Raw genomic sequence first — 139,745 nt, 5'->3', positions numbered from 1 at the left:
TTATTTTTTTTTAATTGGCCCTTTTAAATTTCCAACAATAGCAGTAATTGTGTAGTCCTACAAATCTACTCCACTTTGTAAAGTGAGTAATTTTCATTCATCAACTATGATTGTATTGTTCTTCAATGTCAACCTACTATAGTTTCTAAGATTTCCTAATCCATTGATTTTGAGACTTGAGTGAATAATAAATGGAGGTAATTAGCAAGTAAGCTCTATCTGGACAATTTCCAAAGGAATTACAATTCATAGAGAGAGAATGCAGAAGTGCATAGCTACTTTCTACTTATGCAAGTATATTCTTATCTGTGTATAAACACAATTGCCCCTCATAACATTCAAATTAAATTAAGAATAATCACTGTAGTATAACATTGTTCTGTGCTCTGCCTGATTGTTTTAACTATATTTTAAAATCTCAGGAACTAAATGTCTTAGAGCTTTAATTTGTTTAAAGGTATATTTTATTCTCATTTGAGAGAGAGAGGGGAAGGGAGAGAGAAACATTGATGTGAGAGACAAATGCCGATTGGCTGCCTCCTGCATGCATCTCAACTGGGCAATGAGCCCGCAATCTGGGTATGTGTCCTGACCAGGAATCAAGCCGGTAACTTTTCAGTTATGGGGCAGATGCTCCAACCAACAGAGTCACGCCAGCCTGGGCAAAGTCTTAGAGCCTTAAATAACATTGTCCTCTGAATATCTTTTACTGTGGCTGTATATAAGTGTAAATTTGCATAACACATATAAAGGTGTATTAAGTCAATAAATGTTTTAAAAGTTTATGCATAATACAGCAGAGAGGCCTGGATGCTCAGACGAAAAAGGGTCTTTAAGTAATCAATATCTTTTCAGCCAGGTATTCTACCCAGAGGGCAGAAGTTTTTTCTCATCCTAGTAGAAACTGGCAGCTCAAAATCCTGTCAACAGAGGTGATTTTCTGCTGCCTGTCATGCTCAGCATGGTTATTTTACAACTGAGGCCAATTATAAGGAAATAAGCAAGCAAACAAAATAAACAGCCAAGGTTCTTCCTTAGTGGAAGAGCTAAAATTCGTACTGCTTATCATGTTACTTTCTTCTGTGTGTTGTCAAATATTGTGACTCTGGTTACACTGTCAAGGCCATGGGCATTTCTGGGTGTAGGGCACCTGTGCTTTTATCAAGCAACTGACCAGTTTCCTCTTGTAACTCTCTTTGATACTGGCCTTCTTCAAGATCAGTCCTCACATTAATAACAATGCTGACAAGGACTTTCTCTACGCCACTGTCCTTGGTAGATGGTTGCTTGGTAGTGCCAAGGTTTGCCCCTTCACCTGGTTTGGCAATCCATTGCAAGGCACATATGATTAAAGGGGGTGGATACCAGAAATAATGAGGCATGATCAGAATGTGCCTGTTATTAAAAACAACTCAATGATGGAATTCTATGCAGCAGAAACAAAGAAGGGGCCCCCACCCTTTGCGACAGCATGGATGGAACTAGAGAGCATTATGCTAAGCGAAATAAGCCAGGTGGTGAAAGACAAATACCATATTATCTCACCATTAACGGGAACCTAAACAACAAAACAAACAAACAAGCAAAATAGAACCAAAGACACTGAAATAGAGAACAGGCTGACAGTGACCAGAGGGGAGAGGGGAGGGAATTTCAGGGGAAAGGGGGAAGGGTTTATAGGAACAAGTATAAAGGACACATGGACAAAAACTAGGGGGGAGTAGAAAAGGGAGGGAGGTGGGGAGGGGTCTGGAGGGGTGGGCTGGGATGGGGGTAAAAGACAAAAAACTGTACTTGAACAACAATTAAAATAAAAATCAATCAACCAATCAATCACAACTCAATGAGATTTCAAAAGCTACCCTACAGCCCTGGCTGGTATAGCTCAGTAGATTGAGTGCGGACTATGAACCAAAGGGTCACTAGTTTGATTCCCAGTCAGAGCACATGCCTGGGTTGTGGGCCAGGTCCCCAGCAGGGGTGCACGAGAGGCAACCATACATTGATGTTTCTCCCTCTTTCTCCTTCCTTTCCCTTCTCTCTAAAAAGAAATAAATAAAATCTTTTAAAAAATAAAATCTACCCTACAGATTTATTAAAATGTCATTAATTTAAATATATTTTGGTAAAAAGGAATGAAACAATGATCCAAGCTACATTGTGGATGAATCTCAAAAACATTATGCTAAGTGAAAGAACACAAACACAAAAGGTCACATGTTGTACAATTCCATTTATATGAAATGTCCAAAACAAGCAAATCCATGGACGGAAAGCAGAGAAAGGCTTGCCAGGAGCTGGGGAAGCAGGGAATGGCAAGTGACTGCTAATGGGTACATACAGGTTGCTGTTTAGGGTAATGAAAATGTTCTGGCATTAGATGGTTGTGATAACTGCGCAACACTGTGAGTTTACTAAACTCCACTGAACTGGATTATACACTCTAAGATGGTTGATTTTATATTACATGAATTTCACTTCAATTAAAAAAGTTAAAATATGTTCTGATAATTGCATAACTTCTGAGGATGAATTTTATTTTTTATCTATTTTTTCTGAAAATGAATTTTAAAATGCTTATGTTTTTATGGGAGAGCCAACACAAGCACTCTCAGCACAATAACTGTAATGTCCGAAAGATCATATTCCAAGGTTAAAATCCCCTTGTTTATTAATAGCTTTAGTGACACACAAAATGGACAGATTGTCAGGTTCAAGGTGCCTGGAAACAAGTGGCCCAGCAGGACAGAGTCATGGTGGACAGCCTGGCTACTGTATCCACGTCAAGGTTTGTCAACTGGTGACAACATGGACACCAGTACTTGGGAAGGGGCAGTGCCACTGTAATAGACCCACATATTCACCTATCAGAGACCTCAGTGTCAACTGTTTAACAGCTTCTGCCTGTCCCTTGGGTTTTCTCTGAGATATGAGGACTGACAGAGCACTTCTCACTGGTTGGGTGGACTGTTTCCGAAATAGCCATTACAATCATTCCCATTCTGCATGTCTTTCTGCAATATGACCTGGCCACTCCTCCTTCCAACAAGAGGTAGAGTCTATTTCCCCTTCAGTTGACCAGGGCTGGCCCTGTGACTTGCTTTGACTAATAGAATGTGGCAGAAGAGACACTGGATGGCTTCCAGGCCTAAGCCAAAAGAGGCTTCACAGTTTCCACATTTGCCTTGGAAGCCAGTACATGGAAAGAAGAGACCTGGCTCGAGGGGTCCTGGGGGATGAGATGCCATGTGGAAGAGAATAATACAGCTCAGCTAAAACCAGCACCATGCCAGACACGGGACTGAAGTCATCTTGGATGTTCTAGCTTTGGCTAACTCCCAGTGAAGTCACACGAGAGACCCCAACCAATGCCATGAAGAGCAAAGAACCATTCCCTCCCCCAGAGCTCAGTAAACTCATAAAAAGTAGTAAATCATTGTTATTTTAGGCCACTAACTTTTGGAGTGGCTCCCTATGCAGCACCAGATAGCAGATATACTCGAGATCCAGACCAAATCACAGGTGTATGTAAACTGAGACTATCCTGAAAATACTTGAAAAACTTACCTCAACCTGTAAAGGAATAAAGCTCAAGATTCCTAGGACAAACCCTAACTATAAGAAGATGATTTCAGCCCTGGCTGGCGTAGCTCAGTGGATTGAGCGCGGGCTGGGAACCAAAGTGTCCCAGGTTCGATTCCCAGCCAGGGTACATTCCTGGGTTGCAGGCCATAACTCCCAGCAACCGAACATTGATCTCTCTCTCTCTCTCTCTCTCTCTCTCCCTCTCCCTCCCTTCCCTCCCTAAAAATAAATAAATAAAATCTTAAAAAAAAAAAAGATGATTTCATGAGGTAGGCTGCTGGCCCAAGACCTGTGGAACAAGACATAATTACAAAGGACTTTCAGGGAACAAGTAAAACTGATGAGGGAGAGCCAGCTGTCATTATCTGCCCTTGAATACTCTTGGCATTGTCCTGAGTGTCCCATTTTCTAATAGTCCTGCATTGAAACCTTTCTCTGTGTTCCTTCTGTATTTCTCCATGTAACAGGTTATGCCTCTGCAGACTGGACTGCACAACCCACTAATATAAGGATCATATTAGATTTCCTAGGTGCCACCATGGGAAAGAGAAGTATTGCAATGCAGAAAATGCTCAAGAAAACCTGAAGACAATGACCACAGGGAAAGGTTCAGGCGCTCACATAATGAATGATTCAAGAACCCACAACGATCTTTTGATAGAGGAATTCCGGTTGAGGACATATTAAACTTGACTATCATTCATTCAAATTTGTCTTAGCATTCTGCCCCTGGACCCCCCAAAATTCATGTCCCTCTCATATGCAAAATACATTCATTCTATCCCAACAGCCCCACAAGTTTTAACCAGTTCCAGCATTGACTCAAAAGTCTAAAGTCTCATTTAAATGTCACTTAAATCAGATATGAGTGAGACTCAAGGTTCAGTTCATTGTGAGGTAAATTCCTCTCCAGCTGTGAACCTGTAAATCAAACAAGTTCTCTACTTCCAAAATACAATGCCAAAACAGGCAGAGGGTAAACACTTCCATTCCAAAACAGAGAAATAGGAAAGAAAGGGCTAACCGGTGCCAAGCAAGTTTAAAACACAACAAGATAAACAGCAACAAATCTAGAGCCTTGAAATCATAATCTTGAACTCAATGCTCTGCTGGTCGGGCCCACTGGGGCAGGGAACCTCCCTTCTGGACACATTGGTGCATCCCTGCCCCATTGCTTTGCTAAGTGTAGTCCATGTGGCAGCGCTCACAAACTGGAGTTGCGTGCCTGTGCCTCTTCTAGTCTGGAATCGCACACAAGTGGTTCTACCAGTCTGGGGCTCTGGGGGGTGGTCCCAATCCCATGCTCCACTATGCATTACCCTAGCTAAGGCCCTCTGCCTGGGTCAGAGCTCCAGGTGGCCCCATCCTTCAAAGTCCAAGTGGAAGGAGACATTCTCCCAGAACTCTAGTGGGTAGGGACTAGTCTCCACACTTTTGACAGCACCCCCCAACCCATGGCCTTGGGAGACAATGTCCCCACAGCTTTGGCTGGGAGTTGTCTGGCCTGATGAAACCCAGGCAATGCCACCCAAAATTGAAACCTAGGAAGCAGTGCTGATAATCTCTGAATAGCCTTTGAGGTCCTTTCTTTGTCTTCAAGAGTAGCGCTATCCTGCACGATCCAAGTCCCAGCCTCTTCAGTTCAAATTTGCAGTTTTCCTGCTATGATGGCTGATGAAGGCCATGGTTCACACCCATGCTAGTTTCCTTATTGAAGAGTCACTTCACCACACCCTTACTGTTCTCTTCAAAACATGCTTTCTCATTTTTTGCAATATGGATAGGCTGAGAATTTTCCAAAAATTTAAGTTCTGTTTCTCTTTTGATTAACCATTTCATTTTAAGTCATTTCTCCCTTCTCACATTTTACTGCAAGCATTTAAGAGAAGTCAAGCCACACAACCACACAATCACCACTTTATTTAGATATTTCCTTAACCCAGTACCTAATTTCATTGCTTACAAATTTTACCTTCCACAGAACACTACGGCATGAATACAATTCAGCCAAGTTTATTGGCACTTTATTTTTTAAAGGTTTTATTTATTCATTTATTTATTTTTAGAGAGAGGGGAAGGAAAGGAGAAAAAGAGGGAGACAAACATCAATGTGTGGTTGCCTCTCACACGTCAACTGGGGACCTGGCCTGCAACCCAGGCATGAGCCCTGACTGGAAATTGAACCAGCAACCCTTTGGTTCACAGGTCGGCACTCAATCCACTGAGCCACACCACCCAGGGCCATTGCCACTTTATAACAAGAATGGTCTTTCCTCCAATTTCCAATAACATTCCTCATTTCAGTCTGAGACCACATCAGAATGGCCATTACCGTCCATATTTCTGCTAACATTCTGCGCATGACCCCTTAGGTATTCTCTGAGAAGGCTGTGGCTATCTCTACAACTCTGCTCTTTATCTTCTGAATCCTCACCAGAATTGCTTTTAAAGGACCATTCATAGCAATGTAGACTTTTTCTAGAACATGCCTCTGAACTCTTCCAGCCTCTATTCATTACCCAGTTTCAAAGCCACTTCCATATTTTTATAGTATTTGTTGCGGCAGTACCCCTACTATTTGTACCAATTTAATGTCTTAGTCTGTTTGGGCATCTGTAACAAAATACCACAGACTGAGTGGCTTATAAACACAGAAATTTATTTGTCACAGTTCTGGAACCTGAAAGTGTAAGATTGGGGTGCCAGCATGGTTGGATGAGGGCCATCTTCTGGGTTGTAGCCTCACATGGCAGAAGGGATATTTTTAGAGAGAGGTGAAGGGAGGGAGAAGAAAAAGAAAGGGAGAGAAATATCCATCAGTTGCCTCTCACAAGCCCCCAACCAGGACCTGGCCTGCAACTCACATATGTGCTCTGAGTGGGAATCAAGTCAATGACCTTTACATTCACAGGCTGGTACTCAATCAAACTCAGCCACACCAGCCAGGGCACTCTCAGGCCTCTTTTATGAGGACATAACTGTCACAGGTGGGCACAGGTAACCAGGTTTTTGGTGATCACAAACGATGAATTGAACCGAACACACAGAGAGATTATAGGAGAAAGAAAGAGAGCAGATTTATTAAGCAATATTGTACTCCACAGAACATGGGAATAGATCAACTCTGAGCAGAGACTGACCCTCAGTGGCTGGAGGGATTCTATTTTTACAGGGAGGTTACTTCCTGGCTAGTTTTGGTGGGCTTTCATTGAGCACATACAAGTAGTTATATTACTTTTAAGATACTGCCCATGTTGTCTTCCATGATTTTCCTTGATTGCTCACTGGGGGAGAGGAGTCCCACAGTGCTAATTTATTAAATGCTATTATAATGAAGCAGGGGGTCATGTAGTATCTTCTGCACAGGTGCAGTCATGATTCATCATGATTCAGCCTTTTCCCAGAAATCGAGGAGGGTCTCTGCCTTGTATCAATGTTCCTTGTCCTAGTCCTGGGGAACCTCTGGAGTTTTCTCATTCCTGAGGAAGCGGTCTTAGAACAGGGTCTCTGATCTGTATTGATGTCCTTTGTCTTAGTCCTGGGGTGCCTCCAGAGTTTCCTCACTCCTGACTATCTCCTGCCTAATAACCTCATTGAGGAGTTCTGCCCTCATAATTTAACCACTTCCCAATGGCCTCACTTCCTGACACCAGATCATTGGACATCAGTATTTCAACATATGAATTTGGTTGGGGGGGGACACAAACATTGAGACCATAGCAAAATTATAATACATTTATACCTAACTTCAGGTGCAGTTTACAACAAGTCAATGGAGAACTTGACTGAAGGCAGTTGGCCGGTCTCTGAGCGTTGTGGTGGCAACAGTGTGCTATACCTCTTCCCGGGGGCTGCTGGGCTTCAGAGCAAAGCAGTTACTTACATTGGTCAATCTCAACTGGGTCCTCTTGCCTCCCAGACTATGACTGCAGACATTGAATTTGTAACCACAACTTCACTAGAAATATCACTTGTAAAGGTAAAGCTCAGATTCAGACACCCAGCCTCACAGAACCAGGCTGGGCCTCACGGGAAATAGCCAGCGACCTCCCCTAACACGGAGGGTCACAGCCTTGCAGAGAGGCAAGCAGGTTACTCCCCCAAAGAGGGAGGGGTGCTCTGCAATTGAACCCAAAGGGGACAAGCTTTCTGCCCCTGAATCAAAGGCAGGAAAAACATTTCTAGAACAATGGAGACAAAGTGTATCTCTTGTTGCACTGTGCAAAAAAGATGGGACAGATAAAAGGAACACACACAATAACTGATAAAGGGAACACACACAATAAAAACACCTGGCCCTGAGCTACAGAAAATACTCCTGTTAAAACAAATTTACCCTTGGCTTCCGTTTGGAATTTCTTCCTTAATAGTGGTGGACAGTTAAAGGGAATTATATTGTATATGCACATCTTGTTGATAATTTTAATTGCATATATTGTGTAAGCTTTTGTATGATTTCCACTGTCTGTAAGAATTTTTTTTTAAAAAAACAATTAACCGGATCACAAATGTAATTCACATTCTTAGTACAAAAAAAATGACAATGAAGACAATGCGAATGTACTAATGCCACTCAGACACCTGCAAATAGTTGCAATGGTGAATTTCATGTTATGTGTATTTATCACAATTTAAAAAGCAACATTTTAAAAGAAAAAGTAAATAATGAAGAGATTTCTGGGTTCAGGTAGGAATAGTAAGGTAGCAAAACTCCCCAATTCTCCCACTTCTAAAATCACAAAAACACAGGAAGCATTAACCCCACCCCCACCCCAATTTACATGTTTTCTGAAACCAGGAAGCAGACAACTGGTAGCCAGAAGAATGTGAAGGACCAGAAGTCTCTAGGGTGTGGCAGGGCCTTGGGGTGGTACAAAGGGTCCCATCGATACCCAGGGCGCACCGACCAGGATGCATCCACTCTGCAGGTGGATCCTGCATAGGGACAGCTATGGGCCGGTCTAAAAAGAATCAGGACAGAGACTTGCGCTGGAGGAGAGATAAAAGAGGGCGAAGAAAGCGAAAGCGGTCCCAGCGGCCACGCAGTGCCATCTAGCTGGGCGAGAGGCATGGCGCCAGAAGAGGACGCCCGAGAGCTGGCGCGCAGGCCTGGTGGTGACCCCTTCCTGCAGGCAAAAGGTCCCTGCGCTAAGATCCAGCAGTACGGAAAACCGAAGTGGTTCAAACACGAACAGTGAGACATTTTGCACGCCGGTACAGAGTCAGGGGCTTGCATAGACTCCATTCTTGTCAGAAATTCTTTTTGATGCTCTATTTGTCACAAGTTTGGCCAGTGGGATCCCCCTTCAAGCTGGCTCCCTTGTTTTTTTTTTTGCCATTCCCCACAGTTTCTGGCACAATAGGGATGTGCCAGGCTCACCCTGTACTTAGAAATCTATTCAATGAGTTCAGATCAGCATTTCCAATTAACAGGCAGTATTACACCCACCTCCTTTCTCTTACCCTTGAAGATTAGAATTTGCCAAACGAATTTCATTTGGTTTTTGTCCCAGAATACAAAGAAGCCAGTTTTGACAAAATGATACTAACGTGAAAAGAGAAGCCTGTGGCTCTGGCTGGATTGCTCAATTGGTTGAAGAATCATTGGGATACACCAAAGTTTCCATTCAATCCCAATCAGGGTGCATGCAAGAGATCAACCAATGAATCCATAAATTAGTGGAACAACAAATATTCTCTCTCCCTCCTATGCTCTCTCTCTCTCCCTCTCTCTGTTTCACCCATTTCCTCTCTCTCTCTCTCTCAAATCCATAAATTAAAAGAGAGAGAGAGAGGAACTTGTGGCAGGGAGGCAGACACAGAGTGAGGTGGCAGCCTCGGTGCCCGCCCTCCCCTGTTTGAGCACCTTGTCCAAATGACTCAAACACTGCACAGTTTAATCGCAGTGTAAATTCTGCCTAGTTTAAGGCTTGGCCCTGAACTAGATTGTAACTATAGAACAGATTGGAAATAAAACACATTTTTTTTAGTAAAAAGAAGAAAAATTGATTTAGAAATTAAAGGGAAAACAAACAGAAAAAGACAAAGCAACAAAAGCCCAACAGGTTTTTCTGGAGTAAAATGCCATAATACTATAAATGAACAAAACTGTGTTTCTTCTCTGGTGATCAGATGGCTACCACAGCAAACAGAATTGGGGGTGGAGGTATGATGAGTTTTATCCGTTCAAATTTCAGATATTTGTGCCCAAACTTTCTGTCACTTATTGATTCCATTTGTTTGCTTGGGACTAGAGATCTATGGGGATATGCTGTGAAGGCCTGAGAACTTCCTAGTGAAGATGATACAAAAAAGGCATACCTAGTTTGAAAATCACCTAAAGCCTCATTTCTGTCAGAAACGGAACAGAGATCTTCCTTGTGGGCAGGTTTAAAAGTAGGGTTTTTAATAGATACAAAACTCTTGAGATGTTCTGTTCCTTCTTGAGCCATTTTGTGAAGTTGTGTTTTTCTAGGAGTTCTTCCATTTTGTCAACATTTTCACATTGATTGGGATACAGTGGTTCAGCAAATTCTCTTTGAAAGTCTGTGGGTCAAGGTGATGGCCCCTTTTTGCTCCTCATGTCAGCCCTTTATGCCTAGATTCCTGACACACTCTCCTCCCACCAAGCCAAACACCCACTGCTTATGGCCCTGACCTCTAGACTGAGGACAGCTTGATCCTTCTGGTTGCTCAGGCCCCCAATCTTGGAGGGAACCCTGACTTCTCCTTTTCTCTAACTGCTTCCACCTAAGCTACCAGGAAATCCTGTTGACTCTACCTACAAAAGCTATCCAACATCTGACATCCTCACCAGCCTTCTGGACCCTACTTCGTGGGAACTATCACTGTTTCTCACCTGGATCACTGCAGTACATTTCACTTGGTCTCTTGCTTTCACCCTGACCCCTAGCATTCTCAGGACAACAATGTTAGCTCCCCATTTCAGACACAGTGAAAGCGCACATGCTGAAAATGGCCTCCAGGACACACGTGCTCTGGCCCCTATCCCTTCTCTGACCTTCCCTCTTACTGGTTTCCACTTGCTCACTCTGCTCAGCCTCCCTGGTCTCCTTGCTATTTCTTGAACAGGTCAAGTGTACTCCTGCTCCAGGGACTTTACACTCACTTGCTGTTCCCTCTGTGGGATACCTTCCTCAGATATCTGCGTGGCTGCCTCCCTCCTTCCTTTGAGGCTTTTCTCACAAGTCCCTTTCTTAGAGAGGCCCACCCTGATGTCGTATGAAAATGGGCATCCATTCCTTCCCTACCCTGGGTACCTCCAACCTCCAAAGCCTTTTTCCCTTCTTGCATTCTCCATCCTACTTATCACAATTTATTTATTACATCTGGTGTTCCCGTTGTTCCTCCACACACACTTGAATGGCAGCTGCCAGGGGGCAGGAATCTCCATCTGTTTGCTCACAGGGGGCCTAGGATAATGCCTGGCCATAGTAAGTACTTAATGAGTATCTGTAAAATAAATTGTTGACTGAATTTTCTGCACCAAATACTGTGTTATGGCTTTTTAAAAGGATTAACTCATGCAAACCTTAAAGCAAATATTTACTTGCTGCAAGTTATCCCCATCTTCCTGATGAGGATACACATTCTAGAGGTGATGACTGACTTCTTTAAGGTCACAGAGTGCAGACGTGGCAGCACTTCAGGAAGCCTTCAGTAGATGAAGTTAGATTGTGGGACCAAACTGGGAATATGGAAACTATACTGAGAACATGGGTCAGCTGGAGGGGTGAGGAAAATCTGGTGGTTGCCAGACTCCGAGGTGAGCAATTTGGGATGTAATGGAACAGTCCCCCGAATGAGGAAATAGTCCAACCCTTGTTTTTGGACTTTATATACATGATGCATGTTTATGGGTCTCTGAGGAATTTAGGATGGGAGAACTTTTCCAACAAGGTAGAAAGGCCAGAAATGAAGTCATATGAGACCACATTAAAATTAAAATTAAAATTAAAATTCAATGTACGTAAATCTGTTCCAAATACAAAGTCAAACACAATGAACAATCCTTTAAAACATTATACTGGGGCCCTGGCTTGTATGGCTCAGTGAATTGAGCACAGGCCTGTGAACCAAATGGTCACCGGTTCAATTCCCAGTCAGGGCACATGCCTGGGTTGCCCACCCGGTCCCCCAGTAGGGGGAGCATTAGAGGCAAACACACATTGATGTTCCTCTCCCTCTTTTTCTCCCTCCCTTCCCCTCTGTCTAAAAATAAATAAATAAATAAATAAATAAATCTTTTAAAAAGCAAACAAACAAACACAGCATTATACTGGGGTTCTGGCCAAGATGGGGGTGTAGGTAGAAATACTTCACTTCCTCACATAACCAAAAGAGGGACAAGTTTAAAAACAGAAACAACCAGAACTGCCAGAAAATCAAACTTCATGGAAGTCCAACAACCAAAGAGTTAAACAAGAAACATTCATCCAGACTGGTGCGCTGAGACAAACAAATACGGCCCAAATGAAATAACAGATCAAAACTCCAGAAAAAGAACTAAGTGATGAAGAGATAAGCAAGCTATCAGATGCAGAGTTCAAAACACTAGTAATCAGCATGTTCACAGAAATGATTCAGTGCTGTTGCAAAAATAAAGGAAGAAATGAAGGCACACAAAATGAAATAAAGGAAAATATACAGGGCACCAACAGTGAAGGGAAAGAAACCAGGACTCAGATCAACAATTTGGAACAAAAGGAAGAAATAAACATCCAATCAGAACAGAATGAAGAAATAAGAATTCAAAAAAATGAGGAGAGCCCCGACTGGTGTAGCTCAGTGGATTGAGCGCAGGTTGCAAAGCAAAGGGTCACCAGTAAAATTCCCAGTGATGGGACATGCCTGGATTGTGGGACAGATCCCCAGTAGGGGATGCACGAGAGGCAAGCACAAAATGATATATTTCTCTCCCTCTCTTTCTCCTTCCCTTCCCCTCTCTCTAAAAATAAATAAAATCTTAAAAAAAAAATGAAGAGAGGCTGAGGAATCTCTGGGACTACTTTAAACGTTCCGACATCCAAATAATAAGGGTACCAGAAGGAGAAAAGGAAGAGCAAGAAATTGAAAACTCATTTGAAAACATAATGTAGGAAAACTTCTCCAATCTGGTGAAGGAACTAGACACACAAGTCCAGGATGCTCAGAGAGTCCCAAACAAGTTGGACCCAAGAAGAAACACACCAAGACACATCATAATTACATTACCCAAGATTAAAGATAAAGAGAGAATCTTAAAAGCAGCAAGAGGAAAGGAGAGAGTTACCTACAAAGGAGTGCCCATAGGACTTTCAGCTGATTTCTCTAAAGAAACCTTGCAGGCAAGAAGGGGCTGAAAGCAGTATTCAAAGTCATGAAAGGCAAGGACCTACATCCAAGATTGCTCTATCCAGCAAAGCTTTCATTTAGAATGGAAGGGCAGATAAAGTGCTTCCCAGATAGGGTCAAGTTGAAGGAGTTCATCATCACCAAGCCCTTATTATATGAAATGTTAAAGGGACTTATTTAAGAAATAGAAGATCAAAACTATGAACAATAAAATGACGACAAACTCACAACTATCAACAACTGAATCTAAAAAAACAAAAACAAAAATTAAGCAAACAATTACAACACGAATAGAATCACAGAAATGGAGATCACATGAGGGTTATCAGTGGGGAGGAGGAGGGGGAGAATGAGAGGGGAAAAAGATACAGGGAATTGGTAGGCACAAAATAGACAAGGAAAGGTTAAGAATAGTATAGGAAATGGAGAAGCCAAAGAACTTGTATGTACGACCGATGGATATGAACTAAGGGGGGTGGGGATGCTGGAGGGTGGGGAAGCAGGGTGGAGGGGGATAAAGGAGAGAAAAAATCGGGACAGCTGTAATAGCATAATCAATAAAATATGCTTTAAAAAACATTATGCTAAGTGGAAAAAGCCAGACACAAAAGGACAATAGTGTATGATTCCCCTTATATGAGGTCCCTGGAGTAGGCAAACTCATAGAGACAGAAAGTAGAAAGGTTGGCGCCAGGGGCTGGGGGAGGGGAGAATAAGGAGTTAGTGTTTAATGGGTATAGAGTTTCAGTTTCGGAAGATGAAAAGTGCTCAAGATGGATGGTGGTGATGGCTGTGTAACAATGTGAGTGTGCTTAATGCTGCTGAACTGTCATGATACACCAATACTGGACAATCAGAAAGGGAAGCTAAGAAAATAATGTGCCCTGGCTGGGTAACTCAGTTGGTTGGAGCATCATCCCAACATGCCAAGTTTGCAAGTTTGATCCCTGGTTAGGGCACATACAAGAATCAACATGAATGTATAAATATGTGGAACAACAAATTGATGTTTTTTTCTCTCTCTCCCTTCTCTCAATACAAAAATAAGTAAGTAAGTAAGTAAGTAAGTAAGTAAATAAATAAATAAATCCAATTTAAAATTGCATTAAAAATACCTAGGAATAAGCCCTGGCTGGTGTGGCTCAGTGGATTGAGTGCTGGTCTGTGAACCTAAAGTTTGCCTGTTCAGTTCCCAGTCAGGGCACATGCCTGGGTTGTGGGCAGGGTCCCCGGTTGGGGGTGTTTGCGAGAGGCAACCAACTGTTTCTGTCACACATTAATATTCCTCTCCCTCTCTTTCTCCCTCCCTTCCACTCTCTCTGAAAATAAACAAAATATTTAACAAGAAATACCTAGGAATAAGTTTATCCAAGGTGGTAAAAGACCTGTACTCAGAAAATTATAAGACACTGAAGAAACAGATTGAAGAACATACAAATAAATGGAAGGATATATCATGCTCATGGATAGGAAGAACTAACATTATTATCATGTCCATACTACCCAAAGCAGTTTATAGATTCAATAAAATTCCTATCAAAATACCAATGGTATATTTCACAGAAGAACAAATAATCCAAAAATTTATAATGGAACCACAAAAGACCCCAAATAAGCACAGCAATTTTGAGAAAGAAGAACAAAGTTGGATGAATACACTATCTGATATCAAACTGTACTGCAAAGCTATCATAAACAAAACAGCATGGTACTGGCATAAAAACAGATAAATCAATGGAACAGAAGAAAATGCCCAGAAAGGAATCCCATGCCTATGTAGTCAACTAATATTTGACAAAGTATGCAAGAATATACAATGGTAAGGACAGTCTATTCAATGAATGAGAGTGGGTAAATTGGACAGATCCATGCAATAAATGAAACTAGACCACCTTCTTATACCACACACAAGAATAAACTCAATGAGCGCGGGCTGGGAACCAAAGTGTCCCAGGTTCGATTCCCAGCCAGGGTACATTCCTGGGTTGCAGGCCATAACCCCCAGCAACCGCACATTGATGTTTCTCTCTCTCTCTCTCTCTCTCTCTCTCTCTCTCTCTCCCCCCTTCCCTTCCCTCTCTAAAAAAAAAATAAATAAATAAAATCTTTAAAAAAAGAGGCAAAATTTAAAAAAAAAAGAATAAACTCAAAATGGATTAAAGACTTAAATGTAAGACTCAAAACCATAAAACTAGAAGAAAACATAGCCAGTAAATCTCTGACATTTTTCTTAGTAATATTTTCTCCGATATATCTCCTTGGACAAGGGAAACAAAAGAAAAAATAAACAAATGGGACTACATCAGACGAAAAAGGTTTTGCACAGCAAAGGAAATCATCAACAAAATGAAAGGCATCCTACTGAATGAGAGAAAATATTCACCAATGATACATCTGATAAAGGGTTAATATTCAAAATTTGTAAACAATTCATATAACTGAACACCAAAAAAAAAAATCCAGTTTAAAAATGGGCAAAGGACCTGAATAGACACTTCTCCAACGAGGACACACAGAAGGCCAATAGACATATGAAAAGATGCTCAACATCACTAATCATCAGAGAGATGCAAAATAAAACCACAATAAGATATCACTTCAAATCTCCTAGAAGAGTTATCATCAATAAATCAGCAAACAGCCCTGACTGGTGTGGCTCAGTGGGTTGGGCATCATCCCACAAACTGAAAGGTCACTGGTTTGATTCCTGATCAGGGCATGTGTCTGGATTGCAGGCCAGGTTCCTGGTTGGGAGCTTGCAAGAGGCAACAGATGGATGTTTCTCTTCCTCTCTCTCTAGAAATAAATACATGAAATCTTTAAAAGAATAAATAAACCAACAAACAACAAGTGCTGGTGAGGATGTGGAGAAAAGGGAACCCTAGTACACTGTTGGTAGGAATGCAGACTGGTGCAGCCACTGTGGAAAACAGTATGAAGGGGCCTCAAAAATTAAAAATGGAACTGACTTCTGACCCAGCAACTCCATTTCTGGGTATTTATCTGAAGAAACCCAAAACACTAATTCAAAAGAACATATGCATCCTTATGTTCATTACAATATTACTTACAATAGCCAAGATATGGAAGCAACCTAAGCATCCATCAATACATGAGTGGATAAAAAAGTGGTGATGCATATATGCAATGGAATATTACTCAGTCATAAAAAAGAATGAAATCTTCCCATTTGTGACAGCATGGGTGGACCTAGAGGGTATTGTGCCAAGTGAAATAAGTCAATCAGAGAAAGACAAATACCACATGACTTCATTTCTATGTGGAATTTAAAGAATAATATAAACAAATAAGCAAAATAAAAACAGACTCATAGGTACAGAGAAAAGACTGATGGTTGCCAGAGAGGAGGGGGCTTGGGGAGTGGGTAGAAAAAAGTGAAGGGATTAAGAAGTACAAATTGGTAGTTACAAAACAGTCACAGGGATGTATGTATAGTACCAGGTGGGTACCATATCAGGGGGAACATTTTACAAAGTATATAATTGTCTAACCACTATGCTGTACAACTGAAACTAATACAAAATAATATTGAATGTAAACTTTAATTAAAAAAATAAAATTTAAAAATGGTTCAGATGGTAAATTTGATGTTATATAAATTTTATTACAACAAAAACAATCGAAGGCAAATGGCCAAGTGGTTCCTTGCCTTGTAGTTGTAGTAGCCACTGACTGCTGACCAAAGCCACAGCTGAATCAAGGTGACGGTCAGTCCCCAGGGCTTGTAATCATGGTTCCTCCCAGTCACTTACGAGTAGCTGGATTAGGCAAGTCAGCCATCTTATCTTCCAGCCTGGCTAGGCAGCCCCAGCTGGTGATGAGAGAGGGAGATGGGGGCAAAGTGGAAGCCCCCTCCTATTTCTCCTGCTGCTCTTCACCCACATTTCCCCCCTCCTTGTTCTTCATCTTCTTTACGAATGTCCTTCCTCTTCCATCTACCCTTTGCCATAGTGTGGGACCTGAGTGAGTTTTCACTGGGCCTTGGGGAGCACACGTGTGCACCCAGGTACTGGGTGATTTCCAGGGCAGTAATCTGCTTTCTGCTAAAACAAGACTTGATCTTCTATTAACCTTAATCATCAATTAGCACCCTACTCTGCAGAGACAGTGATGATCCAGGACTCACTACCATCCCCACCTCTTCCCACCTCTGCCATCTCCCCTCCCCTTCTACAGGGTCTTGGGGCAGACCCATGACTGAACTCAGTGATTAATGTAATGCTGGAGAAGAGCAGGCCTGGCAAGTGGTGGGCCACCTCCAGGTCTCAAGCTGGAGGTTTCCCCGAGATGTTCTGATCCTCCTCTGCCAGGCGTCCACTCAGATGGCACTTCACATTGTTCCCAAAGGGCTTCCAAATGCCATGGGAGCCCCGTGCAGGGGCAGGAAGGACTGGTTATACCCCTTTAGACAGAAGGGAAATCTGGCCCAAAATGGAGGGGTCTCCCCATCCAAGGGCATCCAGCCAATCCGAGGTGGTGCTGGGAAGAGGTGTCCTGTGTCCAGTGTTCAGAAGGGACCAGGTAGGACAGGCAATCTCAGAGGAGGCCCACCTCCAGCTCTCACATTCTTGGATGCTCTGATTCTTTGACCCTGCTGACAGGCAGGTAGAGCTCCCTAGGACCCAGGAAGAGGGAAAAGTATGGATTTGGAAGTCACAATGACCAGGGGTTGAATTCAAGGAATCTGATATTGTTACATTAAGCTACATTGTGAGCCACTTGAATGTCCTAAGGTCATGATATGAGCTCCTGCTTCCACTTCTTTTGGTTATATACCCAGAAGTGGAGTTTCTGGATCATATAAGAATTCTATTTTTAATTTTTTTGAGGAATTGCCAAACTGTTTCCCACAATGGCTGCGCTATCACAATCCAATTTTAGAATATTTCCATTACCTCCAAAGGAATCCCTGTCCCCATTAGCAATCATTCTCCATTGCAACCTCCTAGCCCCTGGCAACCACTAATCTCCTTTCTGTCTCTATGGATTTGCCACTTCAGGCATTTCATATGAATGGAATCATACACTCCATGGTCTTTCGTGTCTGACTTCTTTCACTCAGCATCATGTTTTTGAGATTCATTCATGCTATACTGTGAGCCAGAACTCCATTTGTTAAATTTATTTATTTTAAAGAGAGAGAGGAAGAGGAGAGAGAGAGAGAGAGAGAGAGAGAGAGAGAGAGAGAGAGAGAAACAGACAGACACTGATTTGTTATTCTGCCAATTTATACATTCATTGGTTGATTTTTGTATGTGCCCTGATTAGAGCTCGAAACAGCAACCTTGGTGTATCAGTATGATGCACTAACGAACTGAGCTACCTGACCAGGGCCTGAAACTCCATTTCCTGTTATGGCTGAACTCTGTTACATGGACAGCCCACATTTTGTTTACTCATTCACTTTTGTTGATTCACTTTTGGTCTGTTTCTACCTTTTCATATCTTGTGAACAGTGCTACTATGGGCATTCTTATATAAGATTTTTGTGTGGGCATGTTTTCAGTTCTCTTGGGTAGATACCTAGGAGTGGAAGTATTGGGTGTACTTTCTCTTGCAGTTAGGAAAACACAGCTTTCCCCAGGTGTCCTCGGGCAGCAAGCCCAACTTTCTAGGCTGCCAATAGGCCCTGGCAAGATTGTGGTTAGGATTCTTACCTTCAGTTCCACGCAGAACCCCTAGCCAGGCACTTAGCATATGGCAGGCAGTGACCACTGCTAAGATCCATTCTTGTTATGAGTGACCCAGCTGGGGCTCCATGAAGCTTCAGCCCTCAGCTTGGCATCCAAGGCTTCCCCTCCACCTGCAGGAGTAGCTGCATCACCAGGAGTTTCAGCATGGAGTGCTGAAAAGTCATGGCACTGAGAACAGGGAAGTGAGGCCATGAGCACATGCCTTGGCTTTACCAAGCTTAAGGCCAACCCAAAGGAGATAGCTGAAGGCAGCTGGATTTCAGGACCGAGTAGAGAGGAGCTGGCAGAAGCCACGGAAAGGATGTGTTCCCTAAGGGGAGTCTGTGGAGCAAGGCCAGGGGTCTTCAGTCAGAAACAGTTAAGGCTGCAGAATGGGGCAATTAGCAGGTAATTGGTGCCCTTGACAAATGCAGGGTCAGCAGCAACCAGACTTCAGTGGCTGAAGAGGGACAACAGAGGTAGCTGGTCTGGAATACAGTGTTGAGAGGCTTCCTTTTTAAAATTTTTATTTATTGAATTTGAGAGAGACAGAGACAGAGAGAAACGTTGTTCCACTTATTTTTGGATTCACTGGTTGCTTTTTGTATATGCCTGACCAGAGGTCAAACCCTCAACCTTGGCATATCGGGGATGATACTCTAACCTACTGAGCTACCTGGCCAGAGTCTCAAGAGCTTTACTTTTGAAGATAAGTTTAGAATCAAGGTGTGGTCAGAGGCAGTCGAAAGAAAGGTCATGAATTCAGGAGAAGGAGACTTGAGTGGGTGGGGCCTGAGTGTCTGTGGGCACCTTCAAGTGCTGCAGGAGAGTTGCCTAGATGAACACCCTGGTGACTGAAAGAGCTGCAGTTCATGGGGAGCAAGGGGAAGCAGAGAGTGAGATGCACAGTAGAGCTTCCCTGGCCCCCGGGTCTACTCCTCCCCTCCTGCGGGAGCAGCCCCTACCAGTGCAACTTGTTTCTATGTGGGCCCGGTGAGATGGCCTGATGCTCAAGGAGGCTCCAATTCCAGGCCTCAGCCTTGCAAAGCCTCCTAGCACACCCCACCTCCCAGGACTCTGGAGCAAACCAGATGGGAAAGGTAGATTTGAACTTTGGACTGCTCCCCAAATCTGAAAATCCTGACCCTCGGGCCTGCCTGACTTAAGTGTTGGTGCCAGACAGTAGAAGGGAACGAAGGACACATAAGCAGCAGCAAGGATCCACGGCAGCTCCTGCAGCCACCTTGGGAAGCCAGGGGCTATGAGTTTGGTTCCAAGCAAATCCCTCTGAGCTGCCCTCATGGGCTCTCCTAAGGAGCCTGGAGGCAAGGGGTGGGGGAGAGGAGGTCTAAGTCCAGGGCCCAATTAAGAGATCAGATGGTGAACGGTTTGGGAGCTTTTAAGGTAAGGAGGCCCAAGCTGATCCTGCAAGCTTGTATAAAGCACTGTAACCCCCCCGACAACACCAGTGCTGGCAGGTATCAGGGACAAGGCTTTCTGGAGCCATGGCCCAGTCGTGGGGCCCCCAAAGGCTTGCAGACAGGCAGCTGCAGGCCAGCTTTGAGGACAGCACCCAGGCAAGCATCTTCACCTATACCAACAGCAACGCCACTAGAGGTGAGAGAGCAGGTGCCGTGGAGGCTCGGTTACAATGGCTGAAGCAGCTCCCCTGGGACACTAGACCCAAGTGGCCACATGGGGGGTTGTTGGCCACCCACCCTACCCAAGAGGGTCTTCTGCACATTGTCAGCAGCCAAAAGGGTCTTCTTCCTTAGCTTTTATGATGACATGAATGGGGGGATCCTTTCTGAATAGAAAAGGACATCAGAATAACAAATATGCGGTTTCAAACCATGTAGTCTTCCCAGACCCTTTGGAAATCCCTGTCCCATGAAAGTTGGTTACTCTTCCCTTGTACCTCAAGCTGCTAGTGAGCACTCATTACATTCAAGTCTGGGGAAGGACCCTGGTCTGACTCATCTTTGCATGTTCTAAAGCCAAAAGGAGGCAAAAAAACTCTAGGGGCAGGAGGCTTGGGGGAAGGGGTGAGTGACTTCTAGAACCTTAGGGTCAGAAGAGACTGTATTGGTCATCTTTTCCAGCTTCATGTCCCGGGGCCCGGACCCTTTCATAGCACATTCTTGGGGGAAGAAGCTCACTCCACTCCCAAGACTGCTCTTCTTTTGCTTCTTGTCGAGAGAGGGCTTATGTCCCAAAGAAACTGAAAACTCTGTCGAGGCAGCTGAGTTCTTTCCTGGGAGTGGTCCAGTCAAAAAGCTTTGCATGTAAGGCCCTCAAAGAAATGAGGACACTAGTGATCCTCAGTCCTAGTCCCCTTCCCAGGTCCCTCCTCCAAACTAAAGACCATTGGTTCCTTCAAGAATGTCTCACATGCCTTGGTTTCTTGACAGCCAGAGCAGTGATCAGCAACAGGGTTCCCGGGCCAAACTGGTTGAGAATCTTGAAGTTGGCATCGAGCTTATTGATTGAGCCCCAGAATGTCCTTGATGGAGAAGGAACAATGCTGTCCCTGGGGGCCCCTGGGGCTTCAATGTCCAAGATTCCTTTCTGTAAATTTTTTTTCAAAAATTGGAGTATCTACCGAAGTAGAGAGAAAAGTATAATGAACCCCTGGATACTGATCATTTGTCTTATTTCATCTGTAACCCTCTCCACTAACCCCTCCTCGTGATTTCTGGAGGTACATCTAAGACATCACACCATTTCCTCTATAAATCTTCAGTATGCACCTGTAAGAGGAAATGACTCTTTAGAAAACGTCACCACGATGCCATTATCATACCTAGAAGGTAACGCTGCCTTGATATCATCAAATCCCAGCCAGCATTTAAACATTTTTTTCAGTTTGCTTAAAACAGGACCCAAGCAAGGCCTTCACGTTGCTATTGATCAACATGTCTTGTCATCTTTTTTGGATTTGGAGGTTCCCCCGGACCTCTTTGCAATTTACTTGTCAAAGCAGGTGAGTCTCTGGACTCATCCACTTCAGACTTTGCCTATGTTTTCCTGCGTGTGGCTTCCCATGCCCCTCCCACCTCGTTCATCAGGGTGTTTTTGTACACTGACAGTTGATTTGAAGGTCTGCTGAGAGGCAGGCTGGATTTGTTGGGTGTTCTTGTCAAGACTTCTACACTAGGAGGGTGTCTTTTTTTCCTGGGTGTGGGCAGCTGCTGAAGCCCATTGCCTGGGCCCATTAAACCACTGGGGAATGCAAAAATATAGCATTCTGTCTTCATTTGTTAGCTGGACTACTTGGATAAAGAGAAACATGCCCTCATCTGTTACTGCATTCTCCCGGGGTAGGGAGTGTATATGGGAAAGGCAGGAGAAATGTTTGATTCTTCTCTTTTATCTCTCCCATTTCAATATAATGACTTAGTTTCCCAGTGGAGCCAATTGGTTTTGACCTCTGTATCTCCTTTCTCTCCCACCAAGAATCGTGTTCTCATGAGCTTTGGGGAGAATCAGAATTAAAATATCATTTAATTAATCATTAGCTTTATCCCAAACACACACACAATGGTCTCAGAACATAACACCAACACAACTGCTGACAACATAATTACCAAAAATGTAACATTTGGACATTTTATCTTTAGGATATACCTTTAAGATATATTTCATATTTAGGATAAAATTTTATCTTTAGATGTATGTCACTAGGTTCACGGAGTCAAACCACTATTTTTTCAAGTCCCTTAGAATAGTCATTCTGTATGTGATTATGTCATGGAGTAGCTATGCATTTAAGTCCATTTGTTTCTTTTTTTTTTTTCAGGGATTGCTTTTTAAAATTGACTGTTCTTTTATAATTAGGTAATAAATTACTTGCAGGTTTCCAAATTAAAATCTAGAAAACAAGGTATATTAGAAGAAACCTTGCCTTTCTGCCTGGCCCCACACCTGATCCCTACCCTTCCTATATTTTTTAGAATAATTTTGTTAGGGGGTTGAGTGGGATACCCTTCTCATGCTCATTTCTTCATGAAATGAGTCCCACCCAGAGGTTTCTGGAGGGAGGAGCAGACTTGGGCACCTGCACTGCTAGAGGCCCCTCCCCTCTGGCCTCCCAAATTCAGAGCGCCCTTGTCCCCCTACCACCATGCATGGCCTCTGTCACTGCCCTGTCCCTCTTGTCCTTGCTCTGCCCAATCTGGATTCCACGGATTGTTTGGGAAGGACACTCAGGTTGCCTCATTTTGAAACTGCTCCTGCCCCTTGCATTTGTCTGCAAGCTGGAGTGTTCCAAACACCTCACAGTTCCGGTTGCTATTCTCACACTAAACCTCTGCACTTTCAGGGTAATTCCAGTATATACTAGAACATCCTTGAATTGTATCATGGTAGTCCCAAGGGGCTGAGTTGACTCTCAGCTGGTGAATCTGGAAAGGCTCCTGAAAACCAAAGGCATCTGAACTGGACTTTATAGTATGGAAAGGAAGAGGACCCAGGTGCAGGGGAGAGTGTGAGCAAAGATTCAACAGAAAGACATGAAGTACGCAAGGAAAACAGTGCAGGGGGTGTAGGGGATTTGGGGGAGCAGGAGCCTGTCAATGGCACTACAGGGGGCTGGCCTAGCACACTAGGTGGTGAACCAGAGGAGGCAGAGAGATACCCTACAGAGATGATGAAGAGTTTCACTTTGTTAAGTTCAAAGATGCCCATATAGCTGTCCTCCAAGCCATGTCCTCTGGCCTCAGAGACAGGAGGATAAAGGGCAGGTTGTTTGCAGATGAGCAGAGTTGGTGGGAAAGAACCAGCTGCAAATGCGGCAAGCAGGAGAGTGGGAAGGTTGGGGGGAGGCTCTGGCAGGGTGGGGGAGGAGGGGTGGGTATAGTTGTACAGGTGGGTGACACTGATATCTACACTGTACCTCCTGCCTCCAGGCCCTTTTGAAGGCCCCAATTACCATATTGCTCCCAGATGGGTGTATCACCTCACCAGTGCCTGGATGATCTTCGTGGTCATTGCATCTGTCTTCACTAATGGGCTTGTACTGGTGGCCACCATGAGGTTCAAAAAGCTGCGCCACCCTCTGAACTGGATCCTGGTGAACTTGGCAGTTGCTGACCTGGCAGAGACCATCATCGCCAGCACTATCAGTGTTGTGAACCAGATCTATGGCTACTTTGTGCTGGGTCACGCTCTGTGCATCGTGGAGGGCTACACTGTCTCCCTGTGTGGTAAGCCAGCTGAGGGTCCAGCCTCAGGAGAGACCCAGCCTGCTGTACATAAAGGAAACATTCATACAGCAAACCCCCAGGTGTACCTGCAATGCACACTTGAAGGGAGACAGACCTGCAGGGGAAACCAGGGCCAAGATCATCACTGAGGTCGGGGGTGGGACTGTGATGTCCAACACACCCTGAGTGCCTGCTCTGAGATAGGTTCTGCCTGGGAATGGCCAGTTTGGGGCCATACAGCTGGCGTGTGAGAAAACATATATAGAGCCACATGACCCCAGAACAATGTGGGAGGGGAGTGCTCCAGGCACCCCGAACAAAGCTCCCACCCAAATCAGGACGTGTTCACTTTCAGCTCACCTGTGTTAGTTTTTTCCAGGGGAAGAAACAATTACCAGATTCCTTTTCCTGTCCCCATCATTAACATTTCTGTGGGCCGCAGCTCCATTCAGGTGAACATTGAGAAGTACCCATGTGCTGAGCTTTATGCTAGGCACCAGGCATACAGGATGCTGCACACAGGGTCCCAGCCCAAAGTGTTCCCAAGTTCTGGGAAGAGGGGGCCCTACCTCAGATAGTAACTACACAGTGCCAACAGTCCTCTCAGAGGACTGTATCCTGGAGGAGTTGAATCTTGAGTCAGCAGAATAAGAAGGGGGCTGGGACAAGGTGGCTGAGGAAAGCTGGGCTGAGTTGGTGGCTGGGTGGGCAGACAACTGGTGAGTGATTGTTGAGCAGATGACAAGAGGCAGGCAAGCCTGAGATGGCACACTCTGGAGTGGACAGTTTATTTTGGGAGAAGGGGGTTGGAAGGGGACACCCAGGAAGAGGCTGGGAGATGGAAGGGAGTCTGAGTGAGAAAGCCAAAGCTACATCAACAGGAGAGTCAAGGAGGCGAGAGCAGAAGTTGGATCTGCTGCATGTTGGGCACCTGGTGAGGGGAAGTGGTTGCCTTGAGGCCAAGCTTCTTTCCCAAGGGCCAACAAGGAAGAGGAGGATAGGCAGGCCTGCTGAGGCCAAGTCCCCTCCAGCGGCACTTATATCATGCCCCCGTGAGAGAACAGAGGACTGCAGGCTTATAGCCTTGGTGTCCACTCAAGACTACAGGAGCCCAAAGGTCACAGCCCTCATCACACGCAGCCCGTCTCCAGGCCTGCAGCTGTTAAACCAGGGGAAGCTTGCACCTCCTGTGCCATTTTTAAACTTTACCAGGGCCACCCGGCCAACAGACTGAGGTCCTTAGCTTCCACATCTAACTTGGGCTTGTCTTATTGTCGCCTAACCTGATCTCCAATTTGGATTCTGAGGAGGTGAACAATAGAAACAGAAAGAGACACTAAGATAGGAGGGGCCTGGGAAATGAGGAGCCTGGCCCCAGATTGGAATTACTAGTGGTGTGAGCTCCACTGAATTACTTTACTGCTCTGTTCTTCCTCCATTTTTCATCTGTAAATTGGGAGCAGGAAGGCAGCTCATTAAATGAACACGTTAAACCTTCCCATAACCTTATGAGGTAGGTGGTAACATGATGCCATGATGCCAGCTCTTCCGAACCAGTTTCAGTGGCACAGACGCTCCCTGGCCCTCAGGGGAGACATATGGACCCCTTCTCAGAAGAAGGTTTGCAAACACATGCAAGGTCCATAGGATTACAATGATACTGAAATATAATGATCAAAGTATTAAATAGTAATGACCAACACAGTTCTTCATTTAACTATTAGCATTAAAATTATAATGCTAAATTTAATTCTATTATAATTGAATAAGTATATTAAAGGTATTTTTAGAAGAATTAGTGACAGTATTCTTCATTAAAGCATCAAATAACTGGATCTGGCCTGACAGCCATTGAAATTTCAAAATGGTAATGAACATAGTGATACTGGAAATGTCTGCCACCTCTGTAAAGTGACCAAGTCACAGGCACTGCTAGTGCTGCCACACTCAAAATGGAAGGGAATGCCAGTATCCATTAAAGGTTGGTGAAAACAAAGATGTCATTTTCCCCACCCCAGTTCAGGGACCCCTGAATGCTGTGCACTCCTCTGGGGTCTAAGCAGGACAGGAGACATTGTCTGCACCTGCCAAATGGAGCAAGGTGGTGGCATATCAGGGAGGGGGTTTCAAGGGCCTGCAGGAATGCGTGCGTACTGGCAGGAGGGGCACAGCTGTTGGCTGGGATCATAGCATATCAGTGGGTCATGTTGGTATGTGTGTGGCCATCGGGGGTTACCTCAATGTCATCAGAGGAAAGGCTGATAGCCAAGTAAAAGAAAGAGGGAAAGCAAGGTGGACCAAGAGGCTGAATCAAAGGGAGCAAGGAGAGGCCTAGTGGGGAAAAATGGGAAGGCTCGTGTTAAGAAAAGAAATCGACCAAGAGACCTAGTGCCCCCTGGACCTGAAAACATTCTTTGGACAGTGAGGTTTTGCAGGTAGTTGAAGAGTGCCTCTTCATCTGGAAAACTGTCGGCTGGTCCGTATGGAAGAAGTGATGTAGGAGGCTCAAAGCCATCATCTGTCTGCTCTCCCCTGCAGGGATCACAGGTCTCTGGTCCCTGGCCATCATTTCCTGGGAGAGGTGGTTGGTGGTCTGCAAGCCTTTTGGCAATATGAGGTTTGATGCCAAGCTGGCCATCGCAGGCATCACCTTCTCCTGGGTCTGGTCTGCTGTGTGGACGGCCCCACCCATCTTTGGTTGGAGCAGGTAAGGATACCAGGATGCCAGGAAGGTGGTTTGTTAGGGTGGAAAGGGGAGGGTCAGACACGTGATTCCCTCTGTGACCCCGGGACAAATAGCTTTCTGACTCTGGATCTCCATGGCCCCATGAATAAAGGGAGGATGGACCTGACTCTCTCTGAGACCCCTTCGAGCATGCAGCGGCTGTGAAAGCATGAATCTAGCTGGCTGCAACATGGAAATAGGCCCCGTGGTCTCCCAACCTCTGGAAAGGTCTGTTTCTCCCAAGTGTGAACTGCTCACAGGAACACATGAAGAAATATCTACAACTTCAGGGCTAATCTAGTTGACCCCACAAAAATGATTCAGATATTCACAGGTCTTCTTAGAAGGCAGGAGAGTACCTCACCCTCCCTTTGTAAAAAAAGAGATGTAATCAGGTGATGACAATGTTCTGAAACCAGATAGTGACAATGGATATGCTAAATGCCACTGAACTATTCACTTCAAAAATGGTCAATTCATGTAATGTGAATTTCACCTCAATAAAAAAAAAATCCAACAACCCTATTGAAGTCAGTGGCCTCCCTGGGCTGGGGGCTCCCAGGTTGCTTTGCATGCATCAAGACAGGCTTCTGGTCCTTCCATCCAGGTACTGGCCCCATGGCCTGAAGACTTCATGCGGCCCAGACGTGTTCAGCGGTAGCTCGTACCCTGGGGTGCAGTCATACATGATTGTCCTCATGACCACATGCTGCATCATCCCGCTCAGTGTCATCGTGCTCTGCTACCTCCAAGTGTGGCTGGCCATCCGAGCTGTAAGCCCCTATGCCCTCCTGGTTTCACCCCTGGCTGGTAGGAACACGAAGGCCAGGGATATCCAGGCAGGAACAGAGGGGTCACCCAGTCTGTTCTCCTGCCTCCAAACCAGATGTGAATCTGGCAATTTCTTTGGGACTGCTGTTACAGCCCTGGTTCTCTTGTCCTTGTCCTCATAGAATGGGAGGGGATAGCCCCCGGTCCTCAGTGGAGGGGCCCAATAAGGGAGCACAGCTGCATTCCTCCCGACCCAGGACAGTTCCAGGGGCAGCTAGACGCATGATTGAAACCAGCCAATCAAGGAGTGTTTTTAAAAGGCTGCCACCAGAGGGCCTTTGTCCCCTTAACTGGGCTGTTGGCGCAGGCTAAGGAGTGGATTCACAAGTGCCAGGCCCACTCTCCACCCTGCTTCTCCCTGGGAACTGATCCTGTCTACAGCTACACCCCCACTTCCCTGCGCCAGCTGGGTTACCCTTGGGGAGCCCTTGCAGGAAATCAGAGTAAGACAGGAGAGGGAGATTGGGTCCTGGGGTGCTGAGAGTTCTGTGTTCCCTTTGTGGTCTACTGAACACCATAAATAAGTTGTCCCTTTATCAATTATCTAAGCTACAATTAGCTTGATCTGGACGTGCCATCTGTTCTTGTTGGGATCCTGCTTGGCACAGGTGGTAGAAGGCCCTTTGGGGTGACACCTTTCCTATATGAAGCTGCTTGTGCCCACAGTCAGATTAGCATGTGCTCAGAAGCTCTCTCTACAGTGGAGGCCACGGGCTCAAGATAAGCTCCCCTCATCTCATTACTTTCAGTCTGCGGTATTCCCCATGTGCCTCTCCCACCCTGTTGGTGTTCAGGGATCAGAACCAATTTAGCTGGCTCTCACGGGGCCTAGCTGTGGTTTGGGCCACATTAGGTCTGAGATATGGAGCTCAGGCTCTAGAATGTGTTGCCTGCCCACACAGTTTCCCCTCATGCCCACTCAGCTGCCTGCCATCAATCCCTTCCCATAGCAGGCAGTGGCCAGCCCCTATGCCTTCTCCTGCCCAGCCCCAGATCTGAGCACGGGAGGGGGCAGGCTGATGAGGGACCAGGTGAGGCTAAGAACAGCCCCCTTAGCTCCTTGCTGCCCAGACTCCTAACAGGAGTCAAGATAAGCCAGGAGTTTGGAAGGCCCAAGCTCAGGGCCATCTCAACCAGGTTTAGCTGTGTACTAACTCAAAGCATGTGCAGCTCTGGCGCAAGACCACCCCAGGCCAGATGTGGTACTCACCCAGATGGGAACTAGCTGCTGGTTAGCCAAGTTGCTATAGCAGGTAGGCCCACCTCCCCACAAGTCCCCATCCTTGAGCTGCCCATCACTCACTGCTTCCCAGACGTGCTGCCCGAGCAATAGGAACACGGAGTCCCTTCAGATTCAGAGCCCTGAGGGACTCTCCCATTCACTGTCCCTTGGTCCGACTCTCTGTCTCCCTCAGGTGGCAAAGCAGCAAAAAGAATCCGAGTCCACCCAGAAGGCAGAGAAGGAGGTGACACGCATGGTGGTGGTGATGATCCTGGCATACTGCCTCTGCTGGGGTCCCTACACCTTCTTTGCATGCTTTGCTGCTGCCCACCCCGGCTACGCCTTCCATCCTCTAGTGGCCGCCCTGCCAGCCTACTTTGCCAAAAGTGCCACTATCTACAACCCCATTATCTATGTCTTTATGAATCGGCAGGTAAGTCACTATCCGCAGAGGAAACTAGAAATAGAACCTGGAGGAGCCGCATAATGGCTTCCACCTGGTATCTTGTCTGGCCTCTAGGACAATGACCTGAGAAGGCTCAGCATGTGACCCAACCCTAGGCAGCCCTCTTCCTCTGGATTCTTTCGTGTTCTGTCTGAGGGTAGGCGTTTCCTGCATTTGCCTGTGTACTGCCAAGCTCCTCCCTTCTGTTGGCCTCTGGACTAGCCTCTGGAGACAGGTCACTCTATGCATGGGGCCCTTAGCTGACATCATCTTTGGCCACTGTATGAGTTCCCCGGGGTGCCATAAGATATGACCACAGACTGGGTGACTTTAATATATTGTCTCCCAGTTCTAAAGGCCAAAAGTCTGAGATCATGGTGCCCAGCAGGGTTGGTTCCTTCTAAGGGCTCTGGGGGAGAATCTGTTCCGTACGCCTCTCCTAGCTTCTGGTAGGCACTTGCTGTTCCCTGGTTTGCAGATGAGTCACCCAGATCTCTGTCTTCACTTTCACACGGACTTCTTCCCTCTGTGCCTGTGTGTCTGTGTCCAAATTCCATTCTACTTATAAGAACACCAGTCATTGGATCAGGGCCCACTCTACTCCAGCATGACCTCATGGTAATGTATATCTAAATCACATCTGCAAAGGCTATTTCCAAACAAGGTCTCACTCACAGACTTCAAGTGTTAGGACTTGAACATCTCTTTTGGGGAGACATAATATGACCCACAATAGTTACTATCAGCTGCTAAATTAGATGGCTTAGATGACCAAATAGTCAGAAATAGACCATCTTTATGTGCAATGCACAACCTGAGCCTTCCTCCATTCACTTTGTAGGGTTCTAAATGGTAGAAGAGAAGGTGTTAGTTCATTCAGATTACATTTAATGAATACCTTCCTATGAATGCCCTAAGGTTTACCTTTAGCATAGCACATCGACCCTTCCTGCTCTGCTGACTAACACTTTCTGTCCTGCCAGTTTCGAAACTGCATCTTGCAGCTTTTTGGGAAAAAAGTGGATGATAGCTCTGAACTCTCCAGCACCTCCAAAACAGAGGTCTCATCTGTCTCTTCGGTGTCACCTGCATGAGACTCTTCCAGCCCCAACAACAAAAAGATCTGCCTCCCACCAGAAAACATAACCCCTGTCCGACTCACTGGGGCTTTGGCCACCCCCGCCCCCCACCATCCATTCTTCTCCATCCCTGTGAAATACATGTAGTTTCTCTTTGCCAAAAACAACAAAGTCACGGCGAGAGAGGCACTGGAGCCTCTGAGTATTCAGTCACTGGGTCACAAGAGGGCATGAAGGATTTAGAGTGGAGAGCAACACTGCACTTCAGAGACTTTAATCTTTTTCAGGTCTCACGTCTGCTGATGGTATGGAAGGATGTGAGAAAGGGAACTGTGAATTGGGTAGGCATCCACAAACCTCTCATAGTACTGATAAAATCCAAAAGGGAGAACTGAGAAGCGACTGTCTGAGGAGGGCTGCCTGGGTGCCCTGACACCTGACAGGGGGAAGAGCTAGCAAACCCAGGCTTTTTAAGGCCCATCTGATAGAGACTTGGAGTCCTTGGAATACAGTCTCCATCTGGAGGCGACCCAAGCCTGCCAGTCCATGGCAGGGATGGCGTACCACTTCTGCCAGGCCAGGGCACCAAATCCAATCAGCGTGAGTATGGTGCATATGCGCAGGCGTGAATTTAACAGCAGAAAGGGGCAGGTGCACACAGTAAAGATGAAGACCAAGAAGGTGGTGGCCAGTGTGAGGAACAGGTTCAGAAATCGAAACATAAACTTCTGGGAACAGTTCCTAAGGTTCTCTGTCATCTCCAGTTGAGTCACTTGCTGTAGAGTTTCAAGCTTGGCTATACGACTCTTGAAAGTCTCCATGACCTCCTGCAGGTGACAAAAACACATGCCATCACAAGAGGTCAGAAAGGAAATGCAGCCATTTACTTGAGTTCCTAAAAGGAGCACACCAGGCATTGGTGAACTGAAGATTTAGAGGGAAGTCGAGAACCTAGAGCACATACATGCTGAGGGCCCTATCTTGGGAGGGTCCATGTTTCCCAGTAACAGTGAAGGTCTCGTTTGACTCGGCCACCACCCAATGTGACCTGAGACAGGGAGCCTGGCTGTGAGAGAGCTAACCAAGGACAAGTGTAAGGTGTGGAAGAGAATAATGCTATCTGTCATGGGAGAGGAAAATCCTTCACCCACATTTGTGACCCCAGGGTAAAAAGCAGGGGTTCCCAGCTGGTGTTCCCTGCACCATCAGCACTCCTGTAGGTGGTTGTGATGCGTGCTCAAGTATGAGAACTGCAGTGCCCGAGTTCCCTGCTAAGGGGTTGGGGGAGGGGGGCATGAACATAAAGACTGGACACTGCTAGCTCTAAATAAAATGTGTGAGTTGCCATTAAACCCTCAGTGGGGGTCCAACTTAAAAATCAGTCTCTTACCTTGGTTTGGAGGTTATTCAAACAGATTCGCACATCCTTTGCCTCTCTCATCCCTACATCCTTCCTTCTCACTGGCCCTTTCTCAAAAAGCTCCCCCATGAGGAACTCACCCATATTTCCTTGGCTCTCTCATAGGAAAGATAGGCCATTTGTTCTTCGGCACAGGCCAGATTCTGTTTGAGACGGTGAGTCTCATTCAGGTACCCTTGCAAGTGGTTATTCACCAGTTCTTCCATCAATGCTTGTCTTGGGAGCAAAAGAGAAAGTAATACTCCCTCAGTACCCCACCTGGAGCCTGTGCTGGCAATGAGTGGTCCTATATCAAGACTAGACTTGGGTTCAGAGTCCACCTTCCTCCTCTTGCCCCAGCTCCAGTCAAACCCAGCCTACTCCTCCAGGTCTGCACCTCGGCCACATCCACACTGATAGTCATGTATCTCCTATATATCATTCCCCTTTTGTGACAGCTTTAACAAAATAGAGATAGACTAGAAGTTGTAGAAATCAAAATCTAAATTGCCCCCATATGCTATTAAATTCCATATGTATCCCCAGCACCAGTGTTTGGCATGCAGTAGTTATCTCATACAATTCTGTGGATTATAAAGGGGAGCAGTCACAAGAAACCGCATAGGGTATGATTTTATTTGTATGAAATGTCCAGAATAGACCAATCAGAAAGACAGAAACAGAATAGTGATTGCCAGGGGCTGGGAAAGGGAAAGGTGGGGAGTGACTGCTAATGGGGATGGGGTTTCTTTTGGAGTGATGACAATGTTAGGGTCTGCAATGAGGTAGTGGTGATGAGTGCACAATTCTGTGAATATACTAAAAACTATTGAATGGTACACTTTAAATTGATGAATTTTATGGTATGTGAATTATATCTCAATAAAGCTATTATTAAAACAAAAAATGAATATAGGACTGTGGTAATGGTTGCACAACTCAGTAAATTTACTGAACATCATTAAAATGTACAGTTAAAACAGTGCATTTCATGGCATGTAAACTATATCTCAATGGAGCTGTTAAAAAACACAAACAAAGCATCACTACCTGTGGTTTATGGCTACACATGTAAGTAGTAAAAGTATAAAAATATGCATGAAAAGCCCTGGCTGGCGTAGCTCAGTGGATTGAGCGCAGGCTGGGAACCAAAGTGTCCCAAGTTCGATTCCCAGCCAGGGTACATTCCTGGGTTGCAGGCCATAACCCCCAGCAACCGCACATTGATGTTTCTCTCTCTTTCTCTCTATCTCTATCTCCCTCCCTTCCCTCCCTAAAAAATAAAAATAAATAAGATCTTTAAAAAATATATGCATGAAAAAGATAAGTGCCAAAGAGTATAGTCAGGTGGCAAGAAGGGGTATGGGACCAGAGAAAAGGGTAATAAGAGAGCTTCAACTGAATTGTTTAAGGTTTTGTTTCTTTTTCTAATTTTTAATTGATTTTTAGAAAGAGGAATGGGGGAGAAAGAGAGAAATTTGTTGTTCCACTTATTTACTCACTGGTTGACTATTTTTAAGTATGTTCTATTGATTATGCTATTACAGTTGTCCCAATTTTTCCACCTTTGACCCCCTCTGCCTGGTTCCTCCCTTCCCTCCAGCGATTCCTGCCCCCTGACTTAGTTCATGTCCATGGGTGATACATGTAAGTTCTTTGGCTTCTGCATTGCTTATATTGTTTTTAACATCCCCCTGTCTACTCTGTACCTACCCAATTATGCTTCTAAATCCTTATACCTTTTCTCCCTTTCTCCCCTTCCCCCTCCCAGCTAGCTGATAACCCACCAAATGGTCTCCATAGCTATGATTCTATTCCAGTTCTAGTTGTTTGCTTAGTTTGTTTTTAAAATTCAGCTGTTGATAGTTGTAAGTGTGTTGTCATTTTACCATTCAGTTTTCATCTTTTTCCTAAATAAGTCCCTTTAACATTTCATATAATAAGGGCTTGGTGATGATGAACTCCTTTAGCTTTACCTTGTCTGGGAAGCACTTTATCTGCCCTTCCACTCTAAATGATAGCTTAGCTGGACAGAGTAATCTAGGTTGTAGGTACTCGCTTTTCATCATTTTGAATTATTTCTTGCCACTTCCTTCTTGCCAGCAAGGTTTCTTTTGAGAAATCAGCTGACAGTCTTATGGGAACTACTTTGCAGGTAACTCTCTACCTTTCTCTAGCTGCTTTTAAGATTCTTTATCTTTAATCTTTTGCATTTTAATTATGATGTGTCTTGGTGTGGGCCTTTTTGGAACCAACTTGTTTGGGACTCTCTGTGCTTCCTGGACTTGTATGTCTATGTCCTTTGCCAAATTAGGGAAATTTTCTTTCATTATTTTTTCAACTAAGTTTTCAATTTCTTGCTCTACGTCTTCTCCTTCTGGCACCCCTATGATTCAGATATTGGCCCTTTTGGAGATGTCCCAGAGTCTTCTTAACTCTCCTCATTTTTTGAATTCTTGTTTCTTCATTTTGTTCTGGTTGAATGTTTACTTCTTCCTTATGTTCCAAATCATTGATTTGAACCTCAGCTTCCAAACTTCACTGTTGGTTTCTTGTGGATTATTCTTTATTTCCCTTAGTAGAGCCTTCATTTCTTCCCTTATGCTTTTGCCATATTCAATCAGATCTTTGAGCATTCTGACCACCAGTGTTTTGGATTCTGCGTCTAATAGGTTGGCTCTCTCTGTATCACTTAGTTCTTTTTCTGGGGTTTTGCTCTGTTCCTTCATTTGGGCCATATTTCTTTGTCTCCTGATTTTGGCAGCCTCCCTGTATCTGTGTACCAGGTAGAGCAGCTTTGATTCTGTTTTAGAGCACCTGTTAAATTGCGTGGGGGCAGAGCCTTGGGTATTTGCCAGGGTGGGGCAACCATGGCTCCGTGGGTGGGGAGGGGTCAAAGAGGGGACAATGCCACTGCTGGCTGACTTCTGGGGGCTTGCCTCATCTGCGCCCTGTTGCCAGTCACTTCACCCACTTCCCTTATGTGACTGGCACCCCTTTAGCTGCTGTCCTGGTTGTGGTTCCCAGGGTGGGTGAGTTTGCGTAGGTTCCAGGCTCTCCTGAGAAACTGGCAGTTTCTTCCGCCACCCCAACCCCCACCAGGTTTACTGCCAGAAGTTATGAGGCTTTCTTTTCCCAGCTCTAGAGCTCTGGGCTGCACAGTCTGGGGCTGAGCTTGCTGGCTCACAAAATGTCTCCCTGATTTTTATCCACCAGAAGTGAGTGTGGGGCTGCCCATTCTGCTGGCTCGCTGCCTTTCTGCCTCTCTGCCCCTGGCTCACCGCTGCCACACGGAGCCCTCTCTGCCCAACACCCAGTCTTAGCCCTCCTGCCCACCTGGATGAATATAGCTTCTTTAAGTCCTTGGTTGTGGGACTTCTGTACATTTCTGGGTGTTCTTCTTTCTGGGCAATTCTCTGGCAGTTCTGGGTGTTTTTCATTTTTAATTTAGTTGTGTTCCTTCTTATGGTTGTACAATGAGGCAAGGTGTGTCTACCCACACCTCCATCTTGACCAGAACCTCTTACTGGTTGATTCTTGTATGTGCTCTGACCCAGGAACAAACCCACAACCTTGGCACATAGGGACAACATTCTAACCAACTGAGCTACCCGGCCATGGTTGAAGTTTTATTTCTTAAAAAAAATAAGACTTGAAGCAAAAATGATAAATATGAAATTCGAGAAAGCTAGGAGGTACGGGGTAGGTGTACAATGTTGATCATGTTATTCTCTACATTTCCCCTGAGTTTGGAATGTCTCATAATTTAAAACATCTTTGAGGCTCCTCATTTGGACAACAGGAAGGATAGGCCAGAAAGACAGATGTCAGGAGGCTTCTAGCACTTTGATTTAGGGAAGAGCTGAGGAAGGCTTGACCCAAGACAGGGGCACTGACACTGAAGAAGAGAAGAGGTACCAGAGAGCACTGGGGACACAGAATGGCTGGAGACTGGCGCCCTATGGAGAACAGGGCAATGAAGAACCAGACTCATGGCCGTGACTCTGACATGCAAAAGAACATAACCAACGGTGCTGTCATATAGACAAGGAATGTGAGGCCAAGAGGTATTTGGTCCTGCCTTAAGAACTGACTGACACCCACATGGAGATGTTCCCCAGGCAGCTAATAAGCTGAACACTCATTTCTTGAAAGCCAACTCATCACGAGACAATTCATAAGAGTGTTGCAAGGGACATTGCATTAGTCTCTGCCCTGCTCCCTGCTGAGAAGGGAGTGGGCCGACAACATGGCTGAGGTTACCGCCCACAAAGAGGGGAAAAACAGTCCACTCTGAAAGTAGATTCCCCATGATTGTCTTTCCATTACCACGAAAGATCCAGTCACAAGAACATTCAAGATAGTAACTGTGTTTGACCATATTTTCATAAATATATTCTTCACGAACAGAAGTCAATGAATAGCTTCTTCATTAATGTATTTATAAAATTTTATGAATACATCCTTAAATGTATTCTTAAATAAAAAGATGTTAATTCATAAGGATATTCTCTCAGTCTCCCCGTCCCTTGCCCCCAGCCTCCTTACCCTCTGACAGCAGTGTCCTGGCCATGGCACAGCTGACTCTCTTCACTGTCCCTCTTTCAGTCAAGGACTTCTCTCTGTCTAGTGCCTACAGCCACAGAGGCAAATGTACCACTCTGAGAAATGTTCTTGCAAAGACAAAATGATGACCAGTCAACCAAAATGCCCCCTGAATCTTCCAAAGCTAATAAGGCCACCCTCTCCAATACAAATTGTCCTAAACTATATTGTGGTTGCAAAAGATTATACTCTTGACTATACCTGAGGATTGGCTTTTTGGCAAATTGAGCTAGAACCTAGTGACCTTCAACTTGGGTGAGAAATCTGAGGTGGAGAAACAGATGTGGAGGATCAGGCAGCAAGGGTAGGGTTGGGGAATGCAGCAGGGATGGAGGAGCTCCTCCTGAGCATGTGTGGGCCCTAAATGCAATCATGCATATTGTTATAAGAGACGGAGGAGCTCTTACACCCAGTGAAGAAGGCCATGTGAAGACAAAACAGAGAGATATGTGAAGATGCTCACCTTCAAGACTAGAGTGATGTGGCCACAAGCAAAGGAGTCTGGTAGCCACCAAAAGCTGAAAGAGGCCAGGAATAGATTCTGCCTTAGAGCCTCCAGATGGAGCATGGCCCTGCTGACACAGTGACTTCAGCCAGGTATAGCTGATTTCAGACTTCTGACTGTGACAGAAGTGACTGTTCCTCCATAACTGTGACAATAAATTTTTTGCTGTTTGAAGCCACTGAGTTCAGAGTAACTTGTTATGATAACTGTAGGAAACTCCTCCAGCCCTGGCTAGTGTGGCTCAGTAGATTGAGCACCAGCCTGAGAACTGAAAGGTCGCCGGTTCAATTCCCAGTCTGGGCACACGCCTGGGTTGCAGGCTAGGTCCCCAGCTGATGGTGTGCGAGAGGCAACCAAATGATGTATCTCTCACACATAAGCATTCTGTTAGAAACTCCTCCAGGGTGCTCCTGGCATCACATGGGTAGAGACCAGGGTCAACATCCTACAATACACAGGACGACATCCACAACACAGAATCATCTGGTCCAAAATGTCAATAGCATTGAGGTTGCAAAAACCTGGGCTAGGAAGACACAATTTGGAATTTAGGGGCTACCAAGTTGTGGTTGAATTTAAGAGACTGAAATCTCAAAGATTAACAATACCAATTGTTGGCTAGAATATGGGGCAACTAGAATGCTCAACACTCCTGGTGGGAATATAAAATGGTACAACCATGTTGAAAAACAGTTTGGCAGTTTCTTTAAAAGTTCAACATGCAGTCTGGCTGGTGTAGCTCAGTGGATTGAGTGTGGGCTGTAAACCAAAGGGTCACCGGTTTGATGCCCAGTCAGTGCACATGCCTGGGTTGCAGGCCAGGTCCCCAGTGGGGTGTGTGCAAGAGGCAAATACACATTGATGTTTCTCTCCCTCTCTTTCTCCTTCCCTTCTCCTCTCTCTAAAAATAAATAAATAAAATCTTTTAAAAAATAAATAAAATAGAAGCAAATGTTAACACTCACTTATTAAAAACAAAAAGTTCAACATACAGCCCTGGCTGGTGTGGCTCAGTGGATTGAGGGCTGGCCTGCAAACCAAAGGGTGGCTGGTTCAATTCTCAGTCCAGGCACATGCCTGGGTTGCAGGCCAGGTCCCCAGTAGGGGGTGCTCAAGAGGCAAATACACATTGGTGTTTCTCTCCCTCCCCTCCCTTCTCTCTAAAAATAAATAAATAAAATCTTTTTTTAAAAAAAAACTTCAACATACAGCCTTAGCAAGTGTGACTCAGTTGGTTGGAGCATTGTCCCATAACCAAAAGTTGCTGGTTTGATTCCCAGCTAGGGCACATACCTAGCATATATCTAGGTTGTGGGTTCTATCTGGGTGCATGTGGGAGGCAACCAATCAATGCTTCCCTCTCACATCAATGTTTCAACATACATCTACTCTATTATTCCACATATGAAACTATACAGGGTGGGGCAAAAGTAGGCTTACAGTTGTGAGTACACAAAACACAGAGTTTATTCTTGTATTATTATTGTATTATTTTCCAGAAAAACAACTGTAAATCTTCTGTTGTTGCCCTACCCTGTATGTTCACAAAAAGACTTGTACCAGAATGTTCATAGCAACTTTATTTATAACAGGCCCAAATGGCAGCAGATGAATGGGTAAACAAAGTTTGGTGCATCCATACAATAGAATACTGATGAGCAAGAGTGAACTGCTCCTACACACAGCTTAGATGAATCTCAAGATTATTACACTGGGTTAAAGATGCCAGACACAAAAATGGCATAGTGTATGATTCCGTTTACATGAAATATCAGAATATACAAATCCATAGAAACACAAAGCGGATTGGTGGTTACCAGGGGCTAGAGGAGGGAGGCAGTGATGGGGTCTCTTTCTCAAGTGATAAAAATGTTTTACAACTAGATAGAGATGATGGTTTCACAACATTGTGAATGTACTGTCACTGAATTATACACTTTAAGGCAGATAATTTTACGTTTTGTGAATTTCATCTCAATTAAAAAATAAAAAAGAAAGCCCTCTTGAACTCAAACAGATTTACCTGTGAGAAGTGTCATAGGACTTTTCAGTTTGAAAGCTCAGTTCAGAATGCACCAGAGAAGACATGACCATCACAGAGGGCCTGGCTGGTGAATTCATAGGTATGGTGACTGGGTTACACTTCATTGAGTTGAATACATACATCACGTGCCCTTTTCTATATCTGCATCTAGCTCACATAAAGGTTTCTTAAAAGACTTGAAGGATCATTTAACATAGATATATTAAGTGCAATGAATTCTTGTGCCCCCCCCCCCACCTAATTTAGGAAGCCACACAGCCAGGCCAGGACATGCGGACATGCTCTCAGGTCTGTACTTCCTAGCTGAATGGCCTGCTTGTGCCTCTCTGAGATTCTGTCTCCCCATCTGTAAGGTGGGTGTCTGAACACTACAGGTGAACAATGCTATGGGTTCCCTGCAGTCACTGTTACTATGTAAAGTCATTGTCAGCCCGTTCACCATTCCTCTTGGTAAATCTGAGTCCTACAGACCTACTTTTTTTGCTTCTAATGTATAATAATCAAGGTAAGCTAACTATTGTAGCCAACAACCAGAAAATCTCAGTGGCTGGACACCATTAAAGTTTACTTCACACTCATGGCACAGTCTAATGGTGGGCGGTTAGCTGGCTCAGCAGTGCAAGCTTATGGAATTCACAGAGTCTGGGAGGAGGGAGGTTACCCTACTCCTTTGCACAGCCAGCAGATACTGATTTGCTTAAGGGGTTAAAAGTGTACCTGAGTATAACAGTCTTAGTGGCCTGGGCAGTATGGAAACGTATGAAGATATATATAACTGCCACCAAACTGTAGTCTTGCTTTATATAAATCCAACCTTGGAAATGTTATTTTGACAAAGAGGTCTTTAAGAGTGCCAAGACTGCCCTGGCTAGGTGGCTCAGTTGGTTGGAGCATTGGCCCGTATACCCCCCCCCCCCCCCACAAAAGGCTGCGGGTTTAATCCCTAGTCAGGGCACATACCTAGGTTGTGAGTTTAATACCCAGTCATAACGCATACTGGAGGCAACCAATTGATGTTTCTCACGTTTCTCTCACATCTATGTTTCTCTCTCTGTCTCTTCCTTCCTCTATAAAATCAATAAACATCCTTGGGTAAGGTTTTTTTTTTTTTTAAGAGCGCCAAGATTTTAGGTTGTGTTGCCATGTCCTGTGAAAATTCCCTCCCCAAAGAAACCTGTAATTCTGATTGGTTATCTTACTTGACAATGGGTTGCCCCATAAAACTTTAATGGCCCTTTATAGAATCATCAAGCAGTGCAAATGCAGGTGAGATTTCCCCATGAAAACAGACTAAATGGACTACAGAGTTCTTCCTTTCATGAAAATGCTGAGAATCTTGGCTCATCTAAGTGGGTTCCTCCTTCCCCTTTTCCCCCACTTATTTAACAAATATTTATTGATTACCTACAAATGGCAGGCAGTTTTAGGCATGAAGAATATAGAAATGGACAAGATAAAGCCCCCTTTTCATTCTAGTGGAGAAAAAGGATTAGAGTTAATGAAGACTGCAGGGATCAAAGGAGGGAGTGTGGCACCTTTGAGGGCTAGTGGGACCCTGAGAAATAATCGAATAGGAATGGAGGTCCTTTGAGTTTGCCTTTTGGAGAGGGTGGACTTCATCTTGGCTTGTATGAAAATAAAATAAACCCACCACACAGTGGGGAGAAAGTATCCCCCAGAAGGCAGTCATTCTCAGAATAAATATCCCATAAGTGACATTGTGCCCCAGCTTAGCCGTGAGCACAAGTGAAGGGATCAGGGTTGGCAAGGGGACTCCACTCCTGCCTTCACACCAACCATTGCAGCAGACAGGATGGCAAAATGCCTCCCTAACTGATGATGGGTGTCCACTGGGCTCACCACAACCTCAGCTGTCTTCGGACATTCCAGTTAGAGCCACAGCTGCCGGACCACATGGTGGGGCTGGAGCTAGAGCCTCATTTGCCAGCAGAGGGCCACGCTGGCATGCAACTGCAGATAGGAGATGAGCCTTCTTCACTGAGAGGTGTGTGGGAAACAGTCGCCAAGAGGAATGCTGAGCTGCTCCTTACCCCCTCCCTGGCTCCCCTTCACCCTCCTACAAACAGTCCTGAGGACTGTCCCCAGAGCCAAAGCAGCAGAAGGGGTTCCATCTCACCTGCATTTCTCCTTCTTAAGGGACTCCAGTGACACCTGCAGGTCTGTCAGATACTTCTCCTTTAGGCTCTGATAGGATACCTGGAGGCTAAGGTGGAACTTGTCAACTTCTTTCAGCTCTTCCTTCACCTTCTGCAATAGCAAGTTTCGCTTTCTCTCTGAGGACTTCCCCCGCTGTAAGGCTGGGAAGTGACTCTCCAGAGGGAAGTGTCTGTTGGACAGGTTGGTGGACAAGCAGTCTTTCCCACCTAGCTTGGTAGGCTCCAAAAATGGAGCCTTCTCACTAGGCTGCTGGCAGTTGTCCAGGCTGCTTTCCACCTTCAGCACTGAGTCTTTGTGCCAGCAGCTCTTCTCCAGCTCCTGTAGCTGCTGGTGACACTGGCAGAGCCTTCGCTGGATCTGGGCGATGGCGGCAGAGGCACGCTGGTTTACCTTCTTGAAGGCCTGCCGGATATGAGGAATCTGGTGCCGGTTGGTTTTGGACACCAGTTTGAGATAGCCCACAGCGTTCTTGTCCTGACTGGCCTTCTCCATTCTCAGCTGCTCTAAGAGGTAGCAGATGCGGTGCTTAATACTATCCTGTAAGTTCCGGGCTATCTCCCCATCCGAGAGGCTGGAGTGGCCACTGGGGCCCTCCTTACTAGATGACAGGGACCTCTACGAGGGAATATTGGAGGAGAGGGCTGCACTTGGACTCTTGGTGTATTCTGCCTGCAATGGGAAACAAATGAAAAATGAGTACTTTTATATAGGCTGCAAATAGCAGAATTGAACACATTATTGTCTCACTCTATGAAAATACTCACATGTATGCACAGACACTTATATATGCAAGATTTGTGCATTTAAGATGGGCCCAACACAGAACAGAGAAGTCTAGTTCATCTTCCACACCCCTCTCTCCTCCTTTCCAGCACCCAATTTCTTGCTCTATGGGTGTGCCTCACTATGATCCCCAGATGGCTAGAATCTCCCCTCCATTCCTACCCCTTCAGTTCTTGGGCTTCCTTTCTTCTAAGAATTACCAACTGTGCATCTCAGTTGATTAAAAACTGTTCTTGTAAAGTATGGAATAAACTCATTCCCATTGAGCCATAGCCCTTGCTAGATTGCTACTGCCAAGCAGACAGAAGAAACAGGCAGAGAGTTTTGCAACCTAACAGGTTTGTTCCTTTATCCAATCATTCATTCAACACATTGCCTGATTGCCTACCATGTGGTAAAGAAGCCAGACACATTCATTGGTCTCATAGAGCTCATAGTCCAGGGAGAAAAATTCTACTGTGACACAAATGAATGACTCTCACATGGTAAAGGATAACAGAAAGAACTCTGCCTTTGAGACAAAACCCAGTTCAAATCCTGACTCTACCACACTACTTTGGGCAAGTTAATAAACTGCTCAGAGGGTCAGTTTTCTCATGTATAAAGATGGCCATAGCTATATAGCTGGAACATAGCGGGCCAGGGAAGAGTGAATGATAATGACCTAGGAGAGGTCAATGGGGTCTGAACAGGTAGAGCCTCTCCTGTTTCTACTTTGTAAACATAAGTGCCTTTGTGACTGTTTTTAATGTGAAAGTGCTCTCTCAGGGAAAGTCAAGAGTGATTAAATTGTAATGGATAGCTAGGTTCCATGTATTTATTATATGCAAATTATACCTCAATTTAAAAAAAAGCACAACGTGAAGAAAACAATTGCCGGGTCCTTCTTTGTCTTTTGTTATATAGCCTCTGATTTAAAGTCTTTTTGTCTGATATAAGTATTGCTATCCCAGCTTCTCCTTTTTTTTATTTCTATTTACATGAAATATCTTTTCCATTTATTTATTTCCAGTCTCTGTGTGACTTTCAATGAGGAGTCTCATGGAGGCAATGTTGGCAGAATATGTACAGCACCCCCCCTTTTTTAAACAATTCAGTTATCCTGTTTATGCAATGGAGTATTTAGTCAACTTCAATTGAGGTAATTATTGATAGGTATGTGCTTATTGCCATTTTAATTGTTTTCATTCTACATTATAAGTGGTTGGTCTACTATCTTTACTATTTGTTTGACTTTACCAGTACATATTTTATAGAAAAACTGATCATTACCAGAGGGTTGGGTGGTGGGGGTATGGACAGAAAGGCTAAGGGGATTAGGAGGTAGAAACTTATAAATAAGTCATGGGGGTGTAAAGTACAACATAAGGATTATTAATATAATATCACAATAACTTCATATGGTAATGGATGGATAATGGACTTTCTGCAGTGATCACTTTGTAAGGTATATAAATGTTAAATCTCACTATGTTCTGCAGCTGAAACTAATACAGTATTGTATGTCAACTGTAATTCAGAAGAGCTTTACATTTCAGAATAAAAATTAGACATAAAAAAAAACCACAACGTGATACCACTATGCACCTGGTAGGTTGGCAGAACTTAGACTAACAATAATAAACATTGGCCAAGATATGGAACAACAGGAACCCTCAGTCACTCCTGGTGGGAGAACAACTGGTACAAGCACTTTGGAAAAGCATCTGTTAATATTATAAAGTTGGAGGCATGCATACTGAATGGCCCAGCAACTGCATTCCTAGGTATGTCCTTGGGTGAGAGGAACACTAATGTTCCCAATAACCAACTGCTAGAAACAACCCATGTGCCCATTGATAATAGAATGTGTAAATGAACTATATATAATGTATTCAACAAATACTACTATATAGCAATGAAAATGAACTACAACCTTGAAAACACGAATGAACAAGAATAATGTTCAATGAAAGAGGCCAAACATAAGAGCATCAATACTATATAGGGTTCCATTCATATAAAGATCAAGATCAGGCAAAACAAAATGATGTTGTTTAGGCAAGTATACATAGGCGGTAAAGGCTATAAAGAAAAGCATGTGTGTTGGTAGCATAAATGTCAGGATTGTGGTCCCCACTAGGATGGAAGAAGGGAATGGGGACTGGAAGAGACATGGGGAGGCCAGGGTGCTTGTCCTGAGTACTAGTTAAATATGTGTTCACGTTATCATTATTTCCTAAACTATATGTTGGTGTTTTCTGCACCTTCATGGATATATGTCAGATTCCATAATTTTTAAAAGTTTTAAAATGTTCAATAGATGGATTTAACAGAAGATTAGAAATGGCTGGAGAGGAAAATTAGTAAATTGTAAAACAGCCAAAGAAAGCACAGAAACACAGAGGCACAAAGAAATAGAAAATTTCAAAAACTTGAAAAATACAAGACATGGAAAATAGAGTTAGGAAGTCTAACAAAAACCTGTTATCCTACAGGGAGGAGACAGAGTGAGGCACTGGCAAGATTTTAAGAGATAGTCACTAAGAACTTCCCAGAACTGATAAAGGACACAAATCAACAAATTCAAGAAGCCCAATAAATCCCAAAACAGGAAGAACAGAAATAGATCTACCTAGACATAAGATCTTAAAATCAGCCACATTAAAAAAGCTGGTATCTTTAAAATCATGCCTTTTAGACTGAGAGCTGACTTCTCAATGGCATCAATGGAATTCAGAAGAGAGTTGAATAATATCTTCAATATGCTGAGAGAATAACTATCAGAGAGAAAAAATAGGTCCTATTAAAAGAAACAGAAGTCTGAATATCTTCAAACTTTTTAGCAAAGTACTAGGAACTAGAAAATAATGAACTAATGTCTTCCAAATTTGGGGGGGGAAATGATTTTCCAACCTAGAATTCTACATCCAAACTAGTCAATTGTAGGGTTAGACTAAAGACATTTTCCAACATGAAAGTACTCGTGTATTTACCTCCTCCACTTTCTTTCTCTGGAAGTTACCAGAGAAGGTGATCCACCAAAACCACAGAACCTCAGAAATAGGTAGAGATGGAATCTATGAAATAGGGGCCCCAGGCCAAAAAGAGGCAAATGCAATCTCCAGGATAATGGCATGGGAGCCTAGGCTGGCAGCCGAGCCATGAGTCTGGAGCACAAGCCAAAATGCTCCAAGAGAGAGCACTCCAAAGAAATGAAATTAATGAAACGTCGGACATCTTTGACTAGCTAGAGAGGACATATAGACAGTTGGCAGAAGTGCTGACCTATATAGCAGAGAACAAGCAACACAGGGATTGAGTGACACAAGCATTAACTCTAAGAAAAACAAAATATTGGGAGAGAACGGAAACATCATCAGAGTAATGACTCAGCTGTGACCAGTGTTTCATGGACTTGATAATATGAACACCAAGGAATGATCTAACCCAAATCATTGTATATCATACTGGAAGGATGGGGGGCAGTGAATGAAAGAGCTACATCATTGTCCTTTATAGTAAAAAGTCATTTGATAAGTTCTAATATGTGTGTGTGTGTGTGTGTGTGTGTGTGTGTGTGTATCACTCTATACAAATTTTTTAGAGAACTGGAGGTAAACGCCAAAAGAAACAGCTAAAAAGGTAGAAAGGGGGTGATTCTGGAGAGTCTGGAGAGTGGGTGATTGGATGGGTGCAAGCCAGCGATCATTCTTTTTTTGTCATAACCCCCAAGAGCCATGTACTTGTTGGACCAGGGGTTGGCAAACTGTGGCCTGGTTTTGTACAGGTGTGAGCTAAGAATGATTTTTACATTTTTAAATGGTTGAAAAAATCAGAAAAAGAGTAGTTTTTGACATGTGAAAATTATATGAGATTCAAATTTAAATGTCCATATAAACAAAGTGTGATTTGCACACAGCCACTCTTGTTCATTTACATATTGTCCACGGTTGCATTTGTGCCACCCCAACGACAGAGTTAAGTAGCTGCAACAGAGATCCTGTGGCCTCAAATATTTACCATCTGGGTCTTTATAGAAAAAGTTTGCTGTCCCCTGCTTTAAACTATGTTCATATATACCATTGATAAATGAAAAAACTATATAATTATTTAAAAGGAAATAGAAAACAGAAAATTAAAGTTTGCTAATGGCTAGTTCTATTGGGAAATTGTGTAGATATCACATGAAACTCAAAACTGAGAGAAAAATGTTGGTGAAAACATTAAAGGTAACCACTAGGAAAAGCCAGGTGCATAACATCAAAATAATCAAAAAGAGACATAAATGAAACTTGATTAATCCAAAAAAGAAAGGAAAGGAGGAAGATAAAGAAACAAGATATCAGGTTAAACAGAAAATATAAAATAGAATGTTAATGAGATGTGATTATCAATGGCTATATACCATATTCTTGAGGGGAAGACTCATTACTGTAAATGTCAGCCCTCTACGTATTAACCTATACATTCAATAAAATCCCAATTAAAAACCCAATGGGAATGTCTTACAAATCTCAAAATAGCTTACTTTAAGATTTATTTGGAAAAATGCAAAAAAAAAAAAAGCTAAGAAATTTTTGAAATAAAATAATAAATATGGTCTTAAGACAATTGGCTATTTGAAAAAATTAAGCTAATGTTTCCTGTTATTTATATGCAACAATAAAGTTGGGACAGAATAAAAAACTAATAATTAAGCTATAAAATTATTAATAGGGCATAATAGGAATGTTTTTATAATTTTGTGTGTAGAATATCTTTCTAAATGACTCAAACCAAAATGTCATGAAGCAAAGTTTTACATATTTTACTTCACAAAAGTGTTTTAAAACATTCTTATACAGAAAAAAAGCATAAAGTTAAGTTGTGGTTCAAACACTTGCTTCTTAAAAAGGAAATATCTCAATATTTTAAGGCAACAAATTGAGAAAAAAGATTTTGCAATATCTCTAATAGGTAAACGGCTATTCAACACAAAGAAGTCCTGCATATTAGAAAGCTAAAGAGAAATAACCCAATATAAAAACAGTAAGGGATAGCAACAAATCATTAAGAAAGGATGGATTACAAGTGACAATAAACATATGATAAATGTGCAACTGCAAGAAAGTTGGGCAAATGTAAATCAAAACAGTAATTAACTATGATTTTCTCATCCATCAGAATGCCACACATTAAAAAGTCTAACAATATCCAGTGTGGAAGTAGGAGCACAGATAGGGGCAAGGCTTTTCATGAGCAATCACAAGTATCGATGAAAAATTTTAATGAGCTAACCTTTAACCAAGCAAGAACATGAATGTTTAGCCACATTCAAGGACACTTAAGGCTGTCAGCAGCTCAGCAGTTCTGAAGATGTTTCCCAGTGGTTGAACTTAGGGTTTAGTGTTGTGGAGATGGTGCCGCTAAGAGCAAGGCTAATTCTTGGTAGACCATCTCAAAATCAGAGACTACAAGAAGCCTTCGTACAGATGGGGACTTTCATACAGAAAGTCAATGGGAGCCCCCTCAAATCAGGCTCCCTGCGAAAGCTGCTGGCCAGCATTGAGCTAATGCCACATAGACACTCACACAGGTCTCTCCTACAGAAGATGCTATAAAGAAAGGTCAGCGCAGAGACACCATGGTGTCTCGAAACCTCAGTCCGCCTTCTGAGCTGAGAAGCTGAGCTGGGAGCTGGGCTGCTATGGTCAATTGACATGTGAAAATCACAAGTGAAAATCACAATGATGTGAGGCGGGGTACCGGAAAATTGTAAAATTACTGCATAGCTTTCTTAATACTGGGATAAAATATGCAAAACAAACTTCATGGTTGTAACTATTTTTAAATATGTGATGCGGTTGCCACTTTACTACCTTCATCATGTTGTCAACCACCACAGCATCTAGTCCCAGAACTTTTTGATAACCCCAAAAGTAGATCCAGGATCATGTACACAAGGCAGTCCTCTTTGAATTAATAGCGTGAGAGAAAATATAAAGATATAAAATGATTTTAAATAATGTTGAATATGCAAATGAGAAATGCTCAAAATCCATTGAACTGGATGCATAGAGGGAGCCATGTGCGGAGGGAGCCGTGTGCGGAGGGAGCCACGCGCGGAGGGAGCCAATGTAGTGGTCACATAACTGGACTCAGAGAACACTCGACGCCATTTTCTCCTTAGACGGTGAACAGGTTGCGGCTATGGCGGACGCTCCAGAGGTCCCTGCCGTTAGTGAAGAAGCCAAGCCTGATGCGGACACTTTGCAGGTGCTACGGGACCTGGCCAATCGTTTGCGCATCCACTCCATCAAGGCCACGTGCACCTCAAGCTCTGGGTGAGTTGCCTTCATCGAAGCCGAGTTAACGCCAAGCGGCAGGCCGAGGTCATGAGGGGTGTGGGGTGACGGGAAGTGTTGGAGCTGGGTGGGCTTGGTCATAGAGGCCCAATTTTGGATTACTGGGTCTTGAATTCTACCCTCAGATGCTGGCTAAGTGTGTCCACCGCTGGTTCACTTAGTGGCCCCTCACCCATCGCTGCCTTGCTGGTGGTCCCTGGTACCAACGTAGGCACGTGAGCTGGCAGGGGACGGAGAAGGCAGTCCCAGGCATCTGATCAGGCTAAGGTGGAATGGGAGAGCCCCGGGTTTTCTGTTTAAGTGATTGCCTTCAACGCCAGGGTCCCCAAACTCGGGCATGAGAATGTAAGGAAATCTAGCTCTGACCGGTTTGGTTCAGTTGGATGGCATTCCACAAAGCGAAAGGTCCCTGGTAAGATTCCTGGTCAGGGCGCATGCTTATGTTGTGGGTCCTATCCTCAACTGGGGCACATATGAGGCGCAACTAAGCAACGTTTTTTTCTCACTTGATGTTTTTCTTCCTCTCTCTCCCCACATCCCTTTTCTCTAAAAAAAAAAAAAAAAAAAAAAAAAAAAAAGTTAAATCTTCTTAAGAACGAAATAAAAACCTAAAAGGGAGCTATTGGATCTGCTAGTATTTTGTTAAGGTTATTTACATCAGTAGTCATAAGAAATGTTAGAAGTTTTCTTGTATTTTTCTGGCTTCAGTGTAAGGACAATGCTCACTCCAGAATAAGTTTCAAAGTGTTTCCCTTCAGTTTTTTTTTTAGAGCAGCAGTCCTCAACCATTTTGGCATCAGGGGCCATTTTCTCGGAAGGCGAGAAGGAGGGGAGGGGGGAGGGGAAACAGGAAGTGGAGCTCCAGCGGTTTTGCCAACAAGCGGAAGTTTTGCTGGCTCAACCGCCACTTACCTCCTGCTATGCGACTTGGTTCTTAGTAGGCCACGGTCTGGTACCATCCATGGCTGGAGGGTTGGGGACCCCTGTTTTAGAAGATTTTGAGGATTAATGTTTATATCAGGTCCAGTTTTTCTTTGAAAGGGGAGTTTTTAACTACTGATTTAATCTCCTTGTTATGGGTTTACTCCGATTTTCTGTTTTTTTCATGAGTCGGTTTTGGGTGTTTCTAGAAATTCCTTCCAGGTTAGCCCATTTATTTTTTTCATTATATTTTATTGTTTACGTTATTACAGTTACAGTTTTTTACCTTTTTCTCCCCTACTCGGGCAGTCTACACACTGTTGTCCATGTCCATGGGTAATGCATATAGTTCTTTGGTATATCCCTTCAACTTCCTCCATTCTCACAGCTGTTAGTCTATTCCATATTTCTAGGCTTCTGATTCTATTAATATTTGGCTTATTTGTTTTGTTTGTTAAAGTGCACATAAAAAGCAAGATCATGTGGTATTTGTCTTTCACTGACTGGTTTATTTCACTTAGCCTAATAGTCTACAGGTCCATCAATGTTGTGATAAAAAGTTCCTTTTTTACCATGGAGTAATATTCCATTGTGTAAGCAGAGGTGTCCAACCTGTGGCCTGTGACATGCAGCCCAAAATGGTTGTGAATGTGGCCCAACACATAATCGTGAATTTACTTAAAACATCCTTGGTACTTATTTATCTTATGACTGGAAGTTTGTATTTTTTGACCATCTACCTCCAATTTCCTCTCCCCCAACCCCCACCATTAGTAGCCACAAATGTTATGATCTGTTTTTTATTAGTTTGTTTTTAGATTCCACATATAAGTGAGATTACATAGTATTTGCCTGTCTACATCTGATTTATTTCACTTAGCATGATGTCCTCAAGGTCCATCCATGTTATCACAAATGGTAAAATCTCCTTTATAACAGCTAAATAATAGTCCATTGTATGTATCTACCACATCATCTTTATCCATTCTGTGAACATTTAAGTTGTTTCCATGTCTTAGCTGTTGTAAATAATGCTGCTATGAACATAAGGGTGTCATTATCTCTTTGACATAGTGTTTTCATTTCCTTTGGATGTATTCCCAGAAGTGGAATGGCTGGATCATATGGTAGTTCTGTTTTTAATTTTTTGAAGGTCCTCTATAGTGGCTGCACAGAATCACATTCCCACTAACAGTGAACAAGAGTTCTCTTTTCTCCACATCCTCACCAATACCTATCTCTTGTCTGTCTTTATGATAACCATTCTAACATAATAGGAGGTGATATCTCATTGTGGGTTTGACTTGCATTTATTTTATGATTAGTAATGTACCTCCTTTTCTTGTACCTGTTGGCCATTTGAATAACTTTGGGAAAATGTCTATTCACATCCTTTGACCATCTTAATTGGAATATTGGGGGGGGTGCTATTGAGTTGTGTGAATTCTTCCTATATTTTAGATATTAACCCCTTACCAGATAAGCAACTATGTTTTTCATATGCCAGGTTGTGTTTTTCTTTTTTCTTTTGATGGTTTCCTTTTCTTTGCATAAACTTTTTAGTTTGGTGTATTTTTATTAATTTCTTATTTTGTTCATTGAACTTTAGGTGTCACATCCGAAAGCTCATTACCAAGATCTATGTCAAAGAGCCTTTTTTCTATGTTTTTTCAAAGATTTTATTCATTTGCTTTTGGAGAGAGGGGAAGGGGGAGATACATCAAGCAGTTGCCTTTCGCACACCTCCAACTGAGGACCTGGCCTGCAACCCAGGCATGTGCCCTGACTGAATCAAACCAGCAACCTTTCAGTTGACAGGCTGGCACTCAATCAACTGAACCACACCAGCCAGGGCTTTTCTGTGTTTTATTCTAACAGTTTATTGCTTTCTGGTCTTATGTTTAACTCTTAATCCATTTCAAGTTAATTTCTGTGGGTGTTGTAATATAAGGGTACAGTTTCATTTTTTTTAACACATGTGAATATCCAATTTTCCCAGCACCCTTTGTTGAAGAGACTGTCCTTTCTCCATTGAGTTCTTGGTTCCTGTGTCAAATACTAGTTGACCATATATGCATGAGTTTATTTCTGCTTCATGGCATTTCTGACTAGTGATAATACAGATAAATTTAAACAAGTGGAAGAATGTCCAAGTGCTTATGGAATCACCAGGTAAACTTGCCCCCAGTACACAGGGACTCCATTGAGAGAAGGCGACTGGTGTTGGAGGTCTTGCTCTCCACAGGGAGAAAAGTTGTGAGGTTCCTGGGCCTTAAGGCATTCTTAAAAGCTTTGACGTTGGGAGGCAGTGGTGCTGCATCCCTTTCTTTTGACTGGATTCTTCCAGGGCTGGGAGTAATGACTGCTGCCGGTCTGCAAAGACCATGTGCTGAAAAGCCTCTCCATGTACTGTGTCCCTGGAGAGTCACTTGTGAGAAATGACCTGTGCTGTGTCTGTCTTTCAGCCATCCTACATCATGTAGCAGTGCTGCTGAGATCATGTCTGTGCTGTTATTCCACGTCATGAGATATAAAGAGGAGGACCCGGAGAACCCAAACAATGACCGCTTTATCCTCTGTAAAGTAAGCAAGCATGGGAGCCCAGGGCCTGCTCAGATGCTCACTTAAACTCATTTTTAAAGCCACCATATGGCAACAAGGCCTGAAATGGGCTCTGTTTATCTTTTTGGTTCCCCTTTCTTTGCCTTATGTCATAGTCCATTTGGGCTGCTATAATGAAATACCAAAGACTGGGTGATTTATAGACAATAGAATATCTTTCACAGTTGTGGGGGCTGGAAGTCAAAGGTCAAGTCACCATCATGGTCACGTTCTGGTGAGGGGCCCTGTACCTGGTCACAGACTTCTAATTGTATCCTCACATGGAGGGCCTTTTTTATAAGGACACTAATCCCACTTTTGAAGGTTCTGCTCTTGTGACCCAATCACCCCGCAAAGACCCCCACCTCCTAATACTATCACCTCGAGCATTAGGTTTTGAATATAGGGATTTGGGAGGGGGGGACACAAACAGACCATAGTACCTCGTAAAGCTCTAAAAGGTGTTCTAGTAAGGAGTGTGTGGTAGGAAGGATGACTTGTGGTGACTGGCCTTCCTTTCCTTTGGTGTGCCCTACCTCATACCACCTAGCAGTAAAGCCCCCCTTGGCAGAGTCATGCTGCTCCCATCCTCTGTCACCTGGATAGAGGTGGGCAACATTAGTGAATCCAGCTTTCTGAGCTGGAGGAAAATTGAGTTGGATTTGGAGGGACATTCTACTTCTTCCATTTCTTTTCCATTTCTCTGTAGTTCTGACTTGACACCAATGGGGGACTTTCTCATTAGACTAGGTATAGTACCAGGTACCTCATTACATTGGGGAATGGGAAAGAAAGGGAATATTAAAAACAAGGTCTATCTAGTAAGAATGTGTAACTCTTCAATGCTAGTCTGAAAGTTTGCTGCATCCTGAGCAAATCATTTAAAATTTAACTGATAGAGCACCATGAACAAACAAACCCCAGATCTGGGCAGCAAAAGGAGTTTAAAAACAAAAGTCAGAATATGGGCTTGGCCGAAGTATCTTGGGTTGTAGTTACGACTCTGTCTTGGTATCTGCAACATAATCTCAAATGAGGTTTGGCAAAAGGTAAACAAAATGTGTGAGTGTGCATAGAAAGATTAAGAGATGCTGCAGAAGTGGTCTATTAGTAATAGATGGTGAATCTAGGTGAAGAGAATATGGGACATGATTGTACTAGTCTTAAAATGTTCCTATAAGCTTAAACTTTCTTTACAATAAAAATCAAGTAAATATAGGTGTACAAACAGTATGAGTATTTAGATCTCTGGTTTAGTAAAAGAAAAGGTGCCTAGACTATCCCATATCCACTGCTGTCCTGTCAAATAATCAGAGTCACTGGCCTTAGAGGGATAAAGAGGCTTTCTGGCATGCAGTAGCAGCCTGGGCACTGTTCAGTTGCCAAACTTTGTATTCATCAGATTTAATCAGAAAAAAATGAAAGAAAGGAAATACACAGAAGTGTAATCCATCTTCTCCAGCTTTGTAATCCAGCTTTGGCTGGGAATGGAGTAAATGGACTCCAGTACAAGCAGAGGAACCAGGATCTTCACAATCAGTGCTCCTGCAATGCGCGTGTCTAACACAGACAAGCACAGCTGCTAAAACCTGGCAGTGTCACTGACTGAGGTGCCTGGATTCCCTTACTCAGGGTGCTGAAGGCTTGGGAGGGGAGGCTTACAATGCCCCCATCCCCCCTCCAGGCCTTTGTTTTTGTTTTGTCAGCTCTTTTGTTTTCTCCAGCCAAGCAGGCCTGGAAAGTAACCAAAAGGCCCTTCTGTAAACTTGTTCTTGAGGCACACTTTATGCTGGAACAAAGATGAGAACACAGAAGAGAAGTATTTCTTTTCTGGGTGTCCGTAACTCCTTGTATGCATCTTTATTTTAGCTGTTGGTACCCTCAGTTGTGGCTCCCTCTACAGCATAAGGGTTCTTGAAGAAGAGAAGGGAATCCATGTGGTGACACTTATGCCATGCCAGCATTGTGTTCTTGCCCCACCAACCTTCTCAATCAATCCTACAGCCTCCTGCCCCCCTAGGAGGGCTCTCATCTCCATCATAGCCATTAAGTAAAGCATTGAAGTAGTTTCACTTGTCCCTGTTTTAAAGCCAGGGAGAAACAGGGTTGGTCTAAGTCAGGGGTGTCAAACTTATTTTTACCAGGAGCCACATCAGCCTTGTGGTTACCTTTAAAGGGCCAAATGTAATTTCAACTCCTTGAAGTTAAGGAGTAATTACACTTATACAGTCCTAAAATTATATTCGGCCCTTGAAGGCAACCCCAAGGCTGATGTGGCCCCAGTGAAAATGAGTTTGACAGCCCTGGTCTAAGTGCATACCCCAGGCTGGGTCCAACGGCATGCAAGACATCTGGGAGCCAGGGCTTGTTACAGGAGTAAGATATAGGAGCCATGAGGAAAAGGATGGAGCTAGAGATGACATCAGGAGAAACTTCAGTGGGACAATTCTGTGGGGATAGAGAAGCAAAATGGAGAGGAAGTCTCTGGGGTCATAGAGCATGTGGAGAAAGGTAGTAGTAGGGTAGAGTGGGAAGGTAGAGGGACCTGAGACTAAGAAGCACCCCTCCATGGTAATGACAACACACACCAACCTCTGCTTGATTGGAGCTGACATTTAAATGCAGGAGGGAGCAGACAAGAAACACATGTAATAGATAGCTGGCATGTCAGATGGAGCTGAGCATCCTGAATCCAATGGAGGTTGAGGGGTAGGGGGCACTAGTTGAAAAAGATGGTCCAAGAAGGCCTTGATGCTGCCATTCAAGCAGAATTTTGGAAGGGGTGAGGGAGTCAGCTGTGCATTTGTTTAGGCATGAGCACTGAGCACTTGGGGAAGAGAGAGCTGCAAGTGCTAAGACCCTCAGGTAGGCGTGTGCCCAGTCTGTTGTGTGTTCAAGGGGCAGCAAAGAAGCCAGGGCACCCAGGGTGGTGGGAGGGAGAATAGGAAGTGAGGGGGTGCCAGAGTGGACAGGCCAGTGCAAGAACTTGGGTTCTACTTGGCACAAGATGGCAAGACCTTGGACATTTTTTGGCAGAGAGTAATGCGCAGACTTAGGGTTTTAACAGGCTACCCTGACAGTTGTGTTGAGAATGGCTATGGAGGAGAAGGGAGGCCACAAGTTCTTGCTTAGGTTTTCAGCTCTGCTCTTGAGCTCTGTTTAGGCTGCAGAGTGGAGGAAAAGCCTCCCAAGCTATGTTCCCAAAGCCTGACACGTGTCAGTGTGTCAATTATCTATGGCTTCCCTGTCTTTGTGATCTGTGACTTGGGGTGCATATGGGTGTAGTGAAGAAGAAGTCACCCCACAGGGTGGAAGGGGCCATTCTGAGGAGTAGCCTGTGCTCAGTACCAGAAGTTGGCCTGATATTCAACTTCCTGATACCTGTGTCCTGCAGCTGCAAATAGGTTCATTTGATAGCCTCTCTTACAGCAACTGGCATTTTTTGATATGGCAATCGGATGGTACGGACAAGGATTGGGCACTGCATGCGGCATGGCATATACTGGCAAGTACTTTGACAAGGCCAGGTAAGTTGCATACCCAGAAACCACTTGACTGTCCCCATGTCACCCCCAGCACTTTGGCCCTATTTATGGCTGCTTAGTTGGGAAGATAGTGATTATTTGAAAGTTCAGATTACCAAGTATTCAAGCAGTATAGAAATTGTGTTTCTGGAACCTATTCTAGAATCTTTGGTTGGGTTCTAAGAGCTGCCTGCAGTACAGAAACCAGTTTATTAGGACTCTAGTCTTTCCTAAGAAAGACATCTTCCTGTTCTCCCTGTCTCAGTGAGTTTTACTAGAGAGTGAACAGATGGCACATTTGCCTTTGCATTGGGAACCCCTAAATATTAATAGTCAAAGGTTTCTTTTTTGGAGCAGTTCCACCTTTCTGAAGATGGGCACGCACCAAGCTGCTACTGAAAAGGGAGCAAGGCAATGACAAGGCACTGGGGGTTGTTGAGTAGGTTGTATTGGTAGTATGCATGTTCTTCTTCTGTGACTCCTCCGTATGCCTGAGTCCAGAACCCCTCAGTCCCTGGTTCCAGCCCAGGTGGCCCCTCTGGAGGCACTTCATGCTTCCTGTACTGTTCAGACAGCTGCCCTGCTCCATTTCCCATAAGCCCGTTAACATTTTTCATTTCTTATTATTGCCTCTGTTAGTCTCTATGCTGCATTTTTGTGGGGTCTGGGTTACATTTTATTGGTATAAATGTTCCATGTTTCTACTATGGAGGAGTTCACCATTTCCAACAGAACATCTGCTCCTGAAGTAGAATGTTTTGATTGTCAGTAAATTTGTAAGGTCACAGGTAGGTGGTAGTGTAAGAAACTATATATGTAAGTGATTGGGTGTTTAAGGGAGTTGCTTTCTTCCCATTCCCTCTTGTTGGTTGTTCAGAGAAGTGGCAGAAGAGTCTAGAAAAAGCCTTTACAACTAGAATGAGTATAAACTAGCCAAAGGTAAAATCCATTTGTGGGGCCCAAGCTTTTATTTATTTATTTGTTTGTTTGTTTGTTTGTTTTTAGAGATAGTGGAAGGGAGAGAAACATCAATGTTCAAGGGAAACATTGATGGGTTGCCTCTTACAGGTCCCCAACTGGGGACTTGGCCCACAACCCAGGCATGTGTCCTGACTGGGAGTGGAACTGGCGACCTTTTGGTTCACAAGCTGACTCAATCCACTGAGCCACACCAGCCAGGGCAGATCCAAGTTTTTAAAGCTGTGTTTCCTCAGATGTTGAGTTTGGACAGGATGAACAAGGAAAATAGTCTTAAGAACTTGATCTGAAGCGGCTGCCTCAGTCTGTTCCTTTGTTTCTCTCAGTGAAATATATTTGCTTGAGTGGCCACGAAGAGATCTGAGCAGGGTCTTAAACTTCTTTTGACTTCTCCCAGCTACCGGGTGTTCTGCCTCTTGAGAGACCGTGAGTCTTGGGAAGGCTCCGTCTGGGAGGCATTGGCCTTTGCTTCCCACTACAGTCTGGATAATCTCATAGCCATCTTTGATGTGAACCGCCTGGGCCGCAGTGGCGTCTTGCCCATTGAGAACTGCATAGACATCTATCAGAAGCGCTGTGAAGCCTTTGGGTAACTGTCCTGTTTTATGTTACCTCTGTCTCCCCCATTGCCCCTCCACCTTGTAACCTGGCCTTCTCTTCCGTTGACAGGTGGAATACTTATGTGGTGGATGGCCGTGATGTTGAGACATTGTGTGCAGTATTCTGGCAGGCAACTCAAGTGAAGGACAAGCCCACTGCTGTAATTGCCAAGACCTTCAAGGGCCGGGGCATGCCAAGTAAACAAGTGTTTCTGTTCTGCTTGGGGTTATTAAAAACATTTCTCTGCGCAGAAGACAAGTCAGGAGACTCTGGCTGGCCAGGCAGACAACTGACTTAGTGCACAGTGACTATGCCTGAAATAATGTGCTGTTCCTTGACTTTTATAGATAGTGTGTCTGGTTAGGGTGGGAGGGGAAGCCCAGATCCCCAGCAAGTGATCGGTGATTTTCTGCCTACACGAGGGAGTGGGTAGGAGGGTAGTCTTACCACTTAGAGGACTGGCAGGGAACGATTTCCATGGGAGTGCAGAGAGAGGAGGTGCTGCTGTGTGCATGAGCAGATATGTAAATAAGGGTGAACACACACAGGCATACGCATGCTTGCCTGTGTCCAAAGTATCAGGGAAAACACAGGCAACTAGTAAAGTGGTGCCTCCAGGAAAGGGAGCTGTGGAATTGAGGGCCTAGGGAAGGAAGGTGTTTTGAAAGTCGTCTTGCAGATTTCAGAACTGACACCTGGAGTTGTTCATCTCAAGTATAAATAGTTGCAAAGGGTGTGATTCCTGGTATGTTTTAGTATAGAGATTTTAGAATAAAACTGTTCTAAGACTTCTCAAAGTACAGTCTTACTCTGGTATCCTCAGTTCAGGAAATGACCACTTGACTGATTTGCTTCTGGCAGAAACCTGGGTACTGTCCTTGCCTCTTCCCCTCCCTTATATGCTCCCTATACCCATACCCAGTTCACCATCAATTCTGATTTCTGCCCTTGAAGTATATCTCAAATCTGTTCAGTCTTCTCCCTCTCTTCTACCCAGGCCCCTGCCATCTCTCTCTAACTGCTGTTTCCATAAGCCAGTCCCCACAGGGCTACTGTGGTGATCTTTCTACAACACAGGTCTTATCATTCACCTCCCCCACTCCAACCCTTCAGTAGCTTCCCATCTTGTCTCAGACTATGCCAGATTTTTACTCCTATGAGTCCTTGGCTGACATCATTGATATCAGGATATCAACAGGTGCTTGTGAAGTATTTATGGAATGAATATCTTTTATTCCTTTGCAGGCATTGAGGATGCAGAAAGTTGGCATGGAAGGCCAATGCCAACAGAAAGAGCAGATGCGATTATCAAACTAATTGAGAGCCAGATAGAGACCAACAGACATCTTGAACCAAAACCCCCTGTTGAAGACTCGCCTCAAGTCAACATCACAGACATACAGATGACTTCTCCACCTGCTTACCAAGTTGGTGAAAAGGTAAGCAAGGTTTGTTTTCTTCTTTTCTTACTAAATCCACAGGACTCCTCACTTACTCTGCTCTCCATGGATGAATCAGTTACTAGATGGTGTAACATTTAAAGGTTATGAGCAATGAAGATGGGTTTACCTTCTCTTTTATTATCTCTGATTTTTATTATTTGATTTCAAACTTAATTTACATCTGAATTTTTTTCAGTCATTTGCTACCTGTTGGTGTCCAGTGCTGTGTAGCTTTTGCTTGCTTCCTAAACTCAGTTTGTGGTTTAGCAGTCTACTGTGCACGACAATTCTGCCTGCTCTAAGGATGGGGGCCTGGCTGGGCTGAGCTTTTGAACTTACTCCCTGGATTACACATGGAAGCAGGCTAATTCATCAAAGACCAATTCTTCAAAAGAGAAAACAAATTAGGCATGAAACCCTGAACATAAGATCTTCTCATTTTTTATCATTTTTATATCCTACTTTCTTGTATAATTACATCAGACCCAAAATAGGTGCAGTCTTTGGGATTTAAGGAAACAAGGTGATGAGCCTGGGAGGAAGAAAACTTTTTCTGACCTTTATTTTCCTTATTTATTTGGGGACATTCTGAGTGTTGCTTATGTTTTCTTGGCCTGGTAATATGGGTTTAAAATGAATTGACTACTCAAGAAATTAGAAAACAAATGAAAAAGCAGAAAAAGGAGTTAATAAGGAAAAAGCACATATTAACAAAGGACACTTTGACAATATGTGGCAACACTAGAACTGTTCACACCCCTCAAACTCAGAGGAATTTGTCCTACAGAAACATCTGTGCAAGTGTACAGATACATCTATCAGAATGAATGTTGATTGCATTATTGGTTATGATGATAAAATTGGAAATGACCCAGCAAAAAGCTAAGGATAGCCCTGGCTGGTGTGGATGGATGAGTGGATTGAATGCCGGCCTGCAAACCAAAGGGTTGCTGGTTTGATTCCCTGTCAGGGCACATGCCTGGGTTGTAGGCCAGGTCCCCAGCAGGGGTCACTCAAGAAGCAACCACACATTGTCGTTTCTCTCTCTCTCTTTCTCCCTCCCTTCCTCTCTCAAAAAATAAAATCTTCTTTAAAAGAAAGCTAAGAACTCACCCAAATTATTATTAAAGTTTTTAAAGTTGCAAAGTAACATATAATTCTATTTTTGTAAAGAAAATGTTGAAAGGGAGCAGCATGTATTAGTAAAGGACATTTAAAAGTTTAGAGATAATGACACCAAATATAAGTGTGTTTTTTTTCTGGAAAGTGGAATTAAGGGAACTTTCCATTTTTTAAAAGAAGTATGTAAGCCTGGCTGGCATAGCTCAGTGAATTGAGTGCGGGCTGCGAACCAAAGTGTCGCAGGTTCAATTCCCAGTCAGGGCACATGCCTGGGTTGCAGGCCATGGCCCCCAGCAACCGCACATTGATGTTTCTTTCTTTCTCTCTCTCTCCCCCTCCCTCCCTCCCCTCTCTAAAAATAAATAAATCTTTTTAAAAAAGAAGTATGTATATATTTTGAATAATATGAAAAATTAAAGCAGGCCAGTTCAGAAAAAATTAATGAATTAAAACACAAGGTGCATTAATACACAAATCTAAGAGTTGCCTCTCTGAATTACTGATACAGTAGAGAAGCCATTAGCTAGGTCTACTTAAAAGATAACATAAATGTATAAAATTAGTCATTAGATGAGATAACCATAGATGCAGAAAACATTCAGAAAATTATGAGAAAACTATGTAATGCTATAGTAATTGACACGAAAACCTGTTTAAAAAAAGGGACAATTTTTTAGGAATACATAAAATACCAAAATTGTCTTAAAAAGATACAAAACACTTAAGTAGATCAACGGCTGTAGGAAAAAATGAGAAAACTGTCTTAAGAGTTATACCTCCAAACTGCCAATCAGCTCACCAAGTTACAAGAATGATTTATTTTTAACCTTAAAGGAATGAGTCATTCTGGGCTATTTCAAACCTTCTTGAATATGGTGAAAGGCAAACGTATCTATCATTCCAATTCATTTGTGAAGACAAAATGTGATAAAGCTGTATTAGAGACCAACTTCATTTATGACTATTAACGTAAAAATTCTAAATAAAACGGTCACTAATCCCAACTCCATTAGTACATTAAAAGAAGTATAAGCAAATTAGAAATTAGGGTGATTTCATCAATATTAGGGAGGGGCAAATTACTGTTTTGATGCATGGGAGACAAAAGCAGTTCGAAAATTCATTTTTTTAACCTCTTATACAACAAAGTAGGACTGGTGAAATACTTCAGTTTGATTCTGAATCTAGCTATCTTAAACCTGGAGTCCTCTTCATAGCTAATGGCAAAAACATCTTGTTAACCTGGCAGAGAAGTCAGCTCCACTTTGGAAGTGGTAGTCATATAAATGGAATCATGTGAATTTTGTGTCTGGCTTATTTCATTTAGCACAATATTTTCAAGGTTCATCCATGTTGTGGCATGTACAGTTCTCCATTTTATGGATATACCATACATTTCTATTTATGCATTCATCTATTAATGGATATTTGGGTTGTTTCTGTCTTTTGACTGTTGTGAATCATGCTATTGTGGACATTTGTATACAAGTTTTATATAGATGTAGTTTTCTCTTGCATATATATCTAGGAGTAGAATTGCTTGGTCACATGGTAATTCTATGTTGAACATTTTGAGGAAACGCCAAATCTTGTTTTAATAGAAATAATGTTGTAAAGATGTCAGTTCTCCCCTAAACTCATAAATTCAGTCCAATTTCAAACATAATCTAATGGAATTCTTTATTTTTGGTATCAGGATTCTGAAGTTCTATATTTTCATTTTTGCAGTGAGTATTATCAGTTTGATAGCTGAAAAGTTAGAGGCATTTACATTTTGGTAAATTTGAATTTTTTTAAAATTTTTTATTTTATTTATTTATTTTTTAGAGAGGGAAGGGAGGGAGGGGGGAGAGAGAGAGACAGAGAGAGACAGAAAGAGAGACCTGGGACACTTTGGTTCCCAGCCCGCGCTCAATCCACTGAGCTATGTCCACTGAGCTATGCCAGCCAGGGCTCGAATTTTTAAATAAACTACACAAATGGTACAGAAGAATAAATGTATTTTTGAAAAATTGATACAAGTAAGCCACATATAGATTCAAGATTGGCTAGCAATCCATTTTTATGATCCTAAAAGAGATTATTGGTGAATCACAAATTTGCTTTCTTCATTTTGATAGATGACAATTTGCAATTCTACAAAATTTCACCTTCTAAATCCATTCTAAGAAACTCTGCTGTTTGACTTTTCCAGGTAGCTACTCGTAAAGCATGTGGTTTGGCTCTGGCTAAGCTGGGCCATGCAAATGAGAGAGTCATTGTGCTGGATGGTGACACCAAGAACTCGACCTTCTCTGAGATGTTCAAGAAGGAGCATGCTGAACGCTTCATCGAGTGTTTTATTGCCGAGCAAAACATGGTATATATTCTATAAACGCCCTTCTTGGGCCTTCTCATTGATTAACAGTGGCTCACTGGACACAGGAAGCCCAGCCTACCTTGTAGTTTTCCTTTTCATTTATAAAAGCAAAGGCACTGGAGAAAAAAATGTCTTCAGGGAAACAAGTAGAGAGTAGCTGGACAGAGTCTGAGGGGTAGCTTCCAGAACTGCTAGGAGGAGCATGGTAGATGGCCCAGCACCCTGTCCTAGTAGGTGACAACCATTTGACTCTAGGGCTCCAGGCCCAAAGCATCCTGAGCTCCCTACTAGCTCTAGGTAGCCTTGTTCTTTTTGCCCAGCTCACAACCAAGCAATTCTATAACCACACAGAGACCAGTAGGTTGAGAGAGCTACAAAAGACTGTGATTTCTGTCTCTTCACTGTACTGCAGGACCTAATATACCCTAGATACTCAAATGTTGTGCTAATTGCAGCCTCAAGAATGCCAGTAGAGATGTGGTCTTAGATAAAGCTGTTCTGCTTATCTGTGCTTCATCTCTCCCTGGAGTGATGATAATGCAGGGAGTCTCTTCTGCTTGTGCACGCACCTTCACACCCCACTTCTCAAAGAAAGAAAGGAGTTAATGCCAGTAAACACCTTGACTTCTAAAGCTCCGTGGCAGTGCAGAGGACTGTCTTCATACTTCAGAGGCCAAAAACAGCACTGGCTGGAAAACTATAGGCCAACAGGTTTCATGTGACCACCAGAGGTATTTTATTTAGAACAAGTATTTACAGATTTTTGAAGTAGTTGCCAGCTTTTAAAGATCAGATTTTATATACAGTATTAATTTCTGGATTCTCTTGAATAATGGGAGAATCTGGCAACACTGGGATGGCATTCCCTCAGTCAGCTAGAGCCATTTAGATGGGATGTGTCCCCTAACCCTTTTCTCAGCCTGCTCATTCACTCATGGTGCTTCCTGGGCCCTGTCAGTGTTGGAATTTCAGGCTCCTGTTCAGTAAAGTAGGTCATCACGATTGTAAGAATATTCACATTTTTCTATGAGTCTCATTAAGCTATTTCCAGCTGGAAAAAAATGCAATCTGTAATTTTCAGAATTAAGCCTCCTATCAAAACTTTGCTCCCCAACTCATTGATGATCCCTTCAGTCATCAATCGTATGCTCTGTATCTACTGATGGGTTCTTAAAGTTGGAAGAAAACTAGTAAAGAAGAAGCCAGCAGGTAATATTCAGTGCCCAGGTTAAATAGATAGCTAGTGAGAATGTGACTAGCACCAATCAGGGACAGCCTCTTGGAAGAGCTGACATTTAAGCTGAGACTTAAGTGACAAGGAGACAGCCATGCACAGATATGGAATGTGGCATTCCCAGCATTGGGCACAGCTATCTCTGTAGCAGGCCCAAATTTGAGATGTTTGGGGAGCAGAAAAAAAGGCAGAGTGACAGGAGTGTGGTGAATACAGAAGGAAATTGGTTTAGAAAGGTCACCAAGGACCAAATCATATGGGGCTTTTGCAGGGCCAAGACCTCATGCCAGTTCCCAGTGGAGGGGGCAAATGTGGAAGGGTGTGACAGCCCCAGGACAGTCCAGTAGCCTTGGTAAAGAGGTGTGCACCATCCAGCAGGGGCAGGAGCAACAGCATCCATTGGGGGAGGGGAGTTGTCTCGTGGAATGCTGCTGAGAGGTCAAATGCAGTGCAAACAGATCAGGCGAACTCTTGCATTTGGCACCTTCAGAGTCCCTCATAGGGATGACAGGCTAGCCAAAGGAGGCCAGGGAGGGACAGTGTGAGAAGTTGGAGAACATAGATGAAGGGCAGGCAGTCTGTGGAGGGGAAGGAAAAGGTGGAGGTGGGAGAGTGAAGATGGAAGATAGCAGCAAATACTCAAATGGTGAGCAAACCCAAGAGAAAGGGAAAAATTGACTGAATACAGGAGGGAGGGGATAATTGCACAGAGATACCCTTGAGAAAATAAGGGGAGAAGATTCAGCATGATGAGTGGGCCTTAGTTAGGTGCAGGGCCACCATGTCTCCTAGCAGTACAGTTGGAAAGGCCAGTTGGGGCAGATGGGAGAACCTCCATTGTTCACCTCTCATTCCCCAGGAGGTGTAAGGTGAGGATACTATGTGAGAGGGATGGGGAAAAGGTGTGCAGAAGGTTTGGGAAGAGGAGGACAGGAAGGAGACTCATGAGGAATGGGGGGTGGTCATAGGTGTCCCAAGCTTTTCCTTTTTGTATTTGAGGAACAAGGTCAATTCCTATGATTTCTGGCAGTGCTCAGGGGACACTGGGTTTGCCAGGTTTGGGGTTTCCCTGGGTATGTGCCTGGGGTGGGTGGGGTGAGGCAGGGAGGTGTGCAGAGCAGGGTTGTTACCCTGGGAACCATGCACTATACCCTGGATTAGAGGAAAGGGGGACAGTTAAGGGTCATGGGGGCCATGTCCAGGAGTGTTCTGATTCACCTTCTTGGTATTACAGGTGAACGTGGCACTGGGGTGCGCCATCCGTGGTCGGACCATTGCTTTTGTTAGTACCTTCGCTGCCTTTTTGTCCCGAGCATTTAATCAGATCCAGATGGGAGCCATCTTTGAAAGCAACATCAACATTGTTGGGTCCCACTGCGGGATATCTGTTGGTATGAGTTCTCAGTGCCATCTTCTCCATAGCCTTTCTACTTTACAGAGAAAGATTAATACCTGAACGACTGAATCTCCAGTGTACATAGGGTTTCATAACGTTTGATTGTAACCACTTTTTTAAAAACCACATTGTGCTTTACGAATTCTAGATGCTTTGGGTAACTTTTGACTAGTCTCTTGATATTACTGTAAAATGTCCACTTTTGCAGTCATTGAGAAATAATAATCTGTTCTAAGTTCTTCTTACATGTCAAGCTACATACTGGGTATGAGTGGGGCCATCCCAGCATTACAGAATCCTTTTCTGCTCTTGGTCATGGGCACAGGAAAGTGAGGAACACAGCCTGCAGGACTTTGCCTGGGTGGAGCAGCCTGGTGGGATGGAATAGGAAGCTTTGAGAACCCTGCCACTGGGGAGTGAGGCTGAGGAAGACATCACTCTTGGGGTATTAACCTGGCAGGACAAGTTGGTGGAAACAACTGGAAATAGGAAATCTAGGAAGAGGGTTGAAATACAGTGTACATTAGCAGTGGATAGAAAATAAGGGTGAATCTGAGAAAGTCTGAAGAAAGAAGTCATGTTGCTGAGAGATGGAGGGGTCCAAAATTGCCTGGGAAACATCAAGGAGTCAGGGTCATGAGTGACAAATACGAGGACTTGGGAAAGATGGAGATGATTGATGTGCCTGTGGTGGGGCAGGAACCCCAGGTAGATGTGACAGCTTACCTTTGCTGCTTAGAATGCTGGAGGGGAGGGCCAGAAGTGAACAATTGGGAGTCATCTCTGGGACTCCCTGGGAGAACTACACTAGCTAAGAAGTCTCTGGATGGGCCAGATACATGGGGAGAGCAGAGTGAGAGGAGAGTAGAGTGAACAACATTTCAGGGCTGGCCTGGGCAGAGAGCCTAGGAATTGGGGGTCTCTGCCCGAAGCTGGGTGGAGTGAAATTTTCAAAATAATCAGCTAAGTGGAGAAGTGGCTCTGGGTCTAACCCAGAGGAACTAGGTGTTCTGAGGTTGAACAGTTATCCCAGGCAAGGCAGTGTGCACAGTGACAGTCCCCTTCCTAGCTAGAAGAGGTAGGATACCATGGTATACATTGGGCTTTCTATTTTTACACCATTTCAGGCCAGCAACTCTGTTTCCAAACAAACCCTAAGGCCCACTTAATTACAATAGCGCCCCAAGGGTGCCCCCAAGGTATATTATATTCAGCTACCTTGAAGGCCTTAAGAAGTTAATAAGAACACTTCAATCTTTAAAAACCCCAGTCCCTTGATGGAGAAGATAAAAGAGTAGAGAAGGAAGAACAGAGCCTGAGAGGACCCTCATAAGGAGAAAGGGGACAGGGACAGACTTGATGGGCCAAATTGGCCACCTGTGCTCAAGGAGAAGAGCATCAAGTTACTTTGGACAGCAGTAGCAGTGACCAAGTACCAGAGGTTGGCAAAGGTCAAAGGACAGGGGTATGCAGCCTATGGGTCACATGCGGTGCAGGATGAATATGAATGCAGCCGAACACAAAATGGTAAATTTACATAAAACCTTTTTTTTTTTTTTTGGTCATCATTTTTCATCAGTGATTGTGTATTTAATGTGTGGCCCAAGGCAACTCTTCTTTCACTGTGGCCCAGAGATGCCAAAAGGTTGGGACACCCCTAGTCAAGACCAAAAAGGGACCACTGTTTGCTGATCTGGAAGGTCAATTAGCTGAACCTGGGGTGTCGCAGTAATGTCTCAAGGGAGATAGATGTGTGGCAACTTATTACAAGTCATTATATTGGCATAAGAATTGGATGGTTTTTGTAGGACTCTGCTACAGTTGTGCCCCTCACCCCCACTTGGTGGCCATAGGAGCTGTTGTTTATCGAGCAGAGGACAATGTCCTGGCTTCTTGGTCTTGTTCATGTTTTTGTTGGGCTGTGGCTTTGTTTTCTCAGGTGAAGATGGCGCCTCCCAGATGGCGCTGGAGGATTTGGCCATGTTCCGAGCCATTCCCAACTGCACCATTTTCTATCCAAGTGACGCCATCTCTACAGAGCATGCTGTGTTCCTGGCGGCCAATACCAAGGTATTTTTAGGGGACACTGGTTCAGACTGAAAATGCTTCTGAGCTCTGCTACTGGTTTGGTACTGATGGTTGGAATTTTCCTGTTATTTTTTCTCAGCATAAAGGTAATAGATTTGGTTGTAGGATTCCTTTTAAAAATACAACCATTACCCAATAAAGGTGATTGAAGCACATAAAACAAGAACACAGTCCAAGACAAATAGTGCAGAGGGATGCTGACCCACCACCTCATGGGCCCAGATTGGCCAGGACTCAGCAAGAAGAGGGAGTCTGGGACTCTGAGGCAGGGAACTTCTGGCAGGGCTGAATGAATTGGCTCCAGCAGTGAGCTGTCAGGTGCTGGCCTTAGACATGCCCCATGCCACCACCTTGTGATATCCAGAAGGCTGGTGAGTGGCTGGTGGGACTCCATTGCACACAACCCCCAGGATCACTCATTAACAGTGCAGAAGGGCAAGAGTATGGTGTCTGCCCCACTTGCCCCTCCTGAAGTCTCTCACAAGGACATCAGATGAACACAACATAATTCCTGCCCAGGATCCGGCTGCAGGGGCATCTAGAGGATGTAATCTTCACTTTTCCAATCACTGCAACTATCTGTCAGCAGGCTCTCCCCACCACCCAGCCCTGCACCTGCCCACGCCCCTACATAGGTGACTCCGGGCACAGTTGGGGTAGATTGTGGAAGTTCTGTTCTAAGCATTTGCAGTGTGTTAAAGATGTGTTTCTTTGACCTTTTTTAAACCCATGTGGGCTCACACTCTTGTTCTGTACACTATATCTTGGAAGTTGTTTTATGCCTGTGCCTACACAGAGTGATCTCATGTGCGCTGGAGGATTTCATTTCTAGGAAGTTCAAAAAAGGCAAAATAGAGCTGTGGTGACCAATTAAGAACAGAGATTTCAACTTGGGTAGGCAGAATGACAGGACAGGCACAAAAGAACTTTCTGGGCAGATGAATGCAATATGGACTCAGGTGTTGGTTATGCAGTGTATACCTTTGTTAGAATTTGTGGAGTGCTCCACTGAGGTAAAATTTACCTCAATAAACACTGAATAGCCCGGCTGGTGTGGCTCAGTGGATTGAGCATTGGCCTGTGAACCATAAGGTCGCAAGTTTGATTACCAGTCAGGACACATGCCTGGGTCAGTCTAGGTTCCCGGTTGGGGGCATGTGAGAGACAACTGATCTAGGTTTCTCTTGCACATCAATGTTTCTCTCCCTTTCTTCCTTCCTTCTTCTCTCTCTAAAAATAAATGAACAAAATCTTAAAAAAAAAACACTGAATAGGATTGATTTATAACATGGGAATGAACAGAAGTTAAGTTTCTAAATAGTTTATGATGTATGATTTATATATGTTTCATAAATTGAATACTTCAGACATTTGACTATTTATTTATACTTCTGTATATGGCCCTGGGTGGTGTAGCTCAGTGGATTGAAGGGGGGCTGCGAATCAAAGGGTCACCAGTTCGATTTCTAGTCAGGGCACATGCCTGGGTTGCAGGCCAGGTGCCCAGTAGGGGCCACGTGAGAGGCAACCACACATTAATGTTTCTCTCCCTCTCTTTCTCCCACCCTTCTCTTCTCTCTAAAAATAAGTAAATAAATTTTTTAAAAAAGAATAGTTGCTTTTATATATATATATATATATATATATATACACACACACACACTTCTGTGTATGTGTTCAAGTTGATAGAAATGTATTTATCTTCTCATTGGGAAAATACCGAGTCATTTTATATTTCAGTGTTGAAGGTATTTCTAAGGTTGAAGCATTACAAGCTATTGTGGGAAAAATTAACTATTTAGCATTGTGTTGTTTGTGACCTTTCTATTCAACATGAACCAGTGCTCCTGCCCTGGATTTATGTTCTGTGGAGACAGGTCGGTATGTATCTGAGAAAGCTTTTTTAAATCAGTGAATGTGACAGTGTGGAAAGTTTGCCACGGAGGGCATCCACCAGGGTCCTACATAAGCTTTTGCCTGGCTCAGTGGTAACCCGACCAGGTGATACCTGACCAGTTTGCCAGTAGTTGTAAGTGCTTATCCCTTGGTTCAAAATGTATGCTTTATTTTAGTAAAAGGAACTGTTCAGTTCTCCTCCTCCCCATTGTTTTTTTAAAGGTTTATTAGTTAGAAATTGAGTTTGACTTTCTAATAGTTCTGCTTTTTGTTTATACCCTAGGGGATATGCTACATTCGAACCAACCGCCCAGAAACTGATGTTATTTACACCCCACAAGACAATTTTGGGATTGGACAAGCCAAGGTAAGGGCTTAAGTTCTCCAATGTCCTCTTGTATCATTTCACACGCAGAGAACTATTTTAAAGCTAGAACTAGGTATCTGCACAATCAAGGCTTTATCTTTTTTGTATTCTAGCTTTTAGAAAAACATTTGTGACCTTTGCCTGCTTTTCCTCCAGAAGGAACATTCTACTGGTATCAGCCAGAACTGAACTTTTCTCCTTTCCAAAATGGAGACTCTCTCACTATTAAATTTTCAAAGATAAGCAGTACAACTTGAAGGCACTTGTATTGCTTGGCTATAACTTATCACAGCCTGAAGCTAAACAGAATAATAGAATCCATTTCAAAGGAATAATAGATCTGTGAAGTTCCGATTTGGCATATTCAGAGCCAGGGGAATAAAGGGAACATGAACCATCTTGCTGCCAGCCATTGTGTGGCCCTGAGATGGGTTTTGCACATTGAATGTGGCCTCACCTGTAGGCCTTTTGTTCATGGGTAGCATTCTGTGCACTTTCTATCTCCTGCATTCTCACAAAAGCCCTAGAAGCACAGATTGTTAGCAGCCCTGTATTTCAGACAAGGATCAGAGAAGGTGTGCTTTGCTCAGGGTTCACGGTAAGCAGCAAGAGATTATACTGCATAGGAAAGTTTTATGCCCTACTCTTATATGACTTTTTAGGAAGTTATTAATGCTCTTCTTTTAACAAATATGTATCTTTAGAGGGGGGAAGGAGAAGGAGAGAGAAACATCAATGTTCTAGAGAAAGATCAATTGGTTGCCTCTCGCATGCCCCAACTGGGGACCTAGCTTGCAACCCAGGCATGTGCCCTGACTGGGAATCAGACTGGCAACCTTCCAGCTGTACATAGACCACACAACTCGCTTCTGACCCTCTCTGCCTTTCAGATCCAAGTTTGATACCCACCTTCTTTGTTACAAAGAGTCATTTTGTATGTATTCTGTAATAACTTAGTAATTTGGCACTGAAACCATGAAGAAAGGTACATGAATTTGTAATACATATGAAGAGGGGGTTAATCAAAAAGCATGTTGCCATGTGTTGATTTAGACTTTTTCGTAGTGAATTATTAAGGAGTGAAGTTGGTAGGATCAGGGAAGAGTGATGTAGTGATGTCTTTTGCTTTGAGATGCGCTCTGACCATAGTAACCACATTTTTGTTTGGCGGGTGCAATACCAGGTCATTTGCCACAGTGTCAATGACAAGGTTACAGTTATTGGAGCTGGAGTCACTCTGCATGAAGTCCTAGCAGCTGCTGCTGATCTTTCCAAAGAAGGTCAGGAGTTTTTATTTTTTTAAGGTTTTATTTATTTTTAGAGAGGGGAAGGGAGGGAGAGAAACAGTGTATGGTTGCCTCTCGAGTGCCGCCTACTGGGGACCTGGCCCACAACCCAGGCATATGCCCTGACAGGAATTGAACCAGCGACCTTTTTGGTTCACAGGCCTGCACTCAGTGCACTGAGCCACCCCAGCTAGGGGAGGTTTTTTCCCCCTAAATGTTGACGTTTCAGCTGGGGAGAAGTAGGACTTGGGGGCTGCCTCTTCTGCCGATTGGTCTTTTTATTCTAAGTCTGCTGCTTCATATACCAAGCTCATTATTGCTGTTCTCCAGATATTTCTGTCCGTGTCATCGACCTATTTACCATTAAGCCCCTGGATGCTGCCACCATCATCTCCAATGCAAAATGCACAGGTGGCCGAATTATCACAGTGGAGGATCACCACCCGGAAGGTATGTCTTTTTCAAAGTCTGCTTTGGCAGGATGTGTTTGTGTTTTCCTTGATTGGAGGCACCCCGTGCTCCTGGCCATCATCTCCAAATTACCCAACCACTTATTCAACAACTTTTACTACTGCTTTTTGCAAGTGTATTAGCTTAGGGGGGTCTCGCCCACCTACACTGACTCTCTAAGTGTGGGCCCATGCCCATACTCATCTGTGTGTCTTCAGCACAATGCCTGGTCCTGGGTGGCTCAGTGGCAGCACAAAGGAACGTCTAACTCAGCTTTGGCATTGTAAACAGGGAGGGTTCATGAAGAGCTTCATAGTTGCTCTTGAGTTTTGAATGACTAATAGTTTCCATTCCTGCCCCCCCCCCCCAAATGGGAAGAGTGTCTTGCAATCAGAGAACACAGCAAATGTAGAAAAAGTATGTATCAGAGAAAGGAGGCTGGGCAGTGTTTGGCCTGGGAACGTTAGGTGGGGCAGGTAAGGGGCCTCAAGGGTATGCCTGAGATCCACAGAGTCTCTGGAAGCACTCCCAGTACCTTCATGGCTGAGATTTTTTACAGGAAAGGGCACCCTCAGGACCCTCAAGGACAGAGGACACAGGTCAGGGGTGGAGAACCCCAGGCCTCAGGCTTCCTCTCTCCCTCAATCCCATGAGGGGCCTGCCAGGTACTCTCCCTCTTCAACAGTGAAAAATGTGTCACTACAGACCCAGAGAATCAACCCACCTGAGACCCAGCGCCCCAGGTTTTATTGGGAGCTGGTCACGTGGGCCCCCTGTGCCATACCAAATGCCCCACTCCCAAAGGAGAGCAGGTGCTCCACGTAAACCACCCTATTGTGCAAACCGTCCAGGCACAGGGACCACCATTATCAGTAGGGAAATTGTCGCGTTGACCCAGGGGACATGCACCGGCTCACTGCCCATGTGCCCGCCACCTGAGGGCCAGTGTTGCAAGTGGCCCTTCTGAAGCTGGTCACCTCAGGTCTGCCAGCTGCTCTTTTATTTACAGTTCATTTGTTACCTTTAATTGTTTTTGGGTTCCTGACAGCTTTGAGTATCTGAGCTCCACAGTCCCCTGTATCTGTGAAGCTCTAGTTGAGAGAGCCCCTACTGTAGGTGGGGCTGTGAGCAATTTGGAAATCTGCAATTTAGAATGAGAATTCTTCTGGTCAGTCAGGGAGTGAGTGACTGCTTCCATGAATCAGTACTAATGAAAAGTCTTTTTCTCTGAGAACCAGCAAATTCAAAGCCCTGTATGTCATGGGGCATTAAGGCTGACTAGCTGCTTCCAAAGCAGAGCCTAACATTCCTTGCTTCCCCCAGGTGGCATCGGGGAGGCTGTCTGTGCAGCTGTTTCCATGGAGCCTGACATCCTGGTTCACCGCCTGGCAGTGCAAGGAGTGCCTCGGAGTGGGAAGTCCAGTGAATTGCTGGATATGTTTGGAATTAGTACCAAACACATTATAGAGGCCGTGAAAAGTATTTTAACAAACTAAAATAGCTGTTGGCTTCAATCTTAAAATACTAGTTCTACATTTATGCTTGTTGACAAACCTTCATTTTAATCTATACTGTTCTTAGTTCTTTTAAAAAGCAAAGCAAATTAACTACCTTCATAAGTAAAGAAAATGTGAGCTCTGGGCCATGCAGCACTATCGTACCATGCCGCACACTTCCATCCCAGGTCGGGAATTAAAGTGCTGCCATCCTACCTGCAGCTTCCTGGGTACCGTGTGACTGCGGATGTCCTGGAATTTCATCTCCCCTCTTAGGGTGCGTGGAGCAGCAGTGAAAGCTCTTAGAATGTCCTCCGCTGCTTGTGGTGACTAGTCTGTGAAGAGAGGACACAACTAGTTCTAGTCTCCACACTGCACTCTTTTGTGAGGTTTCAGAAATGTCTTATTTGCCCAGTGACTACACCAAACTTAGCTCAATTATACTTACTTACTATAGATACTAGTTAAAAGTTAATAAAGCATTTAAAAAACCATCTGCTTTGTTCCATTTGTGTCTTGTATGTGTGATTTGGTTTCTCCTGGATAAAATCCTCAGTGAAGAAAGAGCTATCTAAACCAGAAGGAGAGAGAGCCATGTCCCCAACAGCAAACCCAGGCAAAGATACTGGACAGCAGATGCACCACTAGAGGACAGTGTGTGGCCTGAAAAGCCATCCCTGACCTGATTCTATTTCAGCTGTAAGCACATAAATCATGGCTGGAATACAGGAGTAAAGTAGCCAGATAAAGAAGGATTTAAACTTCAAAACTAAAGTTGACTGCATGTGTCTGGTATGTCATGGCTCTTATTTTTACCGCCCTCATTAACTGGTCATCAGGGGCCTTTGGGGTAGAATGTGAGGTAGAGACTGACGAACCAGCTTGGCGCTCCACTTGGTCTTCATTGGGGGTCTGCACATTCTCCTTTTTAAACCACTAAGCTGGTTTCCTGGCCTGTGAAATTAGCATATTGTGCTTATTTTGAAAGATTCCAAAAAGTCTTTTGTAAAATAAAAAGTTGATATAACTAACACAAAATATATCAAACAAAAATAGAAAAATTATAAATATCAAACCATTTATTTTTTTAGTAAAAATCATTTGATAACAGGGTCACTGTAGAAAGATTAGAAAATACACATAAGCAAAAAAGATTTTTTTTTTGCAAAAAAGATTCTTACTTCACTTAACCATCTCATACTCCATTCAACTTCATCCACTGAGAGTATGCAGTTCAGTGGTGTTAGAACGTTGAGTTGTGTGATCCACCACCATGGTCAATTTTACATTTGTATCACCCCAAGGAAACACTGCACACCCTTGCTAGTCACTCTCCACTCACCTTCCCAGCCCCTGGCAACCACTCATGTATTTCTGTGTCTGTGGGTTTGCCTATTCTGGACATAATATGGCCTTTTTGTGTCTGGCTTATGTCACTAACCATAATGCATTTGAAGTTTATCCACACTGGAGCTCTGACAGAACTTAATTTCTTTTTAGATTTTTTTAATTTTTATTTCTAGAGGGGGAAGGAGACAAACATCAATGTGTGAGAAATACATTGACCGTTTGCCTCTTGCACACCCCTAACTGGGGACCTGGCCCATAACCCAGGCAGGTACTCTGACTAGGAATCGGACCAGTGACCTTTTGAATCACAGGCCAGTGCTCAGTCCATTGAGCCTTGCCAGCCAGGGTTTAATTTCTTATTAGGATGATGTAATAGCCCTCTGTACAGACCACATTTTCTCTGTTCACCTGAGGCACATTGGAGTTTTCACTGTCTATTGTAAATAATGCTAATAACATTTGTATTTTAAGTCTGTGGATATACTGGGTTGGCCAAAAAGTCCATTTAGTTTTTTCTGTAAAATAAAAGGTACATTTTTCATTTTCACCAATAACTATTGACTCATTTTGAGTATACTGGCTATCTCCCACTATTGGCTTCTAGTGGGTAGAGGCCAGGGGTGCTGTTAAACATCTTCCAATGCAAGAGAGCCCCACAGCAAAGAATTACTTGGCCAAAATGTCAACAGTACCAAGAAACTGCAAACCACTTTTGACATGTTCAATCAGTCACAGCACCTTCTCGTACACTGCCAAAATCTTTTGCATTTCAGTTGTTTTTTTAACCTTTTTTGATGTAATAAAGCATAATATGCCAAAAATGTGTCTTCCATCCTCAATATTAAAATGGCTGCACAAAAATTCAATTTGGGTTTTTTAAAATGCACACTGATATAACAGCTGTCACAATAACAAAATTACTTAAAGACAACTAAGCACTATTAAAGCTATCATATAGAAAAAACTAGAACTTTCTGGCCAACCCAATATATTTTCACTTCTCAGGTCTATATAATCCTAGGAGTGGAATTTCCGGGTCATAGGGTGATTCTGTTTACCATTTGAGTGTGTGTGTGAAACAGTTTTGAGAGCAGTGACTGAGACATTGCTTGACATCTATAAACCACTGTGTACTTTAAAGCAGGGGTGTAAAACTCATTTTCACCCGGGGACACAGTCTCACAGTTGCCTTCAAAGGGCCAAAATAATTTTAGAACCATATAAAGGTAACTACTCCTTAACAGTTAAGGAGCTGAAATTACTTTCGGCCCTTTGAAGGCAACCCGAGAGGCTCATATGGCTGATATGAAAATAAGTTTGACACCCCTGCTCTAAAGATTCCCTTAGTTCCTGTATCTGCAGGGCTGACAGTGCTACAAATCAAACATTTAATTGTGTGTGTTACAGAATCCCAATGTCATTTGAAACCCTAGCCTCTCCATGTTTCTCATGTGAAAGGGCAACAGTTGAGCAGGGCCCTGAAACCTGGAACTGGGATGTCTGGTTGGTCTCAGTTGAAGCTGACCATCAGGAAGCCCCTAGTCCCTCTGAGCAGCCCCTTCTGGTGAAAGTAGTCTGCTTTCTGGTGTCTGGGGGCTGGTGTTCCATTGCTGGAGGACTGTGTCATTGCCTCACTTGAGTAGGTGCCTTGCAAGGAGATACCCGTTGTCCTTGAAATCCTCTGCAACCACCTCCTGCTGCCATTAGACCCAAAACTAGGGTCCCATCACAGCGTGCTCCCAGGTGTACCTCCTGAGTACAGAGTAGCCAAGGAGGGGAGGGCCATGGCAGGCGCACAGTCAACTGGTGTAGGTGCTTGAATGTTCCTTAATTGTTCTAGAGCCATGGACGCTGGGGCTCTTGACCCTGAGTCATCAGAATGCCTACTTGCTGCTCTAGTTCCCCCTCCCCGCCGCCCCCTGCTACTTGTTAGGGTGGTGGGGTGGTGACTAGGTAATCCATTTTGCCTATTTGTTTCATCTGCAAAAGGGTGTGACGGTGTTGATGACAGCAATAGTATCCATCTCATAGGGCTATGGACAGGATTTTGGAAGTGCTATCAGAATGTCCCCATTGAGAGCTGTCCTGCCTTCCTGGCTGGTTTCTCCTCCCTAGCCGCTAGCTCGGCCCTCCGCCCGCCTCAGCCCTTTTGGGCCTCATTGGGATTGTTCCAGGGCTCAGCGCTATTTGGGCCCATCTTTCCTTTCCCTGGAGAGCCTTCCCCTCCTCTGCAGCCATAGCTGTTCGCACTCCCTCCGAAACGCTTTTGCGCTGCTGGTGCTCCCTCTACCCACCATTCATCGCTGCCTTGTGCCCGCCTGCGCCCAGCGGCCAGTCCAGCGCTGCAGGCCCAGAGCCCGAGGCGCTAGCTTACCCCCCGCGCTCCAATCAGCGTGTGGGCGTGGCCCAGACCACGTCAGGTCATTTGGGTTTTGTTCCGTCACTCATTAGGACTCAGCCAATCAGCACCGCCAGCGATGCGCTAGGCAACTCCAGAGTAGCAACCACCAGCCCTCAACAGGCTGGAACCCGGTTGGTTGCCCACGGCCTGGCATTCCTGAGAAGAGGGTCAGGCAGCTACCCTGGCCCCCAGAACGAGCCGGACAAGGGCACTGCTTCTAACTGTACGCTGATCGGCGGTGGAGGGCAACGGTATGGTCAGAGAAAAGGGGACGCTAGGGTGGAATAGGATTGGGGGTGGGGAGGGGGTGGGGAGGGGCAGGGGTGCATGGAGGGGAGGGTGGTAGTGGATGGAGGTACAGGTAAGGATGGTGGCATCCCAGTCCCTCCTGGACGCCTACAAGGGAAGGAAAGTGATGCAGAGACTCAGAGCTCCAAAGCAAGTGGGGTCTGGCAGCTGAGTGCTCCAGCCAAAGCATACCTACCCATAGACACACCGGCCCAGTTGTGGCCTTACTTGCCACAAGAAAGTAAGAGAATACCTCCTATGCCCCAACTGTGATACCAACTGCTGGGCCATTCTTGGGATCAGAAAATCAGTGGTCTGAAATTCAGGAATCCTGAAATGATCCCACCTGTGATTCCCTATTTGGCAAGGAGGACAAACAGCAGTATAGAACACTCAGTAGGAACACAGTAGTGCACCAGGGGGTGTAGAGACAGAGATGAAAAAAAGTCCCTGCCATTAGTGTATGCCAGTGCCCCTGGAGCACGCTGTGATGGGACCCTAGTTTTGGGTCTAATGGCAGCAGGAGGTGGTTGCAGAGGATTTCAAGGACAACGGGTATCTCCTTGCAAGGCACCTACTCAAGTGAGGCAATGACACAGTCCTCCAGCAATGGAACACCAGCCCCCAGACACCAGAAAGCAGACTACTTTCACCAGAAGGGGCTGCTCAGAGGGACTAGGGGCTTCCTGATGGTCAGCTTCAACTGAGACCAACCAGACACCCCAGTTCCAGGTTTCAGGGCCCTGCTTCTCCAACCACTGCCCTATCTTTCACACGAGGAACATGGAGAGGCTGGGGATTCAAATGACATTGAGATTCTGGAACACACGCAATTAAATGTGTTTGATTTGTAGCACTGTCAGCCCTGCAGATACAGGAAATAAGGGAATCTTTAAGGCTGTCATTGAAGTTCTCTGCATGCCATGCTGTGACTTAAGCAGAGGGGAAAGGAACCAGAACTTGAAAATAAGGGGCTGATTACTCAGGTTAGAGGGCTGACATGCAAAAAGGGACAGCGAAGTACCAAACAGTACTGGAAGAAGCTGCCACCCCTAAACAAGGGGAAGGAGAGGAGGGGTCGGTGTCATTGGAAGCCTAGAAGCAGGATGAGGGGCGCCGAAGAGCCAGAGCCTGGATCTTTGAGGAGGGGCTGCTGCAGTTTTTCAGGCGAGGAAGCGATATCATCAGCTAAGAAGGGGAACAAGGCAGGAGCTGATTTCCAAAGCACCACCTTCACCTAACTCATTCTTTGGTGACATCTCTTTGTGACTTAATCCATCCGTTAAGATTTATGTTTCAATAATTATGTTTTTTCTTTCTAATTTTTTTCAAGTCTGCCTGGGCTTTTAAAATTGTTTTTGTGGTTTTTTAAAATATATTTTATTGATTATGGTGTTACAGTTGTCCCAAGTTTTCCCCCTTTGCCCCCTCTGCCTGGTACCGCCATTTCTTCCAGCAATCCCCCCATTTAGTTCATGTCCATGGGTCATGCATGTAGGTTCTTTGGCTTCTCTATTTCATATGCTGCTCTTAACATCACCCTGTCTATTTCGTGCCTACCAATTTGTACCTCTTAATCCCTGCACCTTTTCTCCCATTCTCCCTCTTCTCCCTCCCAGCTGATAACCCTGCAAAAGATCTCCATATCTATGATTCTGTTCCTCTTCTAGTTGTTTGCTTAGTTTGTTTTTTTAGATTCAGTTGTTGATAGTTGTGAATTTGTCGCCATTTTAATGTTCATAGTTTTTATCTTTTTCTTACATAGTTCCCTTTAACACTTAATATAATAAGGGTTTGGTGATGATGGACTCCTTTAACTTGACCTTATCTGGGAAGCACTTTATCTGCCCTTCCATTCTAAATGAGAGCTTTGCTGGAAAGAATAATCTAGGTTGTAGGTCCTTGCTTTTTTAAAAATATATTTTATCGATTATGCTATTACAGTTGTCCCATTTTTTTCTCCTCTTTATTCCCCTTCGCTCTGCACCCCACTCCTACCAGCATTCCCCAACCGTAGTTAGTTCATGTCCATGGGTCGTACATATAAGTTCTTTGACTTCTCCATTTCCCATACTATTCTTAACCTCCCCCTGTCTATTTTCTAACTACCATTTATGCTACTTGTTCCCTCTACCTTTTTCCCCATTCTCCCCCTCCTCACTGATAACCCTCCATGTGATCTCCATTTCTGTGATTCTGTACCTATTCTGTAGTTTGCTCAGTTTGTTTTTGTTTTAGGTTCAGTTATTGATAGTTTTGAGTTTGTTTTCATTTTACTGTTGAAAGTTTTCACCTTCTTCTATTTCTTAGATAAGTCCCTTTAACATTTCATATGATAAGGGCTTGGTGATGATGCACTCCTTTAGCTTTAGTTTATCTGGGAAGCACTTTATCTGTTCTTCCATTCTAAATGATAACTTTGCTGGATAGAGTAATCTTGGGTGTAGGTCCTTGCCTTTCATGACTTTGCATACTTCTTTCAGCCCCTTCTTGCCTGCAAGGTTTCTTTTGAGAAATCAGCTGATAGTCTTGTGGGAACTCCTTTGTAGATAACTGTCTCCTTTTGTCTTGCTGCTTTTAAGATTCTCTCCTTATCTTTAATCTTGAGTAATGTAATTATGATGTGCCTTGGTGTTTTTCTTCTTGGGTCTAACTTCCTTGGGACTCTCTGAGCTTCTTGAACTTCTTGGAAGTCTATTTCCTTCACCAGATTAGGGAAGTTCTTCATTATTTTTTTTCAGATAAGTTTTCAATTTGTTGCTCTTCCTTTCTCCTTCTGGCACCCCTATGATTCAGATGTTGGTACGTTTGGAGATGTCCCAGAGGCTCCTTATGCTATCCTTGTTTTTTAGAGTTTCTTTTTTCTTGCTGTTCTGAATGAATGCTTTTTTCTTCCTTATGTTACAAATCGTTGATTTGATTCTTGGCTTCATCCCCTCCACTGTTGATTTCCTGTAGTTTTTTCTTTATTTCACTTAATGCAAACTTCATTTCTGCCTGGGTCTTTTTTATGCGGTTGAAGTACCAAATGAGTTCCTGGAGTATCCTGATAACCAGTGTTTTGAACTATGCATCTAATAGGATGCTTATCTCCATTTCATTTAGTTCTTTTTCTGGAGTTTTGTTCTGTTCTTTTATTGGGGCCATATTTCTTTATCTCCACATTTGGCAGCTTCCCTCTGTTTCTGTAGAAGCTGCTTTGACTCCCGGTCTTAGCATGGCCTATGGTAGAAAAGGCACCTGTAAATTGTATGGGGCAGAGCCTTAGGTAATCGCCAGGGCGGGGCAACCTGTTTTACTTCTTTGTGGCTCTGTGTGGGGGAGGGCTTGGAGAAGAGACAGTGCTGGTGCCTAGCCTCTGGAGATTTGTCTGGGAGGGAGCTGTCTCCCAGCACTCACTCTGTTGCCAGTCACTTCACATTCTCCCTGTGTGCCACTGGTGGCCTTCCAGCTGTTGCCCTGGCGCTGAATCCCAGAGGGGTGGGTCTGCACAAGTCCTGAGACCTTTGTGAGCCCTTTAAGAGGAGTCTCTTGAGAATCCTGCAGTTTCTTCTGCTGCCCCAACCCCCACTGGCTTTTACAGCTGGAAGTTGTGGGCACTTATCTTCCTAGCACTGGAACCCTGGGCTGGGTAGTCTGGTCTAGGGCTAGGATCACTGGCTCCCAGGGTATCCCTCCCAATTTTTATTCAGCACATGTGAGTGTGGGACTGTCAGTTCCACCACCACTCTGCGCCCCTCCATGTCTTCACGCCTCCCCAAGCCTCTCCACCTCTCCCTGCCTTCCCACATCTCTGCCTCTCCTACCCATCTGGATGAATGAGGCTTCTTCAAATCCTTGTTTGTCAGACTTCCATACAGCTTGATTTTCTGATGAATCTGGGTGATATTTATTTTGTAGCCTACTTGGAATTTTTGCTGTAGTTGTGTGAGGAGGCAAAGCGTGTTTACCTGTGCCTCCATGTTGACCAAGAGTCCTATTTTTATCATTTTGATCCCTTCTTCTATATCTTTGTTTTGTTGTGTCTCAGAGGCCATTGAAGATTCTAGGAGTTGGAGTAACTTTATCTCGCAGTAATGCAAACAATTTGTAAATATCCATGAGAACTGTTTTCTGATCCCATGGGAATTTAAAAGTAATATCAATTTGGTTTCTAAGTCCCACCTTATTAAATACAAAGTAGAAGATGGTTCTCTTTCTCACTTCCTTACGTGCTGGGGGATATTCACCTGGGTTCGCCCTTCACACCTTCAGAACACACTGATGTGCCACACGCACAGCCTGGGAACCTCTGAGTGAGGGAGTGAGCCAGGCTGCAGGGCATTACCCGCAGAAAGGGGGCTGGGCTTGGAGCACAACACCTGGATCCCCAGCCTGCCTCGGCCACTTGCTAGCTAGTGATCCAGAAAACCGCTGACCCTTCCTTGTCCTGTTTTTCTCATTTCGTCATCTGGAAAATAAGGAGAACACTGCTACCAACCTCCAGAGGCTTCCGGGGCAATGGGATGGAGGAGCCCAGGCACCCACGTAGCAATCACGGCCACTACCGAAAGTTGCTGTCTGGCCCCTGGCCGCTGTGCTCTGGGGACATCGACAAGGCCTGTCCTCTCTTGGATGGACCTGCTGATTCTCCAGGAAGGTGGGCAGTGTCTTCAGTTTTAGACTGCTGCCCCATCTTCAGCGGGGCCCCTGGGAGTCCGGGGTGGGGCATCCCCTTCCAGGGAGGGTGGGTTTGCTCCACCGGGACGGCCACAGTACTGCCACGATGGGAGGCAGTTCCTTCCTCAGCCAGGGGTTCGCCAAAGGCCCTCCACCTGCGGCCAGGCCAGGTAAAGGCAGCCTTGCTCGCTGATGCTGTGGGTAGTGGGGTTCTTGTCCGTCTCACCCAGACCCAGGATAGGTTGGACCTGCCTCTTTGTCCATCCCTGGGCTTCCTTTGCACCGTGTAGGTGTCCCGTCAAGAGCACTGGTTTCAGCCCTGGCTGGCGTAGCTCAGTGGACTGAGTGCGGGCTGTGAACCAAAGTGTCGCAGGTTCGATTCCCAGTCAGGGTACATGCCTGGGTTGCAGGCCATGACCCCCAGCAACCATACATTGATCTCTGTCTCTGTCTGTCTGTCTGTCTGTCTCTCTCTCTCTCTCTCTCTCTCTCTCTCTCTCTCCCTCCCTTCCCTCTCTAAAAATAAATAAATAAAATCTTTAAAAAAAAGAGCACTGGTTTCAGGTGGGATCTCAGGTCTGCCTGCTCACCTTCAGAGGTCCATGAATCCTGAGTGCCTTGGAGACCCAGCCGGGCAGCACCTTGCTGGGCCCCAGCCCCAGCTCACCCTGCTGTTTTCTTTGCTTTGATTCCCCAGGGATTTCCCTCCCTTACCTGCAGACCACCTATGCATTTAAACAATATCACCCAACACTTCTCATTGCATATTTCCTTGTCTTTCTCCCAAATGGAACTGGCATCCCTGGAGTGCAGGGGCTGGGTGTCCAAAAGGCACGGCCACTAATCCAGGCCCAGGCAGCCGTGGATGTGGATCTTGTGGTCAGCACCGCAGGCCACAGTGATGGACCAGCAGGCCCACCCAGCAGCCTGGGTCCATGAGCAATTAGCAATCCAGACCCAGAAATTCTGCTTCAAGTCTCCCCACTCATCACAAGTGGGAGGAGGCCTCTATGTCTAAGACACACAACCCACAACTCACCACATGAGAGTTTAATAAATTTGCCCTGGCTGGTGTGGCTGAGTAGATTGAGAGTTGGCCTGTGAACCAAAAGGTCACCGGTTCAATTCCCAGTCAGGGCACATGCCTGGGTTGTGGACCAGTTCCCCTGTGTGGGGTGCATGAGAGGCAACCACATATTGATGTTTCTTTCCCTCTTTCTCCTCCTTTCCTCTCTGTCTAAAATAAATAAATAAAATCTTAAAAGAAGAGTTTAATAAAGTTGATAATATAAATATAAATATGTATGGCTTCTGAAGAGCCAAAACAAGCACACCTAATCTTTTAAGACAAAAGACAGACAGGAAATATTAGCAGCATATGTAACAGAAGACTAAGCCCTGTTGTATAACAAGTAGGATCTTTTGAGGGGACATTTAGTGTTTTTATTTAATTTAATGAATTTTTTTAAAGATTTTATTTATTTTTAGAAAGAGGGGAAGGGAGGGAGAGGAACATCAATTGGTCGGCTCTCACATGCCCCCGAGTACCTGGCCTACAACCCAGGCATGTGCCCTGTTTAGGCACCAAACCAACAACCGTTTGGTTCCCAGGCAGGTGTTCAATCCACTGAGTGACATCACCCAGGGTAAAGAGAGAGAAACATTGATTTGTTACTCTACTTATTTGTGTGTTCATTAGTTGATTCTTGTATGTGTCCTGACCCAGTATAGAATCAACAACATTGGCATATCGGGACGATGCTCTAACCCAGAGGTCTGCAACCCCTGGGCAGCAAGTCGGGTCCATGGCCTGTTAGGAACCAAGCAAGCCACAAGGGCAGCTCCCTGAGCTCCTTCTCCCCACTCCCACCCTCTGCCCTGGAAAAACCTGGTCCCTGGTGCCAAAAAGGCTGGGGACTGCTGCTGTAATCACCCTCAGGTGGCAGTATGTTAATAAACACTATGCTACCTGTGCAGGGACACAGTGGGATAATTTACAGTTTATTTATTTTTAATTATTTTAGATAGAGGGGAAAGGAGTGAGAAAGAGAGGGGGAGAAACATGGATATGCAAAAGGAACATCAATTGGTTGCTTCTTGCACACACCCCCACCCCCGCCAGGGACCTGGCATACAACCCAGGCATGTGTCCCGACTAGGGATCCAACCAGTGACCTTTCGGTTTGCGGGATGATGCCCAACCCACTGAGCCACACCAGTCAGGCTTAAATGCCCATAGGTTTGGGCCTGGCAATTCTACTTATTGGAAGTTATCCTAGAGCACAGGTGGCAAACACAAAGCCCACAGGCCGAATCCAGCCCTCCACCTTGGTTTATCCGGCCCAGCACCTCCTTTCTACCTGGCAGCAGTGCAGAGCTCTTTGTGCCTAGTTAAGAAGTAGTTACATGTATACAGTCCTAAAATTACATCCGGCCCTTTGAAAGCAACCATGAGGCTCATGTGGCCTCTGGTGAAAATGGGTTTGACACCCCTGTGGACCTAGAGGGAGATTGACACATGTTCAAAGCTGGTGATTGCCGCATTAATATGATAGCAAAACAGAAAAGAAAGACAATGTGACAGTACATCAGTTGGAAAGTCATTATGTAAATTACAGTACACATATTCTATCAAATACCAAGCAGCCAGAGAAGAAATGAGCTAGACATTTGTGTATGGACATGGAAGGATCTCAAAGACATATTACTAAGTAAAAGAAAATCACAATCAAAATGTAAGGTGTATGTTTTTTTAAAACTGAATAACTATGTTGGTGATTGCATATAAAAATATAGTTAGAAATGAAACAAAATTGTTAACAATCTTGATTAAAATAATATTGGTTTGTAAAAATTTTCTATTATGTGCTTTAAAAGTTTGCAGGATGGTGATGTAAAATGGTATGGCCACTGTGGAAGGCACCTCAGCTGGTTTTGTTTTGTTTTGTTTTGTTTTTTTAAGCTACACATCCGTCTCCACAGTGCCAGCCACTGCTCTCCTGGACGCCTATGCCAAAGAAATGGAAACCTGTAATCACAGGAAACCTGCGCGCCAGTGTTCATGCATGTTATTGGTAGATGCCTAAAACCGGGAACACGCAGCACACTTTTCAGTGGGTGAGTGCTTGAGCGAACACTGGTTGACCCGCCACAAGGACGATCGCCAGCCATGCAGAGGAAGAACGTGGATACATGCGACAGCTTGGAGGGACCTCAAGGGCATCATGTGAGTGATAAAAAAACAAAGAGCTCACCCTAGGCTACATATTGCATTGTTCCATTTATGTAATGGTCTTCAAATGACAAAACCATAGAGATAAGAAAAGAATAATGGCTGCCCTGGGTTGGCAGGAGGAGGAGAGAGGCTGTGGCTGTGGAAGATCAACTTTAGGGATCTTTGTGAGGGAACAGATTGGACGAGGACAGCAGTGCTAGTCTTGAATCTATGAGCATGGCGAAATCGTGCACACACGCAAATGTAACGCAGAGCAGTTCTCGGATGGCACCAATGCCATTTCCTGGTGTGCAGTTGCACTATGTGTGCAAGATGCTGAGGCTACAGAAGTGCAAGTGTTCCCCGGGTGCCTTGGACATTTTTATGTAAATTCCTGTGAACTTAATTACCTCAAAATACAGGTTTACACCACAGGCACAGTAGCAGGGCGTACAGTGGGTTGTAAACAGGGCAACTCTTGTGGCTCTGCTCGAGAAGTCCCTGCCTTCTGCAGGAGGGCACCTTCTTGGCCGCCAGTCCACAGTCAGCTCAGCCCCACTGCCCAGAAAGAGGCCCACAAAGACTGAACAAGACAGGAGGGAAGGAGATCGGCTCTCTTTGATTGAGCAGAAGTGTCCATCAGGACTGAGGGGCTGGGCTTAATAGGGCAGTCTGGGGGCCAGTCTCTTCACAAGCCAAGGTATTCATTGGCAGAGCTAGCCTTGAAAGTATGAGCAGAAAAGCGGTGTTTCTGGTGGTAGTGCTGAAATCTGTGCATGTCTTAACACGCACGCAAAAAATGCTTGACTCCTTTCTTTCTGCCATCCTCCCACCCCCTCCTTACCAGGTGCTCTGTACCCAGCCAGAGTCCCTGCTTCCTGGAACCTGGGATCTATGACCTCTCCCCAGGAGAAGCCACCACGGAGTATACAGGCTCCAAGAGATTGTGGGGTCTCTATCAGGTGGCCCGGATCCAGTCAAGACTTCCCCCACCATCCTGAGAATGCCTGGCCCTCCAGATGGCGAGGGACAGTGAGTGTATTGGGTCCCCAGGGGCCTGATGAGGGAAAAGGAGGGCGGTGACCCCATTGGGATGGCAAAAGGCAAGATCACTCTGATTCTGCCCTAGCCTGAGAGTGCCCTTGCTCCAAGCTCATGGGACCTTCCATTCTCCCCAGAATGGACCCACCACACGCACTCCCATACACTCTCCTTGCTGGGCCCACTGTGTTCCAGGCCCTCCTGAGTGTATCTGGATGGGTTTCTGCAAAGCATAGACTACATGCATGTGTGCACACACGCACGCGCGCACACACACACACACACACACACACACATGCAGGAGCCCAGTATCCAGGGAGAGGTGGACAAAGTTGAGGCCAGTTGCTTGGGAGTGTGCACGCTTCTGAAGGTGAGGACTGCAGGAAGTAACAATCTTCCCTGTGGCAATTGACAGTGGTGGACTTGGGCGGGGAAACCTGCTAATGCATGCCTGTTCTCCAGGACAGCTGCAGTTGCAGCCATCAACTGTGCCCCCCTACCACAAGCCTAGGGAGGTTAAGGTGAGCCCTGCAGAGAGGGCTGGTAGGTGTCACGCTGGAGGGTGCAGGAGCATGAGACCGCCTGGATGGCTTGTTTAAACCAGGGTCGGGGGCCCGCCCCAGGTCACTGATCTTGCAGATCTGAGGTGGGGCCTGAGAACAGGGGACTCTCACAATCTCCTGTGGTGCCGATGATTCTGGCCCAAGGACCCCTTCTTGGGGAAGCCCCTCTTTAAAGACCTGGAGCTCTCCTAGGGGTGTGTCCCCTGCCCTGCTTGGGGCTGGCTCCCTCGCAGGGTCCCCGCAGCTGTGAGGAATGCTGGGAGGGTGCTAGCCCTGGAGAGAGCAGGGGCTTCCTGTTTAGCAGTAGTGACCCAGCCCCGCCCAGGCCCTCGGGAGGGCCCTGTCCACAACCCAGCCTGGGAAAGGTGTTGGGTTCTGTGCAGGTGCTCAGCAGTTCCCAGGCTGCATCTGGTAACATCTGGGCATGTGGGGGAGAGAGGGGCAGAGGTCAGAGTTGTGCCTGGCCCTGGGGACGGAGAGAACTCTCCAATGAGGCAGAGGAAAGACCCAAACCGAGTTCGGGGATGGGAAAGGGCCCAGAACATGGGCCCCGAGGGCAGGAGCATAGGCTTGGGGGCCAGAAAGCCGTTTTCTGCCTGGGACGACCCTGACAACGGTCAGGTCTGTGGGCACAGCCCACCCTCTAGCTGGTGTGAGGCCTCTACCCTTCCCGCCTAACATCCCTCACCAAGAGGGTCTCCCAGCTCCTGGGTGTCACTGCCCAGCAACACCACCCACCTTCCTTGGCCAGTCTTTGTAGCGGTCAGTGGTCGGCCTGTGCTCAGCTCCACGGTGGCCTGTTGTCCAGTTGGAGCAGCAGGTGAAGTTCATCGCCAGTCACTGGCCACCACCGGTTGTCCCTGGGATCCCAGCACCTGAGCCTATTCTGGCTCTGGGGACAGACGGTGGAGTAACCTTTGGCTTTCGTTTGCCACCTTTCCCCTCCCTGACCCGTTTTCCTTTGGGGTCACCAGGCTGTTCCCTGTGCACGGGTTCCAGCCCTCGCTACCTTGATGATGGAGCCCTGAGTCACATCTTGTCAATATTTTTTCCCCACTTTGTCCCTTGTCCCTGGACTTTGTGGTTTGGGGTTTGCGTTTGGTCAGGCAGATGAATTTGGTTTCCGTGTCATCAGACCTTCCAGGCTTTTCCTAATGGCTTCTGGGGTTTCTTGTCAGTTTGCTTCAGACCTAGAGCGTTCTGCTGTTTAAAAGATGTTATTTATTTATTTTTTAGACAGAGGGGAAGGGAGGGAGAAAAGAGGGAGGCAAACATCAATGTGTGGTTGCCTCTTGCGTGCCCCCACCAGGGACGTGGCCCACACAACTCTGCAGGCATGTGCCCTGACTGGGAATCAAACCTGTGACCCTTTGCTTCGCAGGCCGGCGCTCAATCCACTGAGCCACACCAGCCAGGCCTAGAGCCTTCTTCTTTTCTTTCTTTCTTTCTTTCTTTCTTTCCTTACTTACTTATGAAACCCTCACCTGAAGATATGTTTATTGATTTTTTAAAAGATTTTATTTCTTTTACTTTTAAAGAGAGGAGAGGTGAGGGAGAAAGAGAGGGGGAGAAACATCGATGTGAGAGAGCTACATCAATCAGTTGCCTCTCGCATGACCCAACTGGGGACGTGGCCTGCAACCCAGGCATGTGTTTTGACTGGGAATCGAACTGGCAACCTTTCAGTTCTCAGGCTGACACTGAATCCGCTGAGCTACACCAGCCAGGGCTGTTTGTTAGAGAGACAGAGAGAGAGGGAATTAGAGAGCGAGAGAGAAACTTTGATTGCTGTTCCAGACATGCAGGCACCCACTGGGTGAAACCCGCATGTGCTACTACTGGGGACTGAACCCGCAACCTTGGTGAGTCGGCACGACGCTCCAACCGACTGCGCCTCCTGGCCAGGGCCCGTTCTCCACTTAACTTGTGTGTTCGTTCCCTGTTGCTGCATAACAACCTGCCCCGAACGTAGAGCCCTGGTGTGACTGACACTTGGGACCTCCCAGGGCAGCTCCAGGGCTTGGCTCGGAGTTCTGGCTCGGGATCTTGCACAGGCTGCAGTCCAGGCATCAGCTGGGCTGCAGCCCTCTGGCCTACCTAGTGGGGGAGCTCTGCCTCCAAGTTCACTCACGTGGACGTGGCAGGGGGCTCAGTGCCCCCGCCCCACGGGCCTGTCTGCAGGGTGCTCAGGGCAGGGCTCTCCCAGAGCCAGGGGAGAGGGTGAGCAGCCCCCAAATGGAAGCCAGGCCCTGTAGGACTTTATCTCTCAGCAACATTTCCTCACCTCTGCCCTGTGTCTAGGGGACACACAGGAGAACCCTGAACTATGCTGGGGGAACGACGACACCCGCTAGGGTGAGGGGTGTTCCGTTCACGGCAAATGACAAGGCTCCCAGGAGTGTCCCCGCTGCTGCATCTGGGTGTCCAGGAGCGAGGACTCCTGGTGCCACACAGAACAGGCCCCTCAGGAACAGGTCCCTTGTCACTGTGGGGTGGCGAGGTCTAGCCCCGGCAGCAAGACAGGCAGGACCAGTGTTTGTCAGGGCAGAGTGGCTCTTTGCCTTTAAAGCGCTGTAACCAAATCCCACAAGAAGCCAGAGGAGAGAAGGATGTGCGTCAGAGCCCCCATGTGCCCACGGCGTGTACTCTCTGCCCTTTGCAGAGGAGTCTGCAGCCCTGGTGGCAGCCCCAGGCCCAGGGGCAGGAAGCTCTTTCTCTTCAAAGCAGCTCTTGCCAGCGCCCTGTCAGTCCCCACCCAGCAGCTCAGTCTTGCCCTGACACCTTTTTCCCCAGGGACTCGGGCAGCTGCCCTGCCTGAGGCAGGGCTGACCTCTCCCTGCACACAGGCACCTCCTCTCCCCTGCCCTCCCCTCCAGCCTTCCACCCTGCAGCCTGGAAGTGTGGGGGCAGGAAACAGTGAGGTGCAGCCACATTATGGAGCTGCAAGCTGCCTAGCCCCTTTTCTGCAATGGGGGTATCAGGTAGCCCTGGGCTCGGTCCTGGCAGCTGGGTGTGGTGGTGGCAGGCGCCAGCCTGGCAGTGGGGGCAGCCGAGTGTCCCCTTGTTCAGGAAGGAGCTCCCACTGTGGCTGAAGGAGGCCCTTTGCATGTCGTTGCCCTGGAAACACACCTGCCCTTCCCTGCCTGGGGCTCAGAGGTGACTTCCCCGATGACGCGCTTGGTGGCTCTGAATTTGCCACACAGTTTCTGTGGGCAGTGAGGGTTTTCTTGTTGGCTCTTGCTGCTGGGCAACACAGGCCCTTGGCAACAGCTCCTGGCACCGTCCGGGGCTGCTGTGTGTTTCTTGAACCCAAACACAGCGAGTTTCAGGGGAGCGGAAGCAGAGAACAAGGTGATGCTCTCTGGCCTTGCCTCAGGGATGCTGGTCCTGACTCCTGGGGACAATAGCCAGGCTGTTGCGACACAAGGTCCTGGGGGTCCCGTAGAGATGCTGAGGCCTGCGTGGCCCCACGCCACAGGGCTGGGCCATCTGACTACTGACCGCACCGTCCCGCAGCCCATGCCTGAGCTGAGCCCCACCTTCCTGACCCTCGGCCCTGGGCAGGAGGGACAGTGAGGGGGCCCATGTTCCCTGCAGTCTTCCCTGGGGGGGTGGGGGGGCGCGCGCCTGCCCACAAAGGCCGTGGAGGGCTGGACGGGCACTGGGTCCTCCCTCAGCCAGCTTTCCATGGCATCCTGCCCTGGGGGAGCTGGTCCTGGTGGCCTGCTCTGAGCATGGGCACAGTCACAGCACGGGCCAGACTCTGTCCCCACCCACTATCAGTGACCATCTGTGGCTTTCACCCTCTGCCTGAGGACCTGGCTCCACTCCCAGGGGGCACGGGCTGTCAGTGCCACGCCTGTCTTTGGCAGCTGTGCTGACCCACAGGCAACCTCTACCCCGCCCCCTGCTCGGCGACTTCCTCAGCCCTGCTCCTCTGGCAGCGGCCTGTCTGGGCTCAGGGGGACCTGCTGTGACAGCTGTGGTGGGTCACGGAGGTGGCTGAAACCAGCCTGACCTCAAGTGGCACAGTGTCCTCTTGTCAGGGAATGCCCTCCCTGGAGAAGCCTGGGGCCTGAGGAGCAGCCTGCTGTACGTGACAGTCCCTGCCCTGTCGGGGACCTGTGTGCAGCTGGGATGGGCCCGGGGCCCTGCAGTGGGATGAGACCGTCCTGAGCCGTCCATCTCCAAGTGCACGTGATGGCCCGGGGCCAGCACCCAGCACCCTGCATGCTCACTGACCCCGACTTGGCGGTTACCCCTCCTCGGCCCACTGGCTCCATTGAGGTTCCCGGAAGCTGCCCCAGAGCACCCTGGCCCCGTGCCTGGAGTGGGTGAGGGTGCCTGTGCTGCGGGGGGGGGGGGGGGGGCGGGGCCAGACCAGTGTTGCCCTTGTTGACATGCTGGTACTCCCTCACTGTCAGGAAGAGGGCGGTGGCCCAGCCCTGGGGGTCTACCACTCCTCCTTCCCCACCTGGGTCCCTCCAAGCCTGCTGGGGAGACGGGCAGCAGGGAGGGTCAGGGGCAGAAGGGTGGCTGGGGCAGGGGTGGAGGCTGGCCTTGTGGTGAGAGTGGCCAGCTCAACCCTCCCCCTGCTGCTGTGGGAGGCTTCCAACAGGCTGACCAGCCATCTTCTCCCCTGACTTCATAGTGAGGTGGGTGAGCGGGGGGAGGGCACGTGGCAGGGACCTCTCCTCCACTCCTGGCACCTATTGGTGAGCAGGGCTTGGGCATGGGGACTGGTGGCCTGGGCAGCTGCCTGGGCCTGATGTGGCCTCTGGGGAGGGGACAGGGACTCCTGGTTAGCTCGGCTCAGCTCTGGGGCCATCTCCAAGGGAGCCCCACCAGGCAGGCATTTGGGAGAGTAAGGGAGGCAGGACTGTCTCCTCTCAGAGGGGCCTGCCCAGGGAGGGGCAGGAGGCTCTGGTGGCTCAGGGGAGGGAGGTGCGCTCCTTGCGTGCAGCATCCTGGGTGCCCACTGGGCCGAGGGGAGGAGGGGTGCCTTGGGGATCTCTATCTGCCCACTGGTGCCGACCTCTCTGGGCCTGGGCCTAGCTCTGCCTGCTCCTGCCCCTTCTCCAGCTGGGTAGCTTGCAGAAGCCTCAGAGTCCACCCGCCTCTGTCCACTGCCGGCCTTTGATGACAGTGGGAGGGAGAAGTGGTGGACCAGGGAGTTTTATTCAGCTGTGTCCTGAGCCCCTGGGGTGGACTGCAGACTGGCCATCCGGAGCCGAGGACAGCGGTCCAGCCCCAGGTGCAGTAACGCAAGGTCCCAGTACCACTTTCCAGTTCTGTTAAGTTTCTCCGAGGCCCAGGTAGTCCAGCCTCTTGGAGCCACAGGATGTGTGTCCCTCGGGCTGTCCTCTTGGAGGCTGCCTGCTTGGTGCCAGGATCTACCTGGCTCAGGAGGTACTGTCCAGAGCTCAACAGTGGCTGTTGTGCAGCGTGGTGGTCAAGGCAGGGACACCCGTGGGCCTGCCCAGTGCTGTCTGCTGCTCCCCCTGGCCCTGTCCAGGGGGCTGATTTCATGGGGGAGGTCAGGAGTGGGATTTCTGAGCTCCGCCCTTTGTCCCAGCAGCAGGGCACTCCTCTCTGTACCCCCCACCCCCAGGGTGCATCTCAGCTCCCCCCACGGCCACCCACAGTGCTGTGTCCAGCACCCCAACAGGACCTGTTGGGTCCATGGAAGCAGAGCCATGACCTGTTAACCTGCAAGCAGCTGTTGCCCCCGCTGTGTCCCCAGCACCCCTGGAGCCCTTGGCAGGGAAGCAGGGAGTGGATGTTGACCTGCGTCCTGGGGAGTAGGAGTGCTGGAGCCCTCAGTCGCTGTGTGTGGGGGACCTCAGAGCTCTAGGGGCCTTCTGGGAGGGTGGTTCCCTTGGAGTTCTCAAGGACGGGGAGTAGGCCCAGAGCCCTGGAAAACGCTAGGTGGAGACCTTCAAGCCTGGGGTTCCCTTGGGGGCTCAGGGAGCCCTCAAAAACCTTTGGGTTGGGGTGCCCAGGGCACTAGGGAGCACTCAGGTGCCCTTGTGGGGCTCCGGAGCTCTGGGGGTTGGGTATGAAGCATGGGGATGGGGGTACCCAGAGCCCTTGGGATCGCTGGAGGGGTACAAGAGCATTCAGGGTCCCACGAAGCCCTGAGTAGTGACGCCAGGCCTGCGGGGATGTCCTAGGGGAGATCCAGACACCTCAGGAGCTGTGGGGACTCCTGGGGATGGGCGTGTCCTCAGAGATTTGGGGCAGGGGGCTGAAAGCCCCTTGGCTGGGAGCCCCCAGCAATCCTCCATCTGGCACACGGTGATGAATGGATGTGGTTGCCCTTGGGGATGAATGAATGAAAAGGGGGTGACTACATCACAAGAGTATTGTCTGTTTTCTTATGCAGACGTCACAGTGGCTGCCAACCACACTTATCTAGCCTCCCCCTTTTTCCTGAAACAGGTGGAGGACCAGAGACTTAGGGAAACCCATCTACCTAGAAGTCGTGGCATCTCTCTTCCCTTCCTTGGGATGCCCCGAGCCCACGCCCCTTCCTCTCATGCTGTCCCTTTTCTCCACCCCAGCTACTCCAGGGCTTTGGCATGTCAAACCTTGCCACTTCCCCAGGCCCCACCTGGGGTTCGCTAGGCTCTACCTGCCTCTCCAGTGCAACAGCAATCCCCGAGCAGTGCTCGGGACGGGGGCGGGGCTGTCCCTCCTAACATACTTGATTTGGGATCAGTTGCTGAAACAAGCTGTGTCACTGTGCCCCTCTGGGGTCCTGGTTCAGCCTACTTGTTCTGCCCCTCCCCCCATACATGCTCACTGACCTGAGTATCAGTGACAAGGCAGCATTCCCTGACCCTGCCCACCCCCCGTGGAGCATGTCGGTCTCAGCCCTCGCACTAGGATGGCGAGGGGCAGAGTCTGGAGGTCTGGGGAGTCCATTGCCACAGGTGGCAGCAGCTTGCAGCAAACAAAGGAGGCTGTGGCTGTGGGAGTGGTGAGAAAAATAAAAGCAATTCACTTCTTTCATTTCTTTGTACACTTTAAATGCACAAAAAGCACGTTACTTTCAGGAAAATGTACAACATATGTGTGGCGACACTAGGACGCAGCAAGGAGAAATTACCAGGATCTGTGTGTACGGAGGTTCCAGACCCAGCCCTCAACTGAGCTGACCGTGTGGCCACAGACAGCGGCGTCTCCAAGGCTCAGCAGCCCATGCTGCTGCTGTGTGGGCACTGTGCCAGACGGGAAGCTGGGGCCTACGGAGTCCCACCACCTGTAGCAAGGAGCCAGTCAGAGGTGAGATGGATTGATGCCAGAGTGCCACCTGTCCAGGAATTCCAGGCCTTACCTGTGCTTGCCATCTGCCTGATCAGAGCAGATGACGGCTCCTCGGTTTTCCCAACCTTTGCTGGCAGCATACCAAGAGAATGCACAGCCTCACATCGCATTCTACCCTGTCTCTCCTTAGCATGTACTTTTAAACACATATGTAGAATTTGAAGACTATGAAATACCCACGACAGAAAAACTGGAGGTAATATAGTCAGCTAAAGAACTGAATTACCCAGATGATGGGGTATTTCGGAGTCCTGGGAGCCTTCCCCATGTCTTTAAACAAGCAGTTTTCCAGAAGGCCCACTGAGCACAGCTGCCCTTAGACAGTTTGGCATCAGCTCTTCCTGGCTAAAACATCCACAGGCAGCATTGCGCATGCAGCCTCACCTGCATTTCCAACGGGGGCTTTCCACACCCTGTGGTTCTGCAGTAATTTTCGTAAGTAGTTATAAGAAGTCTGGGAGTGGACCCCACAAGCAAAGCACAAACGTATCTGTGGGTAGAATATGATCCATACCCCAAGCCCAAAGCAGAAAGGGAGAACCAATAAAGCCAGGTGGTAACCCTGGAGACCCATGGTGGAGGCCCCAATCAGAGGACCCCAACCCTTCTCCAAGCAGGAAGAGCCAACTCATTAAAAATAAATGGTCTTTTTATTGTGTGTCCAGGAAAACAAGAATCAGGGTGGCCTTTGGTTAATCCCCACAACAAGATGACAAGAACAGGAGGCATGCAATGACAATAACTATGTTCTCCTCTCCAGAAGGGTCTTGCCCCTCCTGGGTGGTCCTAAGGATCAGAGGCAAGCAGGGTCAGGAGACTCCAGAGGAAGGCCCACCCAGGCCCATGATGCTATGGAGGGCCTGGGTCTGCTGCCTCCCTGGCAGGACAAGGCAGGGGGAGCAAGCACTACCCCAGGCCAGGCCCAGCACCCCTAAGCTAGAACACAGAAAAAAAAAACCCACCCCCTCCCCAAGCAAACACTGCTAAGGCAATTGGCCAGAACTTCCAAGAGTAGCTGGCCATGAAGCCAGACCGACCCTCAGGGCTCCGTCCAGAAGGGGTTGCTATCCTCAGCCTGCATGGAGTAGTACACTAAGAGCAGGAAGGCAGCAAATCCCAGGAAAAGGAGCAGCTGGCCCCAGAGTGGGACCTGGCGGTCCTGGCCCAGACCAGCCCCAGGGGCCTGCTTTTCTGGCCGGATGGCACGGCGGGTGAGCCATGATGGGGGAGAAGATGAAGACGAGGACACGGGAGTGGTGGAGGATGTGGGATAATAAGACAGGCCCAGGGAGCTTCTGGAAATGTTGGAAACTGGGCGGTAGTGCGCGATGTTCTGGTAGGCACTGTCCCGGCCATACATGGGGCGTTCCCTGAGGCGAAGAAAGGAGCAGATGAGCCTAGACGGCCTGGGCCCAGGATCAGTCCTGGTCCCTGGCCCTCCCCACCACTCACCCATCCTTGCCCTCCTCTTCAGAAGAGAAAAGACCGTCATCATGCACCTAGAAGAGAATCAGGGTGAAGAGACTAACTGGCAGGATCAGCATGGCCCTCAGTCCAAACTTCCCTGACTGGTTTATCCTGACCATTGCCTAAAGGCTAGAGCCCTACCCCCCTCCAGAACCTTCCTGAATTCCTGGCATTCTCTACGTGGGGCTTTCCCACTAGCTCTATAACCGTCCTGGCTGCCTGCAGCCTACCCTCTACTCCAGGATTCTCAAAAAGAGCTCAAACCAACCTCCTAGACCAGGGTACAGGGCGTGCCCCATGTGTTCTAGTCAAACAGTCCTGACAGACCCCTGACCAGGCAGGTATTGAATCACCACATTTCTTCCTGGAGGCTTGAGAGCCACCATTTGCAACCAGGGGCCCCCCTGATTTATCCAAACCCAGCTATGACCCCCTGAGGCTGTACCCAAACACAGGGTGCCTAAAAGCTCACTCACCTGGTGGTGAAAGGTGTCAGCATCTGAGAGTGCAGCTGAGTGCTGGCGGAAGCCCTTGGATGTGCCCCCGAACTCAGGTTCCCCGTAAGTTCTGGTGCTCAGGTAACTCTCCTCATAGTAGTCATCATTATAGCCTTGGGCGGGGGGGAGCAGCAGTAATAGAGGAGTCAGTAGTGTCCCCCACCTGGCCCAATGACCCTGAAATCCCATTTGGGGGCCGTGACAGTCTCTCCCCTCCAGGACTGCTGAGGGACAGTGGGGATTGAGGTCTCAGGTTCTCCGGGACACTGAGGTCCCTGAGGGAGTGGAATGAAGATGTCAGGGCCCACCCCACTGATACCTTACCCTTGCTCTGGTAAAGTAAGGCGTCCTCCTTCTTGGGCAGATCGTACATATCCGAGTCCACCGATGCTGAATCTAAGTCTGAATGGCGGGGGGTGGGGTGGGAAGCAGAACTATTTGCCCCCAAGCTGCTTTCCCCATGTCCCTCCTGGCCAGCGCCCCTGCTACACCCGTGCGCCCCAATCCTCCCTATAGCCCAAACCCAGTCCCCAAAGACAGCAGGTGGGGCTCTGGGGTGGGGGCCTCACCGGAGAACCGAAAGGAGAAAGAGGATGTGGACGAGTTCGAGTTCGAGGGCGAGAGCCTCCGCCTCTGGGTCTCGTACTCGAAGATTTTCTTTTCATAGAGCTTGCGAGTGGAGCCTGGACAGACACAGAGCGCGGGATGGTCAGGGATGTGGGGTGGTCACGAGCGTGGGCCTGGAGCTTGAGGAGGGAGTCCCAGGAGGGGGGGCTAGGGCCCGGGGGGGGGGCACAGGGCCGAGCGCGAGGAGGGGGCCCGCCCGCTGCCGCGTACCCACAACAGGTCCGTGCGGGATGTTGTACTGGCGCAGCACGGCGGCCAACTCAGCGTCCGACAGGACCGCGTAGTCGTCCATAGCTGGCAGCAGAAGCCTGGGGGCAGCCCGGGCCTGGCAACACAGGCCTAGCTACCGCTCCTTGGAAGCGCGTCTGGGACAGCTCGAGCGCCTCGGGAGCGGCAGAACCGGTGTTACGCCTGCGTCACCCTTGCGTCACAACCGCGGGCTCCACAGGCTGCGCGCGCAGCGCAGGGCGGAGCCAGAACGCTGGGAAGCAGCCAGCGCAGACCGGTATGGCTTTAGGAGAGGGCGGGGCGGGGACGGTAAGCCCAGACATCACAAGTGGGAGGGATTGGCTAGAGGAGAAAGAGGGGCGGGGAGTGAGCAGTAGCCAAAGCTGTGCGGACTGGTGGGACCCTGGGAGCAGGCGGGGCTGCGCACCAGGGGAGGGGTGGGGTCGGCAAGCCAGGCGTCACGAGCCGTGGGGTTTGGGCCAGACTTCGGAAGGGGCGGGGTCTGCGGTGAAGGAAATGAGTAGATTCTACAGAACAAGGGAGTGGGGCGGGGTCTGGCAAACCCCGACGTCACCCGCTGGTGTGTAGGAGTGAAAAGTGAGGAGTGAGGCCCCTGTGAGTGGAACCGGCAGAAACCGGCCAGGGCCTGGGAGTGGGGCAGGGCCGACGCACTTGGAGTTGCTCGCCGTCCAAGAGTTACATGGGCCTTCCCCATCCCCGCAGCTCCCGCTATCCTGGCCTCCAGAATCTGGGGTTCCCCGACCGTACCCCGGAGGAACACCCGAGCAGTAGCTGAAAGGGGCTGGATCCTAAGGGTGAGCTGTGGGAGAGCGCGGGGCCTGGGCCAGGCGCTGCAGCGACCACTTGGAACACTGGCAGAGCCTAGCCCCTAGGCTGCCCCCGTGACTTCCCCCAGATGCCCCCTGTCCCTGGCAGGCTTTTCCACTCTACACCTCTCTGCACGGCTCTAGCCTGTGCACCTGCGCCCTGCGGTCCCCACCGCTTCTCTCCCTCCCTGCTCTACCCTGGAGGAAATGGGGCACTGGGCCAGGAGGCTGCCAGCACTCCAGGAGCAAGCAGTCTGGGAAGGGACCGGGCATGCTAATAGGCACTGGCAGAGAGCACCGTGTGATGTGTGCACAGACAGCCTGGGGTTGCCATCCACCTGGGGCACTAGGGGTTTCCTTGCCTCATCCCAGTGTGACCCAAGCAGGGGGCCAGGGGTGCCCTTCTAGGCCCAGAGTGGCCTGCTCAGGGCTTCCAATAAGGCTTGGCAGGCTCTGAGCATGTGGGTCTGGGTGGACTTCAGTGCCATGTCAGTGCAGGCCACCCCCCTCCCCGCCCCAGGACAAGGGACCTAGGGACTGAGGGGGGCAAACCATAGAAGACACCAAGTCCTGCTGAGGAGCCCAGTAACGGTCTTTGTCAGTACCGGTCTGTTCCGTGGAGATCCTAAACAGCCAGCGGAGAGTTTGAGGCCAACTGAGGTGCCCCTCCCTAGGCAGGCCCAGAACTGGGAACATGGGGAGATGAGGTGCTGTCCCTGGTATCATAGATGACAGCTGGTAATGGGGAGCAGAAGAGAGGAGGGATCTAGTTCAGACTCAGGCTGTCTGGCGCAACTGGTGAGGGTCACAGACTAGTTCTCCATGAAGATTTCCTCATGGAAGGGCGAAGACGTGGCCACAGAGGGGATGGTATAGAGATAGGGACCTGGTTTGACCACACACAAACACCCTCAAAAGAATTGCTTTGGCTTGGTTTTAGAGTAAAGGCAGGGCCTGCTCTGTCTCCTGAAAGATGAGGAGGAGGTGTGTGTGTCCCCAGACACTTGCATGGCTTCAGAGCAGGGAGAGAGATGGTGTTTGGGCTCTGGGCCGCTCAGAGGCTGCCTCATGGAATTTGGAGTTCTGGCAAGATCCCATTCCCCAGCACCTCTCCAAGCCTTCTTTCTGCAATGTTGGCCCATGTCCCAGAGGCTCAGTCCTCCCCATGCTACCCCTCCCTGTATGCATCCAAGCTGTTTCCTTATGAGGTCAAGGAATTCTAGGTTTGCCTTCTCCCCAAGGAGCACCCCCTCCCTGGCACCTGCCTCGGCACTCTGCCTTTTATGTCCCCCACTGTTGTCCTACTATGAAGTCCCACCACGGATGGCACCAGGAGGCTGAACTGTGATGGTCCCCAGCACCTACCCTGTGGGCTTCTGGAGCCCAAGTACAGCCCCACTGCAGTACAGATTCATCCCAGACCATCGGAAACCAGGGAGAGCCCTTGACCATCAGAGCTGAGAGGTCCTCTGCATCACCCCTATCACACAAAGGAGGAATTGAGGGACCAGAGAGAGAGGAGACTTTCCCAAGGGCCCTGAGTGTATCAATTCATTCATGGACTGTTCCCCTAGCCAGTACCTAGTCCTCATGGCAATGGCCTGGACAGCGTGGCCCAGCAAGAGTTCCAAGTCCTCAGAGGGGCTGTAGGGCCTCCACAGAAATCTTCCTGGAAAGAGTGAGCAGGTTAAGGAAAATGAGTTTCTATGGTAACAGCAACCAGGGTGAAAGGGCTAGGAAGCTACCGAGTCCAAGGCAAGAGTAAGAAGACAGTTTCTCCTTTAAGGATGGGGAATGGCTTCTAAGGAGTAATATTGTATAGCTTGCAATTCCAGCCAGGTTGAAAGCTGTAAGAAAAGATAATATCAACACAAACAACATTTCTCTGGACAAAACTTAACTTTTCTCTTCAAGGATTTAGAGATCCTTTGGGTTTTACCTGGTATTTGAATGCTCCAAAACAGCTCAAATAGTAACAAAAGTCGTAAGATGGTGATTATTGTGAAAATATATGTGTGGAAGATTGTCACAAGCAATGAAAAACAGTGAATGGTTAGCTGACCAAAAGTCTTTTAAAGAATGCCTTGTGTTCCAACCCTAGAACCATCGGTTTATCTAGGAGCTGTTGGCGTGGCCAGTTGGAGAGTCAGCCTGCCCTGGCAGCAGGAATGGAGCTGATTCTAGTGGTTTTCCAAAATCTTCACCACAGGGAGCGCAGGTCTTTCATTTACAATGTTTTTTTTTTATTATTATTATTAAACCAGGGAATAGCTGGTGCTATACAAACCTTCATTCTCCCTAGACCTGGAAGAAGTAGAGACCAAGAGCTGTATGTGTAGAGGGGATGTATGTGGAGGGGGACAGAAGACTAAAGAGAGGATTCAAATGGAGGCAGGGGTCCCAAGATCCAGTCACATGGGCACTGCCTCCTTCATGCCCCCTCCCATATTGTACCCCTGGCAATGCCTGTGTAAGGTAAGTTTCCCTCCTTGAAGGATACCTATGGCCATAAGCTCCAGCACAGCCACCTAATGGGCTGAATTCAGGCCATTTATTATCAAGTGATGATAATCCACTGCCCCTCCCCCCCACCAGTGGTAATGGTGGGGGGTCCCACCAGAGGGAGCAGTGAAAGATGGAAACAGTAGCACTGCTAGGAGATCCCACCATGGGTCAAGGTGGAAAGGTCATTGCCAGTAAAGCTAGCAAAAGCTGCAGTGGAGGCTAGGAGGCTTGGAGGGTGATTAGCGCCTTCTCGTTCTGTTAAACTGTAGATCACCAAATACATTTAGCAGATGTAACCAAGCTTCTTCTTTCCTCTCCCTTCCTTCTTTATCCATTCCTTCTTTCCTCCCTCCCTCCCTCCCCTCCCCTCCCTCCCTCCCTCCCCTCCCCTCCCCTCCTCTCTTTTAATGAAGTAGAATAGAATAGAAAGTATCAAAGTGCTTTGCAGATACCAAGGGACAGTAGTTTTGTGAAATGTTTGTTTCAGTTATTTGTGTCTGTCTGTGTGTGCACAGACACGCAAACTGGCTCAGGATATAAAAAATATATAGTTCTGGCCCTGGCTGGCATAGCTCAGTGGATTGAGCTCGGGCTGCGAACCAAAGTGTCGCAGGTTCAATTCCCAGTAAGGCCACATGCCTGGGTTGCAGGCCACGGCCCCCAGCAACCGCATATTGATGTTTCTTTCTCTCTCTTTCTCTCTCTCTCTCTCTCTCTTTCTCTCTCTCTCTCTCTCTCTCTCTCTCTCTCCCTCTCCCTTCCCTCTCTAAAAATAAATAAAATCTTTAAAAAAATATATAGTTCTTGTGGGCAAAATGTTAAAACGACACTGCTTTCTGTGGCCTTCCTCAGAAGTGACATTTGAGCTGAATCTGAAGCTACCAGGAAATGGGCACACAGAAGAGGAAGAGGGAGCGTAACAGTGCCAGGGTGTGGCTGTGCTCACCCAGCTCACGAACACTTGGCTCTTTGGCTGCACCTCACCGTACACTCCCAGACTTCAGGACTGCGCCTGTTTGTGCTCCTTAGAATTCAGTACATTTCTGGTGCCCACTCCCAGGCCTGGCACCCAGCAGGGGCCAAATCAGTGGCAGCTAGTCTGCTTGCTCATCACTGGGCTTGGGTCCCTGCCCCAGTGGGGCCTTGCGACTGGTATGGGTTCAGTGGACACCTGCAAAGGCCTGTTGTTTCCCTCCTCCCCAGAGGGCAGAATCTGACTTGCCTGGCCAGCCCAGGTTTGGGACAAAGGCAAAAGCTGTGACTGTGAATGGCTCCCTGGAGGAGGTGGCCTTTCTGGCTCTGTTGAGACGAGGGCCCTGCAGATCCCGCAGGCTCTTGAGACGAACCTCCCCCCAACATCACCCCAGCGGCCCTTGACGGGTGGTGAGCTCATCGAGGAGGGGGACGTCTCCAGACGGCCTGGGTGTTTGAGCTCACGGCGCGCCCCCGCCAGCCCCCCTCCTCTGCTCCTGGGCGATTTTACCAATTAAGGCTTTTTTGCCGGGCCGGGCCGGGCCGGGCGCAGGGCGGGCGCGAGGCGGGGGTGCGGCCAACAAGAAGGCGGGCGGCAGCAGCCCATTCGTGTAGAGGCGCGCGGCGCGCAGCGGACACCAGCGGAGCCCCGAGGCGCCGGGCGCGGGCGCGAAGGAAAGCCGGGCGCCACCCTGCGGTTGCGGGCCGCCCGCAGGAACAGCAGGTGAGGCCTCCGCGGCCGGGCTCCGCTCGGAATGGTCACCGCACTGCTCGCGGACTCGGGGTGGGGGTGGCAAATGCAAGCGGAGAAGCCCCGAGAACGCAGGCGCCGGCTTGCACCCAAGACCAAGCCAAGTGCAGCTGGGGTGCGTGAGCGCTGTGGAAGTGCCCTCTGCTCCTGGGAGTACGGTACTCAGAGGCTGCCTTCCCTAGTGTACCCACGAAGCTGTGTCTATACCCAGGAGTGTGGGAGTCCAAGGCCATGGGAGTCCCTGAGAGAGAGGGTGTCTGAGCGTCTGGCAGGATATGGGCTCGTGTGGGTGCCCATGAGCTGGTCAGTGCATAACTGGAAAGCACGGCCCTAAGGGCAGGAAATAGTGTGGGCTGAAGGTGCGTGGCCACATGAAAGGACACTTCGAAGCCAGTGTGTCCCTGGGGAGGGCAATATGGGTTGTTCGCTGGCACCAGTCCTCAGGGCACCAGCAGCCTTGGGCACAGGGGAGCTGGTTCCGGGACTGCTGCACTCCATGGGGGCCAGGGCAGGGCTTCGGCCAGGTACAAAAGGCAGGATCTTCTCAGACAGGCCAGGTTCCTGGCTGGGGGCCCATCCCGGGTTGGCTCTGAGCTGGATGTTCACTGACAGACAGGATGTGAGCAGCAATGTGCCCAGATTCTCAGGTCCAAGAAGAGTAGGTGAAGTGGGCTGGCAGGCCCACCTGTACATGCTCCAGATTTAACCACGGCGGGAGCTCAGGAAATGAGTGCTCTCACCTACAGCACCTGGTTCTTCACCATACCATTCTGAGGCTTTCTTCACCAGCTGAAGCACCCCAGTGGGAAGGCCTGGCCTGGGGTCTCAGGGCCAGGGGTGGTGTGGGCGGGGTGTGTCTAATATCCAAGAATCTACTCCAAATAAGGGAAAATATGAAAGAGCTGGATTTAGGCTTCCAAAGATTGCCTCATCTGGGGGCTTTGGAATGGGGCGCCATCTGGTGGTGATACTATTCCCCTAGGGACAAGAACCCTCTACACCCCTGTCCCTGTCTCCCCTAAATAGGGAAAGCCTAGGGTTGGAAACCATGACACGTAGCTTCTGTCTACCTTTCTATTAGAGTTGATTACTAGTCTGTTACTCTGACTCAGTTTCCCTGCTCTCTGAATGAACACAGATGACCCAGTTGGATAGCACTTAATGAAAAGAAAATCAATTCTTGATGTAATTTTGTCCTTGGGAACTTGATTTCCAGTGGGGCTGGGGGAGCAGAAGGACAACTTAGCCTATCTGAAATAGGGCCAGGAAGGGAGGGGTCCATTTGGGTTCCCCCTTCACAGCTCTCCCTCCCACCTCCACTCCAGTTCCCAAGACACTGTGGTATGGAGTTTTGTGCAGATATGGTTGAAAGAGGTCAGGAGAGGGGAGAGTGCCCAGGAGGTTGGCCTCAGATAGGAAAAGGCCATTTGGAGTCCCTACCACCACCATTGATGAGGAAAACCAGACGGGTGACAGGTAGTGCCTAAGTGAGCATGCTGGAAAGCAACGAAGATGCTGCCTTGCAACCATAGCCCCACTGCGGGCAATGCATACTTTAGTCATGCAAGAGTCAACCATATTTGGACATGACGTGCTGGGGCCTCCTGTCCCACTTGTTTTGAGCAGGTAACTTAAGACTAGTCTGCAGCTCAAAGAATCAAGCAGGAGGGACAGAGACCTAAGGAAGGGAACAACCTGGAAAGGAGAGGTACATGGGACTGGGAGAAAGAGGCACACTCTGGGGATGAAGCCATAGGTAGGCTAGCTTCTCTTGACTGAAGAAGGTGGCAGTGAGTGTCCAACAGGCTTCTTGCTGGTCTCCATTTCCGCATGGTAGTCTCCTCACTGTCTCCAGTGATGTACTAAAAAATTAATTTTGAGTAAATACTGTAGTTCCCCATGTCCTGGGGATATAGCCCAGGCTTCGTAACAGGCCTTGACAACCTTCTGTGGTTTGCCCCCCTCAGTCCTTGGGCCCCCTGTCCCAGCGGGGTGCTGTACTGTCATAGCACTGAAGCCCACCCAGACCCAGGTGCTCAGAGCCCGCCAAGCCTTATTGGAAGCCCTGAGCACGCCGCTCTGGGTCTAGAAAGGGCCCCTGGTCCCCTGCTTGGCCACCACCAGGGTTACACTGGGCTCAGGGGCCATTCAGGCAGGAGAGGAAATCACCAGTGCCACAGATGGGCAACAACCCCAAGTGGACACTCGCTGTCTGTGCACACATCACATGGTGCCCTCTGCCAGTGCCCATTGGCACGCCTGGCCCCTTCCAAGACTGCTTGCTCCTGGAGTGCTGGCAGCCTCCTGGCCCAGTGCCCCATTTCCTCCAGGGTAGAGCAGGGAGGGAGAGAAGCGGTGGGGACCGCAGGGCGCAGGTGCAGAGGCCAGAGCCCTGCAGAGTAGAATGACTGGCCTAGGACAGAGGGTCTGTGGGCAGCCTAAGGTCCTGGGTCTGCGCAGCAGGGCCTGGCCCAGGACCCGTGCTCTCCAAGAGCTCACCCTTAGGATTGCACCCCTTCCCTCTGCTTCCAGGGCACCGGACAGGGTGCGGCTGCGGGTAGCGGAAGTGGGGGAGAGTGGGGTCAGGGTTGGGCTGTGGGGTGGGGGCCGGGGTGGGAGTGGGGAATAGGGCGGAGCCCACGTGACTCAGAGAGAGCTAGCCGCCGCTACCCCCCACAGGGGCCATAAGGAAGGAAAGTCCCTTGTATGGCATGCTTGCTGGAGACCAAGTGGTCCAGGGCCAGGCGCTGCTCAGCCTTTCCTCACTGCAGCATTTCCTGTAGCGCTGGCTTCAGGCCATGGGGCTTGAGTACATCCTTGCTCCCATTTGGGGTCCAACGATACCTCCTGGGAGCTGGCGGGGTCTGGCTCAAAATGGCCGGGGCTGGGGGCTTTGGGGGGCATTCCAAAGGGCGAGGAGCTGTTGGGTGGGCTGGCTTCGGAGCCCCACCCCATGACCACGCCCCATTATGGCCCCGCCCCCGCCCGCATTTAAAGGGCTCGCTCTCTCCACAGCGCAATCTCCACTGTCTGCATCGCCCCTTGCTCGCTGGAGTGCCTGCGACTTTAATTAAAGGGACGTCCCCTCGCCTTGGCTACAGCACCGCCCCTCGGCTCCTCGCGCCTCAAAATGAGTAGCTCCCACTCCCGAGCGGGCCAGAGCGCGGCGGGCGCGGCTCCGGTTGGCGGTACCGACACGCGAGACGCCGAGATGCCTGCCACCGAGAAGGACCTGGCAGAAGATGCACCATGGAAGAAGATCCAGCAGAACACGTTCACACGCTGGTGCAATGAGCACCTCAAATGCGTGAGCAAGCGCATCGCCAACCTGCAGACGGACCTGAGTGATGGGCTGCGACTTATCGCGCTGCTCGAGGTGCTCAGCCAGAAGAAGATGCACCGCAAGCACAACCAGAGGCCCACGTTCCGCCAGATGCAGCTCGAGAACGTATCGGTGGCCCTCGAGTTCCTGGACCGCGAGAGCATCAAGCTCGTGTCCATCGGTGAGGGCGCATGCAGCCCCGTGGCGCTGGGAGGGCAAGGGCGGGGGCTCCGCGCGTCTTCCCATTTCCTTGGCTAGTCTCCTCCCAGCCATCTGCCTTGAGTCACAGTGCATTCTCGGGGTAGGGGGTTCCCGGGCCATGCAGCTCAGCTCAGGCCTCGGGAACAAAGGCGCGCTGGCAGGCCGGCCAGGCTGCTTTGCGGACCGCTACGCGCGCCCCCGCCTGCTGCGCCCTGGCTGGCCCGCGCCCAGGCTGAGCTCACATCCTCTACAGGCCGCGCCCCCCGCCACTTCGATTGCTGTGGGAGAGGGCCTAGAGGGTGGGCATTGGCCAGGCTCTGGCCCTGCGCCCAGCACCCCATCCCTGTGCAGAAGAAGGTCCCCTACAGCAGTTTGGAGAGGGCCTTCTGGCTTTCAGGCATCCCTGCGGTTCCAAAACAAGGGAGTTGGGGCTTGTGGGTTCCATTGTTTAGGGCTCTCGGCTTTTTCTGGCCCTGCAAGATGCCCACCCCACTGAAGATGACTCCGGTCCCCCGTTTAGATTTTCCCCAAGGAGCTTTGGAGGCCAGAGAAGAGCATGGCTAACAAAACAGCACCTGAGATGAGTCTGGGTGTCAGCCAGTGAAGGGAGCTAGGTTATAGTCTACTGGGACACTGAGTTACTGTTGATTTGGAGCCAAACTCTTGCTTACATGTAGGACCTGCTTTTCTGCATCTAGAATGCAGAAGTTGGTTGGGAGGTACTCCAGCGTATGCTGGGCTCACTGCCAGCCCAGTGTCCATTCACTGGGCTGGTGATGCTGGCATTGACCTGGCCTACTGCAGCATCCCTGGTTCTTCTCAAGATGGAACCCACTCGCGGATAGGCATCAGAACTGGTTACTTGGGAATGTACAACAGAGAGAAAAGAAGGGGCATGAGCTTTCTTCAGAATTGAAAGGGGCCTTTCAGTTATCCCCCAGCCCTGGCAGGTCCATGCTGAGCCTGAGAAAAGTAAGAGACCAAGATTCAGGTGTCTCCAACCACTCAGAGGGCAGGTCTTAAGGGCCTCACCTCTTTCTTTGGAATGCCTGTGGAGGCTGAGGCCCACCCCCCAGTCCCAGCCTCTGTCTAGCCAAGCTGAGTCATCTCTGAGCCTTGGGTGGGGGGGCAACCGGATGTGGGGAGGCGGGCCACACCCCAGCTGTCTGGGGGGGGTCTCCTCCTCCCTCCTCCCTTCTCTTTTGAGCTGGCTGGAGCAGGCCTAGTTCCCAGAGCTTTGCCATATAAGGCAAAAAAATGTTGGAAAGCAGCAGTGATTAGGGGAGGGAGGGGGCAGGCTGGCCCCGACTGGGGAAAGGGGGTGGGATGGGGCGGAGCCATCCATCCAACCAGCCAGTCTCCCAACCCTTCGGGGTCCTTCCCTCTCTCTTTTGTGAGGGGAATGGGGAGGGCCTAGGCCTGCCTCCTCCTGACCAGGGGGCAGGCCCAGCCCCACTCACCAGGGCTGATGAGCTTGGCCTTGTGTGTCCCCTGGGGGGTCACAGCAAGCCTTAGGCCTCCTCAGGGTTCTTTTGCTGGATTCAGGACTCGTGTGGAGAGGATGTGGGCCTAGTGGGAAGCCATGGGTGTCCCTGTGCCCTTGGTCTTCTCTGAACCTTCTAGTCACCGCTAGCCTGAAGCTGCCTCTTCTACCTTCCCACCACCTGGGGACAGTGCAAGGCAGTGGTGCAGGACCCTGACCAGCCCCAGTCCAGGAACAGAGAGGCCACTCTAGTTTGAGTGGCTCAGCTGGTCTTCAAGTTGCTGTCCACTGGATTCAGAGGCCACCTGCTATTGATAACCTTTTTGTGGCATCCATTCCCTTCTCCCTACCCCCAAGTTGACTCAGTAGACAAGTATTTTCTCTCAATTGGGGGTAGAATGGAAACACAGCAGGGATTTCAAAGATGAGCTCTTAGTAAGCTTGACCTTTTTCTGAGCCCCACTCCCAGCCCCCCACCTCTTAAGGCTAAGACCCAGAAGAGCCTTGGGTGGGGCCCAGAGGGGTTCCCATGGTGACAGGGTGTAGGGTGCCCGCCCTAACCACTTCCCTTGTGGTTAGCTTGGTGGCCGCCTGCCTGAAGCCCAGCGGCCCGTTAGGTGGCAAGGAAGGCAGGCAGCAGCTGGTTGGGCTCTGCTGAAGCAGCAGGACTCAAGGACCCCACCCATGGCCTCTGCCACCTCAGTTCTCAAGCTGGGCCCTGGGTGCCAACCCAGTCTCAGTGGCTCTGCCCCTCTCTTTGGGTTGGGAGAGGGGGGTCCCCAGAATGTGTCCTGCTGGTCATCCTGGCTGATAGGTCATCCTCACCAGGTCCCACTGAGTCAGGGCCATTCGGCCCAAACCTGGTGGTTCCCTTGGATGCCCAGCCCCTCCCCTGCGCCAGAACTGTTGACTGACTCCCAGCTCTGTGTGGGGTAGGCGAGCACCCTCCGCCCAAAGGGTACTTACCCAACACCTCCACTTCCTTTGTCTCAGACTACCCACCCTGGGCCAGAAGTTGTATTTCTCAACTGCCCCACCCACCAGCCTTCCTCTTCCTCTTCCCCAGCCCCAGCCCCCTCCCCTGCCAGCACCAGGTCAGAGGCCCTGGCATATAGGCCCACTGGGGCTGGGCTATTCCTTCTGCCTGTTCCCTGGAGACCCCTGCTTGGGTCGCTGTAAAGCACTCATCCTGCTCACTCCAGAAGCCTCCCCTGGCCCTGTCTGCAGCCTGTAGTTGTCATAAGTCCTTCCTCTGGTTCCCCAGGGCTTCTGGAAACACCCCCTCATTGAGCTATATTGTCACTGTGTGTCTATAGGTGTCTCATTTCCCCCTAGAAGTCTCCTTTACCTCTGGAACTGCCTAGACCCCCAGGGGTCCTAGACAGAAAGGGCCCACCCTGTCCCGCAGGAGGCCTCTCCCTCCCTGGGGTCCCCTGTGCTACCACAGTCCCCACTGCCCAGAAATCACTTGGCCCTGTGTGTGCACATGTGTGCGTCAGCCCCTGCTGCCCAGCACTGCCACTCTTTTCCCTCACAGACAGCAAGGCCATTGTGGATGGGAACCTGAAGCTGATCTTGGGCCTCATCTGGACCCTGATTCTGCACTACTCCATTTCCATGCCCATGTGGGATGAGGAGGAGGATGAAGAAGCCAAGAAGCAAACACCCAAGCAGAGGCTCCTAGGCTGGATCCAGAACAAGCTGCCACAGCTGCCCATCACCAACTTCAGTCGAGACTGGCAGAGTGGCAGGGCCCTGGGTGCCCTTGTTGATAGCTGTGCCCCAGGTGAGGAGTATGGCAATAGAGGGCAAGGGGCTGGGGCTATCTATGAGTAGACGGTGGATACAGCCTGCAAGGGTGTCCAGTGGCCCCATACTCAGCCTTCCTTATACCACAGGCCTGTGTCCTGACTGGGACTCCTGGGATGCCAGCAAGCCTGTGAACAATGCGCGGGAGGCCATGCAGCAAGCCGATGACTGGCTGGGCATCCCTCAGGTACAGCTCCGTCTGGACACCCAGGGTTGCCAGGAGCCATACTCCCAGTGGGGAGAGGTGTCACATCTCAGGAGCCTGAGGCCTGGAGGCCAAATGGCTTCTGTCTTCTGCCTGTGACAGGTGATCACCCCTGAGGAGATCGTGGACCCCAACGTGGACGAACACTCTGTCATGACCTACTTGTCCCAGTTCCCCAAGGCCAAGCTGAAGCCAGGAGCTCCCCTGAGGCCCAAACTGAACCCAAAGAAAGCTCGCGCCTACGGGCCAGGTGAGGGAGCTGGGCCTTCGCACTGACCTGTGTGTGGGACAGGGTCATCCCTAATTTGGAGGTCCCTGGGAGTCTTCAGACACACGATAGCTAGGTTATCAATTACCCTGTAAGAGTTAGAGTTGGTCTAAACTGGCCATTTGTGCCCACAGTGGAGCATGTTCAGGGAGGGAGGACTCGGCTTCTTTACTGTAAATGGAGAGGAAACCCAGCCAGGGTATCACACAGAAGCAAGGGCCCAGGCAAACCCAAGTGAGTGTTCCAGAAAACAGGTTCAGGCGTGTCTCACAGTAAAAGTACAGCTGGGGCCCGAGGCCAGGCTCCGTGCACTGGAGTTCACGCCGAACTGAGTCACCCAGTGGTGAGCATGTCTCATAGGTACAGCAAGGAGGGGCACAGAGCCTTCAGAAGGAGATGCTACTGAAGGGTGACAGGGTGGAAGGGTAAGGCAATGGCCCTATCAGGCCACCTAGGCCTTTCTCATTTTCTCTTGGCAGGCATCGAGCCCACGGGCAATATGGTGAAGAAGCGGGCAGAGTTTACTGTGGAGACCAGAAGTGCTGGCCAGGGAGAGGTGCTGGTGTATGTGGAGGATCCAGCTGGACACCAGGAGGAGGTAGGGCTGTGCGCTAGCAGGGCGGGGCACCGGGATGCCTCCACTTGCAGAGGCCACTCTTAGCAAATGCTCGTGGGCTCCTTCCTACCACAGGCAAAGGTGACTGCCAATAATGACAAGAACCGTACCTTCTCTGTCTGGTATGTCCCCGAGGTGACGGGGACTCACAAGGTGAGCCCTCAGCCCATGGGGAGGCTGGTGGCAGGGACAGTGGCTACATGGCCCCAACCTCACTCTCACAGTCTGCCACTCCTGGACACAGGTCACTGTGCTCTTTGCCGGCCAGCATATTGCCAAGAGCCCCTTTGAGGTGTATGTGGACAAGTCCCAGGGTGATGCCAGCAAAGTGACTGCCCAGGGCCCTGGCCTAGAGCCCAGTGGCAACATCGCCAACAAGACCACCTACTTTGAGATCTTTACAGCAGGTGAGGGGAGGCTGCTGAGGCAGTCAGGCCTTGGGGGAGTGAGGTGAGGAGGGAGCCACTGGGGCCGGGGAGCAGCTTAGAGGCTCCAGAGGCTAAGCTGGCACTTACTTTGTGGCAGGAGCTGGCTCAGGTGAGGTAGAGGTTGTGATCCAGGACCCTGCAGGCCAGAAGGGCACTGTAGAGCCTCAGTTGGAGGCAAGGGGTGACAGCACATACCGCTGCAGCTACCAGCCCACCATGGAGGGTGTCCACACAGTGCACGTCACCTTCGCTGGTGTGCCCATCCCTCGAAGCCCCTACACAGTTACTGTTGGCCAAGGTAGGCCAGTCCTGGCAGCCCTGTCCCTCCCCCTTGCTGGGACCTCCCATGGGAGGGTCAGCTGGAGCGTCCTACTCCAGCCCTCAGCACCCTGGCACCCTGGGTCTCTGTGCTTCCACTGTCTGGGTGAGCTCTGTTTCCTCTCCCACTGGGGCCCTTCTTCCTGCTCCTCTCGCCCTCTCCTCTCTCTCTCTCTCTCCTCACGCTTCCACCTTCGGAAGAACTTGCTCCAGCTGTCTAGAAACCTGCTGCTCTCTGCTCTGCCCACAGGGTCAACGGTACTTGAATCTGTCTTGCTCTGGGAGTGGGGAGGGCTGGGAAGGAGCAGGAGATGGTGTGGAGCAGTTGGGAGGAAGCCCATCACATCTGGACTGGGCCACAGGCCCTGGGGTCATGGTCCCTTTCAGTTTGTTTCTTGCATGTCCCTCACTATCTCCTGGGGCCGAGTTCTAAGGACCCCCACCCCCATCCTGATGGTCCAGCCCCGGGAGAAGCAAGGGAGGGGTTGGCCAATGCCATCTCCCAGCGGCTTAGTGGACCTTCTGCCCACAGCATGTAACCCAGGAGCCTGTCGTGCTGTCGGCCGGGGCCTCCAGCCCAAGGGCGTGAGGGTGAAGGAGACTGCTGACTTCAAGGTGTACACAAAGGGTGCGGGCAGCGGGGAGCTAAAGGTCCTTGTGAAGGGTCCAAGTAAGTTGGCCTGCATCTAAGGTGGGCAGTGGCAGCTTCAGGGCTGTTGTTGGGCAGACCTGAGGCCCTCCTTTGTCTCTGGCAGAGGGTGAGGAGCGTGTGAAACAGAAGGACCTGGGGGATGGTGTTTATGGCTTCGAGTATTACCCCATGGTCCCCGGCATATACACTGTCACGATCACATGGGGCGGCCAGAACATCGGGCGCAGGTGAGGCCCCAGCAGTGCTCAGAGCCAATGTGGCATGACTACCCCTCTGATCAGGGTGGTGTCCCTCAACACCTCTCTGTGTGGCTTTTTTTTCTGCAGTCCCTTTGAGGTGAAGGTGGGCACCGAGTGTGGCAATCAGAAGGTGCGGGCCTGGGGTCCCGGTCTAGAGGGCGGTGTCGTTGGCAAGTCAGCAGACTTCGTAGTAGAGGCTATTGGGGATGACGTTGGCACCCTCGGTAAGTTAGAGGCTCCAGTGTGGGCACCTGGGGACAGAGGGTAGCCAAGCATCCCCTCACCCCCTTGCCAAGCTCCAGGGCACTGATAGAGTTGGTGGCTGTTGTCAGGCTTCTCGGTGGAGGGCCCATCACAGGCCAAGATCGAATGTGATGACAAGGGTGATGGCTCCTGTGACGTGCGCTACTGGCCCCAGGAGGCTGGCGAGTACGCCGTGCACGTGTTGTGCAACAGCGAGGACATCCGCCTCAGCCCCTTCATGGCTGACATCCGAGAGGCACCACAGGACTTCCACCCAGACAGGGTAAAGGGCTTGTGCTGTTGGCCTTGATCCTGGCCTCCTTTTGCCCCTGCTTGGGGGCTGGGCTGAGTGGGGGTCCAGGCCCTGGGGTGGTATCCCCCAGCTGGTATTGACAGAGTGTGTTCTTGCCACTCTGTATCCTTGGTGGCCTGTATTTGGTCCTCTGAGATCTGGGTGGCCTCCCATCAGGTAAAGGCACGTGGTCCTGGATTGGAGAAGACAGGAGTGGCCGTCAACAAGCCAGCAGAGTTCACGGTGGATGCTAAACATGGTGGGAAGGCCCCTCTCCGTGTTCAAGTGCAGGTGGGGTGCTCACCCATGGGGTGGAGTTGGGGGTGGGCAGGTGCCTGGGTCTGGGCACTGACCAGTTGTCCGCCTACTTTCCAGGACAACGAGGGCTGCCCCGTGGAGGCATCAGTCAAGGACAATGGCAATGGCACTTACAGCTGCTCCTATGTGCCCAGGAAGCCCGTGAAGCACACAGCCATGGTGTCCTGGGGAGGCGTTAGCATCCCCAACAGCCCCTTCCGGGTGAGCCAGCCATCCACAGGCCCTGGACAGTCCTTTAGCACATCCCCGAGGGCACCCGTTCTGTTTTGGTCTAGCTCTGTTAGATAAAAATGTGAATCTTCTATAGCTCACTCACCTGCTCCAAGTGTACGGCATGGTAGTTTTGAGTCCTGCAATTGAAGTTAGGCCATTTTCATCATCCCAAACAAACTCCTTTAGCCCCGATATCCCCCTCCCCCAGCCCTAAGCAACCACTAGTCTGCTTCTGGCTGTGGGTTTGCTGTTCTGGGCATTTGCTAGGGACAGAATCTTGCAGTTCCTGGCCTTGCACGTCTGGCTGCTATCACTCACTGTCATGTTTTCATTACGGTTCTTCCACAGCAGCACGAATTTGTACTTTCTGCCTTTTCATGGCTGAATGATATTCCATTGTGTGGACTAGGCCTAATTTTATCCAGTTATTTGCTGATGGACTTCCGGTGTTTTGTACCTTTTGGCTGTCGTGACTACTGCCACTCTGAACAGTTAGTACAAATGTGCAGACGGGTGATCTCATTTCTCTGGGTAGATAGGCACCTAAGAGTGGGACTGCAGCATCATGGTCATGTTATGGTTAATCATTTGAGGAACCACCAGACCACTTCCTGATGTGGCCACACCATTCTGTGTGTCGGCCAGCTGTGGGTGAAAGGAACCCCTGCCTCTCCAGGCTGGTCATGCCCTTGCACTTACCCCCGTCCTGCACAGGTGAACGTGGGAGCTGGCAGCCACCCAAACAAGGTCAAGGTGTATGGCCCAGGAGTGGCCAAGACAGGGCTCAAGGCTCATGAGCCCACCTACTTCACCGTGGACTGCGCGGAGGCTGGCCAGGGTAAGGCCATGCCTCACGTGGGTGGGCATGCGGGTGAGGTGCCCATGTGAGGTCCCAGCCTCTACTCCCTCCCCTACTGCAGGTGATGTCAGCATCGGTATCAAGTGTGCCCCTGGCGTGGTGGGCCCCACTGAGGCCGACATTGACTTTGACATCATTCGCAATGACAACGACACCTTCACGGTCAAGTACACACCCCGGGGAGCTGGCAGCTACACCATCATGGTGCTCTTTGCTGACCAGGTAGGTATTGCCACTTCCCACCCCTAACACTGCTGGGTGTCAGGGTGCTGCTCTCCTCTTAGTTCGTTTCCTCCCACTCACGGCAGGCCACACCTACTAGCCCCATCCGGGTCAAGGTGGAACCCTCCCATGATGCCAGCAAGGTGAAAGCTGAGGGCCCTGGTCTCAGCCGCACTGGTAAGGATGACCACCCTCTGGAGAGGTTGGGGACCTCGAGGGAGATTGGGGCAAAATATCCCTACATGATCAACTTATCTCCTCAGGTGTTGAGCTTGGCAAGCCCACCCACTTCACAGTCAATGCCAAAGCAGCTGGCAAAGGCAAACTGGATGTGCAGTTCTCAGGACTGGCTAAGGGGGATGCAGTGCGTGATGTGGACATCATTGACCACCATGATAATACCTACACGGTCAAGTACACTCCTGTACAGCAGGTAGCTCCCTTCACTTCCCACAGCTGCACCCCTTCACTGCACCCACCAAGCCCATGGGCCTCCTTGCGGAGTGGCCTGGCTGGTCTGTTCTAGGAGGCTTCCTGCCCACTCTTATTTCCCACCTGAGAGACGGGGGGCGTGGCGGGCCAGGGCATGAAGCGGAGAGCCAGTGCTTCTCTGACCTCCTCCCATGCCTGGGGGGGAAGCCAGGGAGACCAGGGTCATGACCTGTGACTCTGCCCTTCTGCACCCTTCCCAGGGCCCAGTGGGCGTCAATGTCACTTACGGAGGGGATCCTATCCCTAAGAGCCCCTTCTCGGTGGGGGTGTCTCCAAGCTTGGACCTCAGCAAGATCAAGGTCTCCGGCCTGGGAGAGAGTAAGTAGTTGGGGCGCTTGTCACAGTCACTAAGGATGCCCCAGGGGTTGCCTGAGCTAAGTGTCATACTTTTTCTTCTTTTGTCATCTCAACAGAGGTGGACGTTGGCAAAGACCAGGAGTTCACAGTCAAGTCAAAAGGGGCTGGTGGCCAAGGCAAAGTGGCATCGAAGATCCTGGGCCCCTCAGGTGCCTCAGTGCCCTGCAAGGTGGAGCCGGGCCTGGGGGCTGACAACAGTGTCGTGCGCTTTGTGCCCCGAGAGGAGGGCTCCTACGAGGTTGAGGTGACCTATGATGGGGTGCCTGTACCTGGCAGCCCCTTTCCTCTGGAAGCGGTGCCCCCCACAAAGCCTAGTAAGGTAATTGAGGTATGGGGGCCACCCTGCCCTTTCCAGATATGCCCTCACCTTTTATTAATTCTGTCCTTGTGACCTGTGGCTTCACCCAGGCCTGCTCGTGCCTCTGTCTCATGGGGAGGGTAGCCAGAATAAGAAGAGAGAGGTAGATGGGAGTGGGGTCTGGGTCCAGGGCCGGGGAGGTGGTGTGCTTTCAGCTCCTGACCTGCCCTTTTTCCCTCAGGTGAAGGCGTTTGGGCCAGGGCTGCAGGGAGGTAGCGCAGGCTCCCCTGCCCGCTTCACCATTGACACCAAGGGCGCCGGCACGGGCGGCTTGGGCCTGACAGTGGAAGGCCCCTGTGAGGCCCAGCTTGAGTGCCTGGATAATGGGGATGGCACATGCTCTGTGTCCTATGTGCCTACCGAGCCCGGAGACTACAACATTAACATCCTCTTCGCCGACACCCACATTCCTGGCTCCCCATTCAAGGCCCACGTGGTTCCCTGCTTTGACCCATCCAAGGTCAAGTGCTCAGGCCCTGGGCTGGAACGGGCCACCGCAGGCGAGGCGGGCCAGTTCCATGTGGACTGCTCAAGCGCAGGCAGTGCAGAGCTGACCATCGAGATCCGCTCTGAGGCGGGGCTGCCGGCCGAGGTGCATATACAGGACCATGGCGACGGCACACATACCATCACCTACATCCCCCTTTGCCCCGGGGCCTATACCGTCACCATCAAATACGGTGGCCAGCCTGTGCCAAATTTCCCCAGCAAGCTGCAGGTGGAGCCTGCAGTAGACACCTCAGGTGTCCAGTGCTACGGGCCTGGGATCGAGGGCCAAGGTGAGAGGCCCCACTGTGAGACAAGGGGGATAGGGGCAACTAGGGCCCCCAGAGCCCCTGGAGCCCCACGCCTCTTCCTCATTGGTCTCCTGCAGGTGTCTTCCGAGAGGCCACCACTGAGTTCAGCGTGGATGCCCGGGCTCTGACAAAAACTGGAGGTCCGCATGTCAAGGCTCGTGTGGCCAATCCCTCAGGCAACCTGACTGAGACTTATGTGCAGGATTGCGGTGACGGCATGTACAAAGTGGAGTACACGCCTTACGAGGAGGGTATGTGCTGGGGCTCCTGAGCGATATGGGACATGACCGAGTAGCCTGGGCCCCTTCTTACCTGGTCTGCCATCCTCCAGGACTGCACTCTGTGGACGTGACCTACGATGGCAGCCCTGTGCCCAGCAGCCCCTTCCAGGTGCCCGTGACAGAGGGCTGTGACCCCTCCCGAGTGCGTGTCCATGGGCCAGGCATCCAAAGCGGCACCACTAACAAGCCCAACAAGTTCACTGTAGAGACCAGGTGAGCAAGCGCCGAGGAGGCAGGGGCTGCAATGGGCCTCAAAACCCTGGGAATAACTGATTCTCTGTTTGCTCCAGGGGAGCTGGCACAGGGGGCTTAGGCCTAGCTGTAGAGGGCCCCTCTGAGGCCAAGATGTCCTGCATGGATAACAAGGATGGCAGCTGCTCAGTTGAGTACATCCCCTATGAGGCTGGCACTTATAGCCTGAATGTCACCTATGGTGGCCATCAAGTGCCAGGTGAGGAGGCAGGTCAGCTGGGGCCAGGCTGGGACCTTTTGCTTGCCCTCCACTCTGTCTCACACAGAATCTATCCCTCTGCCCCTCATCCAGGAAGTCCTTTCAAGGTCCCTGTGCATGATGTAACGGACGCATCCAAGGTCAAGTGCTCTGGGCCTGGTCTGAGCCCAGGTATGGTCCGTGCCAATCTTCCTCAGTCCTTCCAGGTAGACACGAGCAAGGCCGGTGTGGCCCCGCTACAGGTCAAAGTGCAGGGACCCAAAGGTGAGTGTCTACACACTTAGGAGCTGGAGGTAGGGAAGGCACGGTCCTCTTTGGGGGGCAGGGGGAGGAGAGCAGAGGCTGGAGCAGGTGTGCAGGCAGTTGATGGAGGAGCCTCATGCGATGGGACCAGAAGGAGGGAGAACAGACAGGACTTGGACACTGAGCAGATGTGGCAGGAAGGAGAGAGTGCCAGGATCCAAGATGGCACCCAGATTAGTTTCTGGTGTCACAAAGGCTCAAGGCCATTCCTGGGAAAGGCAGATAAGGGCAAAGTGAGGTCTAGGCCTGGAGTGTAGGGGCTGAGTACAGGGTTGAGCCCTGGCCATCCACTATGGTGGGGCTGAGGCTCTGTCTTTGGGACCGGGGCCAGGCCTGGTGGAGCCAGTGGATGTGGTGGACAATGCCGATGGCACCCAGACTGTCAACTATGTGCCCAGCCGTGAGGGGCCCTATAGCATCTCTGTGCTGTACGGGGAAGAGGAGGTGCCACGCAGGTAAGAGGCAGCTTACTGCTGGGGTGGAAGGCTGGGCATCAAGAGCCTCCCTAATCACTCACAACACGCTGGCCCCAAAAACAGCCCCTTCAAGGTCAAAGTACTCCCTACACACGATGCCAGCAAGGTGAAGGCCAGTGGCCCTGGGCTCAACACCACCGGTGTACCTGCCAGCCTGCCTGTGGAGTTCACCATTGATGCAAAGGATGCAGGGGAAGGCCTGCTAGCTGTCCAGATCACGGTGAGCTGGCTGCCTGGCCCTGTGGGACTGCTGCTGCAGGCACGGGGGAGACCAGGGAAGAGAGAAAGGAGCCCGGGTCAGAGCTGTGTGCAGTACAGGGCATGCAGCTGGGGCAGTACGGGTCTCCTTTGGCAGTCATGCCAGCCAGGGCAGATCTTCGGCATCTAGGATGATGATGACGGGCACAGGCTCCCCCATCCACACACTAGCTCACTCCTGACTTTGAGCACACCACTGAAACCCCTTGTTCCTCAACTGGCCCGTTTATAGCATTCTCGTGGGCCAGATATAAGTATTAGGACCCTGAGACCTTCCAGGGTGGTCCTGGTGCTGGGGTGGACCCTGGGGTGGAGGATGGGAGCCCAGAGGTATTCCTAGGGATAGAGCAGAATGGGTGCTGAGCTCCCTGGCCCTGCCTGTCATCAAGTGGGGGCAGGGAGCACTGAGCGTTTTTGGGACTTTACAAGTAAAGGACAGGGCTGGATGCAAGTAGCTATTTTGGGCCATGTCAGGTGAGAGACTTGGAGGCTGTCCCTGCAGCAGCAGCAGCAGCAGCAGCAGCACTTGACACCTGCTCCTTGGAGAGGGCTGAGGTAATCCGGGGCCTGGGTAGGCTTAGGCCAACCACCTCCCTCCCCTGTGCTCTGCCACGCAGGACCCTGAGGGCAAGCCCAAGAAGACGCATATCCAAGACAACCATGACGGCACGTACACGGTGGCCTATGTACCAGATGTGACGGGCCGCTACACCATCCTCATCAAGTATGGCGGTGATGAGATCCCCTTCTCCCCATACCGTGTTCGTGCCGTGCCCACCGGGGATGCCAGCAAGTGCACAGTCACAGGTGAGCCAGACTGCCATCGGCCACAACTGTCAGCACGGGGCTTGGGTGTGCCTGTGTGCAAGGGCTCGCTGCTTGGGGCAGCGTGTGGGAGTGGGGGCTGCCCCCTTGAGTGACTCACCTGACCTTTCTCCTTGCTCTCTGCCCTCTCACCTCAGTGTCAATCGGAGGTCACGGGCTAGGTAAGCTGCTTGCCGGGGCCACTCCCAATGCCCCTCCTGCCCAGAGGGCAGCTTCCTTTCCTCTTCCATGCTGATTCCCAGGACAGTTCCAGCTGCAGCTCTTGGCAGGGACAGAGTGGGGGGCTGGAGGGTTAGGGCCCAGGGAGGCCTCCGGAGCTGAGCATGAGTGCTCCGGCCCTCCCCTCTCTGGGCCTCTGTTTCCCCGTCTGAGAAGTTGGGTTGCAGCTGAGAGCTTTGGGGTGAGGTGCATCCTGAGAGGCACCCCACTGGGGCTCTGGGGTCTGGGGATCTTGGCACCCCAGGAAAGCCCTGGAGGCAGGCAGTGGGCCCTTCTTGCTTTCCTCCTTCCGTGTGAAGGGCTCCTGCATTGGCTAAGGGGACAAGGGGTCTCCCCCCAACTGTCGAGAAATCCCCAGCCCTGGCCAGATCCACAGACCCTCATCCCCACCTCCCAGGGGCCTCTGCGTCCCGGGCCGGGGGAGGTGCAGCCTGCATGAGCGGGTGGGGCTAGCTGGTAGTGCAGTAGCACCAGCGTCAATTGCTTGGGCGGCCAGCATGGCGGGGCCTGGCCCAGCCTCAGAGCCCCAAAGTGCACTAAGTGGCCCACCCACTCTCCCTGCCTTCTTCCCTACCCCTATTCCTGCAGCAGTGACGTTATTCAGAGGGTCCCCAACCAGGCATGGAGGTTCTCCTACTCTGGCATGGCAGGGGAGAGCCAACCCCAGCCAGGGACACCAATAACAGGCAGTGGCTACTTAGGAGGCTCTGAGGGCTGCAGGCCTGGAGCTTAGATAAAGCAGCTGGCGCAAGACTTAGGGTGGCTAGATTTTTGCAGCCCGGGCTCATCTGCCATATAGAGCAGTCCCCGGGATCTGAGATGACAGGCACATGTGCCTAGGGCAGGGGACAGAGCCTTGGGGACCAGAGGCAGGGTGAAGCCTTGGCTGAGGGAGTGGTCTCCGTTTACCTGGCCACTGTGTGCAGAACAGAAGCAGAGAACCCAGTTGGGAAGCTGAAGTCACTTTTATAGACCAGCCACAGGGGAAGCTTGAGCCGGGCTTGTGGCAGTGGGACTTGAGGAGGTGCCAGGTTGGGAGGTGTACTTTGATGATGTAGCAGCCAAGACCTGCTGATGGGCTGGGTGGGAAAAGTGGGGATTTGAGGGTAACTATGAGGTCAAGGTCCAAACCACTAGCTAGATGGTGGGTTCAGGTTCCCAGCTGGGGAGAACAGGTGTGGATGGGTATGACGTGAGGCCTCCCAGGGAGTGGGCAGCAGGTGGCCAGGTCTAGAGCTCAGGAGAGCTGGGGAAGGCCAGCTCGGAACCTTAGGGCAGTGGGAGCCCTGTGCCACAGGGGAGCTCAGTGGCAGGCTGGCTGGGGAGGCCCTCGAGCACAGCCCTGGAGCTGGTGCTGGGCTCCCGGTGGCTTTGCTGGCAGGAGCTAGCCTACTTCTTACTTCAAAACCTCACAGCCTACAACCCCCTGAGCCTCCACGGCTGAGCCCAGTCTTAACGTCACTGTCCCTCCCCCTTCCTCAGGCACTCTGGGGCCCTGGAGGCTGCTCAGTTGCTCTGCCCTTGCAACCTAGAGGCGGTGGCTGTGGCTTGGGCCTCCTGTCCCCCACCTTCCCTCTGGGTGCTGCCACTGCCTGTGCGCTGTGCTGCTAGGGTGCTAACCCCGCTGTCTCCCTGCTTCCCTGCTCCTAGCTCCCTGCCTGCTCCGGGCCATGCCCGGCCGCCCCTCACTACGAGCCTTCGGTTGAGCGAGCATTCTCAGTTGTCAGGAAACTCCAGTTTCCCCTTCAGGCCTAGGGTGGGGGAAGCAAGTATCACATCCCCCCACACCGCAGCAGGACTCCGCCTCACCGCGTCTGCACACAGCTCTGGGTGCCAGGGCCAGGCCACAGGGGCAAAGGCAGCTGTTGGGCCCAGCCAGAGCGCTGGCATTGCTCAGCATGGTCCGCGGTACCAACTGAGACTGAGTTGGCAGGCGAGGTGGCAGCGAACACTTGTGTCCTGACGGCAGCAGCGGCCTCATGGGCCTCTAGGCCTGACCTTCCTCCCAAACACCTGGGGGCCACCATCGGGCCTTTCCCACATGGGGGCTACCCCCCAAGACAGAACTCCCTGGCTTGAGGTGGCTCAAGGGAACCTTTCCTGCCTTCTGAGAAACTACTCACCGCCCTAGCTTCGGGGCAGGGGTGGGAGGTCTGGCTGTGCTTGGTGGTGGCAGTAAAAGTCCTGGGCAGGCAACAGGCAGAAGGGAGCAGCCTGAGCGCCAAGCTCATGTGCTGGCGCCCCCTTTGGGGACCTGCCCTGCCCCACTAGGTGCTGGCATCGGCCCCACCATCCAGATTGGGGAGGAAACGGTGATCACTGTGGACACCAAGGCTGCAGGCAAAGGCAAGGTTACCTGCACCGTGTGCACACCCGATGGCTCCGAGGTGGATGTGGACGTGGTAGAGAATGAGGATGGCACCTTTGACATCTTCTACACAGCCCCCCAGCCGGGCAAATATGTCATCTGTGTGCGCTTTGGCGGCGAACATGTGCCCAACAGTCCCTTCCAAGTGACGGTCAGAAGGGGCAGCGGGTGAAGGGTCTGGGTGGGACCTGTTCTGGGCTCACCATGACAGAGTCTCCAGCTCTCGTGTGTTGCTCTGCAGGCTCTGGCTGGGGATCAGCCCACGGCACAGCCTCCACTGCGGCCTCAGCAGCTGGCCCCACCATACACTTACGCCCCAGGCGGCCAGCAAACTTGGGTATGGCCTGGCCTTCCTCCTCCCGGCTCGCCTAGCTCTAGGGGACATTTGGGGGCTGGCCAGTTGGGTGGGCATCCCATGAGGCCCCGTTCTGACACATGTGAGGAGGGAGCCCAAATCCTCCTGCTTGGGACCCCTTCTGCTCCAAGAGTCCCCTCACTTGGACCCTCTGTCTCCATTGCAGGCCCCGGAGAGACCCATGGTGGGTGTCAATGGGCTGGATGTGAGCAGCCTGAGGCCCTTTGACCTCGTCATCCCCTTCACCATCAAGAAGGGCGAGATCACTGGTGAGTAGGAGCAGGAAGCAGCTTGGGAGCCACAGAGGCCAGTGTGTACCAATGAGCTGCCCTGACCCCAGCCACGTTGCCCTACAGGGGAGGTACGGATGCCCTCTGGCAAGGTGGCACAGCCAGCCATCACCGACAACAAGGATGGCACTGTGACTGTGCGTTATGCACCCAGCGAAGCCGGCCTGCATGAGATGGACATCCGTTACGACAACATGCACATTCCAGGTGTGCCCCCACAATATTCCACCACCGCCTCGTAGAAGCCTGGGGCTGGGGGGAGGACTTGGAGGCAACACAAGGTCCCCATTACACACGGTCCCTCTTCTTGCCCTCAGGAAGCCCCCTGCAGTTCTATGTGGACTATATCAACTGTGGCCACGTCACCGCCTATGGGCCCGGCCTCACCCATGGGGTAGTGAACAAGCCTGCCGTCTTCACAGTCAACACCAAGGATGCAGGAGAGGGTGAGTGGCAGCTCCAGTCTTGATCTTCTGTGTGCCTTGGGATGTCCTCATCCTGTGGACAGCTGGACACAGGAGATACACTCCCAAATGGGGTTCCCCGCCCTGCCACTGTGGCCTCTGCTTGCCTGTCGGGACTCTTCCTCATCAGTGCAGTTCCCACCCTCATCCACAACTCTCTCCAGGGGGCTTGTCCCTGGCCATCGAGGGCCCATCTAAAGCAGAAATCAGCTGCACTGACAATCAGGACGGGACATGTAGCGTCTCCTACCTACCTGTGCTGCCCGGCGACTACAGCATCCTAGTGAAGTACAACGAGCAGCACATCCCAGGCAGCCCCTTCACTGCCAGGGTCACAGGTGGGTGCCACCAGGAGCAGTTATGGAACACAGGTGGCAGGGTAGGTGCAGTCTCTCTCTGCTCCCGGGCACTCAGTGACTGTCCCCTGCCAGGTGATGACTCCATGCGCATGTCCCACCTGAAGGTGGGCTCTGCTGCTGACATCCCCATCAATATCTCGGAGACGGACCTCAGCCTACTAACGGCCACTGTGGTGCCACCCTCGGGCCGGGAGGAGCCCTGTCTGCTGAAGCGGCTGCGCAATGGCCATGTGGGTAAGAGGCTGAGGGGGCAGGGCCTTCTGGAAAGGAGGGAGGTTGGGGTTGGGGGGCACACCTTTCCATGGCTGACATGCCCGCTCTGTGCCCAGGGATCTCCTTCGTGCCCAAGGAGACAGGGGAGCACTTGGTGCATGTGAAGAAGAGCGGCCAGCATGTGGCCAGCAGCCCCATCCCGGTGATGATCAGCCAGTCGGAGATTGGGGATGCCAGCCGTGTGCGGGTCTCAGGCCAGGGCCTTCATGAAGGCCACACCTTTGAGCCTGCGGAGTTTATCATTGACACCCGTGATGCTGGTAAGTGGTGATGGCCTGCCAGCTGGGGCAAGACCACTGTGCTTGGCTTCCTGGCTCAGGGATGTCTCTCCTACAGGCTACGGTGGGCTCAGCTTGTCCATTGAGGGTCCCAGCAAGGTGGACATCAACACAGAGGACCTGGAGGATGGCACATGCAGGGTCACCTACTGCCCCACAGAGCCTGGAAATTATATCATTAACATTAAGTTCGCTGACCAGCACGTACCTGGTGAGTGCAGCACTCGCTCATGTCTCCCACGGCAGGCGGACTTCTTTATCACGTAAAGGGTTAGAACGTAACTTCTGCGGGGTGCGGTCTGTGCTTTCCTTCTGCAGGTAGCCCTTTCTCTGTGAAGGTGACAGGCGAGGGCCGGGTGAAAGAGAGTATCACACGCAGGCGACGGGCCCCTTCAGTGGCCAACATTGGCAGTCATTGTGACCTCAGCCTAAAGATCCCTGGTAGGAGCTATAAGGGAGCCAGGGAGGGGTCCTGGGATGTTGTGGTGGTCCCGGGCAGAAGGGTGGGGTCCAGAACTCCTGCTCATCAGGCTTTCCCTACCTACAGAAATCAGCATCCAGGACATGACAGCCCAGGTGACCAGCCCATCAGGCAAAACCCATGAAGCCGAGATTGTGGAAGGGGAGAACCACACGTACTGCATCCGTTTTGTGCCTGCCGAGATGGGGATGCACACAGTCAGCGTCAAGTACAAGGGCCAGCATGTGCCTGGAAGCCCCTTCCAGTTCACCGTGGGTCCCCTGGGCGAAGGGGGAGCCCACAAGGTCCGTGCCGGGGGCCCTGGCCTGGAGAGGGCTGAAGCTGGAGTGCCGGGTAGGCCTGCTTGCTGTCCTGGGCAGGGTGGGGGTTGAGGAAGGTCAGCCACGCTTGGAGGGGGCTGAGGCTGGGGGCTACAGCCCTCCATGAGGACACATTGCTTTCCTGCAGCTGAATTCAGCATTTGGACCAGGGAAGCTGGCGCTGGGGGCCTGGCCATTGCTGTCGAGGGCCCCAGCAAGGCTGAGATCTCCTTCGAGGACCGCAAGGATGGCTCCTGTGGTGTGGCCTATGTGGTCCAGGAGCCAGGTACTGAGGGCCTGGCTGGGGTCAGGGGAGGTGATGCCTTGGTGCAGGGTGTTGGTCTGGGTCTATGCAGACAGCCCCCTCAGCTCTCGCCCTCCACCTAGACCCAGGGCCACCCAGGCTGTTTTGTTTGTAGGAGGCTGGAGGCTAGAACACTGAAAGTTGGGGCCTCACAGCATGCCTTCTGTGTTCTCCCTGCCCAGGTGACTACGAGGTTTCAGTCAAGTTCAACGAGGAACACATCCCCGACAGCCCCTTCGTGGTGCCTGTGGCTTCTCCGTCTGGCGACGCCCGCCGCCTTACTGTTTCTAGTCTTCAGGTGAGGCACTGAGAGAAACCGCCCGCCTGGGGCTCCTGGGCCCGGCCAGACTAGAGCCACTGCAGAGCGCAGGCCTCGGCCCATGTCGAGTGACCCTCCCAGCCCAGCTCAGGGCGCTGGGCCTCTGCTCTGGCCGGGTTCAGCCCACGCTTGGGGTTGGCAGGAAGCTCCCCTGCCCACCGCGTGGAGTTTTTCTCGTGTCTCAGGTCTAAAGGCTTTGAACAGAAGCCTGTGCCCCTTGAGCACCAGGGCTGCGGTTTAAAGAGGGACAGCCTGCAAGGGCTGAGTGCTGGCCACAGGGTGGGGCTGCCCTCCCTTCATTTTGCCCGGGTGTGTGACTGCAGAGCACGTGGGCCTGGGGGTGGGGGCGTGTGCCTGTAGCTTGCTGCCCCTTGAGACTCAGTGGCTCTCCCTCTTTAAACCAAGTTGGACGCCAGATGGGTAAGTGCAACCCTGTGGGCCTCCCACCTCTGGGGCCCTGCCCTCCCTCGCCTGGCTGCCCTGTCTAACCACATCTGCTGTGCTTCCAGGAGTCAGGGCTAAAGGTCAACCAGCCAGCCTCTTTTGCAGTCAGCCTGAATGGGGCCAAGGGGGCGATCGATGCCAAGGTGCACAGCCCCTCTGGAGCCCTGGAGGAGTGCTATGTCACAGAGATCGACCAAGGTGAGGCCCTGTCCCTACCCAGCCACCCGGCCACCTGCCCTGGCCCTGCTGGGAGCAGCAGGCCTGCCCGGCTGGCTGGAAGCAGGCTGAGCATAGGAAAGGAAGGCGCAGATTCTGTAAGCAGCCGAGACAAGGCCCACATGACTGGGCTCCCTCAGCCCAGCAGCCCTGCCACTACTTGTGACTCATGGCCTTGGGAATCTGGCTCAGCAGCCATGACTGCTAGAAAGGAGACGACCTCCTGCAGGCAGGATGATGAAGTCTCCCGAAGGAGAGACCTCCAGGCGAGCCGAGCGGCTGCCTGGCCCTTTAGCCAGGACATGGCACTTACAGACGGGCCTGAGGCAACCCAGTGGTGGGAAAGCATGAGGGTTTCTACTTGAGTAGTAGTAGACTTCCCCTTGAGTAGTCTCACAGCCTAGTCCTGCTCCTCCTCCGCTGTGGGACCTTGAGTGAGTTCCTGCTTGCCTCCAAGTCCCAGTTACATGCAGGGAGTATGGCATTCCTGGGAACCTTTCTAAAGAGGCAGTGTTGTGCTTGTAAAAGATTTCAGTCCAGATGAGTCCCGATAGGCTGCTTGGGCATCTGAAGCTGACCCCTCAGGTTTTAAGAGATCTGTACTGTGGGGTGTGGGTGCCCAGCGTGGTCCATGGAAAAACTGAGTGAGCTGCGTGGACCTGCTAGACTCACGCTGGTGGGCAAGGGAAGCACCCCACAGATGCCACTCGGTTGTTCTGGAGGAAGGGCCCCAGGTCCACAGCTCACCCTTCTGCTCCTCAGATAAGTACGCCGTGCGTTTCATCCCCCGGGAGAATGGCATCTACCTGATTGATGTCAAGTTTAATGGCACCCACATCCCTGGAAGCCCCTTCAAGATCCGAGTTGGGGAGCCTGGGCACGGAGGAGATCCAGGCCTAGTGTCTGCCTACGGAGCCGGCCTGGAAGGTGGCGTCACAGGTAGGTCAGTGGGCGCAGCTTTCATTATGTGGACACAGCTGCTAGGGCCCCTCCTATAAGATCTCAGTGACAACAGGAGGCACACAGGAGCGACAGAGCTATGCTCTGGGTTGAGAGTTGGGAGCTGGGGTGGGACATGGGCCAGGCTTGCTCTGTCTGACCTGCCATGCCCCCAGGGAGCCCAGCTGAGTTTACCGTGAACACAAACAATGCGGGAGCCGGTGCCCTGTCGGTAACCATCGACGGGCCCTCTAAGGTGAAGATGGATTGCCAAGAGTGCCCCGAGGGCTACCGCGTCACCTACACCCCCATGGTACCTGGCAGCTACCTCATCTCCATCAAATACGGTGGCCCCTACCACATCGGGGGCAGCCCCTTCAAGGCCAAAGTCACAGGTGAGCTTGCAGCAGACTGCTGGTGCCCAACCCAGTGCCTGGTGTTTCTGCTCCCTCTTAGCCCCACCTGCTCTGCCCTGCAGGTCCCCGTCTCGTCAGCAACCACAGCCTCCATGAGACATCATCGGTATTTGTGGACTCCTTGACCAAGACTGCCAGTGTCCCCCAGCATGGCACCCCGGTCCCAGGTCCCACTGATGCCAGCAAGGTGCTGGCCAAGGGCCTGGGGCTGAGCAAGGCCTACGTGGGCCAGAAGAGCAGCTTCACAGTGGACTGCAGCAAAGCAGGTGGGTGCTTGGACCACAGGGAGGGGGGTTGAGGGGTTGGGAGTGCCTTTGGGGCTATGGCTGTCACTTACAGAGCCACCTCCCATCTGGGCCTCCCTGCCCTCTCCCCTGCCCTTGAGGAAAGTACCTTGAAGGAGCTGGAGTTTCCAGTGCTGGCCTAGGGTGGGGGTGGGGGTGCTGGTAGCTCTTTAGAATGGGCTGTCACCCTGGAACAGGCAAGGGGGGGCAGGGGAGAGCACAGAACAGGAGAGGGGTCAGCATAGTTACAGCTGAAAGTAGGGGGGCATGGAGCCTGGAACTGAGGCCACTTTCTCCCTCCCCCACCAGGCAACAACATGCTGCTAGTGGGGGTACACGGCCCCCGGACGCCCTGTGAGGAGATCCTGGTGAAGCATGTGGGCAGCCGGCTCTACAGCGTCTCCTACCTGCTCAAGGACAAGGGGGAGTACACGCTGGTGGTCAAGTGGGGCGATGAGCACATCCCAGGCAGTCCCTACCGTGTCCTAGTGCCCTGAGCTCTGTGCCTGTGCCAGTGGCAACTCCCAGGACCAGAAGTGTCCCACTCCCACCCACCCCCTCCCGAGCAGTCCCCCTCCTCTCCTCAGCCCTGGAGCCCTGGCCAGCTCCAGTTGCCCCGTCACTGCAGCCACCCCTGCCCTGCGCTCACCTGCCTCCACTTAGGCAAAGGAGAGAGGCGAGCAGAGGGAGCCATTGGCGGCTCCACCTGTCTTCTTTGGTTCTGGGAGGGGTGATGGGTGGGGGCCTGTGCACGACTACCTGCTAGTTCTCTTCCCTAGCCAAGAAGAATAAAGTTCAGCTTTCATTCTCCTGAGAGTGGCTCTGGCTTTTTTGCAATGGCACCAACAGGGGAGATAGAAGCGGGGGCCTAGGCCCCAGGCTGTTGGATCTCCAGGCCTGGCCCCCTCTCACACTGCTCTGGCACCTAGGGGCTTCTGCTGACCCCACCCCTGACTACAGGAGGTCCCATCTGCATTCACCTCCTCTGTCCAAGGGACAGACCAGGCCACAGCCAGGCTGCAGGATGCAAAGTGCTGGGTGGGAACACCAGGTGGTCAGGCTTACAATCACAGCAGGTCATGGCCATCTCCTAAGCATCTTAAATGTGCTGCTATCCCTCAGATAAGGAACTGTCACAAAGCTCTCTGCCGTAAGGGGCAGACTGTAGGCATGAAGGCCCCTCAGCAGGCAGGTGTCAGTATTCAAGGAACTGCCAGCTAGCTGCAGAGTTTGCCCCACTCCCACCCAAGCCCAGGCGTCCTTATCTGTCCACCCTCCCTCTCCCCAACAGTGCACTGGGGCAATCCCAGCCCCTTACTTAAATGTCTCATCTTTTGCATCCTTATCCATGGCCTCCCACATCTCCCACTCTAAAAACTAACCAAGTCTCCCAAGATCTTCCTTCCTTGGGAGGCTTGGGAACGAAAGAAGTGAATTGCTTTTATTTTTCTCACCACTCCCACAGCCACAGCCTCCTTTGTTTGCTGCAAGCTGCTGCCACCTGTGGCAATGGACTCCCCAGACCTCCAGACTCTGCCCCTCGCCATCCTAGTGCGAGGGCTGAGACCGACATGCTCCACGGGGGGTGGGCAGGGTCAGGGAATGCTGCCTTGTCACTGATACTCAGGTCAGTGAGCATGTATGGGGGGAGGGGCAGAACAAGTAGGCTGAACCAGGACCCCAGAGGGGCACAGTGACACAGCTTGTTTCAGCAACTGATCCCAAATCAAGTATGTTAGGAGGGACAGCCCCGCCCCCGTCCCGAGCACTGCTCGGGGATTGCTGTTGCACTGGAGAGGCAGGTAGAGCCTAGCGAACCCCAGGTGGGGCCTGGGGAAGTGGCAAGGTTTGACATGCCAAAGCCCTGGAGTAGCTGGGGTGGAGAAAAGGGACAGCATGAGAGGAAGGGGCGTGGGCTCGGGGCATCCCAAGGAAGGGAAGAGAGATGCCACGACTTCTAGGTAGATGGGTTTCCCTAAGTCTCTGGTCCTCCACCTGTTTCAGGAAAAAGGGGGAGGCTAGATAAGTGTGGTTGGCAGCCACTGTGACGTCTGCATAAGAAAACAGACAATACTCTTGTGATGTAGTCACCCCCTTTTCATTCATTCATCCCCAAGGGCAACCACATCCATTCATCACCGTGTGCCAGATGGAGGATTGCTGGGGGCTCCCAGCCAAGGGGCTTTCAGCCCCCTGCCCCAAATCTCTGAGGACACGCCCATCCCCAGGAGTCCCCACAGCTCCTGAGGTGTCTGGATCTCCCCTAGGACATCCCCGCAGGCCTGGCGTCACTACTCAGGGCTTCGTGGGACCCTGAATGCTCTTGTACCCCTCCAGCGATCCCAAGGGCTCTGGGTACCCCCATCCCCATGCTTCATACCCAACCCCCAGAGCTCCGGAGCCCCACAAGGGCACCTGAGTGCTCCCTAGTGCCCTGGGCACCCCAACCCAAAGGTTTTTGAGGGCTCCCTGAGCCCCCAAGGGAACCCCAGGCTTGAAGGTCTCCACCTAGCGTTTTCCAGGGCTCTGGGCCTACTCCCCGTCCTTGAGAACTCCAAGGGAACCACCCTCCCAGAAGGCCCCTAGAGCTCTGAGGTCCCCCACACACAGCGACTGAGGGCTCCAGCACTCCTACTCCCCAGGACGCAGGTCAACATCCACTCCCTGCTTCCCTGCCAAGGGCTCCAGGGGTGCTGGGGACACAGCGGGGGCAACAGCTGCTTGCAGGTTAACAGGTCATGGCTCTGCTTCCATGGGCCCAACAGGTCCTGTTGGGGTGCTGGACACAGCACTGTGGGTGGCCGTGGGGGGAGCTGAGATGCACCCTGGGGGTGGGGGGTACAGAGAGGAGTGCCCTGCTGCTGGGACAAAGGGCGGAGCTCAGAAATCCCACTCCTGACCTCCCCCATGAAATCAGCCCCCTGGACAGGGCCAGGGGGAGCAGCAGACAGCACTGGGCAGGCCCACGGGTGTCCCTGCCTTGACCACCACGCTGCACAACAGCCACTGTTGAGCTCTGGACAGTACCTCCTGAGCCAGGTAGATCCTGGCACCAAGCAGGCAGCCTCCAAGAGGACAGCCCGAGGGACACACATCCTGTGGCTCCAAGAGGCTGGACTACCTGGGCCTCGGAGAAACTTAACAGAACTGGAAAGTGGTACTGGGACCTTGCGTTACTGCACCTGGGGCTGGACCGCTGTCCTCGGCTCCGGATGGCCAGTCTGCAGTCCACCCCAGGGGCTCAGGACACAGCTGAATAAAACTCCCTGGTCCACCACTTCTCCCTCCCACTGTCATCAAAGGCCGGCAGTGGACAGAGGCGGGTGGACTCTGAGGCTTCTGCAAGCTACCCAGCTGGAGAAGGGGCAGGAGCAGGCAGAGCTAGGCCCAGGCCCAGAGAGGTCGGCACCAGTGGGCAGATAGAGATCCCCAAGGCACCCCTCCTCCCCTCGGCCCAGTGGGCACCCAGGATGCTGCACGCAAGGAGCGCACCTCCCTCCCCTGAGCCACCAGAGCCTCCTGCCCCTCCCTGGGCAGGCCCCTCTGAGAGGAGACAGTCCTGCCTCCCTTACTCTCCCAAATGCCTGCCTGGTGGGGCTCCCTTGGAGATGGCCCCAGAGCTGAGCCGAGCTAACCAGGAGTCCCTGTCCCCTCCCCAGAGGCCACATCAGGCCCAGGCAGCTGCCCAGGCCACCAGTCCCCATGCCCAAGCCCTGCTCACCAATAGGTGCCAGGAGTGGAGGAGAGGTCCCTGCCACGTGCCCTCCCCCCGCTCACCCACCTCACTATGAAGTCAGGGGAGAAGATGGCTGGTCAGCCTGTTGGAAGCCTCCCACAGCAGCAGGGGGAGGGTTGAGCTGGCCACTCTCACCACAAGGCCAGCCTCCACCCCTGCCCCAGCCACCCTTCTGCCCCTGACCCTCCCTGCTGCCCGTCTCCCCAGCAGGCTTGGAGGGACCCAGGTGGGGAAGGAGGAGTGGTAGACCCCCAGGGCTGGGCCACCGCCCTCTTCCTGACAGTGAGGGAGTACCAGCATGTCAACAAGGGCAACACTGGTCTGGCCCCGCCCCCCCCCCCCCCCCCCCGCAGCACAGGCACCCTCACCCACTCCAGGCACGGGGCCAGGGTGCTCTGGGGCAGCTTCCGGGAACCTCAATGGAGCCAGTGGGCCGAGGAGGGGTAACCGCCAAGTCGGGGTCAGTGAGCATGCAGGGTGCTGGGTGCTGGCCCCGGGCCATCACGTGCACTTGGAGATGGACGGCTCAGGACGGTCTCATCCCACTGCAGGGCCCCGGGCCCATCCCAGCTGCACACAGGTCCCCGACAGGGCAGGGACTGTCACGTACAGCAGGCTGCTCCTCAGGCCCCAGGCTTCTCCAGGGAGGGCATTCCCTGACAAGAGGACACTGTGCCACTTGAGGTCAGGCTGGTTTCAGCCACCTCCGTGACCCACCACAGCTGTCACAGCAGGTCCCCCTGAGCCCAGACAGGCCGCTGCCAGAGGAGCAGGGCTGAGGAAGTCGCCGAGCAGGGGGCGGGGTAGAGGTTGCCTGTGGGTCAGCACAGCTGCCAAAGACAGGCGTGGCACTGACAGCCCGTGCCCCCTGGGAGTGGAGCCAGGTCCTCAGGCAGAGGGTGAAAGCCACAGATGGTCACTGATAGTGGGTGGGGACAGAGTCTGGCCCGTGCTGTGACTGTGCCCATGCTCAGAGCAGGCCACCAGGACCAGCTCCCCCAGGGCAGGATGCCATGGAAAGCTGGCTGAGGGAGGACCCAGTGCCCGTCCAGCCCTCCACGGCCTTTGTGGGCAGGCGCGCGCCCCCCCACCCCCCAGGGAAGACTGCAGGGAACATGGGCCCCCTCACTGTCCCTCCTGCCCAGGGCCGAGGGTCAGGAAGGTGGGGCTCAGCTCAGGCATGGGCTGCGGGACGGTGCGGTCAGTAGTCAGATGGCCCAGCCCTGTGGCGTGGGGCCACGCAGGCCTCAGCATCTCTACGGGACCCCCAGGACCTTGTGTCGCAACAGCCTGGCTATTGTCCCCAGGAGTCAGGACCAGCATCCCTGAGGCAAGGCCAGAGAGCATCACCTTGTTCTCTGCTTCCGCTCCCCTGAAACTCGCTGTGTTTGGGTTCAAGAAACACACAGCAGCCCCGGACGGTGCCAGGAGCTGTTGCCAAGGGCCTGTGTTGCCCAGCAGCAAGAGCCAACAAGAAAACCCTCACTGCCCACAGAAACTGTGTGGCAAATTCAGAGCCACCAAGCGCGTCATCGGGGAAGTCACCTCTGAGCCCCAGGCAGGGAAGGGCAGGTGTGTTTCCAGGGCAACGACATGCAAAGGGCCTCCTTCAGCCACAGTGGGAGCTCCTTCCTGAACAAGGGGACACTCGGCTGCCCCCACTGCCAGGCTGGCGCCTGCCACCACCACACCCAGCTGCCAGGACCGAGCCCAGGGCTACCTGATACCCCCATTGCAGAAAAGGGGCTAGGCAGCTTGCAGCTCCATAATGTGGCTGCACCTCACTGTTTCCTGCCCCCACACTTCCAGGCTGCAGGGTGGAAGGCTGGAGGGGAGGGCAGGGGAGAGGAGGTGCCTGTGTGCAGGGAGAGGTCAGCCCTGCCTCAGGCAGGGCAGCTGCCCGAGTCCCTGGGGAAAAAGGTGTCAGGGCAAGACTGAGCTGCTGGGTGGGGACTGACAGGGCGCTGGCAAGAGCTGCTTTGAAGAGAAAGAGCTTCCTGCCCCTGGGCCTGGGGCTGCCACCAGGGCTGCAGACTCCTCTGCAAAGGGCAGAGAGTACACGCCGTGGGCACATGGGGGCTCTGACGCACATCCTTCTCTCCTCTGGCTTCTTGTGGGATTTGGTTACAGCGCTTTAAAGGCAAAGAGCCACTCTGCCCTGACAAACACTGGTCCTGCCTGTCTTGCTGCCGGGGCTAGACCTCGCCACCCCACAGTGACAAGGGACCTGTTCCTGAGGGGCCTGTTCTGTGTGGCACCAGGAGTCCTCGCTCCTGGACACCCAGATGCAGCAGCGGGGACACTCCTGGGAGCCTTGTCATTTGCCGTGAACGGAACACCCCTCACCCTAGCGGGTGTCGTCGTTCCCCCAGCATAGTTCAGGGTTCTCCTGTGTGTCCCCTAGACACAGGGCAGAGGTGAGGAAATGTTGCTGAGAGATAAAGTCCTACAGGGCCTGGCTTCCATTTGGGGGCTGCTCACCCTCTCCCCTGGCTCTGGGAGAGCCCTGCCCTGAGCACCCTGCAGACAGGCCCGTGGGGCGGGGGCACTGAGCCCCCTGCCACGTCCACGTGAGTGAACTTGGAGGCAGAGCTCCCCCACTAGGTAGGCCAGAGGGCTGCAGCCCAGCTGATGCCTGGACTGCAGCCTGTGCAAGATCCCGAGCCAGAACTCCGAGCCAAGCCCTGGAGCTGCCCTGGGAGGTCCCAAGTGTCAGTCACACCAGGGCTCTACGTTCGGGGCAGGTTGTTATGCAGCAACAGGGAACGAACACACAAGTTAAGTGGAGAACGGGCCCTGGCCAGGAGGCGCAGTCGGTTGGAGCGTCGTGCCGACTCACCAAGGTTGCGGGTTCAGTCCCCAGTAGTAGCACATGCGGGTTTCACCCAGTGGGTGCCTGCATGTCTGGAACAGCAATCAAAGTTTCTCTCTCGCTCTCTAATTCCCTCTCTCTCTGTCTCTCTAACAAACAGCCCTGGCTGGTGTAGCTCAGCGGATTCAGTGTCAGCCTGAGAACTGAAAGGTTGCCAGTTCGATTCCCAGTCAAAACACATGCCTGGGTTGCAGGCCACGTCCCCAGTTGGGTCATGCGAGAGGCAACTGATTGATGTAGCTCTCTCACATCGATGTTTCTCCCCCTCTCTTTCTCCCTCACCTCTCCTCTCTTTAAAAGTAAAAGAAATAAAATCTTTTAAAAAATCAATAAACATATCTTCAGGTGAGGGTTTCATAAGTAAGTAAGGAAAGAAAGAAAGAAAGAAAGAAAGAAAAGAAGAAGGCTCTAGGCCTGGCTGGTGTGGCTCAGTGGATTGAGCGCCGGCCTGCGAAGCAAAGGGTCACAGGTTTGATTCCCAGTCAGGGCACATGCCTGCAGAGTTGTGTGGGCCACGTCCCTGGTGGGGGCACGCAAGAGGCAACCACACATTGATGTTTGCCTCCCTCTTTTCTCCCTCCCTTCCCCTCTGTCTAAAAAATAAATAAATAACATCTTTTAAACAGCAGAACGCTCTAGGTCTGAAGCAAACTGACAAGAAACCCCAGAAGCCATTAGGAAAAGCCTGGAAGGTCTGATGACACGGAAACCAAATTCATCTGCCTGACCAAACGCAAACCCCAAACCACAAAGTCCAGGGACAAGGGACAAAGTGGGGAAAAAATATTGACAAGATGTGACTCAGGGCTCCATCATCAAGGTAGCGAGGGCTGGAACCCGTGCACAGGGAACAGCCTGGTGACCCCAAAGGAAAACGGGTCAGGGAGGGGAAAGGTGGCAAACGAAAGCCAAAGGTTACTCCACCGTCTGTCCCCAGAGCCAGAATAGGCTCAGGTGCTGGGATCCCAGGGACAACCGGTGGTGGCCAGTGACTGGCGATGAACTTCACCTGCTGCTCCAACTGGACAACAGGCCACCGTGGAGCTGAGCACAGGCCGACCACTGACCGCTACAAAGACTGGCCAAGGAAGGTGGGTGGTGTTGCTGGGCAGTGACACCCAGGAGCTGGGAGACCCTCTTGGTGAGGGATGTTAGGCGGGAAGGGTAGAGGCCTCACACCAGCTAGAGGGTGGGCTGTGCCCACAGACCTGACCGTTGTCAGGGTCGTCCCAGGCAGAAAAACGGCTTTCTGGCCCCCAAGCCTATGCTCCTGCCCTCGGGGCCCATGTTCTGGGCCCTTTCCCATCCCCGAACTCGGTTTGGGTCTTTCCTCTGCCTCATTGGAGAGTTCTCTCCGTCCCCAGGGCCAGGCACAACTCTGACCTCTGCCCCTCTCTCCCCCACATGCCCAGATGTTACCAGATGCAGCCTGGGAACTGCTGAGCACCTGCACAGAACCCAACACCTTTCCCAGGCTGGGTTGTGGACAGGGCCCTCCCGAGGGCCTGGGCGGGGCTGGGTCACTACTGCTAAACAGGAAGCCCCTGCTCTCTCCAGGGCTAGCACCCTCCCAGCATTCCTCACAGCTGCGGGGACCCTGCGAGGGAGCCAGCCCCAAGCAGGGCAGGGGACACACCCCTAGGAGAGCTCCAGGTCTTTAAAGAAGGGCTTCCCCAAGAAGGGGTCCTTGGGCCAGAATCATCGGCACCACAGGAGATTGTGAGAGTCCCCTGTTCTCAGGCCCCACCTCAGATCTGCAAGATCAGTGACCTGGGGCGGGCCCCCTGACCCTGGTTTAAACAAGCCATCCAGGCGGTCTCATGCTCCTGCACCCTCCAGCGTGACACCTACCAGCCCTCTCTGCAGGGCTCACCTTGACTTCCCCAGGTGAGAGTCGGGCAGACACATTCCCGGGTGACTAGCCTCAACTCTGTCCAGGGAGTGGGTACTAGGCTCGTGCGTGTGTGTGTGTGTGTGTGTTCGTTCATGTAGCCTTTGCTTTACAGAAAACTGTCCCAACACACTCAGGAGGCGCTGGAACACAATGGGCAAGGCAAAGAGTGCGTACGGGAGTTTGGTGAGGGGTACGTTTCAGAGTTCGAGATGTGCCGCGCCCTTGTGAGGCCCCGCCTGGAACGCTTCGGCGGTCAGCTCGCACCAACCGGAAACTCCACCCCATAGGTCACAGTTCAGTGCCCCTTTTCTGGCGCCTTTTCCGGACAGATTCGCCAATGACCAAGCTTGTCTGTTAATGAGACCCGCCCCCAGGCCTCCAGAAAAAGCCCAGCCCCTCTATTCTGAGGGACACTTCTTCTGCCCAGTGAACGTTGGCTGATCTCCCGCAAGCGCCTCTAGGCTCCTCCTCATAGGCTCCTGCTCATAGGTTCCTCCTTCGTGGGCTCTTCTCTGGGCTTTGGGGGGGGGGTCGCTGGACAGCGGATACCTACACATCCCCGTGCGGAGTCCAGGGAGTCCAGGGAGTCTCCACGTGGCAAGAGTCCTGTCTATACAGGACTCTTAAGTACTTTTTTTAAAATGTTGTTTGTTTGTTTGTTTGTTTGTTTAGAGAGAGGGGAAGGGAGGGAGGAAGAGAGGGAGAAAAACATCAATCTGTGGTTGCCTCTCTCACGCCCCCTACTGGGTTCTGGCCTGCAACCCAGGCATGTGCCCTGACTGGGAATGGAACCAGCCACACTTTAGTTTGCAGGCCCTCACTCAACCCACTGAGCCACATCAGCGGAGGCCTGCTTCTGTACTTTTTATGTGAACTTGCATTTTGAGGTAATTTAAGTTCACAGGAAGTTACACAGAAACGTTCAAGACCCAGGGGCCCCTACTGCAGTTCCCTACCGTCAGCATCTTGAACATTTAGTGCAATTGCACACCAGGAAATAGCCTTGGTGCCATCTGAGACTGCTCAGGGTTACATCCGTGTGTGTTCGAGAGCGTGTGCACACGCATAGCTCTGTACACTTGAATCAAGTATGTAGATTCGAGTGACTGCCACTGCCATCAATGTCCAGCCTGTTTTCTCACAAGGATTTCTCTGATTGATACTTCATAGCCACAGTCTCTCCCCTCCTCTTACTAATCCAGGACAACTAGTGTTGTAGTCTGGGTATAATTTTGTCATTTGAAGATTGTTATGGAATTCAATGCTGCACCAATGGAATTATGCAGTATGTAAGTGGGGGTGAGCTTTTTTCCCACTCATGTTGATGCCCTTGAGGTCCATCCAAGCTGTCGCATGTATCCACGTTCTTCCTCTGCATGGCTGGCGATCGTCCTTGTGGCGGGTCAACCAGTGTTCGCTCAAGCACTCACCCACTGAAAAGTGTGCTGCGTGTTCCCGGTTTTAGGCGTCTACCAATAACATGCATGAACACTGGCGCGCAGGTTTCCTGTGATTACAGGTTTCCATTTCTTTGGCATAGGCGTCCAGGAGAGCAGTGGCTGGCACTGTGGAGACGGATGTGTAGCTTAAAAAAACACAAAACCAGCTGAAGTGCCTTCCGCAGTGGCCATACCATTTTACATCACCATCCTGCAAACTTTTAAAGCACATAATAGAAAATTTTACAAAACATTATTTTAAAGAAGATTGGCAACAATTTTCTCTTCTAACTACATTTTTCATGCAATCACCAATATAATTACTCACACACTTTTAATTTTTTTAAAGATTTTATGTATTTATTTTTTACAGAGGGGAAGGGAGGGAGAGAGAGAGGGAGAGAAACATGGATCAGTTGCCTCTCTTAAGCACCCGGATCCCAGGAGCATCCCAGGCATGTGCCCTGACCAGGAATTGAAGTGACGACCTAACACTTTGTAGGATGACACCCAAGCAACAGCCACACATGTCAGGGCATTCACACAGTTTTAAAACACATGACAACCTATACATTTTTATTGTGATTTTACTTAGCCATGTATCTTTTACTTAGCCATTACTGTTTTACTTAGCCATGTATCTTCAAAGTCCTTCCATGTCCATACACAAATGTCTAGCTCATTTCTTCTCTGGCTGCTTGGTATTTGATAGAATACGTGTACTGTAATTTACATAATGACTTTCCAACTGATGTACTGTCACATTGTCTTTCTTTTCTGTTTTGCTATCATTAATGCTGCAGTCACCAGCTTTGAACATGTGTCAATCTCCCTCTAGGATAATTTCCAATAAGTGGAATTGCCAGGTCAAAACCTATGGGCAATTAACATGTTAATAGACACTATTTGGCCCTGGTGATATAGCTCAGTTGGTTGGGGTGTCATCCTCATATGCCAAGGTTGCAGGTTCCATTCCTGGTAGGGCACATACAACAATCAACCTATGAATGCATGAAGAAGTGGAAGAACAAATGTCTCTCACCCTGGCTGGTGTGGCTTAGTAGATTGAGCATGGGCCTGTGAACCAAAGTGTTGCTGGTTCAATTCCCAGTCAGAGCAGGTCTCCAGTAGGGGGTGCATAAGAGGCAACCACACATTGATGTTTCCTTCTCTTTCTCCTTCCCTTTCACTCTCTCTAAAAACAAATAAATAAAACTATATTTTAAAAAAGAACAAATGTCTCTCTCTTTCCCCTCTCTCCCCCCACTACCTTCTCTCAAATCAATACATTATCAAACAAATGAAAAAAGACACTATGTTAATGTCTTCCCAAAAGACCCTACTTCTCATACATTAGGACTGTTAGTCCTCTGTAAGGTATGCTGCAAATATTTCCCCTCAGTTTGTCATTTGTCTTTTTTCTTAAAAAACCAGGCTTGCTGGTTTTGGCTATGAAGAAGTTAAACATTTTTAGCAGGGGCGGGGCCTTCTCCAGAACTCATGGCTTTGGTCTGAGGGCTGGCAGCAGAAAGCAAACTGGCTCCCGTGCAGGGGGAAGGTGGGGGTGAGCAGGTGGCTGCTGTGTGGAGGGGATGTGTTAATAAAAGTACCCATGGAGAACACTGAAAACTCAGTGGATTGAAAGGCCATAAAAAATTCAGAAACACCCCCCTGTCTAGTATGGTTCAGTGGATTGAGTGCTGGCCTGTGAACCAAAGGGTTGCCGGTTCTATTCCCAGTCAGAGAACATGCCTGGGTTGTGGGCCGGGTTTCTGGTTGGGGGTATGTGAGAGGCAACCACACACTGATGTTTTTCTCCCTGTCTTTCTCCCTTCCTCTCTCTCTAAAAATAAAATCCTTTTAAAAATTCAGAAACTGGGGGGAGGGGTGGGGAGAAAATACAAACTGTAATTGAACAACAATAAAATAATTTTTAAAAAAGAATTCATAAACAAAACTCTTACATGGAAGCAAATCAATGGACTCTGGGAGATCCTTGGACAATAGTTATAAAACGGATTATCCTGAAATGGGTTTACATATAATAATAATAAGTTTCATAAATACTGGAATGGCATCTTGGTCTGGTACACATATACATGCAGCAATCCTCAGGGCAACACTCATGAACTTGAAATATGAATTCAGGAATAAAAATGATCTTACATGCAAAGATATTGTGGAACTTCTGTGTAGTGTTTCTTTTTTAAATTTTTATTTATTTATTTTAAGTTTTTTACTGTTATTCTATTACAGTTGTCCCAATTCTGCCCCCCCCAAGTGTGCAGTGTTTCTAAAGAAGGTCGTTGCAAAAGCAGCAGTTCTATTTGCATTCTTCTAAGCCATCGTGATGAAGGAACAATTTTTGGAACAAATGTTGACCTGAGAAAATTAACAAGCTTTTTCAGAGGGGATTATTGTAGAAATCTAACTGAAAAACCCAACCTTTTCATTATTCAGGCCTGCCAAGGTACAGAACTGGACCATGGTATTGAGACCAACAGTGGTAATAATGGTGACATGCCATATTAGAAAATACCAGTTGAGGCAGACTTCTTCCTGGCAAAATTCAAAGGATGAATCCTGGTTCATCCACTTTGTGTTGTGCTGAAACTATATGCTCACAACCTTGAGCTTATGCGTATTCTTACTCAGGCTGACCAAAAGGTAGCAACAGAATTTGCATCCTTTTCCTTTGACTTTTACTTTTCATGCAAAGAAAAATATTCTGTATATTATGTCTATGCTCCCAAAAGAACTGTATTTTTTTTAATTTATTGATTTGTGTTGAGAGAGAGAGAGAGAGAGAGAGAGAGAGGGAGAGAGAGAGAGAGAGAGAGAGAGAGAGAGAGAGAGAGAGAGAGAGAGAGAGAGAGAGAGAGAGACATCAATTTGTTGTTCCACACATTTATGCATTCATTGGTTGATTCCTGTATGTGCCCTGACCAGGGATGAAACCTCAAACTTGGTGAATGAGGATGACACTCTAACCAATTGATTTACCTGGGCAGGGCAAAAGAAGTGTATTTTTATCACTAAAGAAATGGATGGACTTCTGGTCAAGATGGCAGCATAGGCAAACATGGCTCACCCCTTCAAATAACCACATCAAAATTACAACTAAAATATAGAACAACCATCACTCAGAACCATCAGAAATCAAGTTGAATGGAAATCTGACCACTATGGAATTAAAGAAACCACATCCACCCAGACTGGTAGGAGGGGCACAGGCGCAGGCGCAGAATGTGGGCTGGTCTCACATGCACGTGTGGTAGACAAAAATTCAGGAGGGATATCCCAGGAGCAAGGTGTCCCAGACCCACACCAGGCCTCCTAACCCAGGATTCCAGTGCCAGGAAGATAAGTCCTCACAACTTCTGAGGGCGAACACCAGTGTGGATTGAGTTGGTGGAAGAAACTTCTGGAGCCCCAAGCGGTTTGTCTTAAGGAGCCCACACATGGACTCACCTACTCAGACTCACTCCCTCTGAGCTCCAGCACTGGGGTAGCAGCTTGTAAGGCACCAGTGGCATAGAGGGAGAAACTGAAGTGTCTGGCATCAGGGTGAGCAAAGGCCATTTTGTCCCTTTGCCAAACCCTACGCCAACAGAGCCAGTAGGCTGGTGCCATATCTGAGACTCCATCAACCTGGCTAAAACTGTTTGACCCACCTTGGAAATCCCCAGAGACTCTGTGCCACCCAACTGAAGGTCCCATCCAAGCTGATTTTCCATATGAATGGCTGGTCTTGGCTCATATTGTACCACTTCCTAAATCCTCTCAAACAAGCAACAGCTGGGCTCAGTGAGCCCAGGTCTGGAACTAGCAGCAGCCAGTCTAGACTCACAGCTTGGCTTCTCCTGGGAATTTCCAAACCCAGCACAAGTAGCATCCATCTCAGATTGCCTTATAGGTCAGGCAGGGTGGCCCTGGGCAAAACATAGGTGGGGGCTGACCTTGGCCTGAATCACCCAGGGAACCCCAGGGTCAGTGCACCCATTGGACAGCTACAGACCACATTGGAATACTACAACCCTGCCCCTGCGCAGCTGATCCTCCACGGAGGGCAGAGGTTGGTGGTCAGTGGTCACAGCCAGTCCTTGAAGCTCACTGGCCTGGGTAAATCCCTCTCAGTGATCTGCCGACAGCAACCAGGGCTCAACTGCAAGAGGAGGGTATACTCAGCCCACACAGAGGGCATCCCTCAAGTACCCAACTTCAGTGATAGGGGAGGCTGTCACCCCACTAGGTGACACCCACAGGACACCCACTACATTAGGCCACACTACCAAGATATGGAGTCATAGCAGCTCTGCCTAATACATAGAAAGAAACACAGGGAGGCTGCCAAAATGAGGAGACAAAGAAATATGGCCTAAATGAAAAACAGATCAAAACTCCAGAAAAAGAGTTAAAGAAATGGGGATAAGCAATCTATCAGATGCAGAGTTCAAAACACTGGTTATAAGGATGCTCGGGGAACTTAGTGAGGACCTCAACAGCACAAAAAAGATCCAGTCAGAAACAAAGGATTCACTAATTAAAATAAAGAACAATTTACAGGGAAACAACAGTAGAATGAAGCCAAGAATCAAACAATGACTTGGAACATAACAAAGCAAAAAACAACCAATCAGAACAAGAAGAAAAAAGAATCCAAAAAATGGGGATAATATAAGCGACCTCTGGGAAAACTTCAAGAAGTCCAATATTTGCACGATAGGGGTGGCAGAAGGAGAAGAGAAAGAGC

General features: G+C 49.6%; 5 protein-coding genes, 1 long non-coding RNA gene and 1 pseudogene across 7 annotated transcripts; 5 read left to right on the top strand and 2 right to left on the bottom strand.

Annotated features, from left to right (window-relative positions):
- The first annotated feature begins 20,085 nt into the window (after positions 1–20,085).
- Positions 20,086–30,296, top strand: LOC114504669 (long-wave-sensitive opsin 1). Its single transcript, XM_028522484.2, has 6 exons — positions 20,086–20,249; positions 23,540–23,836; positions 26,375–26,543; positions 27,169–27,334; positions 28,808–29,047; positions 30,043–30,296. The coding sequence occupies exons 1-6, from the start codon at positions 20,138–20,140 to the stop codon at positions 30,151–30,153; spliced, it is 1,095 nt and encodes a 364-aa protein (XP_028378285.1). The 5' UTR covers positions 20,086–20,137; the 3' UTR covers positions 30,154–30,296.
- An 18-nt stretch (positions 30,297–30,314) lies between these two features.
- TEX28 (testis expressed 28) lies at positions 30,315–47,501 on the bottom strand. Its single transcript, XM_036016345.1, is given in 4 exon segments — positions 30,315–30,965; positions 31,639–31,774; positions 40,829–41,538; positions 47,493–47,501. Coding segments are annotated over 4 exon segments (1,212 nt in total). The 3' UTR covers positions 30,315–30,608.
- Positions 47,502–51,363: 3,862 nt separating this feature from the next.
- Positions 51,364–72,232, top strand: TKTL1 (transketolase like 1). The gene is made up of 12 exons (XM_028523002.2): positions 51,364–51,482; positions 54,930–55,027; positions 56,400–56,591; positions 56,672–56,799; positions 57,848–58,041; positions 61,361–61,525; positions 63,994–64,150; positions 66,095–66,225; positions 68,423–68,506; positions 69,690–69,786; positions 70,123–70,242; positions 71,566–72,232. The coding sequence occupies exons 1-12, from the start codon at positions 51,399–51,401 to the stop codon at positions 71,736–71,738; spliced, it is 1,623 nt and encodes a 540-aa protein (XP_028378803.2). The 5' UTR covers positions 51,364–51,398; the 3' UTR covers positions 71,739–72,232.
- Positions 72,233–75,569: 3,337 nt separating this feature from the next.
- LOC118498427 lies at positions 75,570–93,535 on the top strand. Its single transcript, XR_004900920.1, has 3 exons — positions 75,570–75,740; positions 83,399–83,662; positions 84,498–93,535. It is a non-coding gene; the product is annotated as an uncharacterized LOC118498427 (long non-coding RNA).
- Positions 93,215–95,608, bottom strand: EMD (emerin). Its single transcript, XM_028523214.2, has 6 exons — positions 95,385–95,608; positions 95,117–95,230; positions 94,872–94,949; positions 94,527–94,660; positions 94,036–94,082; positions 93,215–93,953 (listed from the first exon to the last, which is right to left on the bottom strand). The coding sequence occupies exons 1-6, from the start codon at positions 95,464–95,466 to the stop codon at positions 93,623–93,625; spliced, it is 786 nt and encodes a 261-aa protein (XP_028379015.1). The 5' UTR covers positions 95,467–95,608; the 3' UTR covers positions 93,215–93,622.
- Positions 95,609–100,316: 4,708 nt separating this feature from the next.
- On the top strand, positions 100,317–125,865 carry FLNA (filamin A). 2 transcript variants are annotated; one of them, XM_036016478.1, is made up of 48 exons: positions 100,317–100,430; positions 103,473–103,960; positions 107,001–107,249; positions 107,362–107,459; positions 107,580–107,727; positions 108,225–108,343; positions 108,437–108,514; positions 108,606–108,768; positions 108,887–109,087; positions 109,640–109,777; positions 109,863–109,986; positions 110,086–110,222; positions 110,331–110,524; positions 110,711–110,824; positions 110,909–111,052; positions 111,779–111,902; positions 111,985–112,145; positions 112,232–112,322; positions 112,409–112,578; positions 112,838–112,955; positions 113,051–113,313; positions 113,534–114,131; positions 114,227–114,400; positions 114,481–114,643; positions 114,721–114,881; positions 114,975–115,145; positions 115,516–115,639; positions 115,724–115,880; positions 116,536–116,725; positions 116,881–116,904; positions 119,234–119,481; positions 119,572–119,667; positions 119,852–119,954; positions 120,042–120,182; positions 120,293–120,421; positions 120,604–120,777; positions 120,871–121,032; positions 121,128–121,331; positions 121,408–121,560; positions 121,668–121,790; positions 121,897–122,163; positions 122,278–122,415; positions 122,616–122,731; positions 123,262–123,394; positions 124,175–124,351; positions 124,528–124,746; positions 124,830–125,033; positions 125,361–125,865. In XM_036016478.1, exons 2-48 carry the CDS (start codon positions 103,588–103,590, stop codon positions 125,546–125,548), a joined length of 7,944 nt encoding a protein of 2,647 aa, XP_035872371.1. In that variant the 5' UTR covers positions 100,317–100,430; positions 103,473–103,587; the 3' UTR covers positions 125,549–125,865. The 2 variants fall into 2 exon arrangements, with proteins under 2 accessions (XP_035872371.1, XP_028378154.1); XM_028522353.2 differs by lacking the exon at positions 116,881–116,904.
- A 10,695-nt stretch (positions 125,866–136,560) lies between these two features.
- On the top strand, positions 136,561–137,765 carry LOC114505070 (annotated as a pseudogene).
- Positions 137,766–139,745: the final 1,980 nt, after the last annotated feature.

Source organism: Phyllostomus discolor, chromosome X (genome assembly GCF_004126475.2).
Source record: "Phyllostomus discolor isolate MPI-MPIP mPhyDis1 chromosome X, mPhyDis1.pri.v3, whole genome shotgun sequence".
NCBI lineage: Eukaryota > Metazoa > Chordata > Mammalia > Chiroptera > Phyllostomidae > Phyllostomus > Phyllostomus discolor.
This window is presented reverse-complemented; position numbering and strand designations above follow the sequence as displayed.

Bases quoted from the DNA above. Each gene is read 5' to 3' on its own strand.
- LOC114504669 (XM_028522484.2), top strand. From the start codon at position 20,138: ATGGCCCAGTCGTGGGGCCCCCAAAGGCTTGCAGACAGGCAGCTGCAG. The intron at 23,837-26,374 runs GTAAGCCAGCTG...TCTCCCCTGCAG, and splicing joins CTACACTGTCTCCCTGTGTG to GGATCACAGGTCTCTGGTCC. The intron at 26,544-27,168 runs GTAAGGATACCA...CCTTCCATCCAG, and splicing joins CCCATCTTTGGTTGGAGCAG to GTACTGGCCCCATGGCCTGA.
- TKTL1 (XM_028523002.2), top strand. From the start codon at position 51,399: ATGTCTGTGCTGTTATTCCACGTCATGAGATATAAAGAGGAGGACCCG. The intron at 56,592-56,671 runs GTAACTGTCCTG...TTCCGTTGACAG, and splicing joins AAGCGCTGTGAAGCCTTTGG to GTGGAATACTTATGTGGTGG. The intron at 56,800-57,847 runs GTAAACAAGTGT...ATTCCTTTGCAG, and splicing joins CAAGGGCCGGGGCATGCCAA to GCATTGAGGATGCAGAAAGT.
- EMD (XM_028523214.2), bottom strand. From the start codon at position 95,466: ATGGACGACTACGCGGTCCTGTCGGACGCTGAGTTGGCCGCCGTGCTG. The intron at 94,950-95,116 runs GTGAGGCCCCCA...CCCGCCATTCAG, and splicing joins TTTCTCCTTTCGGTTCTCCG to ACTTAGATTCAGCATCGGTG. The intron at 93,954-94,035 runs GTGAGTGGTGGG...TCTTCGCCTCAG, and splicing joins GAAGAGGAGGGCAAGGATGG to GGAACGCCCCATGTATGGCC.
- FLNA (XM_036016478.1), top strand. From the start codon at position 103,588: ATGAGTAGCTCCCACTCCCGAGCGGGCCAGAGCGCGGCGGGCGCGGCT. The intron at 112,323-112,408 runs GTAAGGATGACC...TTATCTCCTCAG, and splicing joins CCCTGGTCTCAGCCGCACTG to GTGTTGAGCTTGGCAAGCCC. The intron at 112,579-112,837 runs GTAGCTCCCTTC...CACCCTTCCCAG, and splicing joins AGTACACTCCTGTACAGCAG to GGCCCAGTGGGCGTCAATGT.